The 110,144-nt window shown below is 42.1% G+C and overlaps 1 protein-coding gene across 2 annotated transcripts; it reads right to left on the bottom strand.

Annotated features, from left to right (window-relative positions):
* Positions 1-22,188: 22,188 nt before the first annotated feature.
* Positions 22,189-109,274, bottom strand: PTPRE (protein tyrosine phosphatase receptor type E). Of its 2 annotated transcripts, XM_065407196.1 has the most exons (19): positions 109,172-109,274; positions 87,657-87,756; positions 87,298-87,371; positions 84,660-84,796; positions 72,519-72,609; positions 71,522-71,598; positions 71,354-71,390; positions 70,399-70,496; positions 66,796-66,915; positions 63,365-63,528; positions 59,034-59,169; positions 58,431-58,580; positions 54,704-54,797; positions 53,102-53,178; positions 41,178-41,312; positions 38,068-38,193; positions 35,038-35,189; positions 27,894-28,029; positions 22,189-22,263 (listed from the first exon to the last, which is right to left on the bottom strand). In XM_065407196.1, exons 1-19 carry the CDS (start codon positions 109,272-109,274, stop codon positions 22,189-22,191), a joined length of 2,082 nt encoding a protein of 693 aa, XP_065263268.1. The 2 variants fall into 2 exon arrangements, with proteins under 2 accessions (XP_065263268.1, XP_065263270.1); XM_065407198.1 differs by lacking the exons at positions 71,354-71,390; positions 71,522-71,598; positions 72,519-72,609; ... (2 more) ...; positions 87,657-87,756; positions 109,172-109,274 and having other exon boundaries at positions 63,365-63,503; positions 66,768-66,915; positions 70,399-70,461.
* Positions 109,275-110,144: the final 870 nt, after the last annotated feature.

Here is a 110,144-nt window from a genome sequence, read left to right as displayed (position 1 = left end):
TTCCAGGACCAGGGCTTATCTAACTATACGCTGGGAAGCAGTGAAACTGATTCTGTAATAAGGTCCTGATTTAGCAAAGGACTTTGGGACCAAAACATCATCAAGTGCACAAAGTAAACAGATTATAAACTTTTTTTCTATTTTTTCTAATTTCAGGTAAAGGAATGTCACAGGGTACTTGTAACAATAGTAGGTTAAAATGTTCAAACAGAATTGTGATTTTAACTTGATGGTGTGGCTTTATATATAAATGGTTACTTGCTGTAACTGTGGTTCTTCAAAATGTGATGCAGAAGTGTATTCCACTTAGGTGTGTGTGTGCTCAGTGCACCATTGTCAGAGACTTTTGCTAGCAGTACCCACAGAGGGGCAGCACTTCCGCCTTGTGACTGTGGCTCCTTCCCTGGCTACATGAGGTGGTGCCGCCCTGAGCCCCCTCAGTTCCTTTGCACCGAAAACCTATGAGAGGAGACTCCGATGCAGAGGGGATGGAGAGTGGGTCATGGAATACTCGTCTGCATCACATCTCGAAGAATCAGTCAGGGTTGATAAAAATCAGTGACTAGTCTTCCTGACTAGTGATTTAAATCAAATCCACCCTGATCACAGTTACAGTAAATAGCAGTTTCTTCTTCTTTGAGTAGATGCAGATGTGTATTCCACTCAGGAGCGTAGCTGGGGGGGGAGCAGGTCGAGCGACTGCTCCCCCACTGAGCATATTCACCAAAGATGGCGCCTTGCCGCCGCCGACTCTGTGTGCTCCGGGGCTGGAGAGAGCGCCCACAGGGAAAGCCCAGCCCAGCTTCCCTGTCCCCGCCCCGAGACTCTGCTCAGCTCACCTCCAGTCCGCCTCCGCCTCCTCCCCTGAGCGCTGCGTTCTGCTTCTCCCCTGCCCTGTCTCCCAGCGCTTGCCCTGCGAAACTGATTCGCGGCAAGCCTGGGGTGGGGGGAGGAGGGGGAACGCGGTGTGCTGGGGAAGAGGCGGGGCAAGGGTGGGGATTTGGGGAGGGGTCCAATAGGGGCAGGGAGGGGGCGGAGTTGGGGCAGGGGGCAGGGATTTGGGGAGGAGTCCAATAGGGGCAGTGAGGGGACGGAGTTGGGTGGGGCAGAGAGTTGGGAAGGGGTCCAATAGGGGCAGGGAGGGGGCGGAGTTGGGGTGGGGCAGGAGTCCAATAGGGGCAGGGAGGGGGCGGAGTCAGGAGGGGCAGAGATTTGGGAAGGGGACCAATAGGGGTAGGGAGGGGGCGGAGTTGGGGCAGGGGGCAGGGATTTGGGGAGGAGTCCAATAGGGGCAGGGAGGGGGCGGAGTCGGGGCAGGGCAGGGTTGTTCTTCGGCCGTAGGCCCTTGACTCACTCTAGGGCTTTGGCGGCATGTTGGTGGCGGGCCCTGCAGAGCCATCGAAGACCCGGTAGGGAACCGCCCAGTGAGTACGAGCCCCCTGCCCCCCCTCAGAACCCACAACCCATCAACCCCCACCCCTTGTCCCCTGACCACTCCCTCCTGAGATCCCCCAGGACTGCATCCTCTACCCAACCCCCCCCTTCCCCATCCCCTGACTGCCCCCCCAGAACCTCCGCCCCCTCGAACCGCTCCCTGTCCCTTATCCAACCCCTCCTCCCAGCCCCGGCCCAGCTCCCTTACCATGCTGCTCAGGGCAGCGTGTATGGCTGCCGCACGGCCCACTGGAGCTTGCAGCCCCACCCCCTTACCATGCTGTTCAAAGTGGCAGGAGTTGCAGAGCTGCCCAGGAGTGGTCCAGAGCACTGGCGGCGCGGCACGCTGAGGCTCTGCGAGACGGGGGAAGGTAGGGGAGCCTCCCCAGCCAGGAGCTCAGGCGGGCCGGTGTAATGACAGAAAAACCTCCCTCTCCCAATTGCCCACCCCTTTAACAACTAGTTCTAAACCAGTTTCTAAATTTAACAACCGGTTCAGGCGAACCGGCTCCAGCTCATGACTGGATACAGATGCCTCCAAATAATTTTTGAGCGGTATCATTTTCTTCTGGACAAGCTTCTGACACCCCCTCCATGCATTTGAGTATCAAGTTTTCCTTGGCATTTGGAGTGGGGGCTGAAGGAGGGGGAACAATGACCCCTCGGGTTTGTTTCAGCAACACTAATGGGTGAGGGGGGGGGCAGGCAGAGTTGTAGGAGAGAGATCTTTATTGGGCACGCTGAGGCTGCAGAGTTTGTGCGAGGTGCCTGGCCCCCGCTTGCGTCCCTGAGCCCCTGCTGACACAGCGAACTAGGTCCTCCGGAAACATGGCCTTCTGTGGCCCAGGTTGGGGGAGATGCTGCTGTCTTGAGTCTGGACTACAACAGTTCAAAAGCGTTCTGCCATTGCAGGATGTGTGATATAGGAGCAGTCAGCGACCGTAACAAAGATCTGGACCTCCAGTATAGTCACGTGGAAAGAGAATGAGCCTGCAATCTATGTGGGCAAGACAGGCCCAGGTTGGGAGGGGAAACAGAGGCACAGAGAGGGGAAGTGACTTTCCCAAGGCCACTTAATGGGTCAGTGGCAGAGCTCAGATCAGGGCCCAGCTCTCCTGATTCCCAGTCCAGTGCCCCATCCACTAGACCCATGCCACCTCCCACATATGTATTGGGTTTGATCCCTTCTTGTTTCACTCATTCATGTCACCTTTATGGAAGGGGGCCTATACAGTCTGAAAAAAACCTTCTGGTATTAGGAAGGTAGCTCCTGGAGGCTCCAGCTAGATGAGGGCCCATTGTGCTAGTAAGAGACAGTCCCCTCAGTCCAAACAGACAGAGGATGGAGTATTATCCCCATTTTACAGACAGGGAACTGAGGCCCAGAGAGATTAAGTGACTCATCCAAGGTCCCCCCAGGGAGTCTGTGGCAGAGGCAGGAACTGAACCTACATCTCCCAAGACCCAGTCTGTTGCCTTATCTAGAAGCCCATCCCCTAAGCTGCAGATGCCCCCTAAAGAATGGGAAATGCTCCAGAGCTCATGTCTGCACCCCACGCTTTCCAAGATGGCAGCTGAGTTTTCTCTAGCAGCAGCAGGATTGGCTGCTTTAAATGCTATATTTACAATACCCCCTGCCCCAGAGATTGTACCCTGGACCTGTAGCCCCACAAATACCAACCCCCTTGAGCCAAGGGAACAACCTCATTGGCTGTGAGTAAGTGGAACCAGCCACTAGGTGGCACCGCTCTCCCACAGCCTACCCAATGGTTACACCCATAGATGAGTGAATCTGATTCTCCCCCCCCCCCCCCCCCCCCCAATCACTAAAAATACATCCAGGGTCAGCCTCCTCTCCCACACCAGCACAGAAGATGGCCTGGTCCCCACTGAATCCCTCTCGCATATCATGCAGTCCCCCTGCATATCTGGGTTGGGGGGGGGGGTGCTCCCCAGCACCACTCGCCACAGGTTCTTTTATGCACAATGTAGGCTCCAGCAATAAAACCCAGAGACCTAATCCGAGCTCTCAGGCATCTCTCTTGCCTCTCTGCACTAAGCCTTCAGCCACTTGGAATTGCTCACTGCCTTCCCGAATGGGGTTGTAGTTGATATTCTGTGCATGTCACTGGTAATATCTTTGTCTGATCTTTTGAAGACATTTTGCTGCAGTAAATGGAATTTGGGAGGGGTTTTTAAATTTTTTATTATTATTATTTTTATTTATTTGGACTGAATGGCGCACTGGAGAGAGGTGATGGTACCTAGAGTCACCTCTGTTCCTATAGAACAGGAGAGCAGCAGGGCCAGCCAGCCCCCCCCCCCACCCCCGCCCCCCCTTGATTCCCCAATGATGGACTTCTGTAGATTAATCTCTGATAATTTTCATATGACTTTACAGTGTGCCTCTTCATATAACCTTGTAGTGGGTCTACCCACCTGTGACTTCTGTTTTCATGAAACTTTGTATCAAAGCCTCATATAGAAACCTTGTACTGATTTGTATCAAAGCCTCATGTAGAAACTTTGCATTGAACCTTGGTATAATGTTACAGCCCCTAAGGATAGAATAAGATAGAAGAAAAATGTCTCTTTGCTAAGAATAGACTAAGATTTCCCCTCACCCCTTAATTAATTGCCCTGTTGAATGAATGAGGTGTGAATGAGGAAGGTATGGAAGGCAGCACCTCCAGACAGCTGCAACAGTTGGAGAGGGGATGGAAGCCAGACCCAAGGACAATAAAACTTGTCAAGTGGGCTCACGTACTTGTAAAACAATATCATTCTTGTGTTTTTATTTTAAGTACAAAATAAATATGTATAATGAATTTAAAAGTCTGTAATTAGTAATTTGATATGTCGGGTGGCGCCTTTTTTTATGTGTTCACTCCCCCTGATGTTAGAACCTGGCTACGCCACTGATTCCACTTAGGGACTCACAAGCCATACTCCATCTAGGGGGGTGGAGCTAGGTGTCTATTGAAATAAGAATTGCAGAACTGCTGTTCCCATGCCTGTGTCCGCTCTGGAAGATGCAGAATTAGCATAATGATCCATAAATGTATGTATGGACGATCACATGACTGCCCTGCAAATGTCACTGGGGAATGCTAACAACATTGCTTGTGCTTTCCGTCTAATGAGTTCATATCTGCTCAGAAGACATAGCTGAAGCTGTCTCATATGCAGTCTTGATAAAGAATATTATCCATCTAGAGATGGCCTGTGCAGAAACCACTTGCCCTTCCTGTCATCCGCATATGACAAACAGGCACAGCGAAGAACAAAATGGTTCAGTCTTATCCAGATGAAAGGCTAGACATTGCCTGACATCCAAAGTACAGAGGTGCTCTTCCCTGGGGATTAATGTGGTTTAGGAAAAACACAGGTAAATACACCTGGACTGTCATGGATTGCAGACTGAGGCAGAGACGTTGAATTGCCTGGTCGGTCGGCAGGAATGCTCTCAACATCATGGAATCTAGCAGGGCCCCAATTAACTCGATTTTTTGAGTGGGAGCCAAAGTTGACTTTCTGATGTTCAGAATGAGACCCAGACAGTCAGGCAAGTGCAGTGTGGTACTGACATGAGCAAGAACTTCCTCCCTGGATCTGCCCCTCAGTAACCAGCCATTGAGGTATGGGAAGATGTGGATTCCTTGTCTCCTGAGATATGCAGTAACCACAAGCATGCCCTTGATGAAAACTTGAGGAGCAGAAGAAAGGCCGAATGGCAGGATCATGTACTGAAAATGGCATTCTCCCACACCAAAGTGAAGGAACTTCCTGTGGCTTGGCAGAATCGCCACATGAAAGTAAGTGGTTTGCTGCTGTGGACCTCCAGGACAATCGTTCTGAGACAACACAGTGAGGAGAGTCAAAAGAGTGACCATTTGGAACCTCATATATCTGATATGTATGTTGAGGCTGCCAAGGTCAAGGATGGGTCTCATCCCACCCTTGGATTTGGGTATCAGGAAATACCATGAGTAGAAGCCGTGACCCTGGTGTTCTGGTGGAACTTCCTACACTGCTCCCAGTGCCAGCAAAGAGCGGACCTGCTTGATGAACAGACTCTCGTGACAGGGATCCCTGAAAAGGGATGGGGAGGGAGGAATTGTGAAGATGAACTGGCTGAGATAACCCAATTTGACAGTGTCTAGGACCCAGTTGTTGGAAGTAATCGAGCTCCAAGTGCTGTAAAAGTGAGCCAGTCTGTCCCCAAAGGAGTTGGGGGATGAGGAGGTCGGAGCAATGCCTGGAACAGTGCTCTGGGCGAAGGATTCAGAATGGGCGTTAGATGACACCAGGGGAGGGTGTGTAGTTCTCACCGAAGTCTGAGCCCGACTGCTTTCTCTTGTGGAACCTATATCTCTTCCTAGAGTAGTCCTGTTGCTTCAGGAGAAAGGGCTGTACAAAGGTATGCTGCAGGTGATACTACTAGTGCTACTGAGCACCTTAGCAGTGCTGGAGGGTAGACCTGAAGTCCTTGAAGGAGTGAAGCCTGTCATCAATCTTGTCTGACAAGAGGGTTCTGCCATTGAAAGACAAGTCCTCAATAGCCTGGTGGACATCAGATGCAATGCTGCTGTTTAGCAGACAGGAAGCCCTCCACATAGTAACCATGGAGGCCATCACCCTGGCCGAAGTGTCCACAATGCCAAGGGTGGATTACAGGGACATCTTGGCCACCAATAGCCATTCTTGACAAAAGACCAAAATTCCTCCTATGAGGCCTCTCACAGCTAGTCCATGAACTTGGACATAGCTGTCCAATGAAGGAAGTCATACTTGGACAGTAAGGCCTGTCTACTAGTGATTCGCATCTGTAGGGACAAGGATGTGTAGATTGTCCTGCTCATAAGGTCCAATCATCTAGTGTCTGTGTCCTGGGGGGTGGACTTGAATCCGTCCTGGTGGGCCCTGTCGTTAGGGCCTGGTGGGCCCTGTCGATAGAACCCCTCAAATCCCTGAACTGGAACAAAGTAGCACTCTTCTATGTGCTTAGCTGCCGGCAGTACTGAGTGTATAGCTCTGAATAGTGTTCATCCAATGAGACAACTGCTTGTTTTTATCTGTAATGATTTCACCGCTGTGCAATTTGAGAGGGGCAACCTTGTTGACAGTGGGACCTAAAGCTTTCTTCAGGCCATCATATATGACTGAGGTTTCCGGTGTCTGAGGCTCTCTCTCCACAGAGCTTGATCCAGTAATGATTTGCACAGCGTCTGCTTGTTCGCTGTACCTCGGTTTTTGCATGTCGAAGTCTCACTTTGGTGCTTTTTGTTGGCTTCTTGTTGTGTTCCAGATAGGCTGTGTTCTTAATGTTGATGAGAGGTAATAGTTCTGCTTTATTTTTTTCAAACTAGTCGATTTTTGATGGTCTCTTTCCCCCAAATGTAGCTAAAGTTATTTCATGGATTGTTTTTAAATCTTTCCAAAATTCCTCTGCCTTCTCTGGCAATGACTTCCCATGCATGCTAAGTTCAAAAGCTTTCACAAACTCCTGGCATTTCCTCTGGTTTTTGGTGTTAATAGCTTTGATTTGGGACTTGCTCTTAGGTTTTGCTCTATGTAGTTTCTTGGCTGTAATCTTCACTTCGCTAATAATCAAGGAGTGGTCACAATCAGCACTGTGGAACGTGCAAGTGTTCTGCACTAAGAGTAGCTCTTTCCTCCTGACAATAGCAAGGTCTAATTGGTGCCAGTGGCTTGATCGTGGATGTCGCCATGATACTTTGTGGCAATCTTTTCCTGTAAAATATGAATTGGTAATGCACCTTGGGTTTTGGGTGCAGAATTCAAGAAGTCGTGGGCCATTCTCATTCAAAATGTCCTAGGCAATCTGGCCATGAGTTGTTCTCTGCACCGACTCTTGCATTAAAGTCACCAAGGAGGAAAAGTTGCTCGGTTGATGGTATTCTTTTGAGACTTGATGCAAAGAATCGTAAAACATCTCCTCCTCAGGGCTAGATTTGAGTGTTGTGCATAGGCACTAATGATGTTCACAGAGCCGATGGTTGTCGGAAGTTTAAGTGAGATGATACGCTCTGACTTCCCAATGGATGTTTCTAAGAGCTTTACCCATTTGTTTCTCACAGCGAAACCGACACTGTGCAGACAATTTTCTTCACTGCTTTTTATCTTGCCAAAATAAGGTGTAATTGGCCTCTTGGACAGAACCAGCATCTGCAAATCTTTATCAGCTGCTACTTAAATGCTGGGAATAGGGTGAGGTACCACAAGAGATGCAAACATCATCACTTTGTATAAAAATAAAAGCAAAAAGAGTCACTGCAATAACTACAGGGGTATCTCGCTACTAAGCATAGCCAGAAAAGCTTTTGCAAAAGTCATCTAAGTGCGTCTACAACATCTGGCGAATCGTCTCTACTGTGAATCACAGTGTGGCTTCAGATCAACTATAGACATGATATTTTCTCTGCATCAACTCCAAGAAAAGTGCAGAGAGCAAAACCAACCATTGTACATCGCCTTTGTGGACTTACCCAAAGCATTCGACACAGTCAGCAGAGCAGGTCTATTTGCAAAGATAGAAAAGATAGGATGTCCACCAACCCTGTTAAGTCTCATAGGTTCATTCCACAGCAACATGAGAGCAACTGTCCAGTTTGACGGGTCCACTTCGGTCAGCTTTGAAATGAAAAGCAGAGAAGCAAGGATGTGTTCTTGGCCCTATACTCTTTAGAATCTTCTTCTCAGTACTCTTGAACTGTGTGTTTGAGGACATGAAAGATGGAGTGTATCTCCACACAAGATCAGATGGGAAACTCTTCAACCTGTCCTGACTTAAATCAAAGACCAAAGTCAAAAAGGTGCTAATCAGGGAACTTTTATTCGCTGATGATGATGCTCTCATAGCCCACAATGAAGATCTATTACAAGAACTCATGGACTGCCTTTCAAGTACCTGTCAGGCATTTGCTCTCACCATCAGAATCAAGAAAATGGTTGAATTAGGACAGGGGGTTCCACAAGATCCTTCAATTACCTGAAATGCAAACCAGCTAGAAGTAGTCCAAAAGTTCAGCTATGTTCTACAGTGATCACCAACATCTCACTGGATGAAGAACTATATGTTCGTTTTGGAAAGGCTGCCACCACCTTTAGCAAATTAACTAAAAGAGCATAGAACAACTCAAAGCTTACTATCAAGACCAAAATGCTAGTGTACCAAGCTTGTATCCTCAGCACTCTCATGTATGGTGGGGAAACATGGACAACTTATGCTCATCAGGAGAAAAGGTTGAACAGTTTCCATCTATGTTGTTTATGCCGCATACTCAACACCAAATGGCAAGATAAAGTCACCAACGCAGAGGTTCTTCAAAGGGCAAATTTACCAACTGTGACAGCCCTGCTCAAGCAAAGACGACTGCGCTGGCTGGGCCATCTGAGTAGGTTGGAAGACGGACGCATACCCAAGAACATGCTATATGGGGAGCTATCAGAGGGAACAAGAACAACAGGATGTCCCAAGCTTCACTATAAAGACACATGCAAGTGAGATATGAAGGAATCTGGAATTGATCCTGAAAAATGGGAAATTTTGGCAAGTAATCGTAACAAGTGGTGCCATTGTCTCTATCAAGGTATCAAAGTCCATGACAGGAGCTGGCTCGTACAGCTTGAAGAGAAAAGAGCCCATAGAAAGCAAGTAGCTCCCAACCAAGATACATACTTTTGCAATAACTGCCAAAGATCATGCAAATCTCGGATTGGCCTATTCAGTCACATGAGACTTTGCTAACCATCTACATCATACGCTGCAATTCCCACCATCTCTTGCAGATGAAAGGATGCCAACATTTGTTTGTTAATTTGATGGTAAATCTTTGGGAGTGATTATTGTATGATTAACTCTCTCTTTCATCAAGATGCTTGGATTACATGAATACATTATTGCAACTAAGATTTGTGGATGCTTGTATTCATGAAAATAGGACCCCATGAATTCTGACATTTTAGTCTCATGGAGAGGAAATTGCATAAATTTATGAACAAATTTGATATGTTTTGAATCTGACCTTTAAATGATGAAAGTACACAGTATAGCAAACTACCTGGGGAAACAAACTCTGAAAGATCAAGCATCTTAATATGATGTAAAGAATTGTAACAATTTTTTTAAAGCAAAATCTTCTGTGTTTTATTAAATCAAAGATCACCCATAAAATCATTTTTGCTAATGGGCTGTTTCCAGACATAGCCTTCAAAGCCACAGAAGATGTTTGGAAACAGACTACACAATGTCATGATTGTGATGAATTGGACCCCCCGATATGAGGTGCCACTTGATGTGCTGGGGTCCCACTGAGCCTGCCCGTTCCACCAGCCTAGGCTTCCTCACCCTGTCCTTGGTCTGCCAGGCCCTCAAGCCTTCTCTGGCTCGCACACAGGTAAGGCCACATCCAACTGCAGCCATAGACTGAAATCAGCTCTGTGGGAGGATTCAGCTCGGGGATTTACCCAGCACTCACGTGGACACCTCCTTTGGGGTGTAAACCCCAAATAATATTGTCTTGTGCTGTATAGAGAGAGCTGTACCGTGCAAGCTCATAATCTTTTTGCTCCTCCTCCCCTCAGTATGAATTGCACAAACTGAGTTTTGGAATAAACAAAAACAAGTTTATTAACTACAACAGGTAAATTTTAAGTGATCATAAGGGATAGCAAACAGAACAAAGCAGATTACTGAGCAAATAAAACAAAACATGTAAACTAAGCTTAATTCACTAAAGAAACAGGTTACAAATAGTAATTTCTCACCCTAAATGTTGTTTTAGGCAGGTTGCAGAGTTTCTGCAGCTCAGAGTTCCAGTTATTTCTCTTCACAGGCTAGACCCATGTCTCAGCCTGGACTCAGCCCTTGCCTTTCCCCAGCTTAGTTCCTTTGTTTCTTCAGATGCTTTCAGCAATCTCCCTTCTTGGGTGGGGAGGCAATGAAGAAGAGCCTTGATTGACTCACTTGCCAGACTTAAATAGGATTTACATAAGGCAGGAATCCTTTGTTTCCAGTGGAAAAATACCAGCAGTGTCCAAGGTGGTACTCCGTACCAGGTGATATCATCACATGATCTTTCAGTGTTAAAGCAACCATGAGATAAGGTTTATTTGTAACATCCACAGGAAAGAACTCCAGGAAGATGAGAGATCAGCATCTTCAAAGACCCATTCCATTGTCTTTCCTAATGGCTCATTCAGGCTGATTGCTTACTGTCTGGTGGGCATTACCCCAAGTACACACACAGTTGTAATTGTTACATAATCAATATTCCTAACTTCAGATACAGAAATGATAATGTATACAACTAGGATAATCATATTCGGTAAAACATAACCTTTCCAATGATACCTCACATGACCCATCTTGCAGAAAACATACCTTAGTTATGCCATATTCATATTATAACAATATTTTTATAAATAATATGGGGTGCAGCATCACAATTATGTAGTCTATCAGAGCATATTTAAAATCCAAATATATACTTCATTGCCCATTATATTCTAATTGAGGGGAATCAGGCTCTGAATTTTTCTCTGTGTAGATTACAAACTTGCAAAACCTTTTAAATTTGTTACTGATCATAAATGTAAACTTTTACATGTGACTCTTGCTCACTAAAGCTATAATACCGACAACCCTGAAAACAAAAATCCTTTAAGCACGTAACAGGCTGCAGCAGTGAAAGCTTCTCCACACTCTGGGTGAAATCCTGAGGTCAATGGGAGTTTTGCCATTAACTTCATTGGAACTAGGATTTTACCTTATGTATTTTAACAGTGACCTGAAGGCAGAGCCTGTAAGAGTGAGGAATATAGTTAGTGAGGAATATAGTTTCTGCGGCCCAGTGAGTCCCTTTGCAAATCTGCCATTTGTGCTGGATTTAGCGATGTGGACACTTGTACACTGGGAATGGGACTGAGACTACCAAACCACTGAGCATTCATCAAAACGTCCAAACTTTCAGTCCAAGTCTACACTGCAAAGTTTTGCTGGTATAGCTATGTCAGGAGTGTGAAAAATCATGCCCCTAACCAACATAGCTATTTCCGCAACCCCCTATGTGTAGATGCAGCTTAGACCAGTAACAGAGTCCTATTACCTGTATAGTTTGTCATGTGGGGAAGTGGTTTAACTGTATCAGCAAAAGAGCTCCTTTTGCCCTCTATGCTGCAGCTTTACTGGGCAGTTTTGCAGGTATAACTATACTGGCAAAGCCTTGTAGTGTAGACTAGACCTCAGTCATTACAAAGCTGGGCTGGATTCCAACTAGCAACACAAAGATGGAAAAAGGCTTTATATCCCATTACCAAACCCCTGAGTCACCTAGTACCCCAGAAAGCTAACCATTGTAAAGCAAAGCTTGACATGAAAATAGGGAATGCAGTGACATCATAAGACTGAATTAACTGTATACTTCGCTATGATCTTTAAGAATACTTTTAAAGAAAAGGCTTGTTTTTGTAAAGGACCAGATAGTGCTGGTATTCCTGGTGGAAGGAAAGCACAAGGAATTTTCTACGTCTTACTCCCCCTTTGTGCAGCCCATGTAAGGGCCAGACAATTGCAGTCCCTGAGTGCTCACTCTACTCCCTGGGGAGCAGATAAGAGGTGGGACCACAGCCCTGCTCTCCTCCACACATGTCCATGGAGTGGGACTAGCAGAGGGAATAAATTGAACCCAATGAAGAGGTGTGCTAAATAATTCCTCCCCAAGCTCCATAGGTGAGAGAGACGCCACTCTGCCCCTTAGACACAGCAGTTACTATATGGCACAATGTAAGTTAATAAAGAAGAGCTAAATTGTAAATTTCACACTTTTCTTCAACATATATAAATAGTTTGAATGCTATATTCAAAACAGCAATGTCATAATAGTTGCTAATGCAATGTAAGTAATTCTAAAATTAATAATCAAGCAATATTTTATTATTTTTGAAAAGAACTTCTTAGGCAAAGCTTTCATCTGCCTGAAAGTTGAATTGTTAATTCTCATGCTTTTTATAAAATGGCCCAGAAAATGCATACAAATTGTCAAAAGAAAGCACTTATTAAAATGTCTAGAATTACAACATAATCCTCTCATACATAAGGTGAAGAGCAGACACAGTGAACCTTAATTGCTTGAAAAAAACCCAACTGCATTAAGCTGTTCTTGTATTAAGGAAGGTCTTACTTGGATTTGATATATATAATCACTTAGATATATACAGAATAAAGTTAACTTAAATTTACCATACTTTGCATTAAAGTAACAGCCTATTTTTAATAATTAATTTAAGAGCAATTGCGTACTGATTTCTGAGTCAGGTTTCATATGGAATAAAAGCTACAGCACTCCCAACATTGGATAGAGAGATCAGCCCTAAACAAATGTAAGTACTGTATGTCATGCAATCTTTGTTCAGTTTATAATGTTCAGAAGTTGAATAACATGCTTAAGTTTTCATGTTGCAAGCTTATGAAAAAATAACTCGTGCAAGACTATACTATATATGACAAAATGAGGTAGTCTAGTATTTACTTGAATAAGGATCTGCGAAAATAAATATAAGAATGGCCATACTGGGCCAGACCAATAGTCCATCTAGCCCAGTGTCCTGTCTTCCAACAGTGGCCAATGCCAGATGCTTCAGAGGGAATGAACAGAAAAGGGCAGCTATTGAGTGATCCATCCCATCATCCAGTCCCAACAACTGGCAGTCAGAAATTTAGGGACACCCAGAGGAGTGGTTTTCAAACTGCGGTACATACCCCTAGGGTATGTGAGAAGAATCCTGTAATGGCGGACAGCACATTTTATTTAGTAAGACTTGGCAATCTAATAGGTATATTATGGCCCTATCTCAGATGCGGGCACATGGTAGACTGTTATTTGGGAAGGGGTACACAGCCGAAAAAGTTGGAAAACCACTGACCCAGAGAATGAGGTTGCACCCCTGACTATGTTAGCTACTAGCCATTGATGCATATGACTGAGCACCAACTCATGGAATTGCCTTTGCAGGTTGGGTACTCCTCTATCAGGTTCCCTGCATTAGTTAGCATTCTCTTTGAACTCCAGCAGAGACTTTTAAGAGGTTTTTTTAAAGTAGTTTCTTTACTCACCCTCCCCTGATGCTTCGGCAAGGGTGAAGTTATTTGGTATATGGCTGCTAGGGGCTTAAAAGGTAATTTGTTAAAATGTGAATTGCTGGAAATCTGGGGGGCATCTGGTGTGAGTCAGACAATAATATAGCTTATATTTTGCTTCCACTCCCCTGGAACCCGATTATACAAGGTGCTGAGCACACTCTTACTGAAGTCAGTGACAGCTGAGAATGCTTGGGACCTTGCAGAGTGAAACCCTTTTTGAAATATGAAAGAAAAGAAAGAAGCCTTGAGTTGAAGACCATCTCCAAGCAGCCCCATATTGGTTACTTTAAGAGGACAGAGATCAGGTGATCTCAAATCTTTCTAGGCTGTGTGCAGCAGTATGAATGCTGGTTTTGGCAGGAATACCACAAATGGTAAGCAGGGTGTACTGTTTGGCATCACATAGTACAAACATATAGTAAGCATGATTCACTGCCCCAAAGAGCTTCCTGCTTCTTCCAGAACCCACACAAAAAAGGAACGTCTATTCTTCAACAAATCTGTTTATCTTTGGATTCATGAAAATTGGCATCCTGACACATGCCAAAGGAATATGATCCAATTGCACAATATTTTTATTAGCTGAACCTTAAATACTCAACATTGATAGCTTTAGTTTTAATGTCATGTGAAAAACAATAATATTAGTTTTGTACCTTGTAATGTAAACAACAGGAAATAGTAATATTTTCCAGAGGACATTGTTCATGGATTTAATAAATGGTTGGACCAGATAAGTGTTTTCTTTTCTAGTCAAATTGTTGACCAGTCAACATATCTATTTAAATAAGCAGAGGCACCACTTCAGGAAGCGCATCGCTCTCTCAACTTTTTGGTAGCACCTGTTCAGAAAATTAATTGCTGACAGACATTTTGTTACAGTGCTTTTTGAAAAAGTTCAATTGCTTTTCAAAATGTTCATCTTACAAAATTTTGTAATTCTAGTTTTAAAAAAGTTGGATAGTTCACTCTTAATTATATACCAGAGTGAATAAAATGAAGTATGCACATTTTGATTTCATTATTGATAGAGTGGGGGCAATTAGCAGTCAGAAAACAGAAGAAAAAACTGAAAGAAAAAATTGTAACAATTTCATCCGTGGTGCACATGAAGGATGTGCACAAAGTCTTATTTGGAACTTAGTTCTGGAAGAATCAGAAAATTATCCCATATACAAGAGACCTTGCAAATAACAGCTATCCAGTGTGGCTGATCATTAGGGGGTTAGTGTGGTTAAGCCCTTGAAATAATGCTGCACCAAGTCATCCTCTGCTTACCTTATTCTCCTCCTTTCATTTTAAACCACAATAACTATTAATTACAGTTAAATTACTCCTGGTTTACACCAGTGTAAGTGGGAAAAGAATCAGACTCATTGGGTCAAGTCCAAAGAGAACTTTGATATGTTGAATGCTATAGTTCTTCTGATTTCAGATAGCAAACTTCTGCTGGGGCTGATGCTTCTCCAGACCTTGTGAGACCCTGCCTCATGTGGGCTGCAAGAACAGAATCATAGAATCTCAGGGTTGGAAGGGACCTCAGGATGTCATCTAGTCCAACCCGCTGCTCAAAGCAGGACCAATCCCCAACTAATTTGATTTACATCCCAGCCAGGGCTTTGTCAAGCCTGACCTTAAAAACCTCTAAGGAAGGAGATTCCACCACCTCCCTAGGTAACCCATTCCAGTGCTTCACCACCCTCCTAGTGAAAAAGTTTTTCCTAATATCCAACCTAAACCTCCCCCACTGCAACTTTAGACCATTACTCCTTGTTCTGTCATCTGGTACCACTGAGAACAGTCTAGATCAGGGGTCGGCAACCTATGCGTGCCAAAGACGGCACGCGAGCCGATTTTTAATGGCACGCTGCTGCCTGCCGGGGTCCCGCTCAGCCCGCTGCCGAACCCCGAGATCAAGCTAAGCCAGACCCTGGCAGGCAGCAGCGTGCCATTAAAAATCCTGCCCGACCCAGCCTGCTTTTCTCCGCCCCCCCCCGCCTACCGCTCTCTCTGGCGGGTGCAGAAGCAAGCTTGGTCCTGCTGGCTGCTGCTGTACGGCAGGCTCCACTGGCAGCCAAGCTTCCCCCTCCCCCGCCTCTTCCCCCAGCGTGCTGCGTGGAGCCCCGCCTCCTCTCCCTCCCTGCCGCCGATGGCCCTTGCGAGGGAGGGTGGAAGAGCAGCCCCAGCACCCTCGCTACTCAGACCGGTAAGGAGGCAGAGAAGAGGCAGGGGGAAGGTGGGTAGGAGCGGGGCGTATCCCTCCACCCCCCAGATCCCAGCCCACCCCCCCAGCTCTCTGCCCTGACCCCTGCACTCCCCTTGCACTGCAGCCCCCTGCATCCCCCCCACGACCCCATCCCTGACTCCTGTACCCTCCACACATCCCCAGCCCCCCCACCCCATGCCCTGACTCTTGCACCCCCCACATCCCCACCCCCCACCCTGAGCACCAGGTTGGCAGCGGGCTGAGCGGGGCCGGCAGCTGGGACCCCAGCTGGCAAGGGGCCAGCAGCCAGAACCCCAGACCGGCAGCGGGCTGAGCGGGGCCAGCAGCCAGGACCCTGGCTGGATGGAGCCAGTGGACGGAACCCCAGACCGGCAGCGGGCTGAGCCGCTCAGCCTGCTGCTGATCTGGGGTCCCGGCCCCCCTCAGCCCACCGCCGGTCTGGGGTTCTGGCTGCCAGTCCCTTGCCAGCTGGGGTCCCAGCCGCCGGCTAGATCCATCCTCTTTGGAACCCCCTTTCAGGTAGTTGAAAGCAGCTATCAAATCCCCTCTCATTCTTCTCTTCTGCAGACTAAATCATCCCAGTTCTCTCAGCCTCTCCTCAGAAGTCACGTGCTCCAGCCCCCTAATCATTTTTGTTGCCCTCCACTGGACTCTTTCCAATTTTTCCACATCCTTCTTGTAGTGTGGGCCCAAAACTGGTCACAGTACTCCAGATGAGGCCTCACCAAGGCTGAATAGAGGGGAATGATCACATCCCTCGATCTACTGGCAATGCTCCGACTTATACAGCCCAAAATGCTTGTTAGTCTTCTTGGCAACAAGGGCACACTGTTGACTCATATCCAGCTTCTCGTCCACTGTAACCCCTAGGTCCTTTTCTGCAGAACTGCTGCCTAGCCACTCGGTCCCTACTCTGTAGTAGTGCATGGGATTCTTCCATTTGCACTTGTCCTTGTTGAACCTCATCAGATTTCTTTTGGCCCAATCCTCTAATTTGTATCCTATCCCTACCCTCCAGTGTATCTACCACTCCTCCCAGTTTAGTGTCATCTGCAAACTTGCTGAGGGTGCAATCCATGCCATCCTCTAGATCATTAATGAAGATATTGAACAAAACCGACCCTTGGGGCACTCCGCTTGATACCAGCTGCCAACTAGACATGGAGTCATTGATCACTACCCCTTGAGCTCGATGATCTAGCTGGCTTTCTATCCACCATATAGTCTATAGTTCTATCCACTTTATCATCCTAGTAGTGACAAGATAAGACAGCCTGCACTTTATTTACTTTCTTACATTTATATAATGTACTAATTATATAATGAATGATCCAGATTTTACACCAATACCTAATTGCAGCATTTAACAAGAAATCTTGTTTTTGAAGTCCCCTAAAATGTTTATCAGAATACCAACATTGTCCTAGCCCTGCAGGAAGAAAGACAAGATGGAAGGAATGTGATTTTATTAGGCCGCAACTTCAACTCATCTGGGAACTACCCAGCAATAAGTCATACAGGTCAGGTCATTGTTCTTTACTTAATCATTTCCACCTCTTTGGAGAAGCTCCCCGTCAACATCTGCAAAACTAAATAATTATTCTCCTTCAAAACCCTACCCTTCTGTGATGTCTACAAAAAAGTTGACTACAGGTAGGCTGCTGGTGTACTCAGACGGCAGCCTATCATGCTGACCTGTATTGTTTCCTTGTGCTTTCCCTTGTGTCTGTATCCATCTGTTGTCCCTTGTCTTATACTTAGTTTGTAAGCTCCTTGGAGCAGGGAATGTATTTTTGTTTTGTGTTTGTACAGTATCTAGCAGAATGGGGTCCTGGTCCCTGACTAGGAACCCTAGGCACGATGGTAATAATAATAACTGGATGCTACAGAAAACTAACCTTAAGTATTAGCGAAATTTGGTGCTTTCAGTTGCAGTCCCATTGTGGTGTTTGAGCAACAGCTTTGAGAGTCTGCAGGAGGCTGGAAGGTTGGGCTTTCTCCTGGGAGAAACTAACAGGTTAAACAATTTGGTTGTACTCACTTTCAGCAAAAATATATGAAAATATTAGTTTCAGCAGATACTGAAGGTTTTATGATCCTCAGGCCTCCTAAGGAAAATTGTTTTTATTACTATTAAGAGTGATAAAAATTATCATTATTTACAGAGATGTAGGGTCTAAAGAAGGGTAGTGGGGAAGTTTAGTGTTTCTGTGACATGGGTGAAGGTGGCTGTCCACATATCATGACCAAAGGGTATCTGGCATGTAAGTGGTTTTATATTTATAATTTTTCATATTTTATGAGGTTCATTGACTTAATCTGGCTGATGTTAAGTAACATCCTTTCAGGTTAAGGCATAGGTGCGATATAAGGAAATATATTTTAAATTGTGCCAGATTAGTTTCCAAGTTTCCTCCTCCTGTGAGGTACCAAATTTTTCATTCCTTTTAACTACTGGTAATATTGGCTGAGAAGTGTGGGCATCCATCCACTTTGTAGATACATTTATTGAGTGGGAGTTGGTATATTCAAGGGTCTGGCTGAACATGGTTATAAGTGGAATAGAATTCTTTAGTCAAGAATATTGAGTGTAATCCCGGACCGACAAAAGTCAATCAGGCCTGGATTTTAGTCATTGAGATTATTTTGGGGACTATTCACATCAGTCAGAGCGACTTCACTGGGACTATGCACGGTAGTAGAGGTTTGCAGTACTGGGCCCTAAATTACAATACTGAGTTACTGAACTTTGTATGCATAGTGCTTCAGTTCTGACTTTAGTCAGACTATTACTCTGAGTCTGCAAGAACTACAGATTAAAAGTAATGGAAAATAATTCATCTAAGTAATGGATTTTTAACTCCTTTAGAATACTTAATATAAATGAACACACAGTACAGGAATTAAATTAAGAGATTTAAAGAAAGAAAAACAGTCTGAAAATAAAAATGAAGCTTTGTTCTTGCATCAGAATGTATTAGATCTTGCAATTTGCATATACAAATAATTCAGCAACATTCACTGGCGTTATAAACACAGCAAGATCAAATTATAAATGTAATAAAAGAAAATATCAATGATAGCTGAAACGGTACAATACATACATACATTATAAAGATGACAAATTAAATACAATTTGTTACACAGAAAAGTTTCAGTAACTTTACTTTAAAAATGATACCAGGGAAATGAAAACATTTCAAAACATTGAAAACACAGGTGGTCAGGCTCATTTTAAAAGTTTAAAAAACCGATACATAAAAATACTTTTAAAAACACTGGTAATTACAGTATGCATTCTTTATTAAGGCCCCAATTCAGCAAAGCACTTAAGTGCATGTTTCAGCAGCAGAAAAGCCAATGGTACTTCAGCACATGCTTAAGTGATCTGCTGAGTAGATATAGACTTAAAGTATATATTTAAATACTTTAATGAATTGGGGCCTAATGTAACACATGAAAATAGACAGTAAAGTAAGTCACATAGTGACCAATAACGCATACGGACCAGAATTTACATTTTCTAATCACTATTTGGCATTTTAATGCAATTACATGCAATACAGAAAATTTATAAAGAGATAATCCTTCTATATATTTATTAGACTGTTGTATTAAGCACAACCACCTTATTTGACTAAAAAGAATTGGAAAAAAAGCTTTCTAAATTATAATAAGAAAATGTCATTGCTTAGCCATATTTCTCACTTCTGAAATATTTTTAAGGGTACTTCTGTTACATCTTAGATGCCTTTATATTAAAGACAACAGGAATTTCTTGGCATTTTGGTTAATATTAATCATAGTTTTTGTTTAGTATCGGATACTTCTTGCATCAGGAGGCTAACTTGCTGCCTTGTCTTGCAGTCATTAATCAGACAGAGAGCCGAGTCCTAAACCTGCAAAAGGATCGGTTAGAGTGGACCCTTCTGAACACACGGAAGTCAATGTGACTGTGCTGGCATATAGGTCTGAGTTGGCAGATCTCACTTCAGGATAACTTAAATTATCTAACAAGGTTGTCTCCCTCTCTAAAGTGAGTTCTACTCCAGGAGGCAATTGTTAGGTAATATCAAGACAAATCTACCAAACATCTGAACACAGCCAGATCTTAAGGGCTGTCCAAGGAGCACTACGGAATAAAGGGAAAATGTGAAACAAAATATGTAGGCTGAATATTAGGGAAAAAAATCTCAACAGTGAGATCTACTTAGACTGTAGAATATACTCCCAAGGGAAATGGTGGAAGCATAACTGTTTGTATTTAAAACTAGACTGAGCCATCATATGAGATTTATTGTTGGGAATAATTCTGTAATGACTGAGGGATGAAATTATTAAGTGTATCATCATCAAATTGAGTATCTTACTTACATGCTCCCTATGCTACAAATATTTATATTGACCACCTTAGTGTATTGGCTTTTTGTACCTGCATGTATTTGATGCCTTTTATTTTAATATATTTTCCATTTTCACACCATGCCAGAATTGAAAGCTTATTTAACATTCTTTTCTTTAGTCAAATAAAGAGTTTTGCATTTTGAATTAATCCATTAACCTCAAACTGTTTAGTCTTGCAACAAATTGTTGTAGTTGTTAAGTGCATAATTACTGTACAAATAAATATACAGCCGTGCAGTACTGGGAAGACAATAAGCAGTAAATGGCAGTGTTCAAAACTGTGCTTAAAGACTTTTAACCTGAACCATTTTCAATTCACTGTGTAAGAAAAGGAGAGGTGTGAACACCTTTGTTACTCTTTGGATTATTAAAAGAATAACTAATTTGTATTTATTTCCAGATATTATAAATGAACATGGGATAAATAGTGCAAGAACTTGAATGAAAACATCAGTTTAGGTTTGCTTATTTTTAAATAAGGCTTTTACGTTTGCATTCAAAAATCAATTAAACAAGACAGAACGATTGCATATTAGATATTAATATACATTAAATTAAATATTTTCATGTTTATTTGTGCTCATTAATTTATATAAGCTTTTTAAAGGATGAGAAAGATATTTTTAAAATATTCAACATTCAGATGCCTTGTGTCTTTTGTACTTTCTGTCCCCCAAATCCTGTTTAGGTCTATGAAATATTTCATTATATATACACATGCAAACACATAGATACCCCCTTTTTTATTAGAGAAATATCTGCTTTTTAACTATGGAGACATTATTTTAAGAATATACATTTTAAAAGAGTTTTTTCCTATCAACAGTCTTTACTGTTGATACCAGTGGGATTTCAATATTAAAATGCTTTTCCAAAAAATTTAAGAAGTTGCTTTTATATTCTAGTCAAGCAGAGAGTCTCAGTCTCTCTCTCTCTCTCTTTATTATACATATTATATCGAGCTCTGTGTCTGTTTGTGGCAACAGGAATAAAGCCTCTTGCAATAGTTGACAGAAACTCAGGTGCAGCAAAAATATTCTCAGCAGAATTTAATCTTCTGACATGCAAAAGATCTTCAAAACAGTGAAACTCACTCATAAATTACAAACCTGTATTTCAGTAAGGAACATTTAAAAATACATTAGATTTAATAAAAAAACAAAGTAAAATGAACTTTCAAGACATTTAAATCAAATAATTTATTAAACTCTGTATTTACACTGAATTATTTCTAACTGACAGCTTATCTTGAAATAAAGCTGTACAATATACTGACTTTAAAAATCATGGCTGTTAACGTTTGTTTCTAAGCTGTAGTTGGAGCATATGTTATTACACTCTGAGGGCCAGATTCTGACACCCTTACTCACACTGAATAGCACCTTACTTCAGGAACAGTCTCATTGCCTTCAATGGGACTATTTGTAGAGTAAGGTGCTATTGAAGATGAGTAAGGGTATCAGAATCTGGCTCCTAATAAACACTACTACTCATGAAATCAATTGTGTGTTATTGACTTCAGTGAGAGAAGGGTCAGAGCCAAAATAATAATTTAGCTTTCAACATATTCACTATGATTCATTATTTAATATAAAATAAAAAACAGCTTTGTAAAATGTAGGGGCTGCTAAACTTGGGAAATAAAATTAATATTGATAAATATTTTAATGTATTGGAAAATGCAAAGAGAGAAATGAAACCAAGATTTGGTTAAAAATGTATATAACATTCAACAACATATATAGTGATATTTTGTATATGAACATTTATTATAATTAGCTTTTAAAAGATATTTATATTTGAGTAATTTATAATTTTATACAGCAAAAGTGACTTTTAAAGCAAAACACAGACAATATCATTTACAGTAGGAATTATCATAATGGAAAATATGGTATAAATTAACATGATTTACAAATATTTATACAGACTATTAAATTAAAAAATAAGGCAGGAAGTTTTATTTGAAATTAGCATAATCAGAATATATATCAATGAAATCTTGTACCACTTTGTAGCAGAATTCATACTGTTCCTAAAAAATAAAAAAGAAATTCAGATTTACTTTGATTATACATTATGGATTTACCTAAATCTGATTATTACAACTTAATCATAAAGTGCAACATATTCTAAATTGTACAACAGCAAGTTTATGACAAAACAAATAATTTACCCGTTGATGCTAATTTTTGTATTTCTGCTCTTTGCACAAAAGTTTTTTATGCTCAATTTTATTAACTTGCAAGTTTCATGGTCTTTATTAACTGATGCTATTTGTATGTAACTGAGCCTGATAGTAGCTTCAGGGAGGATGATGAAACTGGGAGGTTGAAATAGAGGAGGTGCACAAGAGGCTCTCTCTCAAAACTTAGTAGACATCTATAATATGAAAGAACTTGCAAACCACTGAGCCCAATCCTGCTAAGTACAAAGTACGTTTTGGGAGGTGCAAAGCATCCTGAATTTCCATTGATGTCAATATGAGCTCTGGGGTGATCAACATCTTCCAGAACTGGATTCACAGTGCCTTTCAAACAACCTCAAAGCACCTTACAAACTCTCTATGCATAAAGCAACAGAGAGTCCTGTGGCACCTTTAAGCCTAGCAGATGTATTGGAGCATAAGCTTTCGAGGGTGAATGCATCCGACGAAGTGGGCATTCACCCACGAAAGCTTATGCTCCAATACATCTGTTAGTCTTAAAGGTGCCACGGGACTCTCTGTTGCTTTTTACAGATCCAGACTAACACGGCTACCCCTCTGATACTCTCTATGCATAGATATTATGATTATTAAACAATTATATTTTAGTAGCACATAGAGGCCAAGTGTGGCCCTGTTGAATTCCTGCCCCAAAGAACTAAAAATAAGAATATTCTCTCTCATTTTTACTTACACACACACAAAAACCCACCCCAGTTACAAATGAAATGCACACCTCCCAATCATAAACGAGCCATACTGGGTCAGACCAAAGGTCCATTTAGCCCAGTATCCTGTCTTCCAACAGTGGCCAATGCCAGGTGCCCCAGAGGGAATGAACAGAACAGGTAATCATCAAGTGATCCATCCCGTCGCCCATTCCCAGCTTCTGGCAAACAAAATGAAATGCAGTCACTTCTGGGTAACAGTTATTTAACAGAATACAGCAACACTATATATTTTCTCCTTGCTCTCCCCAGTGATAACACTGACCTCACCTTCTTCCAAGGTCATAGACCCATAATACAGTGTTTCCCAAACTTTTGAAAGCTGAGTCCCACTCCAGAAAAATGAAACCAATCCTGCCTTGAAATGTTGCCATTTGTCACTAAAGACCTATCCATCTTAAATTTATATATCTTCCACTATCCCCTGGCTAGTTCTTCGTCCCTCCAAGGGAGGCACATTCCATGCTTTTGGAAACACTGGTGTGAATCTTCATAATATGATACTTTGTCTTTGTTCCTACAACACGAGGTAGTTAATGTTGACAGTAGTAAAGTATCAACACTGGCATCTGAGTCCACTCCCATTTAAATGAATGGGAGAGTTCACAGCTTAGAGCTACTATTTTGGACTCAGGTAGACATCTCTGCATTCGTTACACTCAGGGCACGTTTTGAAGGTTTTCTCCGCAACCATAACAGTGCTTAAATCATAGGCCTCTAGGACCCCTGAAGATATAGGCTCTATTCCTGGGTCTGTCACAGAGTCCCTTTGTGCTCTTGGACAAGTCACTTAATCTTTCTGTACCTGTTTCCCTACCTGTAAAATGAAGGGGGAAAAAATCTACCTCAGAGAAGTGTTTTGAGTAGGGCTGTCGATTAATTGCAGTTAACTTGCGCGATTAACTCAAAAAAATTAACTGCGATTAAAAAAAATAATCAGGATTAATCACACTGTTAAACAATAGAATACCAATTGAAATCTATTAAGTATTTTTGGATATTTTTCTACATTTTCAAATATATTGATTTCTATGACAACACAGGTTTCAGAGTAGCAGCCGTGTTAGTCTGTATCCGCAAAAATAACAGGAGTACTTGTGGCACCTTAGAGACTAACAAATTTATTAGAGCATAAGCTTTCGTGGGCTACAACCCACTTCTTCGGATGCATATAGAGTGAACCATATATTGAGGAGATATATATACACACACATACAGAGAGCATGAACAGGTGGGAGTTGTCTTACCAACTCTGAGAGGCCAATTAAGTAAGAGAAAAAAATCTTTTGAAGTGATAATCAAGATGGCTCAGTACAGACAGTTTGATAAGAAGCAAGTGTGAAAATACTTACAAGGGGAGATAGATTCAATGTTTGTAATGGCTCAGCCACTCCCAATCCCTATTTAGCCCTGAGTTGATTGTGTCTAGTTTGCATATCAATTCCAGCTCAGCAGTCTCTCCTTGGAGTCTGTTTTTGAAGTTTTTCTGTTTTAAGATAGCCACCCGCAGGTCTGTCAAAGAATGGCCAGACAGGTTAAAGTGTTCTCCCACTGGTTTTTGAGTATTATGATTCCTGATGTCAGATTTGTGTCCATTAATTCTTTTGCGTAGAGACTGTCCGGTTTGGCCAATGTACATGGCAGAGGGGCATTGCTGGCACATGATGGCATATATCACATTGGTAGATGTGCAGGTGAACGAGCCACCGATGGTATGGCTGATGTGATTAGGCCCAGTCTCTACGCAAAAGAATTAATGGACACAAATCTGACATCAGGAATCATAATACTCAAAAACCAGTGGGAGAACACTTTAACCTGTCTGGCCATTCTTTGACAGACCTGCGGGTGGCTATCTTAAAACAGAAAAACTTCAAAAACAGACTCCAACGAGAGACTGCTGAGCTGGAATTGATATGCAAACTAGACACAATCAACTCAGGGCTAAATAGGGATTGGGAGTGGCTGAGCCATTACAAACATTGAATCTATCTCCCCTTGTAAGTATTTTCACACTTGCTTCTTATCAAACTGTCTGTACTGAGCCATCTTGATTATCACTTCAAAAGATTTTTTTCTCTTACTTAATTGGCCTCTCAGAGTTGGTAAGACAACTCCCACCTGTTCATGCTCTCTGTATGTGTGTGTATATATATCTCCTCAATATATGGTTCACTCTATATGCATCCGAAGAAGTGGGTTGTAGCCCACGAAAGCTTATGCTCTAATAAATTTGTTAGTCTCTAAGGTTTCAGAGTAGCAGCCGTGTTAGTCTGTATCCGCAAAAATAACAGGAGTACTTGTGGCACCTTAGAGACTAACAAATTTATTAGAGCACTCTAATAAATTTGTTAGTCTCTAAGGTGCCACAAGTACTCCTGTTTTTTTAGTCTCTAAGGTGCCACAAGTACTCCTGTTATTATTACAACACAGAATACAAAGTGTACAGTGCTCACTTTATATTATTTTAGTACAAATATTTGCACTGTAAAAATGATAAAACAAATAGTATTTTTCAATTTGCCTCATACATGTACTGTAGTGCAATCTCTTTATCGTGAAAGTGTAACTTACAATTTTTTGTTCCATAACTTCACTCAAAAACAAAACAATGTAAAACTTTAGAGCCTACAAGTCCACTCAGTCCTACTTCTTTTTCAGCCAATTGCTAAGAGAAACAAGTTTGTTTACATTTACAGGAGATACTGCTGATCACTTCTTATTTACAGTGTCACCTGAAATTGAGAACAGACGTTCACATGGCACTTTTGTAGCCAGCGTTGCAAGGTATTTATGTGCCAGATATGCTAAACATTTATATGCCCCTTCATGCTTCAGCCACCATTCCAGATGACATGCTTCCATGCTGATGATGCTTGTTAAAAAAAATAATGGGTTAATTAAATTTGTGACTGAACTCCCTGGGGGAGAATTTTATGCCTCCTGTTCCGTTTTACCTGCATTCTGCCATATATTTAATGTTACAGCAGTCTCAGATGATGACCCAGCACATATTCGTTTTAAGAACACTTTCACAGCAGATTTGACAAAACGCAAAGAAGGTACCAATGTGAGATTTCTATGGATAGATACAACATTCAACCCAAGGTTTAAGAATCTGAAGTGCCTTTCAAAATCTGAGAGTGACGAGGTGTGGAGCATGCTTTCAGAAGTCTTAAAAAAGCAACACTCCAATGCGGAAACTACAGAACCCGAACCACCAAAAAAGAAAATCAAACTTCTGCTGGTGGCATCTGACTCAGATGATGAAAATGAACATGTGTCGGTCTGCTCTGCTTTGGATTGTTATTGAGCAGAACCTGTCATCAGCATGGACGCATGTCTTCTTGAATGGTGGTTGAAGAATGAAGGGACATATGAATCTTTAGCGCATCTGGCATATAAATATCTTGCGATGACAGCTACAACAGTGCCATGTGAACGCCTGTTCTCACTTTCAGGTGACATTGTAAACAAGATGTGGGCAGCATTATCGCCTGCAAATTGTAACCAAACTTGATTGTCTGAGTGATTGGTTGAACAAGAAGTAGGACTGAGTGGACTTCTGGGTTCTAAAGTTTTACATTGTTTTATTTTTGAAAGCAGTTATTTTTTGTACATAATTCTACATTTGTAAGTTCAACTTTCATTATAAAGAGATTGCATTACAGTACACCTCTACCCCGATATAGCGCTGTCCTCGGGAGCCAAAAAATCTTATCGCGTTATAGGTGAAACCGCGTTATATAGAACTTGCTTTGATCCGCAGGAGTGCGCAGCCCCACCCCCCCGGAGCACTGCTTTACCGTGTTATATCCGAATTCATGTTATATCGGGTCGCGTTATATCGGGGTAGAGATGTACTTGTATTAGGTGCATTGAAATATACTATTTCTTTTGTTTTATACAGTGCAAATATTTGTAATAAAAAGTAAATATAATGTGTACACTTTGTATTCTGTGTTGTAATTGAATCAATATATTTGAAAATGTAGAAAACATCCACAAATATTTAAATAAATGGTATTCTATTATTGTTTAATCACGATTAATTTTTTTAATCGCACAATCACGATTAATTTTTTAAATTGCTGACAGCCCTAGTTTTGAGATTACTGTTTGTAAGGCACTTTGATACTGTTGAATGGAAAGTGCTAGACATGCAATGTATTGCTATTATTTATTAAAGTTTGTAGCTCTCCAGGAATCTGTGCTTGATGTTTGTTGAAAAACTATCTTCAGATATTCATAACTTTGTTAAATAAATATAACCTAAATTCTTCTAATGTTCCAAAGGCACTTCTCCTCTGTGAGAACTAACTGCAAGTCAGTTTGATGTGTTTAAGCCATTTTTTAGATAAAATTATCAACATTTTATTTAAAAAAGAACTAATGTAAGTGTTTTTTCATGATCACAACTCAAGAATGTCCCCATGGATTTTTAAAAAATCTTTCATAATCCCCCTCCCCACAAACGAACAAAAATCAGCAGTTGGCTAACAACAAACACAGCAACTTTTACCCCAAAATTAATTTTTAGAAAGCCTATTACAAAATAAAATAGAAGTTTATAATGAAACACCTCTTTCAACCTAAGTATATGGTTATTAAAAGTAGTCCCATAATATTATATTTATTGCAGCTAGTAAAATGAGCCTTTGTTCTCTTCCCACCAGAACATTTAGAAAACTTACATCATTAGACAAAGATTCTTATTGTTAAATATCATACCAGTGTTTGCACCATATGTGGCCTTTGCATTCTTAAGCTCTTCACAGCTTGAAATACATCTAAGAGCCCTTCAGCCTTTACTCGTTCCAGAACATTGCTGAGTGCTATGAATGTACCTGTTCTTCCAGCTCCAGCACTGCAAGAAAAACATATTTCTTTTGCTTAATAAAATGTCAGGACATACCCATCCAAATTACAATAAAGAGCAACAAAGATACTTTACATAATAATTAATGCAGAATATTCAAGTACTGTTATTAGCAGACTAAAAGTCTCTTGCTTACTAAGTTTATTGCTGTCATATGCATGGCATAACTTTCCATGTTATAATCAAGAATTAATAAAAAATAATTTTCAACCAGGCCAGTTCTGATAAAGTCCTGTCTCTTGCAAACACTTACAAATTCTTACAAACATTGGGCAAATTCTTTGTTGCTTATGAAAGGGAAGACTTGTCAATAACTGAATCATATTATATAGTACACCATCCCCAAACATCCCTGTCAATGAAACTAATTCCTGACCTACACTTTATTATTCTAGCTATGTGTCTCTCTTGATCAGTGATGGCTAATTGTTCCAAATTATGTGATATGATGGAATTGATCTGTATTGGTATTTTTTTCCTTCTTGATCACTTTTCTGTAAGCAGGTAAGACTTCATATTTGATTGTCCAACAAGAAAATGTGGTTGTCCCAGTTGTCAGGCTCTGTCTGGCCTTATTGCTGCTGCTGTGACTGTCTAAAGGCTTTTCCCTGCGTTGTTTGTTTTGTTCTGGACTACTTTACCAGGATTTCTCATTTTTATTTTCTTATTTTTAGTGTGTTTGACTCTCATTTAGTTTTATAGATTTAGCTTTATCCTCAATTTAATACAGATTAAAATGTTACTGCTGCTACCAAGTCTGAAACTAAGAATCAGAACTGATACTCCATATTATATATTCAAATAAAAAGTACAATTACTAAATCCTATTATGGATAAAATCCATCTAATTTGAAATCTAGCTCTGATCATGCAGAATAGCAATAGTTTAGTCCATATCTGCTGTTGCTGTTGAATGCACAAAGTGACTGTGTCCATTTTCTACCTTTACACTCCCATTTCCCTTGTTTTTCAAATTTCAGCAGCTGGTTAGATGTTTGCTGACATTATTAGTGAAAATAAAATAGGGCAGAGCTCCTTTCACTGCCATTTGACTAATGACCATTTGACCAATGTCAAAGATGAGTTTACATTTAGTCTCTTAATTTCACTATGGTTCAAAGTAACCAGTTACAACTAGTAGAGGACAAGTAACAGTGATTGGAACTGTGAGGCACACAGCCACAATGGGGGAATAGTCATAAAAACCTGGGTGATTCTGGGAATCTGTGATGAAGCTAAATGAAAGACAGAAAAGTTTAATTCATGTCCCTAAACCAAGGAGAAATACAAAATAATTCATTACGTTTGAATTTTTAACATATCTTAATCATTTATAAGCAAGATGAATGGTAATCACCATCAACGGTCATTGCTTTTACTTTATTTCCATCAAATAAGAAATCTTTCTGATAAGCATGTCCTTATGAAAAGATTAAGTACAAATGCATGTATCCTCAACTGGATACATTAAAGTCTAGTAGGAGGCAAAAGTTAACAGGTAAAATGTATTAGTTGTGCAATTCCCTATAGACAACTACTTTTATCAGATTAAAGGCAGCTGCAAAATCTAAAAAGGTTCAGATTTATATGTAATTAGCCAATCCCTAGAAAAACTGTCTAAAAGGTTGGTGACTCATTCTGGAATAGGTCCATAGCTGCAGGAAGATGAAAAAATGCTACAAGAATATAATAATATGAAATACTTTGTGTAAACATGTACACAGAAATGGTCCAGGGATATGAGCAAATTCCAGCAGGAAATCTGGAATAATCTAGTAAAATGATGATACATTATTTGGATTTGTTTTAGATTTTCCAATGTTAATTGCAGTATCTTATAAGTGTGTGTTTGCTATATGTCTATTTGTGCCAGCTAAAGTCGTTAAGCCCTTCTTCAAATACACATTTCAGCCCAAGGAGATTTAACTGTATCAATGCTATTATTTTATTTTAAAATGTTATTTATAAATTCTTGTCAAAGGAAAAATGTAATCATTCCAGATACATATAATACATTCATTTATGAGCTGTAGATAACAACAGGCCTTATTGTCCCCTATATGGGCTATTTTCCAAGAGATGTTTGGCTCCCAAACTCAGAAGATCTGGAATACACACACACACATGCATAAACGCACACACAACCATTTGCTCAGCAGCCCTGTGAATCTGGACTTAGTTCTGCCCCCTCTTCCAGTGCCCCTGGCAGTGAAGCTGTGCTCTCAGAGGTTCTGCTACCATATCCATCCTTTGGAAGAGGCGTGTTCAATATTGTGGAAGGGAAAAGCAGGTGAATTAATGCTGATAAGATCTGCATTAACTTACTTGCAAAAATCCCAAGGTATCAGAGAACTTTCAACCACTGGTCTTGCTCCCTATGCAGCCATTTGAAGGAGCGTCTAGTAGGTCAGGGCTAAAAAAGGAAAATGATATTGTACGAGGTGGCACTAGATTTCCTCATGTTGATCTCTAGGTAGGATGTATTATTTTTAAAAAGTAGGAATAAATGCTAATTAGTACAACCTCTTTACCCATATATATTCACATACTAGAGATTGAAAAACAATTCACAGACTGCATCAAAAAAGAGAGGGGGGAAATCTGGGTTATGTTAAACTTCCTTACACAAAATCCTGAGATAAACAAAGTAACAAAACCATATCACTCCTCCTCATTGTCAGGTTTCATATCATCAGAGCTCTCGAGTAATATTTTATTTAAGAGGATTCTGCCTCATCATACTCAGTGAAAATGTCTGTTTTTTTCCTTCTAAGATAATACATATTTTGGCCAGGGAAAGAATTGCTCCTGTGCACTGTGAGATGTTTCCTCCGTTGATAAGTTATTTATGAAATTGCAGAGAATATCATAACCTTGCCTCTCCTCACCTTTTAAACCACCCCTTTTTCCTCATCTGAGAGGCATTTTAAAACTGCAGATAAGGTAGGAAACATGACTTAGGGCCAAGGATTTTAGTTTTTTTTTCACTTTTTACTCCAGACAGTCTAAATTTAGACATTTCCCAGTAAATCTCCAGTTACTGCATCCCTCCCTTGTAACCAGAGATGCCGCTCTCAAGAACCAAAGTAGACAGTCAGCATTTGGGAGTTCCTCTTTTGCCTTTTTGGAGGCACAACTACAAAAGAAAAATCATTGTCTCATGTATGAACCACCAAGAGTTAGTCACTTCCACCACTTCACTACTTTTCATTGCCCAGTTTTGTTTTTAAGAACTTGATTGTAATGTTTAATAAGTCACAGGCATGTTAAACAGATTTGCTCTAAGCAGTTTTTGTTTTAATTTGCAAGTTCTCTAAATGACAAACAATGATTTTGGTGATATATGAATCAGTTATGTGCCTATATTTTAAGGGATAAGGAAAGCCTATTTTTGCTGATAATAATTTGCATACAAATACAAACAGCTCACCCATGATTATTAGTGTCATGTTTCTCTGTCAGAAAAACACATCACAGTGGATAACCAAAACCTGCTTTAACAGTTGCTACATTAGACATTTAATTTTCTGTATGCAATATGATTTAAACAAAAAATTAAACCAAATACTTGACTAAATGTATGCTACTGCAGGTGGCAGAGATTATAATCAAAAGTACACAACTCAAAAATTAAATAAGCGTGCATGCTGCTTTACAGACATAACATTCATGGATAAAAATGGCTAAATTAGATCCTTCTACCTAGGGCAGGTCTACACTTACTTCCTGGTCCGGCCATAAGCAATCGATCTTCTGGGATCGATCCCGGAAGTGCTCGCTGTCGACGCCGGTACTCCAGCTCGGCGAGAGGAGTACGCGACATCGACGGGGGAGCCTGCCTGCTGCGTCTGGACCCGCGGTAAGTTCGAACTAAGGTACTTCGAATTCAGCTATGTTATTAACGTAGCTGAATTTGCGTACCTTAGTTCGAAGTGGGGGGTTAGTGTGGACCAGGCCTTAGAAGGTGAAAGCTGAACTTCCCACGAATAAAGACACTAAAACACATACTTAAGAGGGGACTCAAGCCAGGGGGCAGGTCTTTAGCTGGTGTAAATTGGCATAGTTCCATTGACTTCAGTAGACAATTTACCTGAGGATCTGCCCCATTGGCTTCCTTCCCCTCTTAAGCATGTGGAAATCACTGCATACCTTGGGCAAGGAGCTACTGCAATTGCAAGCTCACACTTGCACAGAAAATTCCTAAATTCCTAAAGGCTTAGAGTTTAATCCTCAAAATACATGGGCTCACATTAACATACATCTTGGAAAATCAGCTGCTGGACTTGAAATGCACTAGGTGGTTTTTCAAGATTTGAATCTATGTGTATTTGAGAGAAGGTTCTAGTCATAAGCCTTAAGAACGTGGATGTGAGAGTTTTCAAGTATAGCAGATGATTTTCCAAAATATACTCTCATGTGAATCTATGTAACTGAGAAGAGTAGAGAGTTCTAAGTCTTAAGGATTTTGGAATACTGTTTTTATCATTCTAGTGGTGTTTTGAAATAAACATACCTTAAAATTCAGGGAGAAATGTGGCCTACAACATTAACCTAATTCTTCAAAGCTTTTGTGGGTCTGAGAGGATGGAAGTATTAGATGTAATATGTGGTTCTAGTTCTTTGACTTCCAACATGTTGCATTAACCAAAGGAATACTGTTAGGCAAAAGAGCGGCTTTTCTCCCTACTGATTGGCTAAAACTATCCCATATTTTACCCGCTTTAATTAGCATTCAATGTCCTGACTTACTAACAGATTTCAAAAAGTAGTTGCTGGAATCCACTGTCAAACTGCAGAATCAGGCACTAAAACTGTTAGTGTCCACGAGTTCAATTGGTACAGAGAAAATAAGCCTTTAGGGAAAATATGTGAAAATAGCAAAGAACAAAACAAATCAGAAGCAAAAAGTAGGAGAGAGGAATTGATTATGCTGTTAATTAATGTGCATATTCTTAGACCATGTCCTGAGTGTCGACAGACTCAAGCTCCCAGACATTCAAATCAAGGCACTGTTAGCAAAAGTGTCACCACAGCTGTTTGTTCCAATGGTGCATGAGAACACAGATCTTTCAGGTAACCCAAACCAAATCATAGGCTTCACGGATCAAGACCAGCACCGTTAATTGTTCCCAGAGCAAACTGAAAGTCAGTGCACACTTCAGAGAATAGGTGTAATATGCTCTCCATCACTAACTCATAGCTGATAAGTGGGCAGCTGCATTCTGCACTAGCTGTAGCTTCCAAGTGGTCTTTGAGGGTAATTCCCTGTAGAGCACATTGCAACAACCAATTTGGAGAGGGAAATAATCAATTGCCTGTTATCAAAAGGCAAATGGCTGCTGCCAAAATCCAAAGGCACTTCCAGTTTGCAGACCTCATTGAAAAAAAAGATGGGCGTACCTCTACAAATAACATTCACTGTCACCATCATACTGCAGATGCTAAGCGTCTCCCCTGCTGGAGACCACAGACAGGTGCTGAAAACCTCAGGGTCAATACTATAAAAGGCTACTGTTAGATCTAAAAGAATCAGCATGGGAACTTGACCTCTGTCCATTTCTAAGGCATAATCAACCAATGAAATTAGTGCAGTTTGTGCACCATACCCAAGTCAACAGCCAGATTAAAAGGGGGTAATCTGAGGACTCCAGATGTCACCAGAGTTGTCCTACCACAAACTGTTGAATAATCTTCCCCAAAAAGGGGAAATTAGAGACAGGTGATAGTTACTATTTGTATCAAGGTAATGCTTGGGAGCACCAGTCATAGAGCAGACACAGAATAAAGAGATGCCCTAAAGAGTTTACATGCTAATTACAAATTGTCAAATTTCCTTCAACAGGTTTTAGAATAATGCCAAATAATCAATAGTTGTAAAGTCGCCAGTGTCAAGAGATGTCAATGTTAAGCATGAGCTTAATAACCCCTCACTTGAGGAATATGGCAACTTCCCCTTCAGTGCCTCAGGAGCTCCAGTGATATCATCGTTTGTTAACAGTGGGCTTGAGTTTGCCTTGTTAAAGAGGACTCGACTCTTTGTGGGGGAGACGGCAGTAACCTTGGTAAGGACATGGACATAAAAAAAGAGATATTAGGGGAACTGAGTGTATTGTTATTTTGATTTTAAAAAATATCTAAAATAGGTAAAGGATTAAAAAAAATAATTTTTATTCTATTGGAATGAGCAAAGACACTAAAAAAAACACCCAAAACTGGCAAAAGTGAAAGTTCAAAACAAAAAAGAAACAGACTTTGAAAACCTCTGAAAAAGGACAGGGGTTTGAAGAAAATAAAATATCCAGGCAAAGGCAAATAAATAATAATTATTTTTTTTAAACAAACTGGGCAGAAATTAAAGGGGAAGCAAATAAATGAAATGGAAAATGTCAGAGGAAAAAATACCTTTTAATTGTATCACATTCATTAAGCTGTACGCTAGTGATGTAAGAGTGTGATCTTATCACTGTTCTCCTTGTTCTCCCAACTCCTCCTCCTTCCTGTTTGTTAAACTCACTTGTGTGCCTTAAAATTAGATTTCATGCAGGGACCATGAAAATGGTCTACTATATGTCTTGACAGCATATAGCACAATGGAATTCTGATCCTGACTGGGACCTCTGGGGGCTACTGAAATATACATTTTTATAAAATTTCACTGCAGTTGTACTTTTCCACTCACAAGACTAAATGAAGTTCAGGTGCAAGTGTGCATTCGAATGTTTTATTCCTCAGGTAACTGTAATTGACACATATCCTCTCACCACTAGGGGAGTGAGGCTTGGGCTAATGGTTTGTATTGTTCACTAACTAATCCAGGAAGAAACAGAGTTTTGGTTTTGTTTTGTTTTAAAAAGTACTGTCCAGTCCCTTGGAATAGAACATTGCCATGATAATCACCAAACCAGAAGAAAGGGAAGATGGAGAATGTTATACAGATCATAAATAATAGGAATGATTACAAAATTTTTAAAAAAGCAGAGAAGAAATAAGTCTTACCTGCAATGCACAGTAATTGGATGGTTTCCTGTCTGCTGCTGCTGTTTTTGGACAGCTGCAATGAGGTCAATCATTCCTTTTCCTTCAGCAGGAATTCCAATTTCAGGCCATCCATGAAAATGAAATTGTCGGGCAAGTCTGCTCTGCTTCTCCTGATAATTCAAAAGTGTGGCAGGAACAGATTTAATGTAGTTGTCAGTTTAAAATGCAAGGACACTTTTTTTTTTACCTTTAACATTTCTTATACAAAAATTTGTAACATGATGATATAGGGGCCATTTTCAACCTGGTGCATGATAAATTAATCATGCAGCTCAGGTTGTTCTCTCTCTTAATGCCCTGTGAGTATACTGAAAATTTACCCTATAATTTCCCCTTTGATTTCCACAACTGTTTCATCTAGCTAGTTCTAAAGGCATATTGTAGAGACTATTAATTTCAAATATGAAAATCAATGGCTTAGGGTTTTCATCACTCTTAAGGCTGTATCCAAAATGTCACTGAAAACTTCAAGGTCACAAACTGAGGACCTTTTTGTGGTCTAAACCCTTTTATTCAGTTTCGTCCAACTTTGTTATCTGAAAAATTAACCACCTTTGCCCCTAGAGATGTTGATTATTTAAGCATTCTTACAGAAAGGGTATAGATGGGTATTTATTTCATTACAGTTTTCTATTATGACTTCTCACCATTGCATGATTATTCCAAATATAATTACTATGAGCCAGGTCTGACATAGTGCAACAAGGGTGCACAAGAAGGGGGAGCACGGAAAGTGCTGTCACAACTGCACACTCATAGATCTTGGTGTGAAAGAAGCAAGGTAATGTAGGAAAAATACAGGGCAGTCGAAAACTGATAGTTCTGTAGAATTTTATAATCTCTTTGTGATGATTTGAACAATACACAGAGAAATATTATTCCATTTCAAGTGGCATTACTCTAGAAATCATTATGAGAAGAATGAGTTCAGTATCTGTTGACTAAAATTTAGGGCTAGATTGTGCTTGGCTCCTGTCTGGATAGATTGTGAGGCATAAATGGAGAAGTTGGAAAGAGCTTCTTGCCTCCTTGATGCAGAGGCCAAACTCCATTGTTGTGCTTATGTTCCCCTGGGCACAAGGGCTATTCCTGGCTAACCAACAAGCCACCTCAAAAGATGGGGTTAGAACTGGCCAGGCTTGGAAAAAAGTGGCCTCTGCATCCTCTTAGACCTTAACTACACTGAGATTTTTTTTTCTAAGATTTCCCACGGTTGCACTATTACTGGTATTGCTCCATTGCTGGTAACAATGGTGGGAGCTCAAATCATCCAACCATCCTCAAAAGCAAATGTAGATGACTTATAGGTAAAAACATCAACTCCTTGTCTACACTAGAATTTCCAAGGTTGCCACCACAGGTAGGTAGCAGTGCACCAGAGGGACATTTTGAAAAAAAGCTCAGTGCAGGCAAACCCGTCCTATTTGGCGCACTGTTTTGTGCTATGAAGACTAGACCACTTAATCATATTTGTGCAAAAGGTTTGTCCTGTCCTCCTCAGCTGTGTGTGCAGTAGGATATTCTAGAATGCACTGCCCCAAATGTTGCTGCTGCTGCTTTGTGTGTTTGTTCTCTGGGTACTCTATTCTCTGCACAGGCATTATAGGATACTCATCCAGATGTACCCAGATTGTACTGACATTAACACTGTTAGGCAGCATGGTAGGTGGGGATGCAGAGCATGATAGTGATGGTGAAAGAGCTGCTGTGTGAACACAAACTGAATTGTGTTATTTGTGCTTCTAATGGTTTACAATATCACAGTCAGAAGTCAAAGCATGCCAGGAATGGATGTTTGTGTAGCAGGATACCTATAACAATCCCTTACTATACTTCATAAACTCATTGCTTTAGCTTAGTTCCTTCTGTCTCGTGCATGTGTGTGCACGCATAAACTTTAGTCATAGTCAGATTCTAAACTTTTACTGCAGGAAAACTAAGAATTTTCAAAAAACAATGATGCAATCATTTACCAAACAAATGATGAAGTTTCTAGTGATATTCTAGAAACTTCCGCCTCTTGCCGTGGTGGATTTCCGGAGTCGACGGCAGAGCGATCAGGGATCGATTTTATTGCGTCTTCACTAGACGCGGTAAGTCGATCCCCAATAGATCGATTGCTACCCGCGATCCGGCGGGTAGTGAAGATGTGCCCTGAGATAGGTATATCTCCATACATTATCCTTGCCTCTCCTCCAGTTCCTGCCCTTATGCCTTGCCTCCAATCAACAGTTAGCAGTCATGGCTCTGACCCAGCCTTCGATTTCTGACCCTGACTCTGGTTTGACCTTTGGCTCAGGCATTTGATCTCTGACCCTCACCATCGATTCCTGATTCTGACTCTGGCTTGACCCCTGGCTCTGGTAACTAGTAGTTGACTCTCGTGCTGACCCTTGGCTTGTTCCCCAACCTGGATGCCTGCTCTGTTCACTAGACCTGACTCCTGGTCTGACTACTAGGCCAGACCGCCTACATCCTGGTCCATAACAACCACACAAGGTTCAAGAATGGCCCTGAGAGTATCACTCCTTCGACTACAGGATCCTACTTGTCTGGAAACAGTTGATGGTGGGCAGAGGTATTTGTGTTATAAAGAGATTTCATTATAATTTAATACATTTGGGCGAATTTTCAGCAACATGCACGTGCATTTTTTTTACTACAATTCCCAACAACTATAAAAAGAACTGCATTGTTTAGCACAAAATAAAACCACCACATTAAAAGCGGGAATATTGAATTGGCCAGAATTTCCATTTGATTAATGTGATGTGAATCCTTAAACAAACTGTTTCATATAAGTACTTTCTCTTAATTAATAAAAGGCTAGCTGACAGTTAGCTGATATAAAACACACTTTATTTCTCACAAAACCTATGTAATGTATTGTCTTGGCTTACCACACAGACACAAAAGCACAAGTTCATAAATCTATCATGGTTATAAATAGTTAAAAGAGTAGGAAACACTATACTTTCAAGACAATACCTGATTGAATGTGATTATGAAGTCCCTTACGCTTATGGCATCCAAAAGACTGTCATTCTTTATCTCTATATTTATCTCTCCATGAGTTACAGAGCCCTCTGATGGCCAGTACTGAAAACATTTTTCCTGTAAAATTGAAACACAATAGTAAATGTTCCTTGCAATATTCTTCTTCTAAGCTGTCGTGCACAGCTTAGAAGGTCATGCACAGCATTTTAAATTTGTTCTACAAAACTTCTGCAGTTAAATGCCTAATCAGTGTCTAGCCTAGACCAGCTATTTCGTAAACTCCTTGCACTATTTAAGATAGTAGTAGTAAGTTAATTCAGCACTTCAGGCTGTTAGAAAACAAGCCAATATACAAAATATAGGTGATAACTATACTGGATTTGGGACAAAGGAAAAAGTAAAACAATTATTAGTGATGCTAATGTATGAAAACACTGGTAGAAGTAAAAATGGGGGATTAATACCCTCCCCCCAAAACTAAAGACAAACAAACCTGAGACTAAGTCCAAAAAACAACTCTTCAGATCAGTCATGTCATTGTGTGAGATACTATACAAAGGTTGCTTGTGCAACCACAATTCATCCCCCTTGTGCACATGTATTATGGTATAGTCTTTAACTACATGATCCCTTACTATTTGTTTCCACAGGACCCTTGCCTCGTTCAATGCACAGGATGGATAGTGCTCAGGGAATAAAAGTTATTCAGTTTTTCTTTTTATCCTTATCATTCAGTGTGACTTCCTGCCTTATTTACTGCATGCTATCCAAACCCTAAACTGAATACATAATTATTCATTTCTTCGGTCTTTTCTAGGGCACTCATCACCATAATATCTGAATGGCTCACAAATATTAATGAATTTCATACCACATCTCCCCTGTGAGATAACAAAACATTATTTGCCTCATTTTACAGATGGAGAAAACTGAGACAAAAAAAACTTGCCAGTGGCACACAGTGAATCAGTGACAGAGCTAGGATGCAGAAATTTCTGGCTCCCAGCCCTGAACAGATTCCTCCAGACCACACAAGAAGTTTTGAGCATCCACATCAAGTATATACTTCATGTGCAGTTGTAAGTGCTCCACACTTTTGCAAAACAGGCCCAGGTATGTCAAGTTCGACAACCAGAAAATGAGGAACACACAACTAGTAGCCACCTGCCAAAATTGTGGTTTAAATTACTTGCTCAGCATTGCATTGGAAAACTATGGCAGAGGCAGGGATAGCAGTGAGTTCTCCTCTGTGGCATTCACCTGCCTTAACTACAAGAGCATCCTTTTTCTTCCTGCAGTCTCCTGCCTTGTTTGCTACACACCTTCCAATTTTGTACAGCAAACAAGGTAGAGAGCCTACAAACAGCCTCATTCACTACATAACCCTGAGCACCCTTGTCCTGAAACAGGCAGGAGTCCATTTGAAACTACATGGTTTTATTATGTGATCATGTAATTAAATGCATATGTACAAGAGGACCAAATTTAAAGCTTGCACAGACAATTGTAATTCTTGCATTAGCTAACTTTGTTCTTGACTTTGCAAACTAAATAACATTCTTTTAATTTTTATATGTAGTTTCCTAGGCGTTTTTAAAAAGTAAAAAGGTAAAACCAAATTTTATTATGTTACTACTGTAACAAATGCCCCATTATGCACCATCCTCAGGGTTTGAACCCTGAACCTTCAGCACTGCAGCACAGCTTGTACTACAGGACTCACTTCATTAGCTGATCAAAAGAAAAGGGTGTTATCCTAGAGGGGGAAGAGCCACTAGAGTAAGGATTCAGGGTGACTAGGTGGAACCTGGCTCAGTTCTCGTCTCCCTCAATGAGGTGGGGGGAGCTGCTGCCCACATGGTCTCCAACAGGGATGGGTGGATGAGCCTTTGGGTCCATTTACTGGTGGGATGGGGAGAGGATTTGTCAGGGAAGCCTGGCCCAACTCTCCCCACAATCCACTACAGCTGTATGGCAGCAGCCAGAATGTATACTTCTGGAGTTCCTATTATAGTGTCTATCTTAACTTTAGTAAGGCTTTTGATACTGTCTCGCATGACCCTCTCAACAAACTAGGGAAATACAACCTAGTGGCAATGTTCCAAAGCATATATATCTCAGCTAAACCTGAGTGGAATTTCATGAGACAAAGAAAAGGCACTTCTCTAGCCCAAGGTCTTTCCCCCTGCCATATTTTAAAAGCCTGCTGCAAACAGTGGAAGAGTTATCACTTCTCTAAAAAAGGCAGCCAGAATATTTTATAATGAAGTGTTATGCAACCTAAATATAAGGGTGTGATGAAGTAGAGAATTTTCTTAATGTTTTGTATGAATATCATATGTGCCTCAGTTTCCCCTATGTGCTGCATGTTTAATCAGGTGGTGGGGAAGAGTGTTTATTGTTGCAGAGGACCAGGTGTGACACTGCCTAGCAGCCTGGACCCCAGACAACAGCCTGGACACTTTGGAACTTAGCAACTGGTGATCCAAAGGCCCTCCCTAAGTTGGAAGCCAGCTGGTTTTGGCCAGTGGGAGAACAAAGGGCTGAAGAGAGCGAGCTCAGGTGATCTGTTTGCCCAGGAAAGAAGACAAAGGAGGGGCTTCTGGGAAGGTGATATAGTGTGGTCAGCAGGAAGGAGGATCGATTCTGGACTGGGGACAAAGAGAGGTCTGAGCCAACTTGGACTGGGGACAGACCCAGTTGGACTATGCTGTAACTTTCTATTCTTGAGGCTATCACAGAATCACCAGGGACGTACAGAGCCAAGAAAGAGCACCGGACCGGTGATTCCAGGGCATAAGGTCACTACCGGCACTACATATAACAACAACAAAAGTTTGTGCAATTCATTTTCGTGAATTTTTAGTCCCCTGAATAAGACATTATATTACACTTGATGTCTATGAATGTAGCTGTAAATTAAATGGACAAAATCTAGCGTGCACACGCCCTTTGCTTTTACCTGTAGGATGGTGAGCCCAGTGGGGCAATGGGCACAGAATAATCAATGCTGGGAGATTCAAGGCAGGGAAGGAAAAAGGATGTATTAACAGAAAGATCTTGGACCTTATAATTACAAACTTTGCACAACTGAATCATACCTGCTCCCTTTCTTGAACTTCTGTAAGCATAACAATCGTGTGACATTTCCACTCCCACACCATTCGCCAGAAGTCTTCCACTGTATGAGGAAGTGGTCCTTGGGTTGCAATGAAATAATCCTTCTGGCGATAGCCCTTCACAGAAAGATAGAAGATAGCTCATCACTGATACAGTTTTGAATACAGCAACTTTTCTTTTTCATATTTTAAATTCTGACCCACTCTTATCAGTATCTCCTAGTTATCTAGAAATACTGCATCATCATTTATTCTGAAGCCTGCGTAACATTTATTAATACTTAGGGCCAGATTCTGTCACCTTCACTCATGTTAGTACTCCACAACTAGTCAGACTGATTTCAGTGAGGTTACTTTCAGAGTAAGATATTATTCACCATGAGTAAATGTGACAGAATCAAGCCCTAAATCACTATTTTTCAAACTTTTGTGTTGGTGACCCCTTTCATGCAGCAAGCCTCTGAGCATGACCTCCCCCCTTATAAATTAAAAATGGGGGAGTTTAATTTAATTTAATGGGAGCTTGGGGCTGTCAGCCCAACGGAACTGACAGTTCACTACCCCCATGTAACCACCTTGTGACCCCCTGAGGGTTCCTGCCCTAAATAATTTGCTTTTCTAAAGATAATATAAGAACAATTTTAGTCAAACTGTATGCAACAAAACAAACCATTCTGTCAGCAAGAGAATTATACGCTATTTTGTCAAACAGAAACTTTCTGCATGGGCAAATATAGATTAAATGGTACATAGAAACACATGTTCCAGTTTTCTTGTTGGAGTTTTCCATATGCAATACATTGTTTAGTTTGGTTGTAAAAATTGTTTTCACAGCTAAAAAGCACTCAGGTTAAAACAGTCTTGGAGAAAAGTCCAAAGCCTGAATGCAGAAGCAAATATACAAATATGAAAAAGCCTTAGAAAACATAGAAATTCTTTGTTATGCATATTTGCATATTATTAGCTGTATTTTAAGTAGTGATGACAGAACCCTATTATGGTACTTTATGTTCATTTCATTTTAAGCTGATCTTGTACAGTTATAGCCAAAATCTCAAAGGGGCTTCAAAACAGCTCCAAATTTGTGCCCGTGATCTCACACAATCATTATCACCAGCAAAAATCCAAATTAAGGTATTATTAAAATTAATAATCACACATTTGATATAAATAAATAGACATTTTAGTTACTTTCTTCATGATCCCTGGAAAGTGGGAAACCTTAGAATCTATTTTTTAGATATGAGTGAAAAAATATAAAAATATCTTAAAATTACACAACTTTGAAAAACTATGCTTAAAATAGTTTAAACTAATACTGCATAAGCATTATGACAAAAACTTTCTGAAATCATTAAATGGCTTTTTGCCTTGGCAAGTTAATGTTGCTAGCACTGCAGAATGACTTACCAGATTTGTAGTTACATCTGGAAAACAATATCTTAAGACAGGCGGTTAGTACCCCTGGGTAGGATAACTTTTTTACCTCACTGTACATACTACTCATGACGAATTTGGAAGCTAACTATATGTGAAGTATATTAAAATGTATAAGGAAATAAAAACTCCCTTCAATTCTAAGACCGCACTCACCTCTCCCTCCTCAACCCCCACCCCCAAAAGACCCTACTGCTTTCTTAATAAATGCTCATTTGCTTTTATTTTAGAAAAAGAGCATCTGTGTTTGAAAAAGAAAGTAGAGCAGGCAAATTTAAATTAGAAATGTGATCAGCTACCTAAGTCATCATTACACAGACCCACCAGTTAGTTTAAATGTACCACTATTTCTAACTCAATTTTAATCATCTTACAACATAACTTTAAGAAATACACCATTAGAAAAAATATTGAAAGGAATAGCGAAGTCAAAGATGAATGAGGATGGAGACTTAATTCCCCTTGTCACTATAGATGCATTCCTCCAAGTTAGGGTGGGTGCACATTGGTGGACAGAGTGGGGAATCGTGCATTTGAATTGCAATGTGGGAAATCACTTGCTGCCTGTACTGTACTGGTTATGTGGATGAATGGAGGACCTAAATCTCTAGAGCTGTCAGTTCGACACCTTTCAAGAGCATTAAATTAGCTAAAAATGTAATTGTGGAAAAATTGTCAAAAACGTCTCAAATGTTTCATGTGCTTCTGTTGCATTAGCGTTTTAATAGAATTCTCTACATAGCTGGAAGGCAGAGAGAGTCTGCAAAGTAGAATAATCCTCTGTCAGAATGCCAAGTTAACATAGGCTGTTTCATGCTGCTAGTGAATATATCTAGAAGGTGGTAAAATAAAGCAGATATTGATATTCAGGAAGGACTACGATTAATTTTCACTATGAACTCTGTTTAAACTAGCAAGTTGAAATATTCTGTTTCATTATGTGAAATCTATCTAAAAATGTTCTCACACTATTGCCAGGTGGAACTGATGAAATGACACATTTGGGCCTCACCAGAAATATGGAAAAAGCAAATACTCATACTCATGAATATCTTAATGAAAAGCAATTTTTTCATTATTGCTTTTATAGAACCATGTAACTGTGAGGTCACATTTTCAGGATTGGGTTGTTGTTTTTTTCATATAGAGTATACGGAAAATCATGTTTAAAGCAATGTTAAATTGAGTGCTGTTCAAAGATAAAGTTAAAATGGGAGAGCACAGTTCCAAACTGGGCCACCAGGGAAGCTGTTCATTGTAGCTCCCATCTTGAAGACAAGCAGCGCCATTTGTGGAAATACATGTGAAGTGGGAACAGGGATGTTGGCTCTTGAAGGAAAAGTGAGGGAGCAATGTGCAGTGGCTGGGTACAGCTGGGACATCAGAGGGCAGAGCTTTACCCTTTACTGGGTAAACTCTTGGACAGTCAGAGAAGCCCAGTCCAAAAAGGACCAGGACAAAATAAGATAGGGGATAGTTCTGTATAGAGAAGACAGCCCTGCGTAGGGAAGGTAAACATGCAAGAGAAGTGGCTGTGAAAGTTTCATTCATACTGCAACAAAGTTTAGTTCAGCTTCTGAAACGAGTATTTATGTTCCAGTATAATCCTCCCATCTGTCCAGAGTGCAACACTTCCTTCATTTTAAATCACCGAGGACAAGTTTTAACAGGATTTAGCCAAAATGGCTTCAGGGAAAGTGAAGGTTTTAGATTTCCAAATACACATTATTATTTTTATTTCTATTTTTAAACACTTCGGAGGTGCTCAGGTACTATGCAGATAGGGGCCTTGTAAGTACCAGCTGGACAGACAAACTGACCTTCATAACATAAATAGTAGCTTCTTTATTTATTATATTTTTTACGACAGAGACTTAATAATCCATTTGTTTTGCTAGTTTTCAACCCATTATAGTCATTTATATAAAACAAAGCACAAAAATATATTATTCTCCTTCTTAAACTGTATAACATAGGAAAACAAGGTACAGATGATGTGGTCATACCTCATAATAACTGCATGTCTCTCTCACAGATACTTTAACACCAATTTAAAACACCAAGTCCCAATATACAAATTTCAACCTACTTCACAGAGAAGACTGATTGGATCTGAGGCACCATCCCTGGAGCAAGGGCAGCACCGTCAATGTATTTTCCCTCCTGTTCTGTCCTGGTGGTTGAGGTGGCCAATGAACGGGATCACCAAGGGCAGCAAGATTCTATGCCTAAGGCAAAGGACCCTAAGGAATTGGACCTCTTTGGGTGGAAGGCATACTTGTCAGGGGGCCTTCAACTTTGTGTAGCAAGCCAGCGAGCCCTGCTGGGGTGCTATGACTTTAATATGTGGGATTTGTTGACTAAATTCAAGGAGCTGCTCCCCCAAGGTTCCAGAGAGGAGTTTTCCTCCCTAATTGAAGAAGGAAGCACCATGGCTGGGGCCTCCCCGCAGACAGCTGCTGACTCTGCGGCCAGATCAATGTCGACCATGGTTACAATGCATAGGAGCTCTTGGCTGCAGTCCTTGGGGCTCCCTCAGGAAATGCAACAGACCACCCAGGACCTCCCTTTCAAGAGATCCTCCTTTTCTCAAAAAAGACAGATTATAGGCTGCACGACCTTAAGGATTCCAAGGTAATCTTGAAATCCCTGGGACTTAATGTACCAGCAAGTTCAAGGAAGCAGTATAAGCCGCAGCAGATGAGCCGTTATTTCCCTTAGACTGCCAGGCAGGACCAATGGAGGAGAAGGAGCAGGGGAAGGAGGAGAAGGAGCCCCAACTTCCTCATCAGGCCCTACGCAGTCAGCTCCCAGGCACCCCAGGTCGTCAAAGCACTCATTTTGACAAGACACTCGAGGTTGACATCACAATCCCCTCTGCATTGGATCCATCTACCCCCTTTTTTCCAACCGTCTTTCCTATTTCCTGGATGCCTGGACCCATACCACCTCAGACCTCTGGGTTCTCATTACGACAGAGCTAGGTTACACCAACTAATTCCTGTCCACCCCAGCTTCTCATTCCCCCTCCACATTCCTTTTCAGAGACCCTTCTCACAAGCTCCTGTTGGAGCAAGACGTCCAATTCCTCCTTCACATGGGAGCCATGGAGGAGGTTCACTTTCACTTTATAGGAAAGGGGTTCTATTTCCATGACTTCCTAATTTCGAAAGCCAACGGGAGCCTCACACCCATTCTAGACCTGCAACGTCTCAACTGATATCGCAAGAACCCGACGTTCTGCATGGTTTCCTTGGCGTCCATCATTCCCTCACTGGATCCCGAGAGTTGGTATGCCACCCTTGATCTAAAGGATGCTTACTTCACATTTCCATCTTTCCTAAGGTTTGTAGTGAACCAAGGTCACTACCAGTTCGTGGTTCTCCCATTCAGCCTGTCAGTCACCCTGTGTATTTTCACAAAGTGCATGGCAGTAGTAGTAGCCTTCCTCAGCAAAAAAGGGATACCACGTATTCCCATACCTTGATGACTGGCTGGTCAAGGGCCAGTCCAGAGCTCAAGTGGAAGCAAACACCTGTCTCATTCAATCAACCTTCAATGCACTGGGCCTTCTGTTAAATGTCCAGAACTCCATCTTGATCCTGATTCAAGGGATAGAGTTCACCAGGGCAGTGCTCAACTTGGTGTAAGCAAGGGCACTACTGCCGAACGACCAGTTCCTCTTGATTGCATCCCTGATAAGATCTCTCCAAGGTCATCGGATCAGGATTGCGAGAAAGTGACAGAGTTTCCTGGTCACACGGTATCATGCACATATGTAGTGCAACATGTGAGGCTACTACTCAGACCTCTGCAAGCCTAGCTACCTACGGTCTACTCCCCATCTCGCCATCACCCGGACTCAGTGGTCATGGTTCTGGCCCAGGTGCTCAACTCACTCACATGGTATGCGGAGGGGTAACCTTCTCAAAACCCCAGCCATCCTTATCTCTGATATGCGATGCATCGGTCCTTGGTAGGGGAACCCACCTAGGGTCCATCAGAACTCAAGGTCTTTGGACTCAGGAAGAGCTTTCCCTGCACATCAATGTCAGGGAGCTCAGGGCAGTAGGTCTAGCTTGCCAGGTGTTTCTACCTCACTTGATGTGCAAATCCATTTTTGATCCTCAAGGACAATATGACAGCTATGTTCTACATAAACAGGCAGGGCAGGGCACATTCTTCCCCCATGTCAGGAAGCAATCTGCCTGTGGGAGCTCTGCATTGATCACTCCATCAATCTAGAGGCATCTTACCTTCCTGGGACTCAGAACCAGTTAGCAGATCATCTCTTTCTCCTTTCACCATGAGTGGTTTCTCTGTCCAGACATTGTGAGGGACATCTTCCAATAGTGGGGGATTCCCCTCATAGACCAGTTCACCACCCAAACCAACAGGAAATGCCACCAGTTCTGCTCCCTGAGAAGTCACAGCCCAAGGTCTCTCGCAGAAGCATTCCTGTTACCGTGGATAAGGCACCTGTACTACACATTTCCTCCTTTGCTGCTTATTCACAAGGTTCTGATGAAGATCAAATGGGACCGAGCACAGGTCATCGTCATAGCCCCAGTATGGTGCAGGCAACACTGGTTCTCCACCCCCCAGGCATGTTGGTGGAGACACCACTACAGCTTCCATTGCACCCAAACCTGATATCCCAGGATCCCAGTTGGCTGCTACACCCAAACCTTGTGTCTCTGACACCCTGGAAGCTCCATGGCTGAATCCGGAGGAGCAAGTTTGCTTGGAGCAAGTCCGTGAGGTCCTAATGGGCAGTAAAAAGCCATCCACCAGAGCTACCTACCTTGCAAAAACGGTTCTCCGTCTGGTATTTCCAACAACAAGTCCTGCCCCTGTAGTCACCCCTACAACTCATTCTAGACCACCTGCTTCTAAGATAACAAGGTCTAGCCCTTTCCTCAGTCAAGGTCCATTTAGCAGCTATCCTGGCCTTCCATCCCAAGATCGACAATCGTTCTGCCTTTTCACACAACATGGTTGTCCGGTTTCTCAAAGGTCTAGCAATGGTGTACCTCCAGGTAAGGGATTCCACCCTTACATGGGACCTAAACCTTGTCCTGTCAAAACTCACCGGACCCTTGCTGTTACACCTCTCCTGAAAAGTAGCCTTCCTGGTGGCCATCACTTTAGCCAGGTAGGTTTCGAAGATCCGAGCCCTCACTTTGAAATGCCCATATACAATCTTTTTCAAGGAGAAGGTCCAGTTGCAACCACACTCGTCATTCCTTTCAAAATCTGTCTCGTAATTCAACTGCAGTCAAGCCAGTGTTCTACCCTAAGCCACATGCGAATAGAGAGCGACAATGCTTCCACTCGTTGGACGTTCGTTGTGGCTTGGCTTTCTACATACAAATAACCAAACCATTCTGCAGATCCACTCAGCTGTTCATAGCAATAGCGGAAAGAATGAAAGGTCTCTCCCCATTTCTGCAGAGAGAATCTCGTCGTGGATTATTTCACGTATCAGGGCACGTTATGATCTCCCGAACATCTCACCCCGGCTAACCTAACAGCTCACTCTATGAGGTCTAAAGCCTTTTCTGCTGCTTTTTTGGCACAAGTTTCAATTCAGGACATCTGCAGTGCGGCAACTTGGTCATCAGTTCACCCATTCACAACACACTATGCCATTACACAATAGGCCAGAGATGATGCCAGCTTCGGCTGGGCTGTGTTATAGTCAGCCAGTCCTTAATTTCCGAACCCACCTCCAGTACAACTGCTTGTGAGTCATATACATTAGAATGGACATATACAAGCATGGGTACTAACCTTTCTGTAATTGTCGTTCTTCGAGATGAGTTGCACATGTCCATTCCAAAACCCACCCTCCAGCCCCTCTCTTAGAGGTGGTTGGCAAGAAGAAACTGAAGGGGAGAGGGGTTGGCAGGGCCCTTTATACTGACGCTATGAGTGTGCGACACCAGGGGGTGCTAGAGTCGACCCAATGGATACCACTAGGGGAAAAAATTCTGGCAACTGTGCTCGAGTATATTGGAATGGACATGTGCAACGTATCTCGAAGAACAATTACAGAAAGATTAGTAACCGTTTTGTTGGGGGGATGGCACTGAAATGGTACAGTCATCCATTTCCTTAGTGCCCTGGACAAAGGCCAAATTCTTTTGGTGATTTATTTATATCTGTAAACTATCTTCAGTACTGCTGATATGACTGCAAGCCACAGTAGGAGTAGATACAATTGCTTTAGAGAGGTTCCACTCACTCCTTTCAGAGCATTCCCAGAATTTGATGCTGAGTGGCTGCTCCTTCTTCCCTGGGGTTCTCAGTTATGGAGTCCTGCTGGGCTCATTCCGTCACCTCTTTTGTCTATGTGAAGCACTGAGATGACTGTGCAGCAATACGGCTATAGTGCCATCAATAGTCCAACAACAATCAACTCTATGGCCAACATTTTTTAAATTTGGGTACCTAAAGTTAGGCACTCAAGTCTAAGTATAGGCAACTAGTTAAAAGTTGCCTGGACTTGTAAAGGTGCTGTGTATCTGCAGTTCACAATGAAGTGAGAAAGGGGGAAGCATTCGGAGGATCTGTAAAAGCCTGAGTGACCGATTCTATGTGACTTACACTGGTGAAAATCAGGAGGGGCTACACTGACGTTAGTGGAGTTAAGCCAGTGTAAAAACAATGTAGGAGAAGAATCAGGTCCCATAACTGCTCCTTTCACTGAGGTTATCTGTCCACCTATTCCCAAGGTGATTCACAATCTTGGGGGAGGGAGGGTGTCTTGCTCCTAAACACATAGGTTGCATCCATGGCGAGAAATGCTGATGTGCATCTGTGAGCAGGCAAAGGATTGTGTTCTTTCTTCTCAGATGCTAGCTTTATTTTGGTCATCCACATCTTTGTAACCTCTAGGCTGGATTATTATTAGGGAGGAGGGATAGCTCAGTGGTTTGAGCATTGGCCTGCTAAACCCAGAGTTGTGAGTTCAGTCCTTGAGGGGGCCACTTAGGGATCTGGGGCTAAAATCAGTACTTGATCCTGCTAGTGAAGGCAGGGGGCTGGACTTAATGACCTTTCGGGGTCCCTTCCAGTTCTATGAGATAGGTATCTCTCCATATATTATTATAACACGCTCTACCTATGTGGAACTAACTTTGAAGACCACTTGGATGTTTCTGTTAGTGAAGAATGAAGTTCCCTGCCCTCTGACTGGGGCTAAATGACGAGAGCAATTACACCTGTCCTCTGCTCTCTGTACTATCTGCCAATCCACTTCTGAGTGAAATTCAAGGTTTTGGCTACCAAACACATAGGCCCGAATGGCCCAAGTTACTCAGGAGACTAGCTTTCTCCCTAACTCATCCACAATGCCTGTGTTAGTTGTGAACACTTAAGCTATCAGTTCCAAGAGTGAAGCTTACAGGAATTGAAGACAAGGTATTTTAGTAGAAGGCCCTTGCGTCTAGAATTTGCTTCTGTCAGAAATACATCTAAGCCTCAAACTAGCCAATTTTCATAGATTAAGCTCAGAAGAGACTTATGTTCATTTAGTCTGATCTCCTGCTTAACACAAGCCATAGAATTTCATCCACTAATTCCCGCATCAAGCCCATAAATTCTAGCTAAGCTAGAGAATGTCGTTTAGAAGGACAGCCAACATTTTAGAACATTCCACAAAACACACCTGTTTTTTTAGGCTGTCTACTAACTTTGCACCCTTGAGCCTGATTCATTCAGTGGTGCCGAGTCCAGCTGCTAGAAAAATCAATATAAGGCCTTCCATTTTTGTGCATAGAGCAAGCAAGTGCAGCACTAGAACTATATGGGACTGGCTGGGGATGCAATATAGTGAGGATTTTGGGGGAATGTGCTACTCCTATGACACTCCAAGTAGACATTAAAGATATGGGGTAAACCTTTCAAAAGTGCCTACATGATTTAAGAGTCTAAGCCCCATTTTCAAAAGGGACTTAGATGCTTAAAAGCCTCTCATTGTCAATGGGAATTAGGCTCCTAACTGTCTACATCTCTTTTGAAAATGGGATGGAGGTGCTTTTGAAAACTTTAAGCCCCCTCCCTGCCCACTCTGAGCTGACTCGAGCCAGGGTATAGACTGCCAGGCTGGCATGAGGAGATGCACTTTTCTTTCCGTACACCAGCAAGAGTGACTCCTTCTCTCAGCATTTAGCCTGCTGGCAAGATATCTGTATCTTTTCTAAAGCATAGGTTTATGGCAAGGGCGGGGGCAGGTCAAACTTTCCAGGAGGCATGGCGAACCATGCCAAATTTGAGTGAGTGGTGTTGAGATCTGGCACTTGGGTTCACACCACCTCTCAAATTTGGCCCAGCTGCCCCTCCATCATGTTTCACGGTGTTGCAACACCAAACTAACATGTGGGTTACTGTTTGTGGACCTCCCAGAAGAAGAGAATCTTTAGGAAGGGTTTTGCACAAGTACAGAATATCCTTTTCACTACTGTAAAGGGCGTGGGCTAGGAGGTGAAGGGCTCCAACTAAAAATGTTAAAGGGAGGGAGATGATTCAAGAAAGAACCCTTGTTCTAAAGCGTGTGCATGTGTTTTTACATTTTAATAATGTCCATTTGCTACCAATTCAAGTCAGGTGCTACAGGTGCCATAGGAGTGTGCTATGAGTGCTGCTAATTGTAATGTGACAAATGGTACCACAGATAACTCCATCACAAAATCACACACTACATAGTAAATACAACTGGACATAATCTACAGGTCTCTCTATATATACATTGTGCATGCATACACGAGCACACACCCAAAACTACATTAAAAGAACATTATTAAGATTGCAAAGTCAAAGGCTCAAACGTTCTGAAAACACCAGAATTAAGGCTGCCTGTGCAATCTTAATTCAGCTCCACTGTGCATACACATTATGATACAGTATTTAATTACATGATCACATACTATTTTTTCCACAGGATCTCTGCCTCACTCAGTGAATCTGGTGGTCACCTAATGACAGCTATTTAACCTCATTGTCTAACGTATAGCTTCATCCCTTATACACTGCATACTATTCAAACCCTGGTCTGAAGATAGAAATTATTAATTTCCCCATGAACTTTGCACAGATAACCTTAATTCTGGCATTTACTAACTTTTGAGTGCTTGACTTTGCAACATTAATAATGTTCTTCTAATGTAGGTTTTTCTGATGTGTGTGTAATTTCCTAAGTCTTAAAACAAAACAAAAAACAAAAAAAACCAACCCACACCTGACAAAAGAGGAATGGTGAGGTTCAAGGATCTTAAGGTCCATTCCAGACTCTGTGGGAGAGTGTGCTCTTGCTGTCACAGACTCTTCTGCCCATTCCCCCTAGATTTAAGCCCTTCTTCTCCATTCCCTCCACCCTACTCCTGCTGCAACCCTGGCTCCTCATCCCAGTCCCATTCTCCTCACCTAGTTAGTCTTAATCTCCAGTTCTCAGACTGCTCATCCCTGTCCCAGTCTCCTTGTCCAGAGAGTCTCAGTTTCCCTCACTAGCTCCTTGTCTAATCTCTCTCCCACCCTCCAGCCCCTGGCTTTGAGTCTTCCCCCTTCTCTCCATCTACATTCCCTGTATCCATGGGCTCCCAGTCTCCCTCCCTTGGCTCCTCATCCAATCTCAGTGTCACCCACATCCCCAGTTTCTTTGCCCAGCCAGTACCAGTTCTCCCCCTACTCCTCAACAAATCTGTCTTCCCCTCCTCCCACTTTCTTCCCCTCCCCACTGGTTCCCAGTCTCCTTGCCACGTGAGCCCCAGTCTCCTTGTCCAATCTCAGTCCCTACCCCCTTTCCCTCCTCAGTTCCCAGTCTATCCCTTTGTCTCCCAGTCCGAGTCTCCCAGCCAGTACCAGTTTTCCCTCCTCTACTAGCCTTCAATCTCAGTCTCTCTCCCCTCCCGGCTTCTTGTCCCAATCTATCTCCCACAGACAGGTTCGGCTCTTTCCCCCTCTGTATTCATATCAGGCAACCTGCTTCTCCATGCTGCCTGAGCCAAGCTGTGGGGACACCAACAGCACAGGAGAGACTGGCTCCTTGCTTTCAGTTCCAGTTCTGCTTTTGTGACTGACCAATCAAATTGAGTCCGAGGTATGCTTGTTTAATTTTTTTAATTATATTTTATTGTCTAAGCTAAATGCAAGTCAATAAATTTCACTTTTGTTGATAGTCTGTTTCACTGTTTGGCTCTGAGGCACTACAGTATTGTTGTATTTGGGTTCAGAGCATAAGAGAATGTTTAAATTACAAAAAACTGTTTTCTCTGAAATTGAAAACACCAAAGGAAAAAACAACTATCCCTATTTGCTCTTACAAGTCATCCCCTGAACATACATACCTTTTTGTTTTTTGACAAAACATAAATGTTGTTCCTAAACAAAGCTGATCAGTCCCTTTAAAAACACTTCTATACCATAATAGTCAAATGTAAACAATTTAAGTACATAAAATATGTACTTACATCTATGAAGGAGGCATTGATGTAGTCTGTATATTCTTGACCTCTTTTCATTGAAAGAATCACTCTATTAAAGTCATCTAAAAACAAAAACAAAAGCCACATTATTAGTTTTCTTTTGCTGATCATAGATTAATTGCTTCCTTGTACTTTCACAGATATAACAACAAAATTCCCTGTCTGAAAGAAAACAAGTGGCATGAGGCTTGGTCCTGTAAGTCAATGGGGCTGTTCAAATGAGTAAGACTATGTGGAATCAGGTCTTACATTTAAATTGAATTCAGTGAACGAATTGAAAAGCACAATGAGTATTCAGTAACATGATTTTTGTTTGCCAAACAGTAATTCCAAGCAAAGTCTGAGAACTATATTTTCACGTACAGATATTACAGTTTTCATATACAACATACATGAGTCTTATTGATGTACAGTGTCTAAGAAGTTACAAAGCTAAATTATTTCAGTCAGTCCTGAATGATGTATGAATTTCACATATTTTAAACTGAAACTAAAACACCAAAAAGCACAACTAACTGCAAACAGACATACTAAATGTATAAACTATATGTCACTTCATAAGGCTGATCAAGAGGAGGAAAGGGTCCCCCTCAGAAACGAAGGCCCCAACGAGAGGGGGAGGGAGCATTCCCCCCCTCCCAGCACATAGGGACTAACTGAGGATGGGGTGCTCCCCCTCAGGGCTCCTATGGGCACTATGGGGGATGAAGGGAACCCTTTCCCCCTAAGTGAGTAGCTGGGGCAAACCCTGTGAATTAAGGATTGGGGAGGCACACCAAGAATTAATTGAAGTTATGCATGCTGTTGCAATAGAAGCTGTTTCAGCTGCAATGCAAGGGTTAAAGGTTGCTACAGGACAAGCAGAGCTAGACCAGGGAGATGAGTGACCTCTAGGACCCAGCTGGCAGAGCATGAGAATGGCAAGACACACAATCACTGCTGGTGAGTGATGAGTCAGAGGGGTGAGTTGGAACTACACCAAGGGGTGGCTGAGGGGCAGGAGAATTCAAGGGAGAGAAGGTAATAGGCACCGCTGGAGAGCACGGTGCTGCACACAGGGGAGAGCCTTGCAGCAAGGGTGGGGGAGGGGGAGGATGGTGGCTATGGGATCAGTGATTTTAACCACCTCTCTGTCAATGCTGCAGTTTGGGGATCTTAGAGGGGAAAGTGATGTGACATGGGGGGAAATGGCCTACTACTCCGGATACAAGCAGGTATAACAGGGTTGGATGGGTTTGTGCTTTACAGTGAAAGGGGTTTAATTTTCTTTTTCTTCTGAATAGGAATTTGTTTCTTTAATGTTTTATATATTTGCACACATCTATAGTGATACCTTAAAATCAATAAATAGTCTGTAACTCTAAACACAGTAAGTTCCACAGTCTTTTCTAAGAGTTAAATTCGCAAATTAGTTTGTTCAAATTTCAGCCCTAGCAGGGGCACCGACTGGTGAGCTCACCACAACACTGTTGTCTTCTTTTGTTAATGGTGTTTACTCATTAAGGAATTATTACAGCAGTGAAACAATTTGTCATATTTATAACTTTAAGTACGTATAAAAGATATATAAAAGATAGCGTGTCTTACATGGAATTATCTGGATGACTCTGGCTTTCCTCATATTCGCTGGCAGATTGCCAGTTCTCATGTTTTCTTTCATTATTCGAACATTTGTTAATTTCTACAGTGAACAACAACAAAACAACAGTTAGGATTTGATGTATTGCTGGATTAAACTGAAATACAATTGAGGGTATATGCTTTGTAGTTGGGTGTGAGAATACTGAGTATCCCTCTGTTTGTTGATGGAAGGTCGCTATGGCCCTAGGTGTACTTTGAGTGAACTAAGAGATAGTCTTGACTTCTTGAGAGTCAGTATATAGTCCAAGACCATTAGGAGAGTGGCAGTGAGGTGGCAAAGTTTGCAGATGATACTAAACTGCTCAAGATAGTTAAGACCAAAGCAGACTATGAAGAACGTCAAAAAGATCTCACAAAACTAAATGATTGGGCAACAAAATGGTAAATGAAATTTAATGTGGATAAACGTAAAGTAATGCACATTGGAAAAAATAACCCCAACTATATATACAATATGATGGGGGCTAATTTAGCTACAACTAATCAGGAAAGAGATCTTGGAGTCATCGTGGATAATTCTCTGAAGACGTCCACGCAGTGTGCAGCGGCAGTCAAAAAAGCAAACAGGATGTTAGGAATCATTAAAAAAGGGATAGAGAATAAGACAGAGAATATCTTATTGCCCTTATATAAATCCATGTTACGCCCACATCTTGAATACTACGTTCAGAGGTGGTCTCCTCATCTCAAAAAAATATATACTGGCATCAGAAAAGGTTCAGAGAAGGGCAACTAAAATGATTAGGGGTTTGGAACGGGTCCCATATGAGGAGAGATTAAGGAGGCTAGGACTTTTCAGCTTGGAAAAGAGGAGACTAAGGGGGATATGATAGAGGTATATAAAATCATGAGTGGTGTGGAGAAAATGAATAAGGAAAAGTTATTTACTTGTTCCCATAATATAAGAACAGGGGCCACCAAATGAAATTAATGGGCAGCAGGTTTAAAACAAATAAAAGGAAGTTCTTCTTCATACAGCGCACAGTCAACCTTTGGAACTCCTTGCCTGAGGAGGTTGTGAAGGCTAGGACTGTAACAGGGGTTTAAAAGAGAACTAGATAAATTCATGGAGGTTAAGTCCATTAATGGCTATTAGCCAGGATGGGTAAGGAATGGTGTCCCTAGCCTCTGTTTGTCAGAGGGTGGAGATGGATGGCAGGAGAGAGATCACTTGATCATTACCTGTTAGGTTCACTCCTTCTGGGGCACCTGGCATTGGCCACTGTCAGTAGACAGGTTCCTGGGCTGGATGGACCTTTGGTCTGACCCAGTATGGCCATTCTTATGATCTTATGCGAGTAGCAGATGTTGGTAATTTGCCTGGAATTACACCAAATCTGAAATCTGGTTTACTTTTGCAAGTAAGTGTGACAGGTAGCTGATTTCTTACTGTGTAGTAACACTTTCTGTACCTCCTTGGAGCAGAATCTATGTGTTGGAACCAGGAAGGAGCCAGGCCTTGAACTAGAGTATCCATAGGTTGGGGGGGAGAGCGCGTCCTTCATTGTGTGAGAGGAGGTATGGAGTGGATTGCAGAGGGATCATTGGACATGTTGCCAGGAGTGACAGGTAAGGGTACGATGTCTGTCTCGCCCAGGTGGGAGCAATCAGTATGACGTTTGCTCTCTCTCTCTCTCTCTCTTTATTTTTAAGAGGACTTTTGATAATAGAGGGAATGGGGGAAAGGCATATAGAAGCCCCTTGTGCCACAAAAGAATGAGGGCATCCCCTGAGGAGTGTTGTCTAGGGCCTGCCCTGGAGCAGTAGCATGGACATTTCTTGTTCAGGTAAGTGGTGAATAAGTCTATAGTCAGTGTCCCCCACTGTCTGAATATGTCGTATAGTACTGCTGGGTTCATCTCCCCTTCATGGTCATGTGGGAACTTGCAGCTGACACTGTCTGCTGTCGTGTTCTGTGCTCTTGGAAGGCAGGCTGCTGATATTGTAACATTGTGGGAAATGCACCAATTCCACAGCTTTAACGCTTCCACACACAGAGGGGGGGCGATCTGGGGGTGGTTGGGCCCATGGTTGGCCATACCATGGTGGTTGAGGAACAGACAAAGGATATGACTGAAGGGGCCCGGGTTGGTAATGGGCACTATAAGGATCACGGGAGGAGTGATGGGAGATCTTCTCCTGTTCACTATCCGATTCTTTACTAGAGAATGGAAGTATTTGACCAATGGAGATTCCCATGTTCAAGGTATACTCTGCTCCGGGGCCCCGATACCGAGCAGGGGAGACTCTGGTATTTCAGATACTGCAAGGTTTGAGTATGTGAACTCTTGCGGTGCTGTCATACTCGTTAACGACAGCAGTTGTTGTTGCTGGATCGATGGCACTGAAGGGATCAGCGATCTGGGCCATACCGGGCACTCTGAGGCTGGATGGCATGCCATTGACAATGCCGAGGCTAATGCCCACACTGGCAGTGTCTTCCCGGAGGCGGTGCAGTCCCTGTCCTTACCTTTCCCTGTCAGTACTATTGCTTTGGTGCCTGTGCCCATCAGGTCTTTAGGTACATCAATAGTACCTGCCACACTGGATCCTCATGAGCTATGGGTACAGTGTCTGTATGGCTTTGGTGCCATTGGTACTGATGATACCAAACGTGCCAGAAATCTTTTTCAGCTAGTCTGGGGCTCACTCTGGGGACTCATGGCTCTCTTTTTTGAAGCCTTACATGAGGGGTCCGCAGTTGTCTCCTCAACTTACAGTCCTGAGATGTCGAGGGCTATGGGGAAGATTCATGCCGCCAGGGTGACTTCTGGCACAGGTCCAGGGATGGTTGGAGAGCCGCCTTCATGAGGAGGAGTTTTAGTCTCAATTCTTGGTCCTTCCAAGTTCTGGACTATACTTGCTGGCAAATTAAATTGCAGGGGAAATGTGGCTTTCCCCGAGGCAACAGATGCTGCAGGAATGTCTGTCCGCTACTGGGAGGGCCTCTTTGCACAAGAGGCACCTCTTAAAACCTGGTGAACTAAGCATATCCCATGCAATCCCCAGACAAGGAGAAAAGTTTTCTTTGCTTTTCTTTTTTTTGTTTAGGGAAAGAAAAAGAACTAGAGAAACTCTAAGACTAAGAAAAGGACTAACTAGCTATTTGAATTCTAATAGAGTTAATGATCTGATGAATGGACTGCTAACAGCTCCGTCTCTAGCCGGGGGGCGTTTGAGAAGGAACTAAGGGGGGGTTTGTCCGCACAACGCTGGTGAGTCTTGTGGCAGAGCAGGAGGGGGAACTGCATGTGTGCGGGCTGAACGGACACTGCTACCAAAGTTCTCCAATCAGCAGAGCAGGGACGCAAGCGCACCTACAGTGGAGCACCCATAGGGACACTACTCGAAGAAGAAGTAAACATTATTCAACACCCTCAGGGAGTAGGTCTGCTGACTAAGGTGGTGTTATTTTTAGAGGTCACTTTTCAGAGGAGAATCTCACTTCTCCTATGAAAAAAGATGAGGGCACCACCACATTATAATATTCTCACTCTTGAGAGTTCATACATGAAAAGCCTCCCTCATCTTTCCCATTACTGGAATAAAACAGAAACAACTGAGCTGCTTAGTTCTGACAGTTTTCCAAACATGTCATACTTTTCTCTACATACCATGTTGTCTTTTTGGCCTGATCCCTAAAATCTTGAGGCAAGCCCTCTTCTTTACTTACTTTAAATTCTTCCTCTACCCCTGTTTTGACAAGATGTGGTGTTGTGGTGTGCGATGCTTGAAGGTGCTTTTCTAAGGAGGACACATCTAGTTCTGTGTCACCGTAGAGGTAGTATTCAAGTAAGGCTTGATAAATGAATGAATACTGCATCTGGAATGAATAAGCGACAAGCACACTAAACATAAAGCAATTAAATACAATTTAACAAAATCTGGCACATGCATTTTGCTATAATGGTTTCCCATGTTTTAGGCCATTTTACTGATTAACAGAGCCAGACTGTGGCTGTAACAATGGCTTCCTATTAGATCATGCACATTCTGAACTACAGGGGAACATGAATGGGAGGAGTACAGCAGTAGTCCTTCAAAATTTGATTTGGAAACTAGTCATAAAGGACTGTATTGTCATAACCCTTACTTACCGCCTATCCTCACACCCCCTGTTACTCTCCAGCTTGCCCTACTCTCGCTGTGATTCCTGCTGTGCACGAATGAGGGGAGGAAGTACTGGGACATTCACCAGTGTTTGAGAAACAAATGTATTGTTTGTTTCAAACATGATAAATGAACAAAAGATCACAACAGATTTATGCTTACTTACATCAGTCTGAACCATCTGTGGGCGCTGATTACGGATTCTTGTAACAAACTCAAAAACATCAACTCTCTGTTCAGCATGCATCATATCTAGTATGGCATCTATCACTATAAATGTGCCTGTTCGACCCACGCCAGCGCTTAAAAAGAAGAGAGACACATAAGTGAGCCATGAAGTCCAGATAGATTGCTGCAGTAACCCACAGCTGGTCCAAATTTTGTTTACATTGGACTGAAATCCACACTGGTGTTACATTTCGTAACAATTCACTTTTGATTTTAATAGTGATATTAGTAGAGCAGGCTGAAAAATTTTGAATTTCAATTTTTTTCAGAAAGCTTTCACAAAAACGTATCCTTTCATTGAGGAGCATCAGAGCTGGTTGAAAAAATTATGATTTTTCAATTTCTTTTAAAAGGAAAAAAGGTACAATTTTCCCCCCAAAATGTTTCCCATTTTTCAACCAGATCTAGAAATTAGATCTAAGATAAAGCATAGCACATGCTAAATCTGATTATTGAATCTTTTTGGTTTACTAATACTGAAGTAACATGTTTTATGTCATACATCAGTTGGCAAATGTTAAGCCTTTTTTAAGTGCTAAGGTTTTCAACGTGTCCATGCAAAAATATTATTGTTTTTAACATGTCTTCCAGTTGCCACCAGAGGGAGCAAGATTATTACAAATGATACAATCATAGATGATTTTCAGCTCTTCCTTTCAGAGGAAAAGGGAATGGCATCCTGTGTTAGGCATTAACAACTTTCCTCTAACCTTCTGTTTGCTTATTTTACCCTGTGGCTATTAAAATGTCATAGTATCACCTTCTAAAAATGTAAATGTATTTTCCCCCCAACATACTCACAGATTCAATCTGACTTTCATCAAAGAAAAATTTAGTTTTAAAATAAAGTCAGAAATATAGACGCCATGAAATGAATGTTTAGCTCATAAGACACTGATGTGCAATTACGAGGAATCTAAAATATTCTTTGAGAATTGATGAACCATCCATGGCTCTCGAGAGCTAGAAAATATTTTTTGCTATTAATTATAGCAAAAAATATGGGGGGAGGGATAGCTCAGTGGTTTGAGCATTGGCCTGCTAAACCCAGGGTTGTGAGTTCAATCCTTGAGGGGGCCATTTAGGGAACTGGGGTAAAAATCTGTCTGGGAATTGGTCCTGCTTTGAGCAGGGGGTTGGACTAGATGACCTCCAGAGGTCCCTTCCAATCCTGATATTCTATGATTCTATGATTCTATAGTATTTTCCACAGAAGTCATGCCACCATATTGCAAACACTCGAAGTTTTCTCAAAGACATACTGAACAGAGAGAACATAATTATTACCATGTATATGGTATATGTGCGTATATATGTATATTTTTTTCTGTTGTCTGGTTCCTGAGTATTACAGTATATGGTAAGGGGTTGGAGTTTCTTTGATTTATTGTATTTTTAATTATGCCACATACAGAGTTCAAATAAGCTCCCGTTATTATTTTCAAATTGGTTTTATAATATGTTATATAAATGATGTGTGATTATATATTCTTTACACACACCTTTGCACGTGCACACACAGTGTCCTTTTTTGTTTGAATAGAAATTCATGCTGCCTGAAAATCTTAATCCCTTAGCATGGTCTGATGTAAGTAAAGTAGAATGATTCACTTAGTACTAATCGCAACAAATTCCACTTGTGGGAATGCTGAAATGACAAACTAAAACCAGCTGAGCTCCTCATTGATAATGACGTGTCACAAAACACATTATCCTTATAATAGAGAGACCCGTGCCCATAACCACCTTATGTCTGAAAGATTCCTCCACAAACAACATTTAATTTTCTGATTGGTGTGGCGCTCTTCTTACTTGCCTTTTCATCACTTACCTTAGTTTGAAGGCTCTGATAGCTGCATCACATTGATCCTCTCTCCCTCATCGGTCCTATCTCTTTCCCCTCCTACTCCTCTCCCACCCATCTCCTATCACCTTTACAGGGGTGAAAGTAAGGCGGTACGGGCCGGAACGGCGTACCGGTAAAAAGTGGCCGCCGGTACCGGCCCGTACAGCTGACTTTAAAGCGCTGCCACGGCAGTGCTTTAATGTTGTTGCCCCTCCCCGCCGGGGGCCGCCAATGCGGGGGGGGGGGAGGGGGAGGGTGAGGAGCAGCTGCCCCGGGGCTCTGGCCGCCAGTAAGAGTTCAATTTTACTTTCACGCTTGCACCATTACCACCAAATGGTTATCTACTGACAGAATGGCTTCCACATTTATGACTAAGTTTAACTTCCCTACCTCTGACTTCCTTCTATTAATATTTCAGCTCCACCTTTGGGCTCCCTCCACTTCTCACTCTCTCCTACTTTCTTGACTCAGAATTTACCAGACATTTTCTTGTTCTGACCTGACTTGTCTCAGAATTCCCCCTCTCTGAATATGGCTTGTTCATTTTCAGTTTGCCTTTCCTCCATCCTGTCCATCAATCTTTGCTCTCAGCCCTCTGATTCCCTTGCTCCCTGATCTCTCTCCCCTCCGCAGACTCCATGAGCTCTATTTTCAGTGCTACCTTCTTTCTCTAATATTATGAACTCCTTCACTGCCCTCTCTGCCCCAAGAATACTCCACTCTCTTTCCTCAGTTCTGCCATCTGTCTCTTTCAACATCTCCTCTCTGATTGACTTGTCTGTCAAACCCCTGGTGATTCTTGGACTCTTTCTGAAATCTTTTTCTCAGCCCTTCCTCCTTAACTTCCCTCCCTGATCAGGAGAGTGGCATTTAAAAAAAATGAATGATATAATTTGTCAGAAACATTCCCTTTTTCCTCCCTTCTCCTTGTTCTGCCAGCTTCTCCTTCATTTCCTCTAAATGCTGATTTAGCTTAAAACTTTTTGAATATCATGTTTGTTCTGGTCGAGCACTCTGTGTTTAGCACCGAGAAATACGGTGTTACTCATTATGGATGAGTTTCCCTTTCCTTTTTCCAACAATTCAATGGCATCATATCCTGGACTGCAAAGGAAATTAGATGCCATGATTTTCAGTCTACATTTTTCAAGCAGTATGAAAGTACCAAATTAGTCCAAAACACTGTGACTCACAATAGTGCTATTGCGGTGCGCTTTGGATTTGGACCATTATATTTAGATATCTGCTTTTTTTTTTTAATTACTCTCAGTGCCTTGTGTGCATTTTGGTGTCAATTAGATTAAGAATAGAATTTCCTGCTGGTGAAGAATAAAGCATGTCCCTAGTATTACTCTGTATAGAACATCTGGGCAAAGGAATATAAAAAATATGGATGTCTCAAAGGGGAAAATCATGAGAGATAACTAAAATCTTCTTTTTCCTTCTAAATCTTAAAAAAACCCCTTTTGTAATGTACATACACTCAAGAGAACAGAAATTCTTACCGAGCTACTAAGACAGGAGTTTTTCTGACGAACAATGAACAAAAGGATGGCAGATGCCTGATAAAGGAATACACGCTGCCCCACATTGAAGAGTATGTTTTAAAGCCTCTTGAGAATATTTATAAATATCAAACATGAGTAACTGAAAACAAATCAACAGACCAAAAATAAAAAAGTGATTTCCTTAAAAAAAACCCACAAAGCCACTTATTTTATTCTAATCTTAATTAGATATATTGTTCCTTAGAAGAGACTATTTCTTGCTTGATGTCTAAAATACAGCAGTTCTGAATGTAAAAGTTGTAACATTTGTTTTGAACTTCTACAAAAACCTGATCTATTTTTGTTCATTTTTATAACACATTTTTCAATGGTTTATCATTAACCCCTGACTGGCAAGAGGCTCAAGTGTCTGTACATGAATTGGAACACACTCTGTATTAGTATGTAGTAATGGAACATCTAGACTGCCGACATCATAGTGTTAAACAAATTATCTCAAGTACAAGTCTACATGTCAGCATATCTAGCACAGAGTGGGCAAACTATAAGAGCAAACAACAATTCTACTGTGAGAAAACTGGAGGATGTATTCTCTGAGGAGCATTCAATGGCAGAGTGAACCCATTTGTTACAAATCTGTTTTTCTGACAGGGAATATGTTGATGTCATAGATTGCCTATCACTCTGGGAACAACAAACTGAAGTTTCAATATTAAAATGAGAGAAAAGGCAGAATTTTTGAATTCATTCCTCTCCCTGGCTATGATGGAGCCTAAAATACCTTTGCAAGTTCTGACTTTTATGCAAACTATGGCATTTTCAATGAAGAGACAGAAATATAGTTTTGACATACACAAAGCACTTTACAAATCGTTAAAGCTCAAGAAGACAGAATGGTTTAGAGTGCATACATACCTACAGTGAACCACAATTGGTCCAGCATGTGAAGGATTCAATGTTTTGACTTTTTTCAGAAACTTCAGCATCCCAATGGGTGTGAAAGGCACACCAAAATCAGGCCAGCTGGTAAAATGGAGCTGTGTTACAAGCCTTGGAACTTTACAGCCATCATGAAGCTGCTAGAAACACACAAAAAGACTGTGAGTGTGACATTTTATGTCCTATATTAAGACTTGCAAACAGATTAGTTACCATAGTCTGACTAAGCCATATCCTTGCCATTTAAATTTGAGTAGCACTAGGGTACAGTTCATGAGAAATGAGATTCACAATTTCTATTAACCATGGGCCAAATCCTGAAGTCCTTCTTCACTTCTTACTCCATCCTTACTCAGACAAAAAACTCTCACTGGAGTTAGTCTGAGTAAGAACTTCAGGATTTATACCATTGAGAGATGCAAGATGCCAAATTATCTATGAACTGCTTCATAACAACACAAATAAGGATGGGGACATACATCTGATACTGGTACATCATCAGACTCAGGATACTATACCACATGAAGCTGAGACTGCTCTAATAAAATATAAACTTACAGGATTCATTGTATCTTTTCTCCTTTTATTTTTAATTTACATTTTCAGTGCTAACTATTAAAGGTACAGCCTTGACAGCCTCGAAGACCCATGTACTCTGTTTAAGCACAGAACAGGAGCAGCACAGGCAATGGCAATGAAAACTCCACCAATGTTTTCCAACCATGATCTGGAGGAACCTCCTCTTGGGCTAAAACAGTAAATTCAGTCTCCGTGCTCTATCAGTCCTTGACCTCTTTGTCAGACCCCCAAGAAGGCTGCTAATTAGCGCCAATTAATACATGAAGACTTTTCCACTTTGAACTGGACAAAGACCACCAGTTTGTTTCATAAAGGCCACTCAGTCTCCATCAACTGGTGACCAAATGTTATCACCACTAATATGTTCCATAGTAAAATTGGAGATATGAATCTACACGTGAAAGACACCAAATACTACAAGCCATCTAGACTTCCAGCTATTTCCAATCCAGAAGAATTTTATAACTTTTTTTTTGGCTATATTTTTCAGACAGCTTCCTGGCCAAGAGTTCTTTTAAATAAGAGTCTTAGCAGCCTTTTTCATATGGCCCTTGTTATACTTAGACATGCTTGAATGGTCTTCAGATTAGATTACTCTAGTGTACTTTATACAGGGACTGCTCAAAAGCTACAATTAGCGGTGAATGCAGCTGCCCGTCTGATTAGCCGTGTAAGCTGCCAGGAACATATTACATTATCAGTTTTCTGAAAGCTTCACTGACTCCCTATGCATTTCCAAGTGACTCTGCTCTGTTCAGCTGTCCGTAGTTTGGGTCCTGGCTACTACTACTAGTAGTAATAAATAAATCTATGGTGGAACCCAAAGGCCCTAATTGAGATTAGGGCCCAAAGTGCTGGGTTCTGTACAAACATGCAAGAGAGACAATCCCTGTTCAGAAGGGTTTAGACCACCCGAGAAATTGCCCCTCTCCCCATGTGGCAACTCACCAACTGCCATTAGCTGGGGAAATTCTGCTCACAGTCCTTAGAGTTGAATATCTGGCAGCCGCTGGTAGGGTACCCAGATACCTCACTTGCCCTCAAGAACCTTAACTGTTAGTCTTCAAGGCAAAGTTAAGCCCAAACCACCTCTTTACTCAGGTTTTTAGGGTGATTATTGACTTGGTAAATGATGTAATGGTGGATGAGAGTCTCCCACAGCTGATATTGTTCAGCAAGTTATGTATATTATTGTGACGGAGTGTGTGTGTCTCCTCCCTGTTTGACCCAGGAAGGTGATTAAATCCCTTCAGTGGGCAGAAAGGAGGAAGCTAGTTCTGAAAAACTGCATGAGCAGTCAGATCTGGGGAGAAGAGCTGGCAGTTGTTGCCCAGTAAACATCCAGGACGTGGAACTGACGACTTCGGACAAGATGGAAGGAAGCTGCCCTTTGTTTTGGTTTATTTGGATTTGTGGACAAGCTGCCACAGGACTTATTTTCCTCTGCCTGAGACTAGAATTTTTTTCTCCTTTTTTGAGACCTAATTTCAAGGGATTGTAACCTTCCTGCAGGGACGGCTGGTGGTCTGTTGCAGTTGCTTTTAATACTGTTTGATGGCCAGAGATGATGTGAAGGTGCTTTATAAATACATAAATAGTCCACTCAGTTCATTTTCGTTTTGCTGGGAAGCAAAAAGTTCCAATAAGAATGAGGACTGGAATGTAACAGGTAGAAGAGGAGAAGAATAAAACAATACTTAACATGGTAATTTAAAAAGATGCAACCTTGCTGCAGTTCTAAGGCCTAGTCTAAATATTAATGTTGCACTGATTAAATTAAACTGGGTTTTTCACCAGTTTAACTAAATCAGTTTTTAAAAACTGATCTTAAGTTAGACAGGTAAAAATTCTTGTGTAGACAAGGCCTTAATCCCTCTGAAAGCATGCTAAGCAAGCCACTAGTGCATTTAATTTATATAGTGAAGGTTATTCTTGGCAAGAGAAAAGATTACACAATTAGAATCTTTAAAAAAATAAACTTAGTAAAACAGCAGAAGGAGGTGTGGGCAATACAGGCCAGATTTTCTGGCCTGCTCAGGCAGCGCAAAAGGAGGGAAGACTGACCATAACTCTGCAATTGAGGGTGTCTCACAGCATAAATGGAGAAGTCAATTTATATGTTTCCCCTCACTGCACTCCCTGGTGCACGGGGCATGTCAAGAGAGGGAAGGAGGGGTGGCCAGAACACAATGTACTCCAGCTATCCCCAGATGATGTACAGTCCCCAACCAGTGCTGGGGCCAGGATATGGCAGAGAATCAGGGAGCTCTCCTCTTTGCCTGTGTTTGGCCCTTCATGTGGGCTGTGATAAGACCTCTTCCATCGCTAGATAATTTTAATATCTTTTACATTTTTAATGATTTAAAAACTTTCCCTAACTTCAAAAATATTTTTGCACAAAGGAGGGTAAACACACTCCCACGTTCCTCCAAAATAACACATAATCAACGTGGGAAGGGGGGTGGAAAATACCTTCCAAGAGTGGTTACCTACTCACAGGATCCAATTTGACTGATCCCTCTTTAAACTTAAGTCCCATACAGCCCAAACGCAGGCAAAGAGGAGAGAGGGTTACAGCTCCCACATTCTCCTGTACAGCCATCAGTATTTGCATAATTAATTCTCTTTTACTCCAATAACTCAAGTAGAAACGGATTCCATGAACTTACTGCTCTCTTAGTCTACATATATGTTTCAACTCAATTTTAGTTAAAAACTAAATTTCCAGTTAAATTCATTTTAAACAAAAGCCTGAATTTCTGTTATACTTTGTTTTAAAAAACAAAATAAAAAAAATCTTAAGGAGTAGCAAGAGTGCTATTACTTACTGACTGTATACAAAACTTGCGAATGGTGTAGTCCACAAGAACGATACTATCTTCCACAGAAACTCTGATATTTCCATAAGTCCAGCATCCTTGATCTGGCCAATATTGATAACATTTATCCTAGGCAAACATGCAGTACATACATTTAGTACTTTTAAATATTGTGTGCCTACTTCCATTACTGATGACATATAGCTGTAAAATTATTTTAAAGTAATAAAATTAAACCTCTATGAATATTTAGCGTAGGGCTGTTGATTAATCGCAGTTAACTCATGCGATTAACTTTATTATAATTACTATAATTAATCACAATTAATAGCAGTTTTAATTGCACTGTTAAACAATAGAATGCCAATTGAAATTTATTACATATTTTGGATGTTTTTCTACATTTGATACAAAACGATAAAAGAAATAGTATTTTTCAATTCACCTCATATAAGTACTGTAGTGCAATCTCTTTTTCGTGAAAGTGCAACTTACAACTGTAGATTTTTTTGTTACATAACTGTACTCAAAAACAATGTCAAACTTTAGAGCCTACAAGTCCACTCAGTCCTACTTCTTGTTCAGCCAATCGCTCAGAGAAACAAGTTTGTTTACATGTGCAGAAGACAATGCTGTCCGCTTCTTGTTTACAATGTCACCTGAAAGTGAGAACAGGGGTTTGCATGGCACTGTTGTAACTGACGTTGCAAGATATACGTGCCAGATGGGCTAAAGATTCATATGTCCCTTCATGCTTCAACCACCATTCCAGGAGACATGCATCCATGCTGATGATGGATTCTGCTCAATAACAGTCCAAAGCAGTGCAGACCGACATGTTCATTTTCATCATCTGAGTCAGATACCACTAGCAGAAGCCAATGGTGGTTGAAGCATGAAGGGACATATGAATTTTCTTGATTTTCTTTTTTGGTCATTCAGTTTCTGTAATTTCTGCATCAGAGTGTTGCTCTTTTAAGACTTCTGAAAGCATGCTCCACACCTCGTCACTCTCAGATTTTGGAAGGCACTTCAGATTCTTAAACCTTGGGTTGAGTGCTGTAGTTATCTTTAGAAATTTCACATTGGTACCTTTTCTTTGCATTTTGTCAAATCTGCAGTGAAAGTGTTCTTAAAACGAACAACATGCTGGGTCACTGTCTGAGACTGCTAGAACATGAAATATATGGCAGAATGTGGGCAAAACACAATGCAGGAGACATACAATTCTCCCCCAAGGAGTTCAGGCACAAATTTAATTAACACATTATTTTTTTAATGAGTGTTATCAGCATGGAAGCATGTCCTCCGGAATGGTGGCCAAAGCATGAAGGGGCATATGAATGTTTAGCATATCTGGCATGTAAATACCTTGCAACGCCGGCTATAACAGTGCCATGCGAACGCCTGTTCTCACTTTCAAGTGACATTGTAAACAAGAAGTGGGCAGCATTGTCTCCTGCACATGTAAACAAACTTGTTTGTCTGTGTGATTGGCTGAACAAGAAGTAGAACTGAGTGGACTTGTAGGTGCTAAAGTTTGACATTGTTTTATTTTGAATGCAATTTTTGTGTGTGCATAATTCTACATTTGTAAGTTCAACTTTCATGATAAAAAGATTGCACTACAGTACTTGTATAAAGTGAACTGAAAAATACTACTTCTTTTATTTGTACAGTGCATTTATAATAAAAAATAAATATAAATATGTACACTTTGTATTCTGTGTTGAAATTGAAATCAATATATTTGAAAATGTGGAAAACATCCAAAAATGTTTAAATAAATGGTATTCTATTACTGTTTAACAGCATGATTAATCGCGCGATTAATCGTGATTAATTTTTTTAATCGCTTGACAGCCCTAATTTAGAGGATGTTTGTTTTTTAATCTAAAACAGGACATTATTTTAAGGCTTTGTGCTAATGCTCTCAATGTTAGTTATCTGCATTATTACAACAGGAAATACATGGTTTGGATGGAGTCTTCACATGCTCCTTTGGCAGCCAGATCGTGACGAAGGAGGCTTTTGGTTTTTTTGTTTGTTTGTTTTAATGACTGTTCCATCTTTTTTATTTGTTTATTTTTCTGATAGCATGCACTTGTCTGACAGCTTTAACCCCCAACTCCAGATATAGGGCTGGTTAACAGGTGGGAAACATCAGGTAACCTTGGGTGAGAGTCATCAGTTGCATGGGGATTCTAGAAGTAGGATAAAAGATAGCAATATGTCTCCTTCTGTGGAATAAGCATTTTACCAACCATTATGGCCTGATGGGTATTTGCCTGAAAGGAGTCTCCAATCTGTTCAAATGAGATTTGGTGACATTTGTGGGCACTAGCATCAGTATGTCAGGCCTTGGTATGAGTATGCTGTTTGACCATGCAGGAAGGCTGGTAATGTTAAGATTACAGGAAAGGGAGAGGGCCTTGTGTAGGCAAACAGGGAGTACCTCCTTCATAGCTGTTAGGAGCAATCAGACTTAAATAGCTTTTCCTTATTCTGATAAAAATATATAACTGAAAAGAGCTGCTGTGTAAATTAACTAACATCACTAAGGCACATTAACTATCTCAATGCTTATGATATGTACCCTCACCCTCCAGAATAATTATCCTTTGATTTTAAGGAGGAATTGTTGGGAGTTATTTTGGAGTTTATCGACACTACTTTTTATCTGGCAGGAGAGGTCACTCTTCAGCAGAACACAGTACATTGTTCTCAGTAACTTGGCATATTGCTTTCACTGCACCCCCAGTTCGCATTGCCTGAGGAATCCAAGTTCCAAACTTGCACTTTTGAGTGTTTGGAATGTTTAACTAACTAGCCCATGAGGATAAATAGGCATTTAAAAGAAAATCGCCCAAGAGCAAAATTTGTGATGGTGCACTGGTAGGTTTTTTTTGTTTTTTATCAGGCTTCATATTTTTTTTATCACTTCTGGTGAGTTAAAGAAGTTAATTATGTAATAATCTTGAGCTCTGAAGTGTTAGCCTGCATAATTTCAGTAAATTTTACTGTTCAACTTATACACAAGGAAGGATACATATGAAATAGGAACAGAGGGGAGGGGAGGAACAATACAGAATGAGGGGACGGATGTGAGAACAGCAAACCACAGAGTTGTAATGCAGCCTTTCACAATAAAATAGGTTGTTTTCAGATTAGCCATATCCAATTGTAGTGATCACACTATGAATGTAATCATTCTTTTAACTGAAAACTTTTAAAAGAGAGTAATATCAATTCAACATTCATTCCTACTCTCAATCCAACTTATAAGGCCAGTTTCACATACATTGCAGCAGAAGCAAAAAAAGGCCCTCCTCATTTCAATTTGCTTTTGGTTTAAAGTCTGACAGTGAGGCAGTATAGCACATGATAAAAGATTCGTTATGAGGAAATTAGTCACCAGGGAATATTTAGAAGCTTGAAATTTTGTAAGTTACAACTACATTTTTAGCAGAGACTTAAAACCTCAGAAAGGACTGGAAAAGGAAGTGGTGACAGCCATTAACAGTCAGATGCTAAGCAGCACATTGCAGCCAGAGGCTACTTAATGTGGGGGATTATTTCAAGCTGATCAAAACGGAAATAAAAGTTACTTACCTCTTTTCTTTCTTTCAAATTTGTTAACATAACAATAATTGCAGATTTCTGCTCCCATATCATCCTCCAGAAATCATTAACTGTTTCTTGTTTAGGTCCTGCACATAGAATACAGTTCTATACTCAAGAGACATAAAGAAAACAAGCAATATCACAGTACACAAGAACATTTTTCTCTTCCACTCATGAGTTACCAGCTCATATCTCATGAAAATATACTGATTGTAAATGCCTCAGTTTTACAAATGCACTATATGTACATTGAAAAGCTCACTTCTTTGAAGCACAGTTATATGAACTCTATCAATTTACAGAAAACATCTACTATGTTATACAATCACTGTAATCAGAAAGTACTTCTTGAAACAATGGGGATTTTTGTATTTACACAAGGACTGCTTGCAAGACCCAGCATAATAGCTCCAACTGGCATGACTGGAAGTTCAACCAGTTGTAATACTATCATTATCAAATAGGCCTGCACCAGTAGAGGCAGAAACTGAGTTGGGTGTATCTAGCTTCCGGATTGATTGGGTGGGGTGAGTGGACTCAGAATATTTCCAGCAGAAGGCTGGCATTTCAAACACAGTCCATGCTCCAGGCAGGTTGGTCCACAGCTCTTGGAGACATAAATGCTGCTGCTTGGGGAGCAGGCTTGTCCCACCTTTCTAAGAGCAGCAGCCATTCCCCCTCCCTCTAGATACACTATGCGCTGTAGGTCAGGCAATGGGCTCAATTTAGTGTATCTAACAACTCTCACTTCGATGACCATGATGTAGCAGACTAACTTAGTTATGCTTAGGAAGGAATTTTTGATCTTGTAACATATTAACCTTGATGTGGGCTCTGAGTTTTTTTTAGTGTGTGTGTGTGGGGGGGAGGAGTGGGGGGATGAGGGGGAGGGTTGCATTCTGGTGCGTGTAAGTACAAAAATGAAGACAGGAAAATACATTACCTTGAGCAGCTATAAATTTATTCTTTTCTTTGTAACCCTACAGAAATAAAATGTATGGCTAGTTAAAAAATGAAATGCCAAGATGTGCTTTAAGACAAATGTCTATTTGACATTTAGTTTGCAATTAAAATTAGCAATCTGAATGAAAGTGAAAAACTATTAGCTTACATCTATGTATGAAGCGTTAATATAGTCTGAAGATTGAACTCCATCTATTTGGGTCAAAATGACTCTGGAATCATCATCTGAGAAGAAAGAAATGGTTATTAGAGTCTGTATGGTAGATAGAGTTACAGTATTTACATCAATCAGAATTTTTCCTCAAAATATAAAGCCCTTTAACATGCCAGTGATAGATCTGCACTTTTATGAACCATAGTATTTGCATTATTATTCCGCCATCATTAAATATCATAAAAGGCTGACTAATACAGTGTATATAACAGATATGTCATATGGGCCAAATCATGTTGACCTTGCTGATGTAAAACTTATGGAAGATTTTGGTCCCTTACACTCTTGTTTCACCAGAGCCTGCAAACAGTGACCTTGAAGACATGCTGCAAGGCTCAGCTGTTTCAAAGGGATTTTTAGGTGAATAGACAGGGAATAATTTGTTTAAGGTAGTTGTGAAGAGGTCTCTTTGAATTGTATTGTAATTGTACAGTGCACAGAGCTTTTGGATAGCAGGTTAACAAGCCTTCACTATAAAAAACCCTGCTGCACCTCCATACTTATACTGGGTTACTGAGAATGCAATACTTTTTGCATAGAGTGCAACACATTTGTAATAGGTAAGGTTTGTTAGATACTTCAAGCTTGGCCCATATACTCAAAGCTCTTTTCTTTTTTATTGCACAAATCTGAACTGAGTTTCAAGAGAACCATCTTACATTTTTGGGTGAATCTAAGAATTCATATCAAACCCTCTGAAATTAAAGACAAATTTAATGGACAGCAATTATTATCCAAAGAGACACCACTGCAAAAGAAGCTTACTTTGCAGATGTGCGTTTAGTAGCATATAAATAACATTTTCTTTTGGTCAATTAATCAGTTTTACTCAGGTATACTCAGTGAATGCAGACAACATTACAGGCATGATTGGTGTAAGAGGCATCCAGACATTTGACTGATATTTAGAAAATAAATTGTAAAGTCTTACAAGGAAGGATGTTGGGATATCTGTTTTTTTCTCTGTTTTCTTCTTTATTTGCCATTTCAAATGTTCCTTGCATGCATCGGGCTGGTAATGACTATAACAAAAACATATAAAGTCAAGGAAATGCAAAAACATCCTGTATTAAATGTTAGCTGCACAGGACTTAAGAAAAGATGCGATAACACACAATGGTCTACATCTAAGATAAGTAATTTCTCAGTACACTGTAATTCTTGAAAAAAAGCTATTTTTCCTCATCTCTCTAAAATAGCTCATAACCTTTCGATAACTCAGAACTCCAACACTACTTTTTAAATTCTAGCTTTGAAGAACACTGTGACTTTTGCTATTTAAGAGAGCAAATAAATTATTGGAACTCAGGCTGCCATTGCAAAACACCATATGACATGACGTCTCATAATGCTGTGACCCAGTCAGAAAGATGTGGGTGTACAATACCACAGGGCTCTGACTTAGAAATTTGGTTGTATGGATCAAATTTGATCTTAATACATGAATACATTTGAATATTAGCAAAGAAGGTTCAAAAATGTTAAGAAAACTGAATATCAAACATCCCCTCCATTCAGTTCAGGGCCTGAGTGAGGGGGATCCAAAGGTGACTTTGTATCGCCTTTATGCCCTGAGCCTAGGGATGGCCTAGGGGGCTGCTGGCCTGTTAGGATGACTGAAATGGTACCCAAAGTTTAACCAACCTGGTAATAATCAGCTAAACCTGGGATTGTGAATAAACTCTTAGTCACATACTAAGTACCTGAAAATAAATGCTTTTGTCAAGACAATCAAAATGAGATTAATTAACAGGAAATTAACAGGAAAATATTATTATGTGAAGAAAAAAGGATAGGGAGAAGAGGAAGGAGACAGCAATAACTCCCTGACCAGAGAGAATGAGATGGAACCTGCTGGATTGCCTCCAAAAATGTGGAGGGGCATGTGAAAACACTCCCACCGCGTGTGAACACCTGTGGGGCTCGGGGGCGGAGAAACGGATATTTGGATGTGGAATTTTCATTCCAAATTTTTGTTTATTTGAGAGACTTTTCTGCTAGTCTGGACAGAGCCAAGTGGGAGTAATTTAAAGGGCCAGCTGGGAGAAGCTGATTCAGGGTCACTGCCTGCTACAGGGCCCCTTTATGCTACCAGAATAGTATAAAATGGACTTAGTGTAAATGAGAATCAGGTTCAAGATCTTTGTCTATATCATAATCCTGACACAATTTTTATGTCCTCTCACCATATTCGCAGTAGTTCTACATTTCAGAACCACAGTCACTATTTGTGCTTTTCCCCACCCTTCTTTCAAGCTTTTTTTTTTTTTTTTTTTCAGGAACTTAACCAAACGGAACATAGCTATATTATGTGAATCACTTAAGAGAAAGATGACAGAGTATCTATTTCAAGAAACACTAAATGCAGCAATCCCTGCCTGATTCCGGCAACGCATTATGTGGAATTCCCCCTTAAAAACGCCGATGAAGCAGAGTTCTCAGGACTGAACAATGAATGAATATAACATGAATATAAATTGCCTTTTGTGTTAATTTTTATCATGGAATAGTAGCATGTTTTTGTGTTTGGTTTCTGTACACTACTAACAAACTTATGAACATTTTATTAAAAAGGTCAAGAAAAAGTTAACTAGAACATTTTAAACATAAATAAAAGTAATTTATTTTGTTTTTGCATATAATCTTATTCCCTTGTTTCCATCTACGAATAAAGTCCACAAATTTTGAAGTCCCTAATTCACTGTTATGAAAATCATTCAAAAAGAACTTAAAATGTACAACAATAAAAAAGGACTTGCATTAATAAACACCAGAAAATCTAACTTAATTACCAGTAAATATTTTCAATAAAGCACAAGATACCTACTTCCTCTCTAAACAGTGTTTTTCAACTTGAAAAGTGAGTCAAAATATTCTTGGACATCCTGTCCCCCAATGCTGTATTTTCACTAAAAGAGCACATAAAAACAGTGCAATGGGCTGGATTGCCTCTTCCCATAGTAACCCCTTCTCTCCTCCCCCAGCCACATGGAAAATAGCAAAAGGAGAGAAAACCTCTGCAATGACTTCTTAAAGAGTTCTTCTCTTATGAGACAAGATTTGGTCCTTCAGAACAAGGATCCCCCAGGATCAAAGGATGACAAGACCATGCATGGGTATGTCTTCACTCAAATTATCTACACTCAAGTGACTCCTCTCAAGTTAGCCTAACTCAAGTGGGAGCAGCCATACTGAGAAACCACTTTCAAGTTGCTGTGTCCATACTGTACTGAATTGGCTCGTGTGGCACTAAGACTTCTGGAGAACATATCCCATGGTTCTTAGTGCTGCAGTAAGCTAAGCTGCTCTATGAATTCTTTCCCAATAAATTATGGGAGAACTTGTCTGTCCTTTTTGGGCAAACAGGGGGAACTTGGGAAGGCACTGGAGAACTAGTGGCAATTGAATAGCACTAGCCTGCATCCACATGAGAGAGTATTAGTTGTTGTTGAGTTATGCTCACTCAAGCTTTAGCCTGTATCCCCTCTAGAGTCAAATCAAGTTAAAAGCACCACCACACACGAGTGAAGGGTTTGTATGTGTGGACAGGACTCAAATTAGGAGCAACACTCAAGTTATAACTTAAGTTAACATTGCATTTAAGACAATCCCTATGATGAGACCAAGTGCTTTGTGTCTGCTCATTACTCTCCATTGGAACCATACTTCCAGAGTTTCCTGTGACCACAGCTGCCTTGTTATGTTGCCTAAAGTGGGGTTTTGAACTGTGAAGGAGCATTCATCTTTTCTACCTATCTCCACAAGGGGACAAGGTGCATCTGTCCCTATTCAAATCCTGTCCTGCCTAGTCCCCACACCCTTCTCCAATTCAGATCCTGAGGACTTAGAGGAATCCTGGGGAAGGCAGTTCTGCCATGAAGACAGCTGAGTCCCCTCCCCCCATGCACTCACTCTCATATGAGATCCACGTGCACATCTGGAGGCCATGATCTCGCCCAACATGTTTACATTGTTTAAAAAGTCATTCTTTCTTCTCTCTGAGTTTGAATGGCACTTGAACCAAACCACAGTGAAACGTTTTACAACTTTCTGAAAAGAATGCTTATACACTATAATGTTCAACATCTCCACTTTAATTATAACTGTATTTTTTGTGAGGCCTGATCCTGCTAACACTTATGCATATGGCAAATCACATTGAGTGTGCTTAGAAAAATAAAATGGGATACACATGCCAAACATATCTGCTCAGTCACTGCCCTCATGTCATACTCCTTCCCTCGTGCTCCATTTGTATTTTTGTCTGACTGTCATGTATTCACATGAGGAATCCCATTGGCTCCAACGGGACTACTGACATGCTTCAAGTTAATCATGTGCTTTGCAGGATCAGGGCCTTAAATCGTAAATTCTCTGAGGCAGTAACCTGGTCCTTATACATGTCTGCAAAGCACCAAGCACACTTTCTGCTATGTAAATAAATAATGATAAATATAAATAAGGAACATTTGGGGAGGGGATGCAAAAAACCAAGCAAACTAGATAGCATATTTGTATTTAATTATTTGCTGTGAAGAAAGGCAGCAGATGAATGCTGTTTTTTCCACATACAATAAGAAAAATGAAATACCTATAGGGCAGAATTCTGTTACTCACTTTCAAGATCCTACTTTCATTTCATTGATCTAGATTTACACTGAACATTAAAAAAAGGCCTATCAAAGTCTCCAGGTGCCGTTGCCGTATACATGAAACATTTTTGGAGGCTCAGAGTCCTTGATTGGTACTCTCAGCGGCCTTCCAGCCATTGCAGCTCCTGAGGCCTCCAGAATTGACTATGATCTTTAACTTTGATTAAACATACTGTTTTCTTTGTTTAAACAAAGGTCACTGAGACTGAAGGTAGCAGGAGAACCTACTGGGAGCTATAATCAACTCAAGTCCTGGCCAGATCACTAGTACAATCATAGAATATCAGGGTTGGAAGGGACCTCAGGAGGTCATCTAGGCCAACCCCCTGCTCAAAGCAGGACCAATCCCCAACTAAATCAATACTGTGGGACTTCCCAGTGCTCCACCAGGAAGATGGGTGGTGTGTATGTGTGAGCAACTCTCTCCCTACAAGGAGGCTTTTGTTCTTTCTTCAATCATTGGTGCTGGAATTAGGGGTGCTGGGGGTGCTGCTGCACCTCCTGGATTGAAGTGGTTTCCATTATATACAGGATTTACAGTTTGGTTCAGTGGCTCTCAGCACCCCCATTATAAAAATTGTTCCAACACCTCTGACTTCAAGCTCAGCAACTATCTAGTTTCCCCAGTCGTCTTCTTAGCATATGCACAACGTGTCTCAGGTGGCATGTGACCAGGATTCAGCATCAAATTTGATCCACTGGTTGGATCATAAGCTTCCCTGGCCTGGACCAGGTACTGAGGAGGAGTGTGATGTGAATGCTGATCCACACCCAGTGAGTGGCTTTATTTTGGTCTCATGATTTTGCTCTTTCACCTATGACTTGAAGGAGGCCAATTTTACAATCTTGTGTAAAAGTTACATATACACCTCTACCCTGATATAACACGAATTTGGATATAACGCGGTAAAGCAGTGCTCGGGGGGGGGGGGGCTGTGCACTCCGGCAGATCAAAGCAAGTTCGATATAACGCGGTTTCACCAATAACGTGGTAAGATTTTTTGGCTCGAGGACAGCGGTATATCAGGGGTAGGGGTGTAGTTCAGCATTTATGTCTTGGTAGTCCATCGAATCCGATGATGACAAATTGTGCTAGACTTTATGTGCTAGAGTAACAAAAGCCTTTTTTACATGTTTTCAGGGGTCTCTGGGGGGTTTTTTAAAGGAAAGATTTCAAAGAAAATATAGCACTCCTGTCAGGAATTTTTTGTTGTGCCAAGAGGTGCCAGTTTGATAATACATTCCTTTTGCATCTGGTATTGAAATGTCAGACCTTTGTTTACAGTTTTGCTGCTTTTTGGCATATCATTTTTCACTCTGTCTTTCAACTGTGCTGTTACCATTTTTTCTTCCTCCACTGATACCTGTCAGTAATGAGGGCCTGCAGCAGAGCCGTTCCCCAGGCATTCTAACGAGCTCAGCTGGCCTGCAGTAGGTTGCCTGACTGGCTACACTGCCTGATTGGTTGGAAGAGTCACCAGACCAGCTCTTAAACCCAGCAGTGGCAACAATTCAGTGGGTGCTCAAACATTCACCCATGGCTGGGATAGCTCCTACAACTGTTAGTTCCCGCCCTGCTCCTGCCCTGGACCCAGCCATGGCTCTGCCTTGCCTCATTCCAGGTAACCCAGCTCTGACCCTCAGCTCTGATTCCTGACTGCCGACTTCAAGCTCTGACTCTTGGTTCTGGCATCTGGCCTCTGATTCTGATTCTGATCCTCAGCTCCAATTCCTGACTTCTGACTCTGGCTCTGACCCATGGTTCTGGCTTCTGACCCTGGACTCCTATTCCTGGCTATCCACTCCTAATCTAACCACTACAATTCATAACTGAGGCCTTGAACTTTGCCATAGGTACAGTACTATCACAACATGTGGGCCCCTGCAAGCACCTCCACACCTGTGCCTTTTATTCTCAGAAGCTAACCCTGGCTGAATAAAACTACACTATTTGGGACAAGGAGCTACTGGCTATCAAGGCGGCTTTCAAGGAGTGGTGCCACCTCCTAGAAGGAGCTAAGTTCTCAATTCAAGTCCTGATGGACCACAAGAACCTTGAGTACCTATAGACTGCTAGATGCCTTAACCAATGCCACATCTGCTGGTCTCTCATTTGCTTGCTTTGACTTTGTGGTATCCTATCACCTGGGGACAAGAAACAGGAGGGCAGATGCCTTATCCCACAAAGAAAAATATCTTGAACCCGGTGAAGAGCTTTGCCACCATGCTTAAGACACCCAACTTTATCAACCAGATGATGGATGGTCTGTCATCCTCATCCACTTCCTGCTCCCGATGATCAGTTTGCAACCCAGATCCACAAGACCCTGAACAATGTGGTTAGTTAAAACTACAGAATGGCCTCCCCTATCTCAAGGACTGTATTTATGTTCTGGAGGGACAACCTAAGCTCCAGATATTGAACCTATGCCATGATTTGCCACTCACGGGCCATTTTGGACAATTCAAGACCTGCAATCTGGGCTTGCAGAGCTTCCGGTGGACAGGCCTACAAGCTTACATCAAGAATTATATAAGGTCCTGCAACTATACCAAGAAACCATGATCATCTCCTTCAGCCTCTGCCCATGCCTCCGCAACCTTCATCTACTATATCAGTTGACTTTACTGTAGAACTGCCATGCTCCCAGGGACACTCTGTAATCCTGGTTGTTGTCGACCTCCTAACAACGATAGCACTCTTTAACCCGTCCAATACTGTTCCTACCACACGGGACATGGCTCAGCTCTTCTTGCAAAATGTCTTCTGCTACCATGGGTTAACAACAGGCATTGTTATCAGACTGGGGGTCCCAGTTTATCTCCTGACTCTGGTTGGAATTTCTCAGACTCCTTGGCATCAAATTCCTCTTCTCATCCACTTATCACTGGCATACTAATGGGCAAACAGAAAAGGCCAATCAAATCTTGAAGCAGTATCTTTACTGTCTTCTTTTGAGTTTCCACCAGGATGATTGGCTTCCCTTGCTGTGCTATGCTGAATTCTCATGTAACAATGCAATCCATACCTTAAGACAACATATCCCATTCTTTGGGAACAATGGCTTTCAGACCCACTTCCACCTAGACTTGCCCATGAGATCTCCAGTACTGACCACTGCGGATTCAGCTGCCCACCTATACCAGGTGCACTGGGAGCGCACAGAACACCTGCAGTCTGCCAAAGAAGCCCACAAACATCACATGGACCGGGCCGAATCTGGCTGTAGGAGCTAAGGTGTGGCTCTCTGCCCAGAACCTTAAATCGAGCTGCCCATCTGCCAAACTAGACTGTTAATCCTGAATCCTTTCAAGATTATATAACAGGTGAACCCAGTGGCCTTCTGGTTACAGCTCCACAAATCCTTGAAGATCCACCCATCTTTCACATCTCACTTTTAAAGCCCTACACTGAGAACTGATACCCAAACTGCTCCAATCCTCCACTGCCACCCATAACAGTCCGTGGACAGGAGGAGTACTTGGTCCTCTGAGTCCTCGACTCTTGGCAAATTAGGGGAAGTTTCTGGTACATGGTGGACTCGGAAGGATGCAGTCCGGATGAGTGGTCTTGGGAACCAGTACAGAACATCCACACCCTGGACCTGTTCTGAAAGTTCTGCTGGAGGTACCCCTAGAAACCGGGCCCCGAGGCCACTAAGAGTTGTCCTTGAGGGCTTGCAGTAGAACCAGTCTCCAGGCAACCAAATTAGCATAACTGGCCTGTAGTAGGCTGCCTGATTGGGTATGCCACCTGATTCGTTGGAAAAATCAACAGACCGGCTCTTAATCCCAGCAGCAGTTCAGCGGCTGTTCAAAGCATTCACCCATGGCTGCGATTGCTTCTGCTTGTTCCCAGTCTTGCTCCCGCCTTGTTCCAACCCTACCCCTGCCTTGCCTCATTGCAGCCTCAGATTTGAAGCTTGGCTCTGATTCCTGACCAATGACTTCAACTCTGATCCTTGGCTCTGACATCTGGCCTTTGATTCCAGCTCCAATCCTTGGCTCCTATTCATGGTTACTGGCTTCTGCTCCAACTCTGACCCTTGGCCTCTAATTCCAGCTCTGATCCTTAGCTCCTATTCCCGGCTCTTGTTCCAACTGCTAAGTATGACTCCTGCTCCAACCTCTAGGGACAACTGCTCACCATCCTGGTCTCTGACAATACTAAGTGTAGAGCAAACAACTGATAGAATGTAAACCTCATCTTCCATGCAAGCAGCTGCAAGCAGCACTGTGGTTATTATAATGCTAAAAAACCATCAAGAATACCTCATTGACCATTCTCCTCAATGTTTTAAAATATTTCTTTGCATGTGAACTTTCATAAATAGATCTCTGACCATGACGGTCAGACTCATTCAGTTTGCAAGCAAAAGTTCACATATTTAGAGAACACTGTAGAATACGAGCAAAGCATCATACATTTAAAAACAAAAATAGATTGCCAGGTTTCACCACTGACTATACTGGGTTTTTTTTAATTAGGAGAGTCAAAATTCACAAATGTGCTAGTGCACTGGGATACAACTTCTTAAATTAACATTTTAAAAAAATGTTACTCAGGTAACTGTTATTTGATTGCACATTGCACATGGAGCAGCAGCACAAACACACGTCAAACATATAATCAAACCACCAACATAAAAAAAAATGCTGCCAATTATGAAGCTCACTTAATACTGTATTTCAGTCCTAAGGGCACCACCTTACACTATCTAAGGGCATGTCTACACTTGCCATTTAAAGTGGAAAAAGTCTCTTTTTTGCGCAAAAACTGTGGGAACGTCTACACTTATCAATGACTTTTTGCGGTGAAACTGAACCACCTCCATGAGAGGCATATAGCTCTTACCGGTGATGCTTTTGCAGTGATGTGCAAGTGAAGACATGTTTTTCCTGTTTACACAGCTTTTAGTCTCCTGAGGATATCCCACAGTGCCTAGGTGACCACTCTGGCCAGCAGTTCTGCTGCTCTGATGCCAGGTAAACAGACATCCACCCCTCCCGCTGTAAAGCCCCTGGAACTTTGAAATTCCCCTTCCTGTTTTCTTGGCAAGTGCTCACTTATCATCTGGCCAGATCACAATGCCTGCTCCACGGAGCAAACGATCCCCTGCTTGGAGCAATGCAGAGCTACTGGAGCTGATCACTGTTTGGGGAGAGGAGGCTGCGCAGGGACCCAGGATGCCCCACGATCACCCCATCTCCCCGCCCCCCAGCCAAGGCCCATCGTCAAAATGGAGAGAGCTGCACTTGTGGAATTGCTGTCCTCAGTGCGCTGCTCTTATCAGCGATGGAGGTGCTGCTAATGTAAACACTCTCTGATGCCTGAGGAATTAAGTGAGTACACAAACCAGCTCTTTTCTTTCACCGGTTCCCTATCACCGGTGAGACGTACAGTGCAAAAACTCTGCAAGTGTAGACATACCCTAATTGATAGTTGCGTATTGGCCCAGTTGAGTCTGTATTTAACACACTATATATGGTTCTAAGTTGCTCAGTTCCTCCATAAGGAGTTGAGGGAAGTGAAATTGAATAATAAGTGGGTGTGGAATGGCCCCTGAAATTGCAGAAGCTTGGGAATGAACCCAACATGGCATACTTCCCCCTACCTCCACAAGAGCTGGGTAAAACCCATCTATACAGCCACCATGCAATTGTAAATCTGGGGCAATGGGGAGCAAACACGCCGTCTTTCTGACAAAGCGAAATACTTCAGGAAAGCCTTCTTGCTCAGGCAGCCAATTGACCCAGGGCTCCTCTGCCAATGCTGCTGCGAAGTGGGTTTACTGGAGAACTGCCGAGAGGCACTCACCCTCCTTACAAATGCCACGTAGATCTAAGCAGAACCCCAAAGAGCAGAGTTTCCCAAAGATCATTGAGCTATATTGGCTTAAAAGGCCTTGGCTCTCGTGTCCCCTGTGACATAAGCTTCTCCCTACAGAGGGGAGACTGTCATTCTCAGAGGCTTGAATGCTGCAGAGCTTTCTATCTTCCTTCCCCTTCCTCTGGGGGAGGAGGGCATCAAGACTGAAGAGTTTAAGATCCCAGACTCTGATAAAACAAAACAGTTCAGTTTTTCCAAATGTGGTGCCTCAATATCACAACACTAATTAGAATTTATAACTTTTTCAGTAAAACGGATGCCTGTACTCTTTAGCATCAAGGAAGGGAGAGAAAGAGAGAGACACAGCTCAGTGGATTAGAGTTCTACTTTGAGACACTTCTGAGTTCAAACTCAGGAGAGAGCACAAATGAGAATCAGTTTAATTCTCCACCATAAGCCCTACTGGACATTTGTCCCCACGGCTAAACAACTGTACAATCCAACACATGTAGCAGTATCTCTGAGGACAAGAACTGAAATAACTGGGTGTTAAACATGAGTAATGAAGAGCATTGGCAAGCTGTGTGGAGAAGCTTACACTGTACTTGTGTAACACCGACAGACCCTGGTCGTCAGCGGATGGGACCGAACCTGGTGCCTCTGGAACTTAGTGCATGAGCCTCTACTTCATGAGCTAAAAGCCAACTGGCTCTTAGCTAAGGCTGTAGAGCAGACTCATTAATCGCTAAGTGGTCTCAGAGGTTTACAGTGGCTCTGGTGGCGCCAGGCCCACACTTGGAAGGGGCCCACAAAGGGTTAATCCAGCCTGGAGTGAAGAGTCAGCAACTTCCCAGCACCAGCTGAAACACTCAGCAGCCTAGGGTGCGCAGTGCGCAAGTGCATCAGGGACTGGGTGTTGCAGGGTCTGCTGGGAATTGTGGTTTGCACGCTGCTGTGTTCCGCTGTGGCCCTGGGACCTCCGCAGCCAGCTGCACTACTAGTCCCAGAATGCCCTGCACCATGTTGCCAGCCGCCCCAGCTGAAGTGGGCAGAGCGGACCAAAAAGAAATCCCAAGCAAGGAAATAGTCTGGTGCAGGGAGAGGATTCCTGGTGCTAATCCCACTGTGCCCTCCATCCCCCTTGGGGTACGGGGTGGGAGCTCCTGGCTCCCCCCACCCTCGAGTCTCCCCCATTCTCCTGGGCAATGGGGAGCTGGAGGCAGCTGCGGTGCTGTGACTCCTGGGTGGTGTGCAGCCCCCCTGCGACCATGATGCCTGGAGGCTCCTGGGCACTGTCTCGACCCTGCAACTTCAGGGTGGGGGGTGTTTGTGTTCCCTGGGAGAAAGGGGGGGCAGTGATAGCGGGGCTTGTCATTGCTGGCTGCTGTGCCCCCTGCCAATGGGAATGCCCAGAAACTGCCCCCCTGCAATCCGGGGAGGGATGGGGGAGCAGCGCGGTTTGGGGGGAAAGGGCAGTTGTGGGGCAAAGGGGGAGCTGGTGATGACTCCATGTGGGGGGTGTAGGAGAAGCAGGGTGTTAAGGTGGGGGTTGGTGTGGCAGGGGGCAGAGGGAGGGAGGGAAAAGTCTGGGTTGAAGGTGGAGGGTAGCAGAAGGGAGGGAGGTGACAGCCCTGGAGTGAAAGTGTGTGGGGGGTGGGCAGTAGCAGGGAGATTGATGAGAGCCATTCTTTGGGGGTTGGTTGTGTGGGCTGGGGACAGTAGGAGGGACGGGAAGGGGGGGAGGAGAGTCCAGGTGTGAAGGTTGGGGGAGGAGCCTGAAGCTGGATTGTGGTAGCCTTTGTGGTAAAGTGTGTGTGTCTCTCTCAGTGGCCCTTTCTCCCTGCAAAAGATGGGCACCAGCAATTTTCCTCCTCACACTCCGCCCCAAAATACAAAACATTATTGTACCAAAGTATAAAATGCAGCTTTCAAAAAATGTATTTACGAAACATAAGTTTGGGTGGAGGAGGTGGTGGTGGGGAGATGCAGGTGCGATATCAGTGACTGCTACATCCAGGCTTAATATGGCTCATAAGTGTGCTAATTAAGCACTTGTGTTCAGGGCCCCAAGCAGGCCCTGAGTGTTTAAACAAAAAAGACAAAACTAACAAACAACCCCCTTCCACACAAACCAAATTCAATGGTATTCTGGGTTCACTGATGTTAGTCCAGTTTGTTCTCTATGGGCTGAGTGGAGGTCTCAATCAAGTGTGGCTTCAAATATCTTATTTTGTTTTTGAATAAATGTTTTCATCCCCATCCCGGCAATACCACATTTACTATGTCATGCCAGGCCCACACTTGGAAGGGGCTCATCACAACCACATGGGGGCCCACAAATATGTTTGGTGCTGGGCCCACAAAAGGTCAATCCGGCCCTGGACCGTCTCAGTGCCACTAGAGGGGAGAGAACATCACACTCAGAAGGTGTGTGGGTTACACTTGCCCAGCATTCCCCATGCTATAAGTACCAATGTCACACACATTTAATTACAAAAACCCAACAACATTTTTTGGGTTCATATCCATTCTTGATTTCCTATGTCTCTTCCCTCTGATAAAAAATAACACAGAAAACAAGCAGACTTACATTAAATTCTTCCCGAAACCGTTTCCCATCATCTGCTGACCTTATCCGTATTTCTTCCTCCAGATGCTCCACCGGAATAGGAAAGTACTTCTTTGGGCCAGAGGGAGACCTGCTAAGCAGCATCACCCTTTGCTGTTCTGTCAAACCAGAGAAAATAAATGTTAAATGTATATTCAGAATGAGGGACAACTAGTTATTCCATTAATCAAATGATGAGCCAATTAGTTTTGTGAAACATCTTGGAAAAAGGAACAGAATACCTCTTACAAAATGTGAATCAAACTAATGAGACAAGGTGTGTGAGGTAATATCTCTTATTGAGCCAACATCCTGAGACTGACACGGCTACAATTATACTGCAGTCAAACTAACAGAGTTGATTTCCATAAAAATACAGTAATAAGCCGAGAGATTTCTCTGAACACACACTGGATTAAAACAATGCCCAGAAGCCTGTGTCCTAATGTTAATAATTAGAGTTTCTGACTTTAATTTGTAACAGAATAAAAATGTGATGAAACATCATATGGGGAGGCAATAGGATCTATCAGTTCCTCACACTCACTGGGAGGTGTAGGGATTGGAGGGGAAATTTGTTTAAGATACTTAATTTAAGGAAAATAATTTGTAAATCTATTTTACAAATGGTTTTATTTCTTCAAAATAAGCCACACTTTGCCAGACACCAGAAACGCTGTAATATTTACAGTAACTACAATTAGGTAAGTGTTTTGGTCTCAATAAACTGCTTTAAGAAGGTAACAAATTCATGAGACTTGTTTGAAGCATTCCTATTGCATCTTTAACCAAAAGTATAGGAAGCCATGAGTACTTTAATTTAGTTTCTGTCCCAAAACAGAGGAAAACAATATTTGCGCCATGCAGACCGTAGTCTGCATTTAAACAGGACCTGAATTTTGAAAGTATACTTTTCCACCTGCAATTCATTGTAGGCACCAATACATATCTGCAAAAATGCAAACACGTGGTCTGGTCTTTCTGCACCAAGCACAGATCAAGAAAAAAAGGGAGTTCAGTCCCAAGTTGCTGGCTGCTCTGAGGCTGTGTCTACACTACCGCGGTAAATCGACCTAAGCTACGCAACTCCAGCTACGTGAATAATGTAGCTGGAGTCGACGTAGTTTAGGTCGAGTTACTGCGGGGTCCACACTATGCTGGGTCGACGGGAGACACTCTCCTGTCAACTTAACTTACTCTTCTTGTTCGGAGTAGAGTACCAGGGTCAACTGGAGAGCAATCTGCGGTCGATTTGGCGGGTCTTCACTAGACCTGCTAAATCGACCCCGGTACATCGATCCCCGGAGCATCGATCCATGTAGTGTAGACATAGCCTTAGTTGTGCCAGATGCCCACAGCTAAAGTGGCTGTTCTAGCAGTCTAGGATAGCTGGAGCACCAACGTGCTCCAGCATGTTTCTTTTACAGCAATTACCTCCCTATGGGATGATTTTGTGTAGCACCTGACACCCAGGAATTCCCTTGCACCAGCCGGCTAGATCTGCTAGCTTTATGACAATTGTGCACAGGTAGACTGGTTAGAAAATTAGATCGAGTGTGCAAACATATTGCATTTTAAAACAACAGTGAAGTTGAAGAATTTTGAAATCATGGTAGAGGAAGTTTCCCTGAGATTAGAAGCTTTGTTTAAACGACAAACAAAACACTTCCCTAGAAACAGACAGTGACAACGCTACTTTCAACAACCATGCTGCCTAATAGTTCATGTACTAGCCATTCTACAGAGTAACAGCATTCTGCTTGATGGCTAGTATATCTCAATACATTGGAAACATCAATGCTCTTTTAACTGATGTTAGGAAATTTAACACTGAACAGGAAGTTACACTCATTTGGTTTATATTTAGAACTGTGAATAAACAATTTTTCAGTTTGCACATAGTAACATGAAAGCCACAGAAAATGCAGGTAATTCTCCCTTGTGATTACTTTTTTCCTTTTCTTTTGATTGTTTACTCTCTCGTCGTTATGGCACGAGTAATATATGGATGACCTATAATTCCCCAACAACTTTGCCATCTTTTAATCTTTATTGTGCTTGATGGTCCAAATCTAGTCTAATTTGATATGCTCTTAATAAAAACAACATCTGAAAATCTATTGGTGAATATTTTCAATTTCTGGACTTCATCTTTTAAAAAAAAAGTTATTCTCTTACAGTACCTTCCCTCTCATCCCCCTTTTACTTTTTAATCTGGTCACAGAGTTACAAAGTAGTTCTTCATACGTATGTCTTTTTTTTTTTTTTTAAACACAAATGTTTCTATCCTTTTTTTCTTAAGCTGAAAACTGGTGCAGATAACTCAGCTGTCATGAGGAATCCTTCACTAACAAAGCAGTTATGGAGAATTGCCATGGAGAAACAAAATCTGGTAAAGTTATGACTTTAAGCTGCAAATTATTAAACAGAAAGGAGAAGGAAGTTTTCTTTGTTTTCTTTTAAATAAATAAAGCCAGCACTAAAATGATACAATAAAAAGATACAAGTAATCCTCAAAGTTTAAAGAATTGAATTCTTAACTTTCAAAATTAAAGTTTTGAACACACACACACACACGGAGTAAAATTCATTCTAAAAAACAAAGCCAACATTTCATTACCTTGCTCTTCTAAGATTCCATTTGGCATCTTTTTGTCACTGGAGGTCACAACAGCTTTCCTATGTTTTCTGAACCTTAAATACACAAAACCAAATTAATTTGAATAATTGTGTTTAAAAGGTAACAAATACTCTTCCAGATTGTACAAACCCCCATGTAAGTCTGGAGAAACTCTTTCTGTTCATCTTCAGATGGTAATGATTAATGATGAAATGCAACATACGGCATCCTCTGCTATTCTAAACTGTGGTCTGAGACTTCAGTTACCGCGTATATGTAGAACCGCTTTCATTTCCTTTTTAGATCATATCAAAACATGACCAATCTAGTTTTGAGTGCAGCACTTAACAGCTCCCTACCTGAAAAAATAGCCAGCCAGAAGAATGAAAATGATGAACACAAGAAGCAGGATCAACATTGAAGTCAGTACTGGCTGTGAACTGTTCTTTCCTGGAGGATCTATAAATTAAAAAAACACCAAGAGTGACAGATTGTTGTGATGGAATTCTCAGTGTAGCAAAGATAAAATTGGACAAACATACCTAATATTTTCAAAAACTGATTTAAATACACTGTACAGTTTCCAAAAAGCCTACCTCTAGGGCCAAAGTTCCCATGGAACATAGATTTGGTGGCTGTGTGTGGTCTTTTGATTTGTTAAAAATATCAACAGTGCTTTTTTGTAAATAAATACAAAGCTGAAACCCCCAATTAAGGGGACATATTTTTAAAATCTGTGCTACCAACTGTCAGCTCTTGAATATGGTGAGCGAGATAATATCTTTTATTGGACCAGCTTCTGTTGGTGAGAGAGAGACAAGCTTTCGAGATATACAAAGCTCTTCCTCAGTTCTTGGACAGGTATTCTGAGTGTCACAGCTAAACACAAGATCAAAAAGGTAGTTTAGCATACTTAGTTAGCACATATTCTAAAGAACCATTCAAGTTGAAGTGGCCTGTTAAACACCCCTGTAGTCATAGGACAAAAAGGGGGTTAGAGTGGTTACAGATTGTTGTAATAAGCTATAAATCCAGTATCTTAATTGAGATCATGATTTTTAGTATCAAGAAAAGTTATGAATTTAAGCTTCCAAGCTCATCTTCTGAAAATGTTGTGCAGGTTTCCATTGAGGATGAGGACTGGTAGGTCAGATATAGAGCGATCGCTTCATGAAAAGTGTTCTCCCACAGGTGATGTGATGTTTTTCATCTTTTATCATTTTCCTGTGTGAGTTCATTCAAGAGCATAGCAACTGTCTGATTTCATCCACATAACTGTTACTGGGGCACTTAGTGTACTGGATGAGGTATACCACATGTTGTGATAGGCATATGTAGGATCTTGAAAGGCATGTTCTGGGGGGTGTTGATCATTGTAGCAGTGGAGATATGTCTGTAGGTTTTGCATCTGTTTCTTCATTACATTATACTTAGTATTTTCCTAAAGGGATATTAGAAAATTTTTATCTAATTAATGGACCTGTAAGAATATTATTACTTATGCTAAACTATCTGTTTGACCTTGTATTTAGTTGTGACATTCTGAGTACCTTTCCCAGACCGGAGGAAGAGCTCTATGTAGCTCAAAAGTCTCTCTCATCAGTAGAAGTTGGTTCAATAAAAGATATTACCTCACCCACCTTCTCTAATATCCTAGGACCAACACGGCTACAACAACATTGCATATAGCTCTTTAATATGTCATTTATATTTGTGGGCGCAACTGAGAGAATTGCAAAGTTAATTACCAGAAGTGTGACGACCTGGTGAACGAGAAAGCATATTCTCCCCTCCGCCCCCTCTGCCTCCCCCCCCCCCCCAGTATAAACTTACCAGGCTAAGATACTTGATGCAAGATTTTAGAATTATATTCAAAGGTTCCAGGCATTAGACTAACATAAAATTTCTTGTTTAGCTGTTTTTTTCAGGTGGCTAGTTGCTGGTTTATAATGCACCCATGGGGTAGAAAGTGAGGAGAATCCTATCCAACTCTCCTAATCCCATGCAGCCAAAACCTCCTGGGACCCCCTTGGTGGGGGAAAAAGAGAAAGCATGTTCTAAAGGTAGAATTCTTCTTTTTGCAGGTACGGGACACCCTGTGCATACATGCACAGAGAAGAGCATGATTCCCATCAGCCTTACGCCCAGTTTCCTGCTCTATGCACTTCACAGTACTGCCTCACAGTACAAGCTGAATATGTTAGAGTGAGGATTATATAAAATGGAAGAGAAAAATAATAGACTGGGATAAGAAGAAAAGAGAATACAATATGGATGTAGAGGGAGGATACATCATTGGGTAGATAAGGAATTAGGTCAGAAAATAAGCTTTAGGTATATATAATTTGGGATAGAAGGATATTCTAGGAAAGAATGACTCCATCAACATAATATTAGAGAGAGACTGGTAGGCTAATGTGATATGGGAAATAAATCATAAAAACAACATGTAAGATGAAAGAACAAGAAATGATAGGCAAGAAAAAAACAAACATTTATTTTGTTTAGGTTTCACGATCTCTATGTTGCAGCATGACCCAGATGGAGCGTGTATCAGTCAGCCACTAATTTATAGCAACAGTAGTGTTTTCTGCACAGTAATTAAGGCTTAGCAGAGAACAAACAAAACAATTAAATAACAAACTCTAGTTATGGAGGCCATCATACGCTTCCCCTCTTCAGACACTGGGAAATTCAGCTGGAGAGTACTGTGGAGGATGTCCCATCATGTGATATTTTATTTATAGGAGCACAAAAAGGACTGTCTACCCAAAGCACGATATGTACTGACAAGTTACAAGAACAAAAAATACAAAATAGCAGCTTACCACCTCCCACAGCAAAAAAACAAAACAAAAAAAACCCTCAACTCCCCAAGGAATTCTCCCCTTACCCCCAAGCACAAAACTCCCCTCCCTGACACAGACATAACCCTTTCTTCTGGCACAACCCAAGCCAATGGATGTGCCTTGCAGCATGCCTTCTTGGGCTAATTTGGACCACATCAGACAGCTAGTTTCAGAACTGAAGACCCTCATGGAGAGCCCTCTAGAGTCATCCCCCTTTTAAACTGAGGGGGATCCAACTCAAACGCCTCTGCGGTAGCAGTGTGACATGAGGAAAGAGGTGGTCTCTCAAGCAGCAACGTCCCGCACTATTTAGGGCTTTACAGGTCAAAAACACCATCTCAAATTCAATCTGGAAATCAATAGGCAGCCAAAGCAGATCACAGAGCTCAAGTGTCAAGCACTGTCACCAGGAAGCACTGCTTAATAAGCAGGTTGCATTCTGCTCCACCTCAAGCTTCTGCATTGACTTAAGATGTAGTCCCATGTAGCAATGTTGGAAAATACCACTGCTGAGAGATTTTCTGCCACAAGATGGTGTCTGGTATATGTCAACCCTGCTTACATATCCTGATTTCAAGGGACAGAGCATGGCAAGGATGGCTTATGCAGCTCTATGAGTGCCACATCACAGTCTTGTTTCTCCCCTGGCCACCTGATGTCAAGGAAGTTAGCCTGCAAACACAGATGGCCCCTTCCTCTGTCCTCCATGACAGTCCCATGAGCTTAAACAAAACAGTGATGTCAGACCAGCACCCTTACACTATGTGTGAGAGCTGCATGCAGGTATCACGTGCTTTTTAAATGTTGATCACATTTATTATTTTGTATTTTCCCCAAAGGTTGGATTGCTAATTTACTAACAACATTCAGAAATTAAAGAGCAAGATTACTTTGCCCCAGACCTATTATAAATTCAGAGGTCTGACAGTGGCCTTTAACCAGACAGCCATCTATATAGTAAGAGAAATTAAACACTTCAAGGGCAGACTGAATGATTGTAGCACCAAAGCTACTTCTTTAATCAGTGCTGCTGCAGAGGACTGAGACATAGACAAGTACATGCTGAGGAAGCAAATTACTTTTACTGTAGATCCTCAATCTGGTCATTGCCATGGAGAGTTTTCAACCATTGCACCACAAACAGATATAATAAACAGTGGTCCAATAACCATGTAACTCTCCACTTGGAATGGCAGCTTTAAAATCATAAACCCAGGGATTTTCCAGAAATGTGTTGAAATACTGACAGTGTTCCACTTTGAGAAGAAATTAGGGCCATGACACAGGTTTTCCCCAAAGTATGGGCCATGTGATTTTGCCTCGCTTTGTCACTACTGCCACTTTTCCAGATGCCTGATTTGCTTTTTCTGGTGCTAGTGCTCCTTATCTTGTAATGTTCCCCCGGCTTCGTTCTGTTCCTAATTTCAGTATGCTAATTAAAATCAAAACTAAACAAAACTAGGAACCAAAAGCACCATACGTAACAATAAGTGTATCTGGTGATCTTTCTTCCTCCTCCTCCACACCTTGTTGTCATCCCTACCTGTTTTATGTTGAATGTAGAGCCTAGCAGGTGCAAGGGCTTGGTCCCTCAGATTCAGGCCCCTAGATTATAAACTCCTTGGACAAGGATGTAATTCTGGCCAATGCAGCCCCTTCAGACCCAAGTAACCAGTGTAAAAGGGCTAGAAAGCTGGTAGAATCAGCCCCAGGATAAGGAGATTGCCTGAGTGGCATGGACCTGGAAGAATGGTTCTACGGGGCTCCCTTGCAGTCTCGGGCACAGCTGGTCTGCTACTGCACTCTGATTATTTTCAGCTCCTACAACAGCCCCACAGTGCGTGCTGTGAGCTTCCATGGTAATGGAGGCAGGTTAGTGTTGAGGAGGGTGCAGCTTCCGATGGCCTGGTCTACACTGCCACTTTACAGCGCTGCAACTTTCTCGCTCAGGGATGTGAAAAACACCCCCCTCAGCGCTGCAAGTTTCAGTGCTGTAAAGTGGCAGTGTAGACAGTGCACCAGCGCTGGGAGCTACTCCCCTCGTGGGGGTGGGTTTTTTACAGCGCTGGGAAAGCTCTCTCCCAGCACTGGTGCCGCGACTACACAGCCACGTTAAAGTGCTGCCGCAGCAGCACTTTAACATTGCTAGTGTAGCTATACCCTCAGTGATACCAACCCAGTACTTGTTAAATAGAACTATTATGGGTTGGGTTAAATCTTTTTGAAACTCGAGGTGGGTGGATGTAAATCATTCTAAAGAGTCATTAAGCTCCTTTACGGAACCAGGCAGCTGAAACAACAGGGGACTCCAACTAGAACACAGGCACATGTCACTGCCCAAAACAAAGGCACACATGAGGCCTCTCAGCAACTTGAACCAGGTGGCAGAGGGCCTTCACTAGGTATTTTAGTAGAGAGGGGGTTGAGGAGGGGTGAGACAGGTGGGGGGAAAGCACAAGCAGGAAAACCACCAGAAGGTTAGGAGACAGAAGGCAGCAAGGAAGCACCAGACATAAAAGCACTGGTAGTGTGACCCTAAGAAAAAGATAAGAGAGAAAGTTTTTGAGTTAAGTGTTGGCTGAAAGAAGCTTGGAGCTGGGAGCAAAGAAGCTGTCTCCTTTTGTTTGATTGTTACTGTGTTTTGGCAAACAGGACTTTATACATTTTTTGTAAATAAACAGGATTGAATTATAGATACCAGACTCCAGCATCAATTGCTCCTGCTAGTGAACAACTCTCAGGACCCTGATATTTGGCTGATCACTCGGGTCAAAAAGGAGCAACAGTATTTTTCCCCTAACACACATTTATAAAACATCCTATTTGTTTTAAATCCAAACACTGTAAATGATTTCTAACACAGGACAAAAATATAGAAAAGTCCTAAAATTAAATATTTGGTTTTTTTAAAGACCCAAATTTGTCTGTCTGCTGATATTAACATTTTATTATTATACTGTTTTTTATCATTTCAGGAATTGGATAGTTTGTATATGTATTGCAGATCAGTGCACTATGGTTTGTTATATTCATACCTTCTATGACAGGGTCAGGCCAGATGGCTACAGGAGAGTGATAGAAGGTAGATACATTAGCCCCAGATTATGCAGGTCTCTTTTCCTTGCGTAAGATAATAGGCTGTTCCAGAACAATCAGGATGTTGCTGGAACCAATTATGGCAGGCAGGCTAATTAGGACACCTGGAGCCAATTAAGAAGCTACTAGAATCAATTAGGACAGGCAGGCTAATCAGGTCACCTGGTTTAAAAAGGACCTCACTTCAGTTAGTGAGGTGCATGCGAGGAGCTGGGAGCAAGAGGCGCGCAAGGAGCTGAAAGTGAGAAAATGTACTGCTGGAGGACTGAGGAGTAGAAGTGTCATCAGATATCAGGAGGAAGGTCCTGTGGTGAGAATAAAGAAGATGTTGGGCGGAGGCCAAGGGGAAGTAGCCCAGGGAGTTGTAGCTGTCACGCAACTGTTACTGGAAACACTGTAGACAGCTGCGATCCACAGGGCCCTGGTTCCCTCCCATTCCCCCAACTCCCTATTTGATACAAGAGGAGTTGAGCTGGACTGTGGATTCCACCAGAGGGGAAGGTCCCTGGCCTGTCCCCCTGACCCACTAGGTGGGTCAGCAGAGACTGCGGGGATCATTCTCCTCCCTTTCCCATGCTGGCCAGTGATGAGGTTAACTGAGTGAATGGCAGGTTTGAGCCTCTAGCAAAAATGGCCAAACTGAGGGCTGCCGTGAACCTCTGAGGCGAGCAAATCCGCCAATAAGCGCAAGACCCACCAAGGCAGAGGAGGAACTTTGTCACACTTCCTGTAAACAAAAATATACAAGATGTGATCAATTAGATATTATAATGTTGGCTGCTAATTGAGCTTGATAATTAGTAATAATTAGTAATAAGTTAAAAGCTAGTTCAAGCCAATTTCCTGTGTGTTGTAAAAAGCACTACAGATGCTTCCCTTCTGCTTGAATCCACTGTGTGACCACAATGAATGATTCAATAGGATTGACTCCTCTATGCATTAGCTCTGTTTTAGTGTGCTTATGTTTAAAAATGTATGATAGCTCAATAAAAATAGATCTTCAGCCCATGTTCTGAGAATCACCTTGAGTGTAATGGAGACAGGCAAGCATGGTCAATGTGTACCTGTGCTGCACACTGGAGCTCATTTACTTCATTCTCACACAGCAAACTCTTCTCCTTGTTTAAAAGCCATACAGCTACTCTATCTATTTGAGGTACGAGTGAACTTGTGAAGTGAGAATTGTGACTATTGTGTGGAAAAAATGTATGCCAATGGCGCAATCCTGTAGCCTGAATAACCTCTCTCAACCTACATTGGGGGGAGGGGGAGGAACCAACAGTGTCATGGAAGCAACTTGTTTCTGCTTTTTTGCAGTGACTGACAGTAATGAGCAACACACACACCTACACATGAAACAAGTAGTCAAACAGACTGATAAATATTAAATGAAAGGAAAAAAACAGAGAGGGGACAAAGAAGAAGGCACAAGGAAAGAAACTGCAGTGAACCAAGATATCAGAAAACCCACTGAAGGATAACACACCAATGTATGAAGTCTGTAGGAACTGAGGAAGAATGAAGAAACAAAAGAAAGACTTGTTCTGTGTTTGTAAAATGTGTAACAAAATGGGGTGCTGATCCGTGGCTGGGTTCCTCGGCGTTGCTGCAATACAACTAAATAATATATTTGTTAAAAAACCTGGGTTTTAAAGAAGTATAAGTCTGAAAGTGTGTTTCAGCGAAGGGCCCCAAACTCTCCTGCACTGTCTTGATAAATATTCAAGAACTTGTCTCAGCACCTCCTTTAATGATGCTGAATTTCTGACTGTACCTCATTTTATTACATGAAAAGAGCAGGGTGATGTCTAAAATGAGGAGGAGGAACCTTTGAGTCTAATTCTGAACATAATCCAATATAACTCAATCCATAGATGATGCCTAGAGTGGTGTATTAGCACTGGAGAGAACTGATGGATAATTGTTAACTGATTAATATGAAAGACTGACCAGTGAAAAGGGCTTTGAAACCTATTCCACAGTGCATTTACATTACTTCCAACATTCTATTTCTATAGTAAGTGTCTACACTACAGCGCTTCAGAGGCACAGCTGTAGCTGTGCTGCTGTAGAGTTTCTAGTGTAGACATACCCTTAGGACTGAGGAGCATTTCAGTTATTATGGGTTACTGAGTTATTATTTCAATACTATAAACAGCATATTATATTTATTTGTTGAATTGTATTTGTTAGCGTAAGTTTTAATCTACTGTGAAGGTGCCCAGAGCAATAGACAGACACTTATTAAATGTAATTCCAAATCAGTAAAATAAATAAAATATTGATTAGGTTAGTTTTGGCTCATTGGCATGGTATTACATCTTATGGGATGCTTTGTCTTCAGCAAATGAGAATGCTGACAGAACAGAATACCTATATTTTGTAAAATAGAGCACACACTTTAATATGGTTCTCTCTTTGACCAGAGACAAGAATGGTATTAGTCTTGTTGAGCAATGGTTAATATAAATGTTATATATCTGCCTGTTTAACAAGTAGTCAGTGAACATTAAAAAAAAAATTACATCTCTGGAATGCAGCAAAAACTAGCACACCCTTTTCATGGTGACTTTTGCATCCTTCATAAAATTTGCAAACACGCAGAAGGACAGTGGGATTAAATGGAATTTTTACTATCCTTCAGCTCCTTCTGTATGAATAATCTCTTCAAATGGAGAATATTTGGCACTGGAACAAGTAATCTTTATTTTTGGATTAAAAATGATTTATTGCACAGTTCAACAGCTATTGAAAGCATGAGATAAGTGCATAATCCTATTAACTTGGGCTCTTTATACAGGAAAGCATTTTTGCCATATATGCATTTTTGTCTGTCAATAATGTTCATTTTTTTTCTATACATATGTACTTAATATATATTTAAATAATGAGGACTTTGATACTTCTTAAAAATCCAATTTAGTTTCTACTACACATCTTGCTTGTATCATTTAAATTAAGATTTAATTAAAACACTGAAGATATGTTTTCTTTTATCGACATTTACTCTAAATTGTATTGAATTTAAGTGTGAAACTGAAGATGAACAGCGTCTTTGTACAAACTGACTCTTTTCCAATTTTATTAATATGTTTAAGAAGTGATACAAGTGTGTCAAGCCACTTCTCTTTCCCATTTTCCATATTTAATTACTTGACTGTATTTCAGAAAGGCTGTTTGATTTCGCAGTTCTATGTGTGGATGCCCTAAAGCAAAAAGGCCTGATCCTATAACCCACATTTCCTGTATGATGGGGTGTGCCACTGGAGGGCAGGCATTAGCACAGGCAGGCATCTCTATTTTTTTTTTCTGGAATCCACCCAGCTTTCATTTAAAACAAGACTAGTCACTAGCTGTTAAGATTGTGGAAAAAACACTCAAAAATGTGATACAAGCAAAACCAATCGAATGATGTCTACCTGAGTTTTCAGACAGCCTGAAGGGATAGCTCTGAGATGTGAACTGCTGTATCTATTTCAGTGGATACTAACATAGATACCAATTAATGATACTTTAAATGCCAACCTTGGTAACTTTTCACTCCTCATCAAAAGAGGTAAGATAGGAGAGGAAGAATATCATGAAGATCTATGCCAGCATTCCTTAGAATTGGTAAGCTGCATGCTCCTGCAAAGTTTATAATCATCAGAGGAAGACTGATGTGGGGCTGGGACATGACATCTCCCCTTTCTCTGCACATACAGTGGGAACCCTAGGCAGGGCATGCCTAACTCTCAGCCTTTTGCACTTCACCGACCTGGAAACTAAGCATTCTTGACACTTGATTCTTAGCTTCCTCTGTGGGGGCTCTCTACTCCCATAGGAGAGCTGGACACCACAGCAGGACTGACCTCCTAAAAATTGGCCTCTCTGGGGCTGAAAATGATTGCTATACATGTGAATGTACACTAGACTGGAGTAGGGAATTGGAGTGAAATCCTGGCCTCACTGAAATGAATGAGAGTTTTGCCACTGACTTCTATGAGGCTACGATTTCATCACAGGATTTTATATGTTCTGTAATGGGTCATCTGTACCTATAGAACTATATTAATAATAAATAATAGTAATTTGACAGGTCTTCATTAGTTATGAAGACAGATCACTGGCAATAAATTAAAAGTTAATGTAACATTTGAAAGGTGTGATACAATGTAACTGAGCTGATATCATTAAGCCAATGTGCTCTTTTGGTTTATACACCATGTTCTTAAGAAATAAAAGATTACTGTTTTTATTTGTACAGTAACTCCTCACTTAACGTTGTAGTTATGTTCCTGAAAAAAGTGACTTTAAGTGAAATGATGTTAAGCGAATCCAATTTCCCCATAAGAATGAATCTGAATGGGCGAGGGTTAGGTTCCAGGGAAATTTTTTTTTGCCATACAGTACACAACTATAGTTGGGAGATGCCCCCACCTTACCCCACACAGGCACAGGCCACTGGCACTGGAGATGAGGCAGGAGGCTGAAGGTGCTGTAGGCTAGGAGACGCACGTTGCGCAGCAGCAGTGGCAGCTTCCCCTACTCTGCAAGCACCGTGGCGGGGGGCTCAACCCTCGGCCCGCCCACGCCACCCCTTCACCCAAGCCTCCACCCTTAACCTGCCTCTTCTTCCTCCCTCCTCCCCCTTTACTCCGCACGCTGCATCCTCGCTCCTCCCCCCTCCCTCCTGCCTGCGGCAATCAGCTGGCTTGCAGCGTTCAGGAGGCATGAGCGAGGACATGGCGCACAGGCTCCCCCTCCATCCCCTGCCTCCTGAACACTGCAAGCCAGCTGATTGCCTTCGGCAGGAGAGGGAGGGGGGAGGCGTGCCATGTCCTCACTCCTCCCTCCTCCCCCCTCCCTCCTGCCCGTGGCAATCAGGTGGCTTGCGACATTCAGGGGGCAGGAGGGAGGGGGAGGAGCGAGGACTCGGCGCGCAGGCTCCCCCCTCCCTCCTGCCCAAGGCAATCAGCTGGCTTGCGGTGTTCGGGAGGCAAGGGAGGGAGGGGGAGCCTGCGTGCCGAGTCCTCGCTCCTCCCTCCTGAATGCCGCAAGCCAGCTAATTGCTGCGGGTGGGAGGAGGGGGAAGGCACTGATCCACGGGGTCAGCCGGCAGGCGCTGAGGGGGGGGGGGAGGGAAGCGTAGGGCAGTTGATAGCGGGGCTGCCAGGTGTGGACAAAGCAGGCAGCCAAACGACGTTATAGGGAAGCCTTGCACAACTTTAAATGGAGCATGTTCTGTAATTGAGCAGGGACGTAAGATCGAAACCATGTTAAGCGAGAGGACGTTAAGTGGGGAGTTACTGAATTAGGGGCCCAATCAGATATCAGTATCCCACTGTGCTAGGCACTGTAATCACTTATAACGAGAACACAGTCCCCGCTGCCAAGAGTTTTCAATCTAGCTACCTGATGAGAGACAGCAGATAGATACGACAAACTGCTGTGGGGAGCACACGGTAACAGAGAGAGTCTATTATGATTTACTTATTTAAGCAATAGTAACAGAACACAAACTGCCTGGCAGATGTAATAGACTTAGTAATTAATGCTGGGGCAACATGCATCGTTACAGTTGCACAAAGGGTCATTAGGTGCTTATAACTTTTTAATTCATTTACTTTTCTGGCTCAAATTTGTCATGCTCGTTCTCAGAGAAGGATTTTTTTTAAGCTGAGACAAAATTGTTCAATGTTATGAAGAGATATTGAAAAAAAATACGTTTCTTATTGCAATAAAATTTACAGCTTTCCACATTTAACCTTGCTTCGTCATTTTCCGACTTTTGAGTGTTCCACTCTAGAAATGTAATTAATATAATTTCTATATACAGAATGCTTTATTTTACATACAAATCGGTTACTATTTAATTAATTTAAAACATGCAGGTCAGGAAAGAAGAAAGCAAGCCAGAGTGCACCAGTGAAACTGGTCTCTTGTCTTGAAGTCCTTTTGAAATTACATCACCTAAGTATCATCTCTGTATAGTTGTAGTACCAGCAGAAGCAGAATAGGAACTGAAAATAAACACTGGCGTGAGAAATTTTTTTTAAAAACCACCTTCCCTCATTTTCTCATCAAAGGATTCAAGATTTAGAGAGATTTCATTTCATTCACAGCTTTGTTGCAATTACATCTAAGGTGAACTGGTTGTGAAACGAAGCTATGAGTTCTTCTCACAGTGTGTTAGATTGTCACATTGTGAACCAATAACACAACCTGAGATGCAACATCCTCATGTAATTCATTGTAATGTTGCAAAACCTCACATTTAAATAAGGGAGAAGAAGAATCTCTAGTGTTCTGCAACCTGCTGGTGGAACACATGAATGAAAACTGGGACAGATGCCAACATCAGAAGCTGGGGCAGGACTGGTCACACGTACTTAATCCTACAGTGAATCTACCTAAGCATGTTTAAGCAAATGGAAAAGGAAAAATCTAATCTTTGCTACCTGGCATCACTGCAGCTTTTTGGTCTGTAAGATGACGTGACACAAGTACAGAGTACTGAAGCTGTACCTGTTGCCCTCTGTATCCCAAGAGACAGAGCAATTGCTTGACATAGAGAGTCTCAAGCACTGCAGCTCTGCAAGCTTCCATCATTACTTCATATTGCCAAGAGAAAAAAATATATATTTAGCATAATCTTTCTTCACAGAAGGAGCATTCTGCATAGCTGATCCCAAATAATTTCCTTTATAACCTATAATGTTTTCATAGACTACACATGAAAACATAGAAGAAGCAACAGAAATCAGTGGTGGAAAAAAAAACAGTGGTAATTCTCATGGGAGAGTGGTACACAAAAGTAAGAAGGGAAAGAATATTTGTGGCAGTTGGCCCATTTGGCCTTCATGAAAGAAATGACAGAGGAGAAAGCCTCATAGATAGGGTGACCAGCTGTCCTGTTTTTAAAGGGACAGTCCTGCTTTTTGGGACTTTTTCTTATATAGGCTCCTATCACCCCCCACCTCTTGTCCCATTTTTTCACAGTTGCTGTCTGGTAACCCTACTCATAGAATTATGCGAGACGCCTGACCTCATTATCTCCAATACCTACTCTGAGCAAAAAGAAAGCACAAGGCACCCATGGGAATCACCAGGAGGGGTGTATAAAAACCAAATTGATTTTATCACAATCAACTGTAGGTACAAAAACAGTGTCAGGAAGGTTAAGGTTATGTCAAGTGCAGATTATGGATCAGATGATCATAAATTGGTATTGATGAGACTGAACATCATACTGAAAAAATTACAGAAAGCCAAACGCTATATAGGATGGAACCTTGAAGTCATTACCAAGAAGAAGTGTTGCAGATCATCAATTAAGACAAAGACCAAGTGACTTGGGAATGTCTATAAGATGCTATAAAAGAAGTTGCAGATAAACATGTAGGGGGAAAGTTACTAGCTAGGAAAAACTCCTGGATAACAGACGCAATTATTACTCTGAGGGGTGAAAGAAGGAAAGTAAAAACACAGACTGACAACAGAAAAAGAATACCTAAGACTAAATAAAATGCTAAAGAATAAATGCTGATTAGCAAAGTCTGAATGAGAAATGCAAAGAAACTGAACAATTGGTAAAGAGAACAAAGTGCGGTGTATAAAAAGATAAGAGCTTTGGTTACAGAAGAAAGGTGATCAACACAACCCTTAAAGACAAAAAGTGGGCAACATCTGACAGACCCTAATGACAAGAATGAGAGATGGTGAGAATATATCAAGGAATTATGATGATAAGCCTGAATAGCTCAACTAGAGGTCAATCAAGCTAGCTCAGCAATAATGGACGAAGAAATCATAGCAGCAATAAAGAGCCTTCAGAATGGAAAAGCACTAGGTTGGGATGGAATACCGGCATAGGGGATGAAGGCTTGAAGGTCTTGTCAGAGGTAATGAAGAATATGTTTGAGACAGGAGAATTGCCAGATTTTACAGCTTCACTGCATATCCAAATCCCAAAAGAGAACAACACTATGAATTGTAAAGAATACAGTACAGTGTATCACATCCCTCTAAGATACTTCTGAGAGTTGTTCAAGACCAAATACAAGGAAAGACTGATGAGAAAATAAGCGAACTACAATATGGCTTCAAATGTGGAAAGGGCACAATAAACACGATTATTAACTAGAAGCTCATATTAGAAAGAGCAATTGAAATAGGGAAAACACTATACTCGTGTAAACAGAGTCAGGATGAGCTCTACCCTGACATCTGGTGGTGAATTATGGCAAGTGTGGAAAAGAACTTTAGGGGCTGATCTTGTTTGCATAGGTACACCCACCCCACCTAGCATGAGCCCAAAATGGTCACTTTGGGAGCTGTGGGATCCCCAGTTTCTCTGTTATTGGGGCAGGAGGAATAAAGTGTTGTTACCCTGATTATGTGAATCAAGGACAATGAAACTGTTTTATGACAAAGGGTCTCACCATCACCTAAGTAGCACTCGCTAGACAAGGGACATGGGTTCCAAAACCCAGTGAATTGAGAGAGGTTGGGGGCAGGTATGTGTACCTGATGGTATGGGCCCCTTTTGAGGGCCTGGAACACCAATTGCACTACCCCCTCTCTCCACTGTTGAATAGCAGAGCTAATTTTACTTCCATTAAGAATCTAGCTAGAGGTTGCTGAGCTGAATTCACTTTGGGCCAATGGTGCACCAGCACTGGGGCTCCCCTACTACAAGCTGAAATCACTAAGAGCTGAAATCATTAAAAGAACTAAAATTGCTGAGATCACTGAGTGCTGTGTTAATTAGTGGGGGAGCCTGAAGATATATTGCTAAGCAGCTGGCAGAGTAGAACAGTTTGCGGGACGGTTGGAGCAGCCCATGGAACAGTGAGCGGAGCGGAGCAGTTTGCGGGAGCAGCTGGAGCGGTTCATGGGACGGCTGGTGGAGTGGAGCGGCTGGCAGAGCCGAGCAGTTTGTGGGATGGTTGGAGCGGCCCACGGACCAGCGACCGGAGCGGAGCAGTTTGCGGGGACGGCTGGAGCAGTTCACGGGACAGCTGGAGGAGTGGAGCGGCTGGTAGAGCGGAGCCATTCGTGGTGAAGGCTGCAGCAGAACTCCATGGAGAGGCGGGGCCAGTCGGCATCGGACCACGTAAGGTGCCCCTTAACACTCCGTGTGCCCCATTTCCACCCAGGCTAGGGGGGTAAAACTCTGCAGATAAACTTTTGAACTCTGGGGCGGCAGTGACCAGGGACAGAGACTTTTGGGTTGTTGGACTTTGGGGTGATTGGACTTAAGACCCTGAGCGGAAAAGGACACTGCCAAAACTTACTTGGAGGTGGGTCTTTTGCTCATGGTTTGTGTTATGAATCCTGTTTGTGGTGTTTCCCCAACATAATGCCGCATTGTTTCCCTCCTTTATTAAAAGGCTTTTGCTACACTCAGACTCCGTGCTTGCGAGAGGGGAAGTATTGCCTCCTAGAGGTGCCCGGGGGGGTGGTATGTAATTGTCCCAGGTCACTGGGTGGGGGCTTGAGCCGGTTTTGCATTGCGTTATTGAAACGGAACCCCTAGATACTGAACCCGACCCTTGTTGCTGCCAACTCAGAGGGGCAGAAGGGTTACACTCGGGTTTCGTTGACTTTCAAAAAGCATGACAGAATCAACCATTCCAAATTGTTCAATATATTAAGATCTGTAGGGACTGATGGATATGAGCTCTGAGTAATAAAACAATTATACTGGAATCAGAAAGTGATTATAATGGGAGATGAAAATGAAAATCTAATAGAGATTAAAAGAGGAGTGAGACAAGGTTGTAAAATGTCATCGACTTTATTCAACATTTATAGTGAGTGTTTGATCAAATGAATTGAAGAAACAGAAGAAGGTATTAAGATGAATGGAAAATGGGTGAATAACATTCACTATGCAGATGACAGTTCTTTTGGCTGATGCAGAAGAAGATCTGGCAAAGCATAGGATCTAGAGTTCAATGTGGCTAAGTCTAAAAAAGTGGTTACCCACCTTTTTTTGTAACTGTTGTTCTTTGAGATGTGTTGCTCATATTCATTCCATTCTAGGTGTGTCTGCACCCACGTGCATGGTCGGAGATTTCTGCCTTAGCGGTATCCGTAGGGCCAGCTGTGGCGCCCCCTTGAGTGCTGTGCTCATGCATTGCTATATCAGGCAATGCCGGCCTTGCACCCTCTCAGTTCCTTCTTGCCAACAACTCCGACAGAGGGGCAGGAGGGCGGGTAATGGAATGGACATAAACAACACATCTTGAAGAGCAACAGTTATGAAAAAGGTGGGTAACTCTTTTTTCTTCAAGTGCTTGCTCATGTCGATTCCATTCTAGGTGACTCACAAGCAGTATCAATGGAGGTGGGTTTGGAGTTCACCATCTTGCAGCTTGCAGCACTGCTCTGTCAAAGCCAGCGTCGTCTCGACCTTGCTGGGTAAGCGCATAATGAGATGCGAACGTGTGGACAGATGACCAGGTGGCAGCTCTACAGATCTCTTGGATTGGTACCTGTGCCAGGAAGGCCGCTGATGATGCTTGTGCCCTAGTTGAATGTGCTGTCACGATCACTGGCAGAGGCACCTTCGCCAGCTCATAGCAGTAGCAGATGTAGGCCATGATCCAGGACGAAATCCTCTGAGCAGTGTGCCTTCCTCCACCAGGGAGCCGAATTCTTGGGCCAAACCCCTGCGGGAGGGACTCCTTGAACTTATGGAGGGAGTCCCATAAATTAAAATTGTAGCTGTCCAAGAGGGCCCAATGGTTCGCCACCCAGAATTGCAGGCTGGTAGTGGAATAAATTTTTCTCCCCAAAAAGTCCAAGTCTTTTAGCCTCTTTATTTTTGGGAGTTGAGCTGGTGTGCCCCTGCTGGTCTTTTTTCATTGGCCGCAGAGATAACTAGCAAGCCCAGAGGTGGGGGGGGGGTATGAGTCTTTGGCCGGGACAAAGTACTTCTTTTCGGCCCTTTGGGAGGTGGGAGGGATGGAAGACGGGGTTTGCCAGAGGGCCTTGGCAATTTTGAGGACCCGGTCATGCACTGGTTGTGCAACACGGGCCGGGTAGAGGCTGAGAGGACGCTGAGCAAGGTGTCTGCCTGCTTGGCCTTCTCCTCCACCTCTAGGCCCAAGTTCTTGGCCACCCGTCGAAGCAGGGCCTGGTGTTCTTTAAAGTCGTCAGGTGGGCTGGCCCTTGAGGGTCCCATGGTGTTAGATGTTAGATGGGTTGGGATCTGAGTTACTACAGAGAATTCTTTCCTGGGTGTCTGGCTGGTGAGTCTTGCCCATATGCTCAGGGTTTAACTGATCGCCATATTTGGGGTCGGGAAGGAATTTTCCTTCAGGGCAGATTGGCAGATGCCCTGGGTTTTTTTTGCCTTCCTCTGCAGTGTGGGCCATGGGTCACTTGCTGGAGGATTCTTTGCACCTTGAAGTCTTTAAACCATGATTTGAGGACTTCAATAGCTCAGACATAGGTTAGGGGTTTATTACAGGAGTGGGTGGGTGAGATTCTGTGGCCTGTGTTGTGCAGGAGGTCAGACTAGACAATCATGATGGTCCCTTCTGACCTTAAAGTCTATGACTCTATGACCGCCTCATCCAGGGATGAAGAAAACGACTTTACCACCAGGAGAGACCCCAGGGCATCGTCCCCCGTGAGGGAGGGAGAGTTTGGGGGTGGGTGCAGTCTCCTCTATCCCGACCTCCAAGCATGACTCATGCACCATGCCCGGTGCCATCGGTGCTGCCAACTGTTGCTCCAAAGCAGCGGCAGATGAGAGGTACGAAGGGGGCATCATCATGACCAGCACGCCCCACGTGCTCCAATAAAGCCACTGCACTGGCCACTGGCCGTGCTGCCAAGGCAGCATCATCAATGTCGATGTGGCCTCGGGATCCCAATCGCGCTGATGGAGTCTGGACGAGGGGCTGAACTGCCCTTCCGAGCTGGAGGCATCCCCTTCCGGTGACCATGGTGGGGCCATCGACGCTTGTGTCTGCCTGCTGACCGTTGCCACCGGAGACCAGTCCCTGGAGTGAGAGGATCGGTGTTGGTATCGAGGGACCAGGCCCAGGGGGGAGGGGACCGCAGTCGTGACAGGGAGCGCTCCCACAGTGCAGGCGACTGAGATCTGCACCAAGAGGATGACCGGTGGGAGGGCGAACAGTGCTGGCAATATGGAGACCGGTGCCTCCCCTTAAGCGATCATGGTGCCAGAGATCGAGGGCAAGCCCCAGAGGATCTGGGCTGCAACTCTGGAGATCTGCGGCACGGAGAAGAACGCTGCCTTGTCTCAGGGGAACTCCACTGTCCTCTGAGGGGTCTTAGTGGCTGGCTTGCCCTCGTAGGAAGCCTTTGCCGTTGCCGGCGGCGTGGGCAGACGCCTCTGCTCTCTTGGCGCCGGGGGAGCTTGGGAAGGAGTCGATGCGGCCAGGAGTTTGGGTTTTCTACCGCTCTCGGGAGTCAGTGGTGAATTCTTTAAGGGGCTAAGGGCCCCGACCAAGGAGGCACGTCCATGTGGCTCCGGAGTGGCAAGGCAGCCTGAACTGGGTCCTTTGCCTGATGTCTCATGGCCCTTCTTGCTCAGGGCCGGGGAGCCGAGCTTCTGTGTTTTCTTTTTGGGCGACGAGGAGTGGTGCCGTGAAGAGTCCGGTGCTGGAGGTGCGCTGCGCACCAAGGCCGAGGTGCTAGGCAAGTCTTGGCGGGATGGCTCAGAAGCCAGACGAAAGGAAGCCTCCATGAGGAGAGCCCGCAAACAAATATCCCATTCTTTCGGAGTCCTGAATTCAAAATTTTTACAAATACAACACTTGTCCTTCACATGTGATTTCCCCAAGCACTTGAGGCAGCTGCTGTGGGGGTTATTTACAGACATAGGCCTATTACAGTCCACACAGGTCTTAAACCCGGGAGACCAGGGCATGCCCGACCTGAGCTAAGTCCCCTCTGGGACTCTAACATTTAACTACTAACTACACTTAACAACTACTTAATGCTAACTACTATAAACACACTATTTACAGGACTCTAAGGCTCGAGGTCAGAAGAGGCGAAGCCACTAGCCCATGCTATTCAACAGGGGTGAAAGTAAGGCGGTTCGGGCCGGTACGGCATACTGGTAAAAAGTAGTTGCCAGTACCGGCCCGTACCGCTGACTTTAAAGCACTGCCGCAGCAGCGCTTTAAGGACCCTGCTTAAAGCGCTGCCGCACCAGTGCTTTAACATCGCTGTCCCTTTTGCGCCCCCATCAGCGGCCCTGCCAGGTCCCTACTGGCAGGGCTGCCGATGGGGGGGGGGGGGCGCAAAAGGGGTTGCGACAACCCAGCAGGGCCGCCGATGGGGGGCGCAAAAGGGGCAGCGACGTTCAAGCAAAAGAAGTAGCTGCATCGGGGCTGTGATTTAAAAGGGCCCGGGGCTCTGGCTACCGCTGCTGCGGTAGTGGCAGCTGGAGCCCCGGGCCCTTTAAATTGCTGCTGGAGCCCCAGGCGGTGCAGACCAAGCAGTGCAGATGGGCTGGCTGGGGGACGCTGACCCCAGCCCTGCCCTTTCTGCCTGAGGTCCCGCCCCTTCCAGGCGGTCCAGAGCTGGCCCTATACCAGTAAGAGCTCCATTTTACTTTCACCCCTGCTATGCAAGGAAAGGCAGTCTGACTAACCAACATAGGTGATAAGAAGGGACTGAGAGGACATAGGGCCGGCGGCGCCTGATATACCGACGCGTGAGTGCGGCACTCCGGGGGTGCCACAGCTGGCCCTACGGACCACATGCCTGTTATAGAATAATTCTGAAAATATCATGGATAGACAGCATACCCAATGAAAAATACTAGAGATGGCTGTAACTCAGCAAACATTAGTTAGAGATCTTTTGAAAAGAAAGATTCAATTTGCAGGGCACATTTATGAAGTTCAGCAAGGGATGCATGTTTATAGGCACTGGAAGGAAAAGTTGATGGCAGAAGAACATGAAGCAGAAAAATAAGATCTTGGATGGACGATGTGGTATCCTGGGTCGAGCAAAAAGAGATTAGCAGAGCATTATATAGAATGGGCTACCATAGTTGTAAACCTCCAGTAACGGGGATTCCACATAAGAAGTAGTGATATATAATAAGCTATCTTGTTTTAAGACTGTCTAAAAATACAGCAGAGTAGACATTTTAAGTAAATAACTTGTGATCTTCTTAAATGTGTGTACACAAAAACATCCTACTCACTCATCACTTCTTTTTTTTTTAAATCAAAGCCGTTGAAGACCTACAAACCCCACCACCTCCAAACCTCAGCTGACACTTTGTTAATATAAGCAACCTTGTGTTGCTAATGCTGTCACCCTTGTCCTCTCTTCATTATGTTCAACATCCATCTGTTGCATCTTCTTGCTATTTAGTACTCTGGGATGCAACAGAGAAATCTGAAATTTTAGGAATTAATATTTCTGAAAACATCAAAACAAAAAGTTGTCAGCTACATAAACTAAAATGGATAAAGGAATCTTTAAAATATTTAGAACTAAATATTGTAGACATTGCTTCTCAAACTTTTTTTTTTTTTTTTTTTTTTTTACTGGCGACCCCTTTCACGCAGCAAACCCTCGGAGTGCTACCCGCTTGTTAATATCACTTTTCATAGCAGACTTACTAGCACAGACTTCACAGCAGACTTAGCTAGCTGGAAGGCATGTACTCACAATCCCCATGTAATAACCTTGCGACCCCCTCAAGGGTCGCGACCCCCAGTTTGAGAACCCCTGTATATAGAGAAACAAAAACTTTTTAAGCCAAATTATCTTCCACTGTGGAATAAAATAATAAAAGGCATGGAGAAATGGAATACATATGAAATTTCATGGCTAGGTAGGGTAGCCTTGATAAAGATGACTTTCCTACCACAAGTACAATTTTTTTTCAGTGCATCTCTGTTGGTAACCCTGACATTACATTAACAACATAGCAGAATGCACTCTTAAAATACATATGGAAACATACAAGACAAAGGGTGAGTTCTATAGTTTTGTAAAAGCCTGTAAAATGGGGTGGACTAGCTTTTCCCTAATTCGGCTTATTATTATTATTATTATTATTTATTATGCATCACAACTAAAATATATGATCAACCGGGTTAACAAAGAATAGGCTTGGCAGAATTTAAATTTTTTTGTAAATAATTTCAACAGATATCAATGTTTATTTTAAAGTATATTTTAATTTTTATGCATTTAAATTTTCACAGTTGTGTGAAATTATGAAGGGGTGACAGACAATGGGAGTGTCAGACAACAATTACCGAATGACAGTAGACATTGAGATTCAAAAGCTAAAGCTTTAACTGCTAAAACACAAATTGTCAAAATCACATGTCCAAATATACTTATTTTGGAAGGAAATTATTAAAGAGATTCATCTCATGACAAAATGCCAGCTTCTTAGAGCTCCCCGACCTGCATACTTAATGCTCCAGTAAAGGATCTACATTTTAAACAGAATGACAAAATTAAGTTATTTTTTATTGTTAGCAGTAAGACTTTGATTGCACATTATTGGAAAAATGTGACTTCTCTTCCTGTGGAATTGTGGTATAGTAAAATATGGATTGTCCTTATAATAGAAAAACTTTCATACCAAGTACATAATATACAAGAGAAGCTCCAGAAACAAGATAGATATATATTTAGTTTTTGGTCACCTATTTAGTGTACACAGAGGAGCATGCCAACAAGCCAGAATATTTATCTAGGTTCTTTGAATATTAACCTGATCCTGAATAAGTAATCAGTAATGTACAATATACTATGTTGATATTTTATTGTAACTTTATCTTAATAAAAAGTTACCCCCCCCCCAAAAAAAAAAGTATGGGTGAGAGTGCATCAGTGGAGTTAGAGGGAACAGAGAAATATTCAGGATTTTGTGAGTATGAATCTTACCCGTAACTGACCCAAAGAATTAAATGCTTCCTTACTTGTTGTTGTGTTATTTGGTGATGCAGTTTCATTCTGCGCTGAAGCTTCAACAAGTAGAAAACTAATACAAACAATCAAGACTGAATTGGACTGTTCCATCATGGATCTGTAAAGCAAAGAAAATATGGAAAAAAATGTAAGGCAAATTATTAATGTTTTCCTCTTAAAACAGGGTAAAAAAATCATTCATAATCTACAATAGATTTAAAACATGTTTTATTCTCTCCTGTGTTCTTATTGTTTAATCTTAATCTATGATGGAAGAGGAAAAACAACCAAGCACATGTATTAATTAGAAATTCTTTAAAAATAATTCAACAAAAGATTTATTAGCTAGCATTCAGTATTACACAAAACCCTCGCTACCATAGAATCAGATGTGAAAAGCTACTGGAAAGTAATAAAATACACACTTTGAGAACTGTAGTGGAGCCGTCACCCCGCTTCAGTTAGGAAGGGGTTAAAAGCAGCCAAGGGAGGCTGGTTGGGTAGTCAGCCACAGGTGTGGTTGCACCCAATTAGGGCACAGCTGGCCCTGATAAAAGGGAAGGCTGAGGGAGTGAGAGAAGACTCTTGCTCCAGCTGAGGAGCAGAGAGGACCAGGCTGCCTGGGAGAGCAAGCAGGGTACCTGAGGCAGAGCAGGGCTGGGGAAAGGCAGGCAGAGCTGAGGAGCTTTTGCCTGGTGAGTCCCCAGGCTGAGGCCTTGCTAAAGGCCAGGGGAGGTTCTAGGGCTGCAGGGAGGCAGCTGGGGCTGGAAAGGCAGCAGGTCCAAACCCCCTTGCCGATGATGAGTGGCCACTTCAGATTGCAGTTTGCCCCTGAGGGAAGGGGCTAGATGAGGACTGGCAATGGGTCACTGAGGCAAGGTGGGCTTAGGGGACTGGGGTTCCCCGGGGAGGGGAGACCCAGAGTGTGGGGGCACTGCTGTGGGGCAGCACCCCAAGGTAGGAGTGCCCGCTGTGGTACAAGAA

This window comes from Emys orbicularis, chromosome 7 (assembly GCF_028017835.1).
Source record: "Emys orbicularis isolate rEmyOrb1 chromosome 7, rEmyOrb1.hap1, whole genome shotgun sequence".
NCBI lineage: Eukaryota > Metazoa > Chordata > Testudines > Emydidae > Emys > Emys orbicularis.
Note: the sequence above shows the minus strand (reverse complement) of the source record. Positions and strands in the feature narration are given on the sequence as shown.

Excerpts from the sequence above, each read along its gene's own strand:
- PTPRE (XM_065407196.1), bottom strand. The coding sequence starts at position 109,274 with ATGATGGAACAGTCCAATTCAGTCTTGATTGTTTGTATTAGTTTTCTA. Across the intron at positions 70,497-71,353 it reads TAAATTTATAGCTGCTCAAG|GACCTAAACAAGAAACAGTT; the intron begins GTAATGTATTTT and ends TTCTATGTGCAG. Across the intron at positions 38,194-41,177 it reads AAGTTCAAGAAAGGGAGCAG|GAAAAATGTTTTCAGTACTG; the intron begins GTATGATTCAGT and ends TCAATTTTACAG.